Below are 144,179 nucleotides of genomic sequence, written 5' to 3'. Positions count from 1 at the left end.
CAACCATGTGAAATTGACACAGACTTAAAGGAACACTCAAACCGAGTGTATTTAACCCAAGGCCTAGACTCTAAAGAGTTCGTCAGAGCCATTTTCTCCTGTTTCAGGTCCAACCCAGAAAATATTTTAACACATAGACTCTATCTATGAAGTATACAAAACACACGACTCCTCAATTGTTCTCAAAATAATTTTAAATTGTCGCGCCTCGAAGTGATTCAACTTGTCGGGCGCCCACAGTGGATCCCATCATAATACTCATCGCTCATTAACTCAACGTCTTTAAAAGGTCTTGCAGTTGTGTAATTATATCGTTCATAGGTCATAACTCAACGCATACAAAATCTCAATACACATGTATCTTACAATCTAATACATACTCAATTTATCACTTACGCACAATCTCAATCACAATTTCATAATCTCAATATAATAAATTTATCATGCCTCATGAATCATATACATATCACACAGTAATAATATTTGCATGGCACAAAACACACATATATATTAAATCGAACTATATTGAAAAGAATTTCTACAACAATTAAATTAAAATTGTATCAAAAGAAATTACTACTAAGCATTAACTTTAATTACAACTTTCTTTAATTTATTTTTTATTACTTTTATTATTACAATGTATATATAACATGTTGATCATCATCGTGGGAAGATATAGAACAAAGACAATAATTTGTATAAAATAAACAATTAAAGAGAAAATTATTTAGAGTACAATTCATGTTAATTCGAAGAAAAAAAAAACTCAATTTATAGGGTTCACATTCAACACAAGAACACGTCAACAATTTTGCATCGGGACATCAATTGGTTCATCAAACATATATAATTCACAGTTATAACTGTAAAGACATAATCAAAATTGCAGAAACATCCCAAAATCCATTTCAATTGATTTTCTAAGGATCCATACACATGTTCTCATTATCCCCTAATTGTGAATAACTCATCCCTTACCTCTAAGCGGGTTCATGTGTGTAGTCCGGTAGTGGTAGTAGAATCTCTAGCGATTCCCTAATATTTCTCAAGTTTTTCCTTTGGTTACTTTGTTAGGATTTTCAAGCATTAGAAAGAAGGAGAAGATTCAATTTCATTATCTCCATGCAAGAGACATTTCTCTCTACAAACATTATTTTGAAAATCCCAATGATGGGAATGTTCAAAAATGAGTTCCAAAGGCGCTGTCCAAATTTCAAGACGATCCAACGGTTAATAAATCTGAAATTGTAGTTTTAATGGGACATGTTTTGGTATATGCGAAAAAAAAGAGAATTTTGGGAGAGAAAAAAGAAAGAGAACGAATTTGGGAAGAAGAAAAAAATTAGAGACACATCTTAATCGTAAAAATTGACTTAGTATGTCTCTATTTATATTTATGGTACTCTAAGCTTATTATTTATTATATTGTTTTATAAAAATTAATTTTATTTTACTATTTGATTAAATAAATAATAAATTAAACATTCATTTATTTTCTAAAACATCATTTTACTCTATTTATTTTTTAATACTATAAAACTCTTTCCTCTCATTTATTTAATTTCTAAAAATTCTATTAATTTTTTAAATAATTTTTTATTTTAAAAAAAACAGGGTGTTACACTCTTCTTCCCCCAAAAGAAGGTCAAAGAGTAGTTCATACTATGTAACATTTGTTATCTTCCTTTTTGTTACTTTCTCACTTGGGTGCATTCATTAATGATCCTCAAAAAATTTAAAATTGAAATATTAATCTAATTCGTTGAACGCTTCTGTTTATTGAATTTATATTGGATCAGCCTTCTGATCAAGATAGCTATGGAAATGATTTGATGAAAACAATTAATTATGCACATGGAACTAGAGGAAGGTCCTTTATATATTTTATATTGTCAAGGAAAAACTAAATAATTTTTGTTTCTGACCCTGTCACCGTGCTGCATCAAAGGAACCATACTTCCTACAAATTTGAAGCTGTTAAGGAAATGCAGGGATAAACACACAACATATATATTTTTGTTAAACTACTAATGATTTAAACCCCTTCAGCATCCATAATCACAAATCAATTGGTCTGCCTAAGCTTAGATCTATTTCAGATAAATGATTTCTTACCACATACAGAAGTATGTACATAAATACATATTGTAAAATTTATCTAGGGTCAGTTAGTCCTATAGTTGGTTGTATGAATTGTACCTTAAGACAATGAAAACTACGTGTGTACGTAATAAATTATGCAGTATAGTTATAGCGTGTTTCGTTGTTAGTTAGTCATGTGAGTTTCCATGTTTTCTTTGAAGCAAACATATATAGTTTCTGCATTATTTGATGAGTTTAATGTGTATACACACAAAAGAACCATTTTCCCACTTTCCTTACGTACTAGGGATACTACTTTTATTATTTTGGTACCATACCATTCCATCTATAGGCGTTAAATTCCTCAAGTATGATCAACAATCTCACTCAGTCATATTTTCTCATATTTGCAAATCATTTTGTTAATTTAAGCATCAGAATGTCTTTGTAGGTATCCTCATTTGTTTCCACCATTTGAGATATGAGATTGTAATGTAACAGGTTCACAAGTTATGCCGGGAATCCCGGGTAAGAGCAACTATATTTTTAATAATGTAGCTAATTTAGCACATTAGTTGTACAAAGCAGGAAAAATCTCTTCCTCCCTGCAAAAGTGTCTCTAATTTATTTGTTCTTAGACAATGACATGCTTGAATATTTTCTGCTGTTTTTACTTTAGTGCGATGAGAAGCAAATAATTGCTTTAAGCCATATTCGAAAACAGTCTAGTTGTGACAAGAATTAAAATATCAGTGTTCAAAGAGCCTTCATCTGAATTCCACACGGTATGCATTCCTTAGTGCTATATCACTATATCAGTTAAAAATGGTATGCATGCATTCCTTAATGTTATCAGCGATATTGTAGAATATATGGATCCAATAATATCTGTGAAAATTGCCTTAGGTAAAGCATCAGATGCTACAGCATATTATTATAGGCCTCCATTTCAGTTTATTCCATTCCCCCAAGAGGGTTGGTTGCTGGCAATTTGATGGAATAGCATTGAACTTGTGAGGTAATGTTATTCTCAAATTCATCTATAAATAGATGTCTCTTGCACTCTCCTAGATAACTGTAAGAACATTTTTAGCAAACTAAACACACTTCTCTTAGAAGATAATTGTAAAATGGCATCACTCAAAGCTGAGAAACCTGTTGAATCTCAGTCATCAGGGCAGGTTAAGAAAGAACCTGCAAAACCCAGTGGTAGCACTCCAAAAGCTCCTTCTTCCAAGCCAGCTCCAAAGAAAACTCAGAAAAGGTCTCGTCCTAAACAGAAGGTAAATATCAATTTAAATTTGTCTTCATTCCATAGGAATGTGATTATTGGCCTATGCACAAAGTTAGTACTTATGTAAACACTAATATTGTATAAACTTAATTAGAATGCACAGATAGTATAAAGGTTTTAGCATGGTCAACCAATCATAAATTATTATATAAATGAAAATTGATCTTTTGTGATGACTATTTAAAAGTCACATTTTGGGTACTATTTAATTAATTGACATTGTAAAAATCTTTATACTGAGTGCGTATCCAAATTAAGTTCATATTTTGTATTCATGAATACCTGTACATTATTAAACTCTGTTCAATATGTGCTATTCATCAAAATAATCTTTTATGGTTTCAGGCAAGCAGCAATAAATAAGATATATTAGTAGAATGATGAATAAGAAAAATAGTTGTTGGAATCTTGTGAAGAGTTTGTAAGCATGCTGTCGTGTAGGGCTCTTCAACAAAATTTGATACCAGTACTTTACCTCTTGCTTCTGTTGCTTACTAGTCATCTGCATGTAACTTATTACAAGGCTAAGCTAAAATAAATAAAAGATACTTATTTATTAGTTATGAGAACATGAGATCATTAAAATAGGTTCTTGATTACACATTGTGTATGTATTTGCAAATTCACCTGCAGAATGTGCTTGACATATTTCTCGACTCTCTTTTAGTACAAGATTGATAAATTCTGGCAAGGTTTCTTTGTTCCTAATTTAAGCCTCTCTTTCAGACCTACCTCTACACGTTTATTGAAATTGTCAACACACCACCCTTGATAGCATTTTGAAACTTCTTTATACTCCGACATCGTCCTCAAGGTCGCTTTCGACAGGATCCACTACTCCTCGAACCACTCGAACCACCACCTCGACCCAGTTGTCTCCTGCTACTTAAATCTCCCGTCTACATTTACGGTTTTGAAATCGTCGCTTTTAAAAGTAGAAGTGGTGCAAGGCGTAGTAGAACTAAATTAACTCAACTTAGCTTTTGTTGTGTGGTACTTTAGCCTTTGATGAAGTCCTACAAATCTAATTTATAGTGAGCCACAAAGAATGTTTTAATGAAGCCATTGGACAAAAGCTATTCACTTTGCAAATGTATACATAGATAATTTATGTGTTAAGCTTAATTGCATTAATAACATGACATGTTCTTATTTACTGGTATACAAAATGAAGCAAAAGAGAAGGAATACATTTTTCAAACAGAACTTACAAGACATGAGAAAGAATATAATTAGACAGTGACACTGCGTAGCACAACAGTCTCAACAGTGAGTCCAGGGCCAAAACCAAATAACACACCCCATTCAAGTCCTTCACCAGTTGTGCCAAGTCCATTTTCTATTGACTTCTTCCTCATTTGATCCAAGATGAACAGCACACATGCACTTGACATGTTACCATACTCGCTAAGCACGTGTCTAGTAGCTTCCATTTTTTCATGCTTCAATCCTAACTTAGCCTCAACTTGGTCCAAAATTGCTGGTCCACCAGGGTGTGCAATCCAAAAGATAGAGTTGTAATCATCAATTTCTAAGGGTTTGAAGGCTTCAACCAAGGCCTTTTCGATGTTCTTGGAGATGAGTCCAGGAACATCCTTGAGGAGATGGAAAGTGAGTCCTACTTGGCGAAGGTGGCCATCAATAGCGCCTTCGCTGTCTGGAAGGATTGTTTGTGCAGTCCACACAAGCTCAAACAAAGGCTTTTCAGCTGGCAGAGGATCTGATCCAACAATGACAGCAGCTGCACCATCTCCAAACAAGGCTTGCCCCACAAGGCTGTCAAGATGTGTGTCACTCGGGCCACGAAATGTGACTGCTGTGATCTCCGAACACACCACGAGCACACGAGCACCTTTGTTGTTTTCAGCCAAGTCTTTTGCCAGACGAAGCACCGTGCCACCAGCAAAACAGCCTTGTTGGTACATCATGTAACGCTTCACCGATGGACGAAGTCCTAGTAGTTTTGTGAGCTGATAATCAGCACCAGGCATGTCCACACCACTGGTTGTGCAGAAGATGAGATGAGTAATCTTGGACTTGGATTGACCCCATTCCTTGATTGCCTTTGTTGCAGCCTCTTTTCCCAACTTTGGTACCTCCACAACAACCATGTCTTGCCTTGCATCCAATGAAGGAGCCATATAGGCACCAACACTCGGATTCTCCTTCAGGATCTCTTCATTTAAGTACATGTATCGTTTCTTAATCATTGACTTATCACCTGAAATGATAAACTAGTTTTCATTAATATTAAGCCAATCAAAGGTATTGAAAATAAACAATAGCTTTAGACATGCTTTTAATTTAAGTTATTTTTCATTGGTCTTTCAATTGAAAATTTGGGCTTTCTAATCTCAAATTTGAAATGTTATTTTTAGCCCTCAAAGTGAATTTGAGAGATTAAAAAAGAATAGATTTATAATCTTCAAAACAAAGTTGAAAGAGTAAAAAACATTATAAAAATGTGAGGAATCAAAAAAATAATTTTTTGTTTAAGAAACCAACTTAATAGTGCCTCAAATTGGACTAAATACATATTTAAGCATAATCAATATATATTATACAAAAGACAGCATGCAAACGTGTATATATACAATGAAATGACCAACAAATTGTTAGTCATAGTAGAACTAGACTCATCCCTTAAGAAAGGTGTCAGATTCGAGCCTTGTAATTATGAAGAAAAAAAAAAGAAATTCCATTAAAAGAAATCAGTCAAATTTTTCAATGAAACTCAATTATAAGCAAATGCAATACATATTTTCAGTGAAACTTAATTATAAGCAAATGCAATACATATTTTGCACACATATAGCATGATTATTAATAAAAAAAAATATGTATAATGAAATGAAGATAGGTGTAGATTAACTTACACATGCGCTTGAACTTTTCTTTGAGCTCGGTCATGTGATCACTGTTGGTGATTCTGAAATAATAGTCAGGATAGGTACTCTGGTCTACGCAGTTGGGAGGAGTGGCCGTGCCAATAGCCATCACGGTGGCAGGGCCTTCCGCACGTTGTGCCTTACGAATCTCTTCAACACTCACCATTTTCCTAATTTTCAATCTCTGCAACCAATTAATTAAGCTTCTTTGAACCCAATTAAAGAATGAAAGTGATAAAGTAGTGTAGTAGCTATGAAAGAAAAGGCTATGATATGATGATGGAGATCGATGCTATATATTATATATACACTGGTTTGGAAGGTTGGATATATATACAAAGTTGAAATGGGTAGGTAGGTAGATGTAGATGCAGATGCAGTGCATGCTTCTTCTGACTCATGGCTGCGTTTTCTTCCAATTATTTTTGGTGCATCGCATGGCTACGTAGACCGTTGACTCTCCTATTTTACCAACCCAATATAATTGTTTTTAGTTTTAGTTTTTTTATGAATAAGCACATTTTCATTGTGAGAAGCAACCAAGAGGATGGGTTGGGATAGTGAATAGAGAAGGTGATAGAGTCGTCATAGAAAACATGTGTAACATATGTTTTCTGTCTTGAATTCTGAAGTAAATAAGAGAGAGAAACTAAAAGAAAAAGTAAAAATAGAGTGGAAATAATATATATAATATTATTTTTTTTATCAAATATATGATGTTTGATATGGTAGAAAAATAGTGAGAGATAAAATAATAGAATGAAAATGAGTAGTAAAAAATGGATCAAATCATAAACAAGTATTAAAGGGACGTTTGTTTTACAATTTTTTTTTTCATTTCTGGAAATGTTATTTTCATGAATATATGATATTTTTTAGTATTTTGAGAAAAATAAATTTGTTTAATTATTAAAATTGATTGAGAATCTTTTTTATATTCACAGGAATATTTAAAAATGTGTTTGATTTAAGTTATTTTTTCTAGGAATATATGTTGAATTACTAAAATGTCATTTTTATATTAAATAACTTATTATATACACCTAAAAAAAACAACTCCAACATACTTGTATTTTATCTTTAGGTATTGATATTGAGGGTATAATCAAATTTTTACATAATTAATATGATTTTCACCAATAAGAATTCATATTCTCATCCTTTTTCCATGAAAATTATCTCAATATAAAATCAACGTAACCATCCCACTTTCTTGGGAATAAAAAATATCTTAAGAATAATATTTTTCGATTACATGGGCATTTCACCTGAAAATATATATTCTCATCTATCTCCACATTCACATGAATTCTAAAAGATTCAGTGAAACAAATACGCGTAAGATTATCTAATAATTTTTATCTATGGAAGAACTTGGACAGTTGGACCACACCATTAGATTGAAATGTATGTTTTGAAAATGTATATGTTTTGTTCTTCACAAGTTTCGCACTCTCCAAACGTTTTGTTCTTCTGTTGTAATTTATTCAATTTCAATTAATATATCATTCTTAATTTGATTATTATTCAAAGGAGTAAATTATATTGTAATTAATTTAATTTCAATTAAAAAGAAAACTTCTATCTCTATTAATTTGATTAATTTTATAAAGTAACTAAAAGCATCTCCAATGGGTAAAAATTAAGCAACCCATTTTGAGTTCTTTAGCTTATGCTTATTGGTCCATACAATGCTATATCATAGTTAAGTAATTCATATATATTTTGCTCCAAGTATAATTTTAAACAACTCTTAAATTATTTCTTTAAATGACAAGATTTTTTTTAAACTCATAAGTAAATGGGACTTACTTTCAAACAACCTAACATGACACCTAGATCATCTCCAATGATAAAATAATTAAGCAAAGAGTGTTTGGAACAAAACAACTCATTAAGCAACCAGTGGTAGAGAGACTTTAATACAAAACAAAAACACATTTCTATATATGTTGGGAACACACACCTTATGCAAAATCAAACATACATTTTGTTGCGTATCATGATCAACAAAAACACGTTTTTGTGAGGAATATTTTTGTAAGAAAAACTAAAGCAAAGGGTTGCTAATAGCAAACAGGGTGTTCCAATAGCAATGACATTCATATTAACCAAAAGACAAAAACAACTAGAAAAAAAGGGCTCTCAATGGCTCAAAATTAACCGTACGTGTTGTTGTTTTCATTTTTCATCCCCTAATTTCTAGAGAAGAGATCGTGAATATTTTAAAATTCAGACCGATGATTGATCTGATATAAATCAATATAAAAAAGTAAAATAATTATATATATGATATATATATATATATATATATATATATATTATTAAAACTTTTTCAAATTTTTATTTTTAGTTCCTAATTTAAAATTTGATTAGTTAATGTTTGAATTTTTTTATTGGTATTTTTAGTCTTTGAATAATAATATTAACTAATGATATAAGAATAACGTTTGATAATATACTAAAATAACCATACATAGTTGTTAGCATCAAATTATTTTTTGATGATACGATAAATCATTAGATTTTCAACGTCCCTGTTATTTTATTTTATTGTCCAAACAGATATGTGGTTTCGCTCAATGTCTAACACTGGAAGCTGCATTGTAGAATCAATCAATTAATTCATAAGTCGTGTTGTCATCCGCATGTAGTTTGGTCAAGGATGTGTTGCATTCTTACTTGTTGCAGAAGTGATCTTTCGATTTTGGGAACAGAGTTTCGCGCTTCAGAGGAGAGGTTGTCGATCTGATTGATGATAAATATTGCCTACATGCAGGGAACATCTTTTGATGTAATGGCCAATCAGATTCTTTGGTTTTTTGTGCGGTCTGGGTAATATTAAGTGGCTAACTTTGCATGGAGTTGGTGGAGTCAATTATGTAGTATTTAATATGCTTGTTACCTATGAAGCACCAACACTGACACGGACACCAGATACGATGCGGACACGATATGGACACGAACACATGAACACTTGTTAAACACGTCAAACTTAACTCGGACACGGGCGTCGACTCGCTTTCGCTACGGCTCCAGTGATTTCCCTTAATCAAGCCATTGCCTATGAGTCGCCGGCTCATTCTTCAACAGGCACGTGGTCATAGTCCTGAGCCTTCTCTCACTGCTTGGGAGCTGACGATTTCATGTTCTATTTCACTCCTCGATGGAGATTCTTTTCATTAGTGTCATGTCGGACAACAAATATGACAAGAAATTAGAGTGTCCGTGCTTTATAGCTTGCTACTTGATTCGAGAAGGCTATGTGGTTTTTTGTGCCTTGTGGTGATCAGATATATAGTATGTGGTGGTATAGGAATATAATTAATTCTTGTGTTCCTTTTCTTTGGGGCGGGGGAATACGATTATTAGAAAAAGTAATATGATTATAATTTACGCAACATGAATGAACTGACATTTTTTCCCAATTTAGAGGACGATTTCTCAAAAAAAAAAAAAACACCACGTTAAAAGACAAGAAACAAAGTATAAAAATATTCAAGAGGATCTGGAAGAGGTATAAGCAACCTTAAATGTTTCACCAAGCTTCTTGGATATTCTTGATTTTTGTTCATGTCATTATCTTCAACAATGGTCTCAAATAACTGGAATAAAAAAAATGTCATATTAGTAATATGGGAGCTTAATGAAACTAGCGTAATGAAACAGATACAGGCAAAATTAAGACTTGAGCAAGAATATTTAATAACATGAACAACCCATATATTTAGCCAACACATATAACAGAGCCAAGTTTAACAACTTACAGCTACAACAACAGGTATGAAGACAACTTTGCTTTTATCTTTGAACCAGACCAGTTGAGCTGAAGATATCAATAAAGATAAGTAGTAAGATGAAACACCAACTAAAGGGAATTGGGCTACCAAGAAAATTCAAGTCGTGCCGTAGCAAAATAATAAAACACTGAAGTTTGCAAGCTACTTATACTGGTGCAGCCAATGAGATAAACCTTGTTCTCATCCTGTACACCAACCTCTTCAAATGCATTCTGAACACAATTTAGACCAAATCTATTTATAATATATAAATTCTGAGCCAGATATCAATACCCTGTCACGTCTATTTATAATATATAAATCCTGAACTACAAATCTATACGTTGTCACGTCAGACTGTTTGCTAATTTGTCATTACTTCACTCATTCCTTTGCTTGTAGCTTTTATTATGCCTCAGCCCGTCTCATTGCTCGGACTAACAATACACTATAACTATTACGACCACAATAAATGTTTAGTGTAGTTAGGAAAGTTGATGGTTTTTGTTTAGTCTGTTATACATTTTTATTATTAATATAATTTACTATTTTAGTTCTGCAAATGGATTTGGGAGAAAAAAATAGATAAATTAGGCTTTTTCATTCAGGGACAAAATTAAAATATACTAGTAGATGCAGATGTAAATTGGAATCATTATAAATATTGAAAAATCATTAACATTACATCAAAGAGTAGTTCTAGTAGGCTAAGTTTTCAACATTCTCATCTTCTAAACTTACTTCTACAATATTATTAGGTTCTCTAATTTTTTTGTCTTTAATTAATTAATTTAAATTCTTGTTTAATTTCTCCTTTTGTTTGAGTTAATTTTCTTGTCAATTTAAATTACTCTTTTTCTCATAACCTTTTCAAATCAATTTTCTTTAACTTCTTTTACTAATCAAGTATTCATCTACCTAAGTACAAATAAAGTTCATGTGGATACAATACTCGAACTTTCATTTTAACTTTACTACTTTAGACGAATTGATGCACTTGTCAATCCATCAACACTCATGTCTATTTGTTTGTATTTTCTTCTACCATTTCATTTTCATGCATGAAAAGAAGTTGTTGAAGTAGGTGAAGAAACTATCATAAGGGTGGTTGCCTCTTCCACATGATATGGGCATACCAAAATTCTATGCAAAATTGGGTCCTTCTTTGATGCTTTCCACATGTTTGGTGTAATGTCCCACCCTTACATTCTCTTTTGTTTTTGTATTAAGAAAGTATTAAAATTCCTTTAATATCTTTTCTCTAAATTTTCATTTTCCTCCATTTTAAATTCTAAAGGTTATCTTTGATTTCGAACAACAAAAACTAGAGTCACGACACAATTCTTTATCTTCACTCATGTTCTTCATCCATATTCATTCACGTGCGATTTATTTATTGAATTTCAAATTTCATCTTCGATTTAGTATTCATTGTTGTCTTTTATTGTAATTCATGACTCAATTTCAATAGTTATGATGTATTGTTGTAATATATGAGTTACATTAGGAGTGTAAGAGCTAGACGGAAAAACAAAAAAAAATGTGAAGAAGCAAGTTTCACATTCCAACCAGCCAAAATATCAGTTGCGGAATTGGCTTTAGAGAAACCTAAGAGTAAACTACACTCTGTTGTTGCATGAAAAGATAACCATTTCCTTTTATATTTTACATCATTCAATTTTTTATATTAGTAATTTTTAAATTCTAATATATTTTTTTTTCTATGAATATAAGTAAAAATAAATATTTCACATAAACAAAATTCATGATCTAAAATTAGTTTTCAAACTGATCTATAAAAAGATATGTTAGTTAAACAAAGTTGAAATTTATTTATTTTTCACATTAATATGTAAAAAATATATTTCACATCAACTTTAACTATTACAAATATAATTTTATTTACTATCTCCAATATTTCTTATCACAAAATACAAAATAATTGTCTACAATAAATTAATTTAAACAAATTTTATGTTGATTAAATTTATTTAATATTTTTATTTTAATTCGATTTTCACTTTTAAATATATTGCAACAACAAACTCCACTACATGTAACAATATGGGAGAATATGACTTCAAAATTCAATGATATTTTACAAAAGGAAAACTTATATACCATACATTATTTAAAAATTGTCTCAGCACATTATGCATACAAACCTGTCAAATGAACATTCAAAGAATTATTTTTGCTTACTATTGTTGTCAAGAAAATCAATAACATATCAATTAGCATTCCTTTACACTATTTTGAGTTTGGTTCAATGGAAACTCTAGCTCAAAGGGTGGATGATAGAGCTACCAGGTACAACATTAATTTTTTACAAATTCATGACTAATTTATTTCACTCTAACATATCTCATATTTTATTATAGACATTATTGGTACACTTCATGCACTTGAAAATGAGGTAAAGGTACTTGTTAGTGGCAAACCAACAAAAATAAGGAGATTGGAATTGCTACTAAAAGACTAAATAAATTATCCTTACTTTTATCATTAATTATAAATTTTGTTTAAATAATAATTTTGTATAGTTCATTAATATATATTTCTTTTCACAATAGAATGTACTATAGAACATTATATTTTCATATCTCCCTTTTTTATCGGCTATTTTCATAAATGAAGCTGTTAAAGTTACTCTGTAGACAAACATAGCCTCAAAATTCAAAAAAGCAATCAACATCCAAGAAGGCTCAAAGATAGTTACAATCACTTTGTCATTTCACATGAAAATTGAAATTATTTTTTAAAATTTAATTTTTTATATTAAGTCTTAAAAAATTAATATATATATATATATATATATATATATATATATATATATATAATCTTTAGATAATATTTAAATAAAAATTGATCCATAAATTTCTATCTCTTTATTTTTATATTAGCATGTTTATTTAATTTGATATTTATTTATTTGTTTGAGATGTTTCTTTATATTGTTTTCGATTCAACTTATTTAATAAATAAATAATTTTAATTCAATTAAGTCTATATCATACTTTTTGCTTACAATAAAAAAATTTATATTTTATTTTCTATAATAATTTTAATTTACTAACAATTATATTTTAATAACTATTTTTCAAATGAATATTCAATCAACTTAATTTCAAGTACAAGGATCTATATCAATCTAGATAATCCTATTTTGCAAGGTTCAACATAGGGTAAAATGAAATTCCTTCTTTTATTTTATTTTATTATACACATTTTATAACATTCAATAAACAAAATTGTTAGTTTATTCTAATTCATTGATTGATGTAGTTAAAAGATTATAAATTTTATTCTAAATAACTATTTTGTAGAAAAAAATTGGAACAACATCAAATAAAAAAACTATTTTATCCAAGTTCTGCCAACATTGACATTGACAAGATAATGTAAAAAAATAGAAGATCTTTGCAAGCTATAATGTCCATGAAATGGGTATGAGAATCATAGGTATGCTAACCAACCATGATCTATGCTAGTAATGGTGACAATGTTCGATCGAGATGTGCAACAAATTCTAAACACAACAGCATCTAAACTCCTTCACACGCAAAATGCAAATAAGGCTGACATACCCCAATATTTGTAAAATAAGGACTTTTATCCCCAAAAAAGAACATCTTTGCAAGATATAATGTCCATGAAATGGGTATTAGAATCATAGGTATGCTAATCAACCATGACCTTCATATTTATAATATATATTCAATAAAACTTTATTTTTTTTCTTAGTTTAATTTAACGTATATAAAATAATAAGATAATGTGTTCACAATTCATGTAACAATCAATGAGATCAACGATAAGTTTGGTTGAAATTATGTTGCATGTATAATTTATTTACATTTTTACTTGTTGTACAAAATATTAATAGTTTCGTCCACTAATTAATATTTTTATTAAATAAAGGAACCCACTTCACCCATAACAAATATCATCAGAGGAGTCAGGTGAAGAACTAATTATAAGTTAAAGCTCAAAGCTACAAGCATCCAACAAGCCAAAAGGAGCATCTTCATCATTTAACGAAGAAGTTTATCAAATCTCACAAAGTCCGTTAAGAAAAAAGACGAATAAACAAACTGTCATAAGTCAAAGTCCAAAGTTACTACTATCCAAGAAGTCAAAAGATGCATCTTCATCATCAAAAGAAGAAGAAAGTTCATTAAAGAAAAATGTGGAAAAAAAATCTGTCATAAGTAAAAGTTCAAAGCTACAAGCACCAAGAAGTCAAAAGATGCATCTTCATCATCAAATGAAGTTTATTCAAGCCCAGATATATTTATTTGGCTGCTTTATTATGTCGATTTCGCTTTATTCTTATGTTGCTCTTATAGAATTTATACATAACGCTTACTTTTACATATTCACATGAATCAACTTTAGTTGAGTGATCAACCCCCAATTTTGAAATATTCTTATAAATATATTGACAAATAAAAAATATTTTAATTTATATGTAATTTTTTTTATTTCATTTCTCAAAATATGATATAAATATCATTGACAATTATATTTTTAAATTTAATTTACAGACAAATAATTTATTTAAATATTTCTTTAATTATTTATAAACCCACGCATCGTGCGGGTCAGTGTCGAGTGTAACACCCTGAGATATTATAACCAGTAAATCGATGTTTAATTGTATTTATTGTGTTATTTGACTATATGATAGACTTGAACGAGTTGAAGTATGCCTTGAACTAGTCATGTGTGAATTTCTTGATATGGATGTTGAATTATGTGGAGTTTTGTTGAGCTAAGTTGAAAGTATGAGATTTTAGATTTTACCAAAACCTAGTTCAAGGAAATCGCGATATTTGATTCGTTAACCGTTGGATCATCTTCAAATTTTGTCTGAATATTCCTAAGATATGTTTCTATAGTCTGACCGTTGCGATCTAAAAAATAATAACCTTTGGTCTCCCGCTAAGTGAGAATGGCGCGCTAAGCACAATTCCAACCAAGGGGAATTACGCTGAGCGGCCCAAAGCTGCGCTAAGCCCAATTCCAAGTGAGGGGAATTGCGCTGAGTGGCCCAAAGGTGCGTTAAGCGAGACCTAGTGCAGGGGGGCTGCGCTAAGCCTAAATTCTTGCACTAAGCGCAAGAAGTGGACTTCGGCTTAGCGCGACAAGCCCGCTAAGCGAAAATTGCAAGTTATAAATACGTCCTCGGCGTGAAAAACACGAGTTTCACTCTCCTCTTCTCCCAAAAACGTCTCCCAAACCCTAAAACCTCATTTTTCACCACCCAAGACCATCGGTGGCCGCCATTGCTTGCCGTTTGACCCCTACACCAAGAGGAACACTTTAATCGGAGGGAATCCTCAGAATCCTCCTTGAAGATTCGATGGAGAAAATCTCTCAATCCTCCATTTCAAAGTTTCTCTGAGGTAATCTTGACTTCTAAGTCTTCTCCTAGCTAGTTTGAGTTCCTCTTAGTGTCTCTTATGTGTTGGATACTGTAATAGGGTGTTTTTACACTTCATTTGAAAAACCCTAGAGAATGAGACATTGTAAAAGTTATCTTTTTATAACATTGAGATTATTTTTGCGGCATTCACTGAACCCCGGTCACATTGGCGTGATCGGAATTTCAAAATGATGTTTCCATTTGTAGAATCCGAAACATCTCTCAGACCTTATGTTTTGACAGGGGTATTTGACCCCGAATGTTACCTTTGACCTTGTTTCTCAAATCCATACTAAATTCCTTTCGTTTTGGTGTAATAGAGACTTGTGTTGGACCGACAAGCGCGAACGAGAGAGAGACCTCTAAGTGACGCAAAAAGGAACTGACGGGGAGCTCACGATAGGTGAGGGGAGTTATTATAAAATTTACCATGTTGACACCATAGTTAGGGTCATGGAACCTAGCTATGAGAATATTTATCTGTCACTGTTGCATGTTGATTTTCTTTCAAGAAAACTATGTTCTTAATGAATGGGATGCGATATATCTATTGTTGATGAATAACATTATTGTTTATTAAACTTGTGTTGTTTGAAGACCTGGGGAGTGTGAACCTCAGGCATGAAAAATATATTTATATGTGGAATGCGACTTATTGTTGATGTTGCTATTGGTGACTTTAATTGATATGTGGTGATGTTGATATTTACGATGATATTGATTTGAGATGACGTTGTTAATGGTGATCATGCCAACATGAATTGATGTTATTATTGATGGTTATGTCAATATGGAATGAGGTTGTTGTGGTTATTGGTGATGTCATTGAAATGGAATGTTGATGATGTTGGAAATGCATTGACAAGTGCATGTTGTGTGTGTTCGTAAGGGGCGGAGTGCACTGACCTTGTCGGATGGCCCATTCGTGGGAGACAAGTGTGGTTAAAGAATCTAAGCCTTTTTGAGGGGATGCTTAGGCGCTTTAATTGGTCCATGGTCTTTGGCACTTGCTTTTGGCCACGTTCATACGTTGTATGTAGTGTATGTTCATGAGGGGGGTCATTGACCTTGTCGGACGTCCCTTGTGTGAGAAACTAAAGTGGTTAAAGAATCTAAGCATTTATGAGGGGATGCTTAAGAGCTTTAATTCATCCATGGTCATTGTACTTGATGGTGCCCATGTTTCATACCTCATATGACACGGGAAATAGTATAAACTGTGGCAGTATGTACTTTGTACTAGGAGGTGTGTCACCTAGTAGGGAACTCCTTGTGGCCCCAGGTTGATCACCTAGGGGGGAGTTATGGTGCACGACTGGGTGGCCTCGACAAATACTGCATGGTTTCCTAAGTGAGGTGTCGTGTAGACACACTTAGGGCTATTTTCTTGGTATTGGATACGGTACGTACCGCATTGCATCTGAGAGTTGAGGTTAGGTGCATGCATCATTCTAAGCAGTCTTGATTGGATCCATGGATGGATGATGATGAATAATTGTTGAATGTGTATGATGAATAATTGTTGAATGTGGGTGTTGAATAATGAATGTTGTGTAAGCTCATGATGTTTGCTTATGTTTTCTTGCTAATTGTGATTATTTGGATTTAACATTAGTTCTTTTTATAATGAACTCACCCTTGCAATTTTGTATCGTGTGGTTGATACCTGTGATGATCGCAAACCTTGTTCGTGGGAGCAGAATGATAGCAGTAGGATGCAGGGATGAGATTCTATTGAGGAGCCGCCAAGCCGACGTGATGACGTTGGGATTATTTTGGGGAGAGAGTTGTGTTTTGTTAATCAACTCCTCCATAGTTGGTTCATGATTTCTTTTGTTGGATTAAGGATGTAAATCATAGATTTAATTATATGTTCGAACTAATTTAATCTTCATTATGTGTATGATGTGTACTGAACTACTATATACTATATCAATATTCATGTATTCGGTTAAACATTGGTGCGTGTTTGGGGACATATATATATATATATATATATATATATATATATATATATATATATATATATATATATATATATATATATATATATATATATATATATATATATATATATATATATATATATATATGTATGTATGTATGTATATATGTATGTATATTTGTGAAATTCAAATTTACTATGATTTTCATAAGCAAAATAATGGAGTCTTCATAAAAGAAAGAAAAAGAATTTAATTTCTTGAGTTATTAGAGTGGTGATATCGTAGCGACGAGGCGGGTCGTTACATCTAGTTAAAGCTTAATGTAGATTGAGAACCACTTACATCAATATTGATATGAAAGTGGTGCTCTTAATCACAACTGCATTTCCTTTTTATTTTAAAAGTGAAATACAACTATTTTTTACAAACTATATTTGTTAGAGATAGCAAAATTAATATTTACAAACTATTTGTTAATTGGAGATTCTAAAACTATTTGTAAAGACAAATATGATAAGAAAGGGGATTGAATTGTAATAAAAAAAATTCATAAGCGCTCTTTTTACAAAGAAAGCTATTCTTTGAAAGGTTTAAAGCAAGAAAACACTGAGATTACATCTAAACAACCCAAAAGATTTGTTGATGTTTGTTTTCACACAAACTGGTTTTATCTTCTTAAAGACGAATTATAAATAAAGCATTAAGTATTTTTTTCTAAGAATTTACAAGGTATTTTAAAAGCTTTACAACTTAAGAAAATTACACGGAGTAAGCTAAGAGAGAATATAAATTTCAAATTATGACTTGTATTCTTCAAAATTTTAACTCTTTAAAGTTGTTCACATTTATAGTCAACTTTAGAAAGTGTCTATTGTCTCTAAATGATCCTTATTTTTCATTGAGTTTATGTATGAAGGTATTCATTGATGCATTAAATGTCATCACTAAATGCACATCCAATTAATCCATGTTGATTGTTAGTCGTTATTTACGACTAACTTTTGTATTGAATAGTTACATGAAATTAGCCTCTTTCTGCCAATTTATGGTTCTTTTTGTAAGAATTGTACATATTTTCATGTTTAGTTTGATTTTATATAGTAGATACTCCCATTTTGTGAATTAATGTTGAAACCACTTCAGTTTCAGGCCAAAAGAAGATAAGGTTCTTGCAGTCGGGGTCTCGCTAAGCGAGGCATATGCGCTTAGCGAGTGACATCCGCTAAGCGAGGCATACAGCTCGCTTAGCGTGTTGGGAAACCCTAGAAGAGGATCAGTCAGAGATGTACTAGCCCAACGCGCCGCAAGCTCGCCCAGCGAGTTATTTGTCTCTTCTCGCGCTCAGCGCGCCCAACTCGCTAAGCCAAATTTCACTAACCGAGCCTTCAGAATTTGAAACATCAAGGAGCCTTTAAAACATTAAAGTTGGCAAAAAACTAAAGAAAGGAGTTGAAAAAACAGAGCCAAGGGAGAAGCTAGAGCGACAGAAATAAGCCTCCAAGAGAGTTTTAGGTTAGAGGAGTGAGATTAGGGATCTAGAGGTTGGAGGAGACATCCTCAACCATTCTTAACCATTTTCTTCCCTCAAAATCTATCCTTTGTGCTGAAAGTTCATTACTTGTAATGGAAGACTAAACCTCTTGTTGGGGAGTTCTGTTGAACCTTTGATATAAAATTCTTCTACTATCTATTTAATGTTGTTTTTATGTGTTCATTGCTTCTATCTATGTTTATTTTTGCATGCTTGTGGCTTGATCACCCATTTGTATGTATAGTTAGGATTTCTAGTACTGGGAAGTGCTTTAAAACCTTAGAACTTGATAGAGCAAGCTAGAAAACTGTATGTCTAGGAATGGAGTGCAGTGATTTAGTCCTTATTATGTTGTAATCTTAATGCAACTCGTTTAAACTAAGTTTTTTTAGGGATCAAGGACGAGGTTTAAATAGAGTTAGGCCCATTCACTTGAGGGATCTTGGTTTGAGAAATTTTTCAGCATAAGAACACTAAGATAACGTTAAATAGAGAAAAATACATAGCAACATCGAAGTAGATTCAGTAGAACGACCCAACGCTTTTTACTTGACTGTTTTTACTTCTCAATCTTTAGATATTTTAGTTTGTATTTAAATAGATTTTCACACAAAAATCCAACTTGACATTTACTTTGCTTTCAATAGTGTACAAATGTTTGCTTATTGAACATATATTTTTTGAGTGAAACAAGTTCCCTGTGGATTCGATACTCGGTTCTTACCGTTTTATATTACTTGTGCGATTCAGTGCACTTGCCGATTAGCATCGCAGAGGAGCGAACATTAATACACCATTTTGCTTACCTTTCTTGAGCCACACTCCAATAGTGGCAAAATCACTTTAGCACAGAGCAACTCTATTCACAATAGATACACCATGAAGTGTGTGTTTTGAGAGAAAGAGAGGTTGATCTTTTGTTGGTGTTAAAAATGGAGGATAGCACATTGTAACATTACTTTACAATTAGGCAAATACACCAACCAAATATAAAATCTTACAAACCAAAAACCTTAAATAATAATTTTAATATCCTAAGGATCAAGAGAAACACACAGAATTAATGGTTGTCGTTTTTCAAAATCCTAAACCTATTTCTATGCAATCAATGACGCAATCATCACCAATTATTGACAATCTTAACGACGCAATGATTATGGACAATGAAAACGTGCCTGGAATCTTGGTTGGAGAAAAAAAATTACACTTATCAGACCAAGGCATTCAACAAGGTGAGACCAATAACCCTAAACCTACCTCTTCCAAACCTAACCAACTACCTCACTCTACGCTTTCTAAACTTGAACCCATGACCAACCTTATTACCATTACTATTCCAACCAACACTAACCCTACAAATACCGAAACACACCACAACCTACCTACCACGTCCCAAGTTATACCAAACGAAATCAACAACGAACCCAAACATAACCATGCAACCACCATTATTCCACACCCAAACCTTACCCCTCACTCCCTCACCTATGCCTTATCCAACCAAAATAGAGTCACACTACAAACCTGAACCTACCAATTGTACTCATTCTTTTTTATTGGTGGGCCTCGAAAAAGAGGCCTGCCAGGGAAAATAAGTATCCTAAGTTAGAATTGTCGGGGCCTGCGCAACCCGATTGTAATTTGAACACTCCATTACCTAATCCGAACTCTCTGTTTGGACATCATCTTTCTCTCTAAAACTTTAGTAAATTCTCGCCGCATTGAAGAAATAAAGCACCTCATTGTCTTGGACTCATGTGTTGTCATTGATGTCAATGGTAGGAGTGGAGGCCTTGTTCTCCTTTGCAATCTTCATCAATGTGGAAGTCCACCAAAATGGCTTCCCGACATGGCGTCTAACAGGATTTTATGGGTTCTCTGAAAGAGTTAAAAGAAGGGAATCTTGGGATCTCATTAGAAAAAAAAATTTCTCCCCTCCACTTCCTTGGTGTATTGCTAGATATTTTAATGACCTCTTATCTCCAAAAGAAAAACTTGGCAACCGTGATCATCCCAATTGGCTTATCCAAGGCTTTCATGAAGTAGTCTTGGACAGTGGCCTCCATGACCTAACTATGGAGGGCTACAAATACACTTGGACCAAAAGCAAAGGCAAGACAAATGCCATTGAAGAAAAATTCGATAGGGCCATGGCAAATCTAGAATGGCTAGATATGTTTCCTAATTTTAAATTTCGAAACACAATGGCCTTAAAGTCTGACCATTCTCTTACCCATCTCATTCTCGATTCCAAAAATCAAAGGCAATAACAATTTCATTTTGAGAACTCTTGGCTATTGGAGCCATCTCTTGATGCCATTGTTAAAGAAAGCTGGGGAAATGGTGAAAATAGAAATCTGATCTCAAAGCTTGAAAGTTGTTCCTCCTATATGCTATCTTGGGGTCATCGGGTCAAAATAGCCTTCAAATCGCAAATTTATTTTTGCCATAGAGACATGGAATACTTTTGTGAATCAAATGATGATGATTGTGTCCAATGCTACTCCATGGCAAGAGACAAAATGAACACATTGATTGCATAATAAGAAGCTTATTGGAGACAAAGGGAAAAGGTCTATTGGTTACAAGATGGACACGTCAACTCTCACTACTTACATTTTTAAGCCACAACAAGGAAAAAAATTAATAACATTATATCCCTTACAAGAGATGATGGTACAGTTGTTATAGACCACTATGATCTTTGCTCATTTGCAACATCTTATTTTGCTCATTTGCATGGTGGTGTTGATGTTAACATTGATGAAATAATAAATCATGTTCCTTGCTACTTGTCTTTTGATGATAACAATTCTCTCATTGCTCCTTCCATCATTGATGAATTTAAAACTACCTTTTTTCAAATGAACTCAAACAAATCTCGTAGTCTTAATGGCTTAAACCCAACTTTCTACAAAAAAATTTGGAACTTGTGTGGACTTTACATTTTAACAACAGCTAAAACCTAGCTTGAAAATGGTTCCTTTCCCACCCAGATCAATCAAACTTCCATTGTGCTTATTCCTAAAATACCTAACCCCTCAACCATGAAAGACTTTAGACTTATCTCATTGTGTAACATCCTCTACAAAATCATCTCCAAAACACTAGCTAACCGTCTCCAACACTTACTTCATAAATGTATCTCCTTGTAGCAATTTGCTTTTATTGAGGATCGTTCTATCTTAGACAATGTCCTACTTGCCTCTGAGATAATCCATCATATGAGATGTAAAACCAAAGGCAGAGTTGGTGAAGTTTCTCTTAAGATTAACATTAGCAAGACGTTTGATAGAGTCCAATGGAAGTATCTATTAGGTCTTATGGCTAAGAAGGGATTTAATGAAAAATGGTTAGGATTGATTCAAATGTTTTTGGAAAGTGTTCTTTTTCTATCAGGGTTAATGAGCATTATGTTGGTCAAATTTCACCTAGAATAGGGTTTGGACAGGGTGATCCACTATCACCCTACCTTTTTAATATTCTTTGTACTAAGGGACTACCTTCACTTTTGAGACACTCTGAGAGGAGATGAGAGGAGAGGAGAGATTCATGGAATCAAAGTGTGTAGAGCGTCACCTATCCTCTCACACTTTTTATTTGCTGATGACTGTTTTCATTTTTACATGATTACTGATGGAGAAACAACCTCTCTGTCCAACATTCTTGACACTTATGGGAGAGCTTCTGGACAAATAATTAACATTCAGAAATCTGAGGTATTTTTCAGCTACAATACTAGCAATGACATGATACATAAAATTATGTATGCTCTTGAAGTTATAAAAATTATTGGAATTGGTAAGTATCTTGGCTTAACATCTCTGATTGGGTGGAAAAAAAAGATCAGCTTTTGGTTATCTAAAGGATACACTCTGGAAGAGAATCAATCACTAGTCAAATAAGCACTTATCCAAGGCAGGAAAAGAAGTTCTCCTCAAATCATGTGCACAAGCCATCCCAACATATTGCATGAGTGTTTACCTCTTGTCATCAATTCTAAAGGATGAAATACAAAAAATGATGAACTCATTCTGGTAGGGTTCAAAAATAGAAACAAGGAAGGGTATCAACTGACACAACTAGGAGAAATTGAAATGAAGAAAGACTTTGGAGGTATATAGGATTCAGACATTTCCATGGTTTCAAACTTGCAATGCTAGGAAAGCAAGGATGGAAATTATCCACCAATCCAGATGCAATGGTACCAAAAGTTCTCAAAGCTAAATATTATCAAAATGGAGGTTTCTTGGATGCCTCCTCTAGGGCACAATCCAAGATTTACTTGGCGTAGCATCCACGCTTCATAGACTTTAGTCAAGGAGGGAATGAAATGGAGATTAGGTAATGGTTGTTCAATCATCATTTGGACCCAACTTTGGCTTCGAAAAAAGATAAGTCCTATGTCTCATCTTTACCACCACTTGGTCTTGAAACTTTGATTGTTAATTCTCTTATTCATCATGAGACTAACAACTGGAGAATGGACATAGTTGCTTAAATACTTGGTGATGATGATGTCAACGATATTCATATGGTCCCTTTATCTAATACTCATGGTTATGATCGTCCAATATGGAAGCATAGTGCAAATGGAGAATATATCGTTCGATCAGTCTATTATCTTTTAATGGAACACATGATTTGCAACAAATCACTCAAGGTTATAGGCAACTGGAAACTCTTATGGCAGCTGTAAATCCCACCCAAAATCAAGCACTTTCTCTGGCAAGAACTAGACTAAACGCAAGGGGAGTCCACTGCATGAGCTTATGTGACTACTGTGGAAACAATTTGGAAAATGAATGGCATATATTTTTTGTCTAACAACAAGTCAGAAGCGTGTGGGAAGAAGCTGGAGTCTGGCATTATGTTAGCTCTGGTATGGCAATAGCAGAATCAGCCACAAAATTGATTTTCCACCTCCTTGAGACCCTCCCCATGAAGCTTCAACGTATGTTTAACATCATACTTTGATGTATTTGGAGAAGACGAAATGATAAAATCTAGGAAGGTAACAATCCACCTCCACGAATATCTTTATCACATGCTAATCAATTTATGTTCAAGTGGAGCAAGGTGAGAGAATTCTCTTCGAAGAACCAATGCACTGCCAACAACGGAAGCTCTCATGATTCCAAGTGGTGTAAGCCTCCTGCGAGTTCAATCAGAATCAATTCAAATGCAGCAATTTTTGAAAACTTGAACTCTTTTGGTGCATTATCAAATTATCAGTTTTTTTACTGCATTATCATTATCATATGATCACCCCACAATATCCCCTAAGATTCATCATCGGGATGAATAATAATGACATAATTAATGTACTGGTGATCCCCACTGTTAGCATATCAGAAGCAGCAAACAGAACACCAGGGAACATGAACACGAAGCAACAGAAGAAAGTACAAGTGGTGCAGATAGAAAAGAAGCCCAAAAGGAAGGTTACAAGACCAGCTTACTTGAAGGACTATGCGTAAGGGTAAAATGGGAAGCATCATCAGCCCAAAGCTCAGCTTAGCACCATACACTGCTTGATTGTATCTTGTCCCTCACAGCTAGACAAATATAACCGTATAGAATATTTTGTAGGCAGAATAGTACAAATTCTGTTAGTAGAAACTCTTATATATAGGCATGTAATAATCAATCAAGCATATGAATAATACTTTCCTTGCGCAATTTCCTTCTTCTTCTTCCTTAAGCTTCTGGAGGTACTAGCCCTCGAAGCCAGCTCAATTCTGCACCTAACATTCTGGTGCTTTCATTGTTATGGCCAACTCCACCCCGCCTGAACCTCCCCTGAAACTTGAAGAAATCCTCACCCGCCTCTCCATTCAACAACTTTCTTTGGGCGAGAAACTTGATGCCCTTCTCACTCACATTAACCCACACCACAATCCTGTTTCCCCTGTTCCTTCTCCCAATCCCATTATCCCTCAACCGCAACCTTCCTCACCTGCACACAGCCACAAATTCAAGTTAGACGTACCACGATTTGATGGAACAAACCCCAATGGCTGGATCTTCAAGATCAACCAATTCTTTGACTATCACTAGACTCCTCCCCCAGGAACGCTTGACCATTGCCTCCTTCTATATGGAAGGCCGGGCTCTGGCCTGGTTCCAATAGATGCAGAGTAACGGCCAATTGACATCGTGGCCAGTGTTCTTACTAGCTTTGCAGCTCCGTTTTGCGCAATCACCTTACAATGATCCCACGGGTGCTTTATTCAAACTCACACAGCGCGGGTCAGTTAGCACATACCTTTCAGAATTCGAGGAGCTCGCAAATCGTGTGGTGGGCCTTCCCCAAGCCTTCCTTCTCACGTGCTTTGTGGCGGGCTTGTCGCCGGAAATTCGTCGCGAGGTGCAGATCCTTCAACCTCTGACTCTCGCTCAGGCTGCCGGTCTCGCCTGTATTCAAGAGGAGAAGTTCCTCGAGCAGCGTCACGCGTCTCACCCTCACCCTTCCTCCACCACCACACCCCACACATTGCCCTTGTCCTCAACCTTCCCTCGAACCCTCACCACCGCACCACAGCCCTTGTCCACAATTTCGACCACCTTGCCTTCCCCCTTTCCCCTTCCGATACGTCCTCCGCCACCATCGACCAAGCGCCTCTCACCGGAGGAGATCGCTTCCCGCCGTGAGAAGGGCCTCTGCTTCACCTGCGATGAGAAATACCATAGAGGTCACCGTTGTGCCTCTAGGGTTTTTCTCTTCGTCGCTGAAGAGGACGACCCACCCCTTTACCTTATAGAGCCTCTCGACTTAATACCTGACCCACCCGATACCCATGACCCAAGCCCAACCCAAATTAGCCTCAATTCTCTGGAAGGCCACATAGCCCCTGAAACGCTGCATTTGGTGGGAACTATTGACAACCACCAAGTGGTGCTGCTGATTGACGGTGGCAGCACCCATAACTTCATCCAGGAACAACTGGTGAAGCAATTGGGTCTGCCATGTCAACATACTGCCCCGTTGAAAGTAATGGTGGGCAATGGTCAGCATCTCGATTGCTATTGTCTTTGTACTGACGTTCCCATTGAAATTCAATCAATGATCTTCACCGCGGACCTCCATGTCCTTCCTATATCGGGAGCAAATGTTGTGCTAGGAGTTCAATGGCTCAAATCTCTTGGGTCTATGTTAACTGATTATAACACCCTCAGCATGCAATTCTTCTATGATGGTAGGTTGATCGAGCTTAAGGGGGACAATGATGCTCACCTTCGTCTAGTTTCTTCTCCACAATTCCGCCGGTTATGTCACCGTCAGGGGGAGGGATACTGTTTTCATATTTCCATGATCATGGATACCGCCATTTCTCTAGATAATTCCACGTTGGCCCCTGAACTCCAATCATTACTTACCAAGTACGCCGTCCTATTTCAACCTCCTCATTCATTACCACCAGCGCGAACGACTAATCATCATATTCACCTGCTTCCCCAAGCTACTCCGGTGAACGTGCGGCCCTATCGGTATCCCCACTTCCAGAAACACGAAATTGAACTCCAGGTGGATCTCATGCTTCAGAAAGGGCTGATTCAACCTAGTATCAGCCCTTTCTAGTCACCGGTGCTGCTGGTCCGCAAACACGATGGAACATGGCGATTCTGTGTGGATTACAGGGATTTAAACGCAGTCAAGGATAGGTTCCTCATCCCCACCGTGGATGAACTCCTTGACGAACTAGGCAGTGCACGTTGCTTTTCAAAGCTCGATTTGCTTCAGGGGTACCATCAGATTCGTATGAATCCTGAGGATGTGCCCAAAACCGCATTTAGGATCCATCATGGCCATTACGAATTCAAGGTAATGCCATTTGGGCTCTGCAATGCCCTATCCTCCTTCCAGGAAACCATGAACCTGCTATTCGGACCTTATCTTCGACAATTTATCATCGTCTTCTTTGACGATATTCTTGTGTATAGCAGCACCTTCGAAGATCAATTGCGCCATTTAGACACTACATTCCAGGTACTGCTTGCCAATCAATTCGTCCTTAAGTTGTCTAAATGCTTCTTCGCGCAGCCTCAGGTAGAGTACCTTGGTCATATCGTGTCACATAAGGGAGTGGAACCAGTCGCCGCAAAGGTTGCCGCAATCCAACAATGGCCTGTGCCCAAGTCCACCAAAGCTCTACGAAGCTTCTTGGGGCTAGTTGGCTTCTATCGCAGGTTCATAAAACATTATGCTACCATTGCAGCTCCACTCATGAAGGTGACCACCATTGACCCGTTTAAGTGGACCCCTGAAGCTCAGAGTGCCTTCGCCAACCTCAAGCTTGCCTTATCCACAACACCTGTGTTAACACTTCCCAACTTCGATAACTTGTTCACCTTGGAATCTGATGCCTCGGGGGCAGGCATGGGCGCCGTCTTGACTCAGAACGGCCACCCTATCACATTTTTCAGCAAGCCCTTTAGCCCCAAGCTTCTCAGAGCCTCCACGTACGTTCGGGAACTATGTGCCATTACAACAACAGTGAAGAAATGGTGTCAATACCTGTTAGGTCATCGCTTTACGATCCTCACCGACCACCGGAGTTTGAAAGAACTTCTCTCTTAGGTAATTCAAACCCCTGAACAACATATGTACCTTGCGCGCCTCATGGGGTACGATTACGATATCAATACCGGTCCGGCTCGAGTAATCAAGTTGCAGATGCTTTATCAAGGTTACTAGAACCTCCGACGAACTTGCATATGATTTTGTCTGTGCCTAGTTTGATCTTCCTCGCAGAATTACGCCAACAATTGGACACTAATGATGATTATCGCCACAAACGTCAGGCTATCATGGACTTTCCGGCAGAGCACCCTGAGTATTCAGTAACTCAGAATTTAGTTCTCAACAAGGTGCGCATTTGGTTGTGTCAGAACTTGCTGATAATCACAACCTTACTCATCGAATATCATGCAACCCCCACTGGGGGCCACGCTGGCATCACCAAGACCCTGGCCCGCTTATCAGAGAATTTCCACTGGCCTGGTATCCGCGAGGATGTTATCCGTTTTGTGGCCCAATGCTTAGAATGCCAACTCACTAAGTATGAAGCTAAGAAAGCATCCGGTTTTCTCTGCCCCCTTCCGGTCCCTCATCAGCCGTGGGTGGACCTCTCGCTTGACTTTATTGTCGGCCTTCCGGCATACCAGGGTAACACGGTGATCCTCGTAGTAGTTGATAGGTTCTCCAAAGGGATACACCTTGGTATGTTACCCATATCCCACACGGCTCACATGGTGGCGTCACTATTCGTCAACATCGTGGTCAAGCTGCATGGTCTTCCCCAGAGCTTGGTCTCCGACCGGGATCCACTTTTTATCAGCCGCTTTTGGCAAGAGCTTTTTCTCCTAAGTGGCACTCTGTTAAGGATGAGTTCGGCTTATCATCCACAGAGTGACGGCCAGACAGAGGTGTTAAATAGAGTGATCGAACAGTATTTACTCGCCTTCGTTCATCGTCGGCCGGGGCTGTGGGGCAAATTGCTACCTTGGGTTGAGTGGTCGCACAATTCTTCGTGGAGTGTGAGTACAGGTTCCACACCTTACGAAATCACTTATGGCCGGAAACCTTTTCATTCCCAGAATACATTGTCGGCTCTTCTAATATCGCGGCAGTAGATGACATGCTTGGAGAGAAGGACACCACCTTCCAAGCTATTCGCTGGAAGCTTATTAAGGCGCAAGAGAACATGAAGAAATATGCTGATACGAAGAGGAGAGAGGTTACTCATCAAGTGGGGGACTGGGTTCTCCTTCGACTCCGCCCTTACCGGCAAAGCACTGCCAAAGGCACTCCCACTTCCTCAGTCAAACTGGCCAAGCGTTATTATGGCCCGTTTAAGATCCTGGAACGTATAGGCGAAGTGGCATATCGATTAGAGCTCCCTGAAGGTGTTCGGATACACCCGGTGTTCCATTGCTCTGTTCTCAAAGCATTCCAAGGCTCTCCTGATTCAGTCCCGCAAGTTCAATTACATCCCGAAGCAATCAATGGTCAACCCTTAGTAGTTCCCTTGGCTATTCTGGACTATCGTCGTAGCTCTACAGATGATGATGCTCCATGGGAGGTACTGGTTCAGTGGCAAGGCCTTTCCCCAGATGAAACCTCCTGGGAAGATTGGACTCAACTGTGTGAAACTCACCACCTTGAGGACAAGGTGGTGTTCCAAGGGCTGGGGAGTGTTAGCATATCAGAAGCAGCAAACAGAACACCAGGGAACATGGACACGAAGCAACAGAAGAAAGTACAAGTGGTGCAAATAGCAAAGAAGCCCAAAAGGAAGGTTACGAGACCAGCTTACTTGAAGGACTATGCGTAAGGGTAAAATGGGAAGCATCATCAGCCCAAAGCTCAGCTTAGCACCATACACTGCTTGATTGTATCTTGTCCCTCACAGCTAGACAAATATAACCGTATAGAATATTCTATAGGCAGAAGAGTACAAATTATGTTAGTAGAAACTCTTATATATAGCCATGTAATAATCAATCAAGCATATGAATAATACCTTGTGCAATTTCCTTCTTCTTCTTCCTTAAGCTTCTGGAGGTACTGGCCCTCGAAGCTAGCTCAATTCTGCACCTAACACCCACTTTCACAATTATTAATCTCTTTTGTTTTTTTTTATAATTGTTATAAGCTTGTAATTAGAATTTTTTACTCCCTCGATAAGAATTCGAATAATTTCCACAAACTTCGATTCTTTTGCGATTAGTTATAAGAATCAGCCAAGGGGAGAATCAACACTTAAACAAAACTCCAAAACAGCCAAGGGGAGAATCAACACTATGGCCTAGAGCATTGCATAAATATTGTATTAAAACTAGAGGAAGGCTAGGAGAACACTTCCTACCACATTTTTTTATTGATTAAATTTTATTAAAAATTATAAAATAAAAAAAGAGCTAGATTCATTAAATAAGAAATGTGATCTACAATTTTTTTTTTAATTTTTAATAAGTTTCAACTAATCTAAAAATTATGTTAAAGAATGTATTAAATAGTATATATTCCTAACATTTTTCTTAAAACTAATTAAATTTTAAAACATTTATTTGAGGCGCAAAACATATGGTGCCTTGACTATAATTCAATTCGTAACTTTCATTAGACAAGTGTCTAATGAGTCAGTTTCTGTTGCTATCTAAAAGCTAGTCAACACTTTTATGTAAAGCCAAAGTTTAAGCATGCCAAAGTTGTAAATCAATCATCCTACAATTGCCTCTTAACTTTTCGTGCATAAAGTTATTTTTATTTTAATAATTAATCGACGATCGATACGAAGAGATAATTAAACATTAAGTTTCAGTCAAAAAGATTCTTGGACTGGTGTAGTGTCAACAAGTACAAAGCAACTCCGCAATCAAGAGATATGATGCTATAGAAAGGTTGGGTATACATTGTTATATTTGAGAAGATGATGGATATGACCCCAACTTGAAACAAAAGCGTATAACAATTGTTTCCTTTAATTTCTTTCGTTTCTATATATATATTATGATCAACAAAGTTAAGAACAAAATTGTATATACGTGTGAAACATGCAATTTCAAAGTTTAGTTAGACAAATATGTGGCATATATCTAGTCCACGTACGATGTTATAATTTGGAAGACGTACGTGAGCTTAAATTAAATGTGTTTGTATATAGATGAGAAGATTTATGAGAAAAAATGACGTGTTTAATGAACACTACTTATAGGAAAGTCGCATGGAAACGATTTTTTATTATCATAAAGATTTTCTTTCTATAAAAATTGATAATGCAATTAAAAAACTACTTTTTTTTTCCTTGTAGCTATAATGGTCGTCACAGATGATCGAAAGATTCGAAGTCATCCAGGTTATGGCATTCTTCTCTCAAGTACTACATACACTTAATTTGCTTCTTTTTTTTTTTTTTTTTGAGGAAGCAAATATATATAATTCAAATATGATTTGGTTGTAGAGACATAAATGAAATAATTCTACATCTATTTAATTGGTTGCCAGCTTGAAACCCGAGAAATTAAATATGAATATACTACACCATATAATTATGATATTCTCAATATAAAGTTCTTGATAGTGGACAACAACCTTACGATTGTTCCATTGCCAATTAATGCATTATTTGATTTTTAGCCCTTTAAAATTGGCGTTACCTGCACAGCTTTATTACGTTAAGTGGGGAACACAGTAAATCCTCCAAAGAAACAGAACATCGGCTCATGATATTAAAGGGAAAATCTCGTCTTTTTTTTCAATTTGACTTAATTGCACATTTTATTTCTGATTTATCGCTTATTCACAAATTAAATTTTGTTTCCAACTTTTTTCTCGCACCTTTTGTCTTACTTTTCAAAATATTGTGATTTTTCCCTCCGTCATATCTATGTTAAATCTCAAACAGTGCTAACACACTTTTGATAGTTTAATTTTAAAATACCACTAAACACATATAGGGTAAGTACTTCTAACATAGTAACATTTTTAACTGCAACTATTAATAAGTTTTATTTTTTCACTAACTCTCTCGAAGAGGTCTTGACATTGATCAAGCTTGAGTGCATTGGTGACGATGAAGCCGCACACCATTGTTTGCAGAAGATTCTCGATGACGGGTGATGGTTCGCGATGAAGGAAGAGGGAACAAGAGAGGGTCGTCAATGTTGTTGTTAAGGACAAAACCTTCCTCTTAGTTGTCTCAGATTGAAATTGCTATGGTATCTCAACCAAAATATAAGAAACCAAACTGAAAAAATGCCTAGATTTTTCCAACAAACCAAAGGTGATGACACTTACATGTGGAAGAAAGAACCTCTTCTCTCCTATATCAACACATTTTTTTTTTCTAACAAACTCTACACTTTAAGTTAGAATTTAATGAAAATTATAAAATTAAAGAAAATTATTAAATAAGATGTGGAGCTTACAATTTTTTTATTTTCAATAAATTTTAACTAATGAAGATGCACTAAATATGATAGTTTTTTTTTTTTTTAAAGATCTCTTTTATTTTTGCAGCATGCATATGTATAATTAAATCATGTACACCAAGAGAATAAATTTGTATTTCATATACGTAAAGTTTTAAATTTTCTCAGATTAAGGAAAGTATTTTATAAAGACAAAACCATGTATAGCATATCCGATGATGTAAATCAATCAGCAGACAAAATAAAATCTTGATCAGCCTTCTTACGGAAGTAGATAATGCCTAATTGCTAGATAAATCGAGCAAACTTTTTCTTTGGTGAAGTATAAATAGAGAAAACTTGATACAAGATCTCATCGTGCCTAAAAGAGCATTAGCATTAAATTAATTAGCTTAGATATTGAAATGTACTTCTGCTTTTACTTTGAAGCTTGAGCACTTATACCGTGAAAACACAGCCTAGATAATTGAGTTGCAGCTTGTCCATGAATTCGTGCACGGAACAATTACCATGCATGATCATGGATTTTCATAGGATAAGGTGCTTATTGTCACAACTACGTGTTACAATTTTCATGCTTATCATGTCTCTATAACAAGTAAGAATCACAAGTGAAAACGCCCTAATCTTAGATTATCCATGTGTGCAAAATCAATGTTTGCGCCTTATAGTGACATTGGCATGGCATGGCATGGCATGGCATATATAGTGATCACGAGCAGCACATAAATAGATCAATTGATTGCCAAGAGGGGATAAGAGAAATTGAGCTAGTATGGAATGTCGCCAACTTGAAGTTATTTTTAGAGTTTAATTATTGCACGATTAAAGTTGCCGTTTAGTTGGGAAAAGATAATTTAATCTTTGCACATCCTCCCAAAGGTGGGTTTTAAAAAATAAGGTTTTTTCTTGAATACAAGAAAAATATTTTTTCTCTGTAAAAGAGGGTATATCTAGGTGTGATTTGACTATTGCTACTAATTTATTATAAGAATATGTTGTTTTTTTATATTATGTTGTCGTTTCATTAATTGCATTGGGATTTTAAGTCAATAGCAAGTCTATGAGCTTCTTCTTTTTTGAGGGGGCAAGTCTATGACCTTGTCATAAAAGAATTGGAGCATATTTGTACTCCCCTTAATATTATTTGTTGGCCTATAAATTAAAAAAAATGTAGTTTTAAAAAAATGATATGTAAGTAAGATTAACTTTTGAAGAAATTATCGGCAAAAAAAATGAACTTTAATTTTGAAGTATGGGAGATAGCTAAAAGAATAGATTTTATATTTGAATTTCTCGGGATAAAATCATAGTAAAACCCTATACATAATAAGAGAGATAAATGTATTCTTCTTTTTTCCGTAAAAAAATGAGATAAATATATATGAAACATGTACATATATATTATGCACGTGTGAAACCATAAACCAAATAGAAATTGTTTTGGAAAAGTTTCTGATTTCAAAATATTTCTATTCGATGTTAAAATTGATACTAACACGATCAGAGTCTACAGTTGGGTTATAACCATATCTAAATATCTGATTCGAGGTTGATGATGAAAATATAAGTTATTCTGATACTTTATATATTATATGACATACAATATGTCTTGTAAAGCGAAGTCTAGTGGCTTAGTCCTGTTTTGACATTATCCGAGGTGAGTGCTCGATCCCCCATGATGCCATTTTTTTTTATCAAAAAGTGAATAGAAAAAATTAAAACAAATTCGGGTGATGAAGAATCGAACTCAGGCTGATCGATTTGAAAAGGCTTGGAACTACCACCCTTCCAATAAGTGGATCATACTTGAACGATTAGGTAGTTATATATACTTATGATATATATTTCATTGCACTTGAAAATAATTATGAATTATTTGGTAAGTTTTAATTAATTAATTATTTTTTAAAATTGTATGTTACAAATTTATTTCATCATGAAACATTAGATTAAATATTTTACATTCATTAAAATTACTAATTTAAATTTATTATTTATTTCATCATTCCACCTTAGATTCGTTCTTATTTAAAAAACTTATTTGATTAAAAAGTTCAAATTTTAGGACATTTAAAAAATCACAAGAAAAATTAAAAGTCTAACTCTCCAAGTTGTATACTATATAGCCTCCTCATATTTGTTTGGGTGTAGGTCAGCAGTAATGTATAACTATTATAACCTTAAAGGTATTTTATTACTAGAGGTGAAGATATTTTAGCTTATGTCGAATTCAAATTACTTTGGCCAAGAAAAAAGGTTAAATTACTCTTGTTGAGACTAAGTTGAGGATACTCTGATTAAGATAGAGTCTAAGGTAAAGATACTATGATTAAGGCTGAGTCTGAAGCAAATATACTTTGATTAAGGCCAAGTCCGAGGCAAAGATACTCTGCTAAGTATGCGTTGAAGATACTCAAGTTGAAATTGAGGTGAAGATACTCTTAATGAGGCTTAGCTAAAGACAATCTAATCGAGGCAAATGTATAGATACTATTAGGGGTGTATCGATTGAGTCATTAAAAAAATTGTCACTTCTTTAACTCCTGAAAAATATCTCAAACTAAAAATTAAAAAACAATAAGGGATATTTTCAAAATCATCATGTGCTTAAGTAAACCATACACCTATGACTTGTGTTAAATAAATCATTCATAATACTCAAGTCAATAATAAGCATAAAAACATAAATAATGTAAACAATAATCATAAAACATGGTCCCAAATAGCATTAATACATGTTCAATTATTGTGAGTGAGAGTGACCGAGGTATGAGAGTTTACTTTGTGCCTTTGGATTATCTATAATAATAGATACTAGACAAACAAATAGAATTTTTTATATATGTTATTGTATATTCAGGTTGGATTGGGTTTGTGTTGATGGATTAGCAAGTGCACCAATTCGTCTCAAGTAATAAAGTTAAAATGAAAGTCCGAGTGTCGAATCCACATGAACTTTATTTGTACGTTAGCATATGAATATTTTATTAGTAAAAGAAGTTAAAGAAAATATGATTTGAAAGGTTATGAGAAAATAGTAATTTAAATTGGCAGAAAATTAAATCAAACAAAAGAAGAATTAAAAAAGAATTTAAAATAATTAATTAAAAACATAAAGGAAAAAAAACCAATTATTATAGAAGTTAAATTCAAAATATGAGAATGTTGGAAACTTAGCCTACCAAAGTTACTTTTTGATGTAATGTTAATGATTTCTCTATTTATAATTATTTCAATTTACATTTGCATCTACTAGTATACTCTAACGTTGATCCCTCACATGAAAGAGTCTAATTTATCTATTTTCTCTTCCAAATCTCTTTATAGAGATAAAATAGTAAATTGCATCAAGAATAGAGATGCATAATAGGCTAAACAAAAATCAACATATCCCTAATGATGACTTTATTTAGCTATTATTTCCTGGTTCTATTAGAAAATAACATTTTCCAACACTACCCCTAAAACTTATCATGCAAAATAGGTGATCAAGCCATAAGCAATAATATTAACCACATGAAAGAATAATGTAAATGTAATATTATTAAATAGATAGGAAGAGAAATTACATCAAGAATAGTTGGTTGTCAAGTTCTCAACAAAGGGAATTTAGTCTCTCATTGCCATGAAGTCTTTAGAATTGCAAGAGGGGAATATTTAGTGAAGGGGGAAAAGATAAGAAAGGAAATTGAGGAAAGGAATGACTCCCAATATTTGCTTCTCTTTCTTCTAGCATTTGCCTTATACAAGAAATTATATTCTCATGGAATTTTTGTGTATTTTTTCCTTCTTCTCTTTTCTTCTTTTATAGGTGCAGATTAGCTTAGTGCTAAGCGGGTTTCTTGCGCTAAATCCGCTTTTACTTTCCTTAATTATCATGCTTTCCCTAATTAGCTCTATTTTCCTTAATTATTCTGCTTTTTTGGATTTTATTTTACTCACTAAGCATCATAAATTCATCACTTTTAATATTCTTTGCACAAAAACTTAAATGATATTAATTTAACAACTATTTGCTCAAAAAGGAAGAATTAAGAGAGAAAAATTATAAATTCCTATATAATTTAATCCAAAAATATACTCATAATTAGCCGTTATCAGTTTATTCGAGTCCAAAAATCCAAACCCATTATCTAATCTATTTTTAATTGGGTTCACTAAAATATATCCAACCTAATCCAATGACCCATCCCAATCCACGAAAATGTAATTGGTTGGGTTGGGTGTGACCCACTTACAACCTTAGATACTATGACTGAGTAGGAATGACAATGGATAGAGACTTGGTAGAATATTATAGTATTTGTTCCTATAACCTCCCTTTTAAAAAATCCTATTACCTGGATCGAGGGGTCGGAATAGACTAGGTCGAACAAGATAGGCTTAGCCTGTTTAAAAATCTCAAGGCCTAAACCTGATTCATTGTTTGTCATAGGCTTTATTTTTGAAATTTTGTTTGTTAACTTACTTAAAGACTTGTCATATTAAAGTTTTTATATAAGTCTAACTTTTCTGGCATCTTTACATTGGACAATAGACTCACAAACCATTGGGAAAAACCTTATGTGAACCAAACTATAATCTATAAAAATCAAAATTTTCGTTACTCAAAGCAAGAGACAAAGGTGAAAATATGCAAACTATGTTTTATAAGAGTCAAGTCTAACACATTATTATGATTTAAGTGTATCGCCTTCAATATAACTTAGTTAAAAAAATCTGTTGTAATAAGCCCTCTAATTAAACATAATTTTATTACTCAATAAACTTATATTGTTTGACTCTTTATGTAGGTTAACATTCATAATATTTTAAAAAGGTAAACAAATGTATTATTTTGATGCATTATAACAATTTTAATATGATAATAATAATACTAAGCAAGTGACTATAATTTATATTTACTTAAATAGGCATGCATGTTATGCCTAAAAGGTTTTTTAAATGGCCTAAAGTCTAATCTTTTCAATCAAACAAATTTTTCAAATAGAGACAAATCCAAGGTTAAATGATGAAATAAATATTAATGAATGATGAAATAAATTTTAAATATTCAATTTAAAAATTACTTAATTAATCAAAACTTACATATTATTCATCATTATTTTAAAGTGCAATTAAACAAATAATGTGAGTATATATAAATCCTAAATTGGCTCTATCTTTTTTAATATTGCTGGAAGGGTGGTAAATTTAACTTGTTTTAAATGCATTAACATGGGTTCGATTTCTGATCATTGGTATTTTATTTAATTTTTTTATCTTCACTTTTTGATATAAAAAAAAAAGGTTGATTAAGAGGGTGAGTGAGATAGAACACTCACATGAGACAATATTAAAACAAAACCATGCCATTACACCACTTCACCTTATAAAAAAGGTTGTGTGTATTATGATATATAAAATATTAAAATGATTTACATTTTGATTATTTTGATCCTCAAATCAGATCTGGTTATAACCCAAGTAGAGATCTGATTGTTTAGTACCAATTTTAACATTGAACATAAATATTTTGAAACAAAAAACTTTTGAAAAACGATTTCTATTTGGTTTTATGGTTGCAATTTGGATTAAAAATCTTAAATCACAAAAATTTTAGAACGTGAAGAATAAACTAGAATGGTGAAACGAGGAAGGTGATACACCACAAACATGCACAAATCAAGGTATGAGCGGGGTCAAGCAAGGGTTTTAGACTCAACTTGTCATGGAGAAAGACAAACCATGTGCGGACTTATGGGTTTAGTTTCGCATCTTCGGAGAAGAAATACGATTGGACGCATACGTATACAAGACTACAAAATAATGCATGTTGTTATCTCATATTCTATTGATACATTACACCCTCCCAATCTCCATCGTTAAATATTTTAAATTTACATCTAACGGTCTAAAAACCACACGCATAGGGCATCCCTTTTGGAAACTCCCCTCACGCAGCGTGCAACACCCTTAAAGGGTTCCCATGCGAGCCTTGGCCTACCGTTACAAACAAACATCTTGGCCCATTGTGGTGTTATGTGATTTAAAAGTTGGACTATTAGGTTTAGATGCACTCGCTTGGTTAAGAAATAGGGAGCATTTTATTTCAAAATATAATATTGCATTTTTGGACATTCAGGACTTAAATAAAAGAGAAGAGTCAAATCTAAAAAACTAATCTATTAGGTGAAAAAACTTTAAGACTTAAGTATCAAGTAATTTATTTTAAACTTAATTACAACTTTAGTTTTTCGATTTTGTAAAATTTATAATTTTGATTTTTTATTTTAAAATAAAAATACTCAATTTCAGTTTACATCTTATAATTCAGCCTATTGGAACATAGTCTTGTCTGTTGTGCGACTCTCAATGGGAGTACCAAATTAAGAATTAAACATATAAAAAAAGCTCAACCCAAAAGATAAGTTCATTAAGTGAGAGAATATCATTAAGTACTACATCAATCAAATAATTTATTTTACTCAATATGAAACTGCCAACCTAACATAGTATATATACTATTCAGGACCCACAAATCTTAGGCACTCAGAGACACGTGTTCACTCTTCACGTCAGCCCTGCTCCACGAGCGCAGACGATTGGCTTTTAGCAGTCGACTCCCCAACAAATAGGTTATCTCTAACCTAACTACTATTCAAATATATTTGAATATATTATCTATTGGCAGGTATTAAATTATCTATAACGTCACATTATCTACAAGATACGAATATCTTTTACCTTTATCTCTAATTCAAATGTTTATCTCTACGATTATCTTTAAGCTCCCGATTATTATCTATAAGCTAGGAATTATTTAAAGGCTAACAAACAGTTCCTACAAACAATGACTAATACCCTCGCTCATATACTATAAATACAGATTTCATCGAACCCCTCTGCATGCAGTCATACATGACCTGTTCTCACACACTCAGCGCACAACAACAAGTCGGTGTCTCTCTCTTTATCTCGCTCATACGAACTACTTTACAAGCACTACTTGTTTTACTCTTCTTACATGCATTCTTATTTGAGTGTTAGAGTTATTTGTTTTGTAAGTCTTCCCTCGCTCTCCTGCACCTTCAACGTCGACGTGTGAAGTTCGAGACCCACTTAGCCAGGTACACCATGACATGCTAAGGTTCTGGATTTTAGTAATAACATTATATTTTTAGAAATATTATATTTAGAAATACTATTCTGATAAGTATGTCTGATGGATACACATTAACTTAAGATATTGAATAATATCTTAGGTAGAATAAATATAATTATTGGGGCAGTCCCCAGTGGGATCACTTCCATTCAGTTAATCTTTTGGGTTTTCTTATCCGACTTGAATGTTTGTTCATTCTGCATTTGCTACGCACAGAATATATTGTGATTACACACGATTGAGGTGTCTGTGCTGGCTTTTCCTCGTTATAGGTATTTTCTAGTTTCAACTTTCAATTAAAGTATAGGAGATCACAAGAAGAGCAAAATCAATGCTAAAGAAAAAGTTATATATACCTTTATCTTTTTGAATATCATACTTGTTTTATTTCACACCATTCGTTACTTCACATATTAAAAGAGTTAGGCAGAGAGCATTTCATGAACAAGGTCATTTTTTTATTTGGTTTATTTATGTTCTACGACAGCACGTTTATTTTAAATAATCTTGTCCTATCAAAAGATATCTGTTGTGCTGACGAAAATGTGAATATCATCAAGTGTTGTGTCACTTGAATGGTATATAGAATAGCACAATGCACGTGCGGTCTAATCAAATTTATTTTTAATCTTATATTGATATATAATGTAATAAGTTTCATTGTATTAATACATACATAAAATATTGTATTAATTAGTTGAATAATTCGAGAATACATCATTACTCATTAGATATGTAATTTCGTGTAAACATTTTCTTTCACTCAAATGTCTCAAAATCAAATTCTTTTCAGATTTACCAAAGAATAAAAATATAGATAAATGTGACACTAACTCATTAAATTCAAGTTCGTCGTCATTTTTTAAAAGTTAAAATATGATGTATGTACGTTTTGGTTTCCATTGTGACGTTAAAGGCTAAAACAAAATTTGCTATATTTTTTGAAGACATAAAAGCACGGAGTAAAAACAAAATTGCTATACCTGCAGGGATTTAAAACAAAAGTCCCTATATTTTGTAGGCACATAAAACCAAAACTACTACATATGCAAGCATGTAAAACATGTTGCTATTAACAAGTTTACCATAGAGACCAAAATATGACTGTAAAATGGTGTGCCAAATAATTAAGATTCTATTGTAAGATGACAAATATTTGACAAGCTGATTTTATTTCATCCTTGAATCCAATAGAGGGGGTGAGGGAAGAAAAACTAATATTATGGAAAGTGGCAATGATTTTCGAAGTAGTGTAGATATATACGTACGGTAAAATTCTTATCCTTAAACCAATCTTTTAATTTCGGTGGCTCTAAAGTTTCAAGGTATATATAGATACTTGATCATATACCAAAATACGTGGCAACCATTTCTTATTGTCTCATTAATTGTAGTACTGTGTTTACTTTTGTAATATTACTTTGGAGAAGACAAAGGGAATTAGAATAAACTAATTAAATCCAAAATGCTAGATGCCCTAACAGTCATCTAAATGCTCAAAATCTAGAAAAGGTGATTCGGATTCTTTTTCAAACACAAAAATAATAAAAGATTATTCTTCAACCTAGCATGCGACAGGAACAACTCTTATTTTTGGAGCCTCCTTGTTGTTTTACAATGCTTTTCCTAAACACAAGGAACATTTATACCGTAGAAACTATCCATGTTATATTCTAGCTCGTAAATATACGTGTAACGATTCATTATCACTACATGATAACTACATAATTATCAAAGTAGAGTATTTCATTTTAATTTATTTTAAACTCTTCAATTAATTTATTTAATTATAAAAATGTTTATAAATTTTTTCATATTTTAAAAGTCAAAAGTTAAACTCAAAACATCAAGATAAAACACCTATGACAATAATGATTAACCGAATAAAATCACGTGTTTTATGACACTTTAACATATTATCAAAAGATACATTAGAACAACCTTATGCAAGTAAATATAATCATATTATAACATTATAAAAGATCAACTTTATACATAAAACTAATCAAAGATAAGAAAAGGGGGGTCACATCTTCACAACCATGCATGTCCATCCACAGTGCTCCTAAGGGAAGGATCCACATCCTAGTAATCTCGCTCACACAAATACAAAGTTTGAGATCAACATAATAACAATCACATGCATCATAACTTAAGCGTAAGCTTACAAAAAAAACAAACACACTTAAAACAATTTAAACTTCAACAAATTAAAAATAATTTAAACATGATATTTTAATTTAATAATAATAACATGTAACTCATATAAAAAATATATCATGTGCAATTATCATAAATCATAATCAATTATAAAGATCATAAGTCAATCATCTAACATAATCATCATGAGTCTATCAATCATCATCACCAAGTACACCAAACACAACAACCAAAGACAGACACTACTTCATGGAGATTTATACTACATGCATGAGTAATTAACCTAAGTGCATCCCTTAATACAATCGTCTTCCTAGCCATTGGGGAAGACCCAGATTAACCCTGTAGAGGAAGTGTGATTTATTGAAAGTAATGAGATTCTCCCACCCATCTTTTCTTTAGGCGCATTAGGTGTTAGCCACCAGGAAAACTTCCAACACTAGGTTGAGGACCTCTAGAGTATCCTCAACTTATGTGTTTACTCACAAACAACAACAACTAAACTTAGATTCACTTGAGGTTTGAGATATGATACCTTCTACCTATCATCTCACCTACAATCCAATTTTTACCACCACCAACAATCCATCCCATTTGCACTAAAAGAGTAAACTAAGCCTTTTGAGAAAACAATTTTCATCACTATAACCAAGTGAAATACATCTAACCAAGCGATAGGGGTGGGCATGGATTTGATTTTTAAGAATCTAATTCATATCCAATCTTAGCGTAGTCCTAGCGTGGAACTTACCTTTTTCCTAAATAAGCTAGTTTCTATAAAATCTTCCCAAAAGAACACAACTAACTCCTTTTAATATATATGGGCGATTCCAGTGCAACACCAAAATCACATCACACACATCATCATCTCATCAAGAACATGCACAACTCAATGAAAATACAATATGATGTTCTCAACAGTAAAATAGTCATCAAAACTACTAAATTACATCACATAAAGATAAAACTTCATTTTTAATTAATACCATAACTATTCCAATAATGTAGTTATCTTAATAACAATGGAACACTTAACATCATTGATGTAAGCTCCATTGGAGCTTGTAGGCCTAGGATCTTCTTCATCAATGGATTCCTTTGCTTCTTGGAAGATGAATGGCAGCGGAATGGAGAAGGAAGAGAGAGAGGAGACGCCACTTCAAGGAGAAGATGAGTCTAGAAGAAGTTCACCACCATATGAGGCCATGGATAAGAGCTTGGAGGAAGAAGGAGATGAATGAAGGGAGAGGGAGAGAAGAACACGAAATTTTGTGCTCTAAATGAGCTTTGAAATCTGAAGTTTAATATTCAAATGATCAAAGTTGAAAAAAATGCACACACATGACCTCTATTTATAGCCTAAGTGTCACACAAAATTGGAGGGAAATTCAAATTTCACTTGAATTTGAAATTGAATTTGTGGAGCCAAACTTTGGAGCCAAAATTTCACTAATTATGATTAGTGAATTTTAGTTATGGTTCAGCCCACTAATCCAAGATCAATTCCAAGATTCTCCACTAAGTGTGCTTAGGTGTCATGAGGCATGAAAAGCATGAAGGACATGCACAAAGTGTGACTATATGATGTGGCAATGGGGTGTAGTAAGCAAATGCTCACCTCCCCCTCTAAAATTTAATTGGATTGGGCTTCTACCAATTCAATTAAATTTATTTCCAACCACACACATCAAATATCCACTTAGTGCATGTGAAATTACAAAACTACCCCTAATACAAAAACTAGTCTAGGTGCCCTAAAATACAAGGGCTGAAAAATCCTATATTTCTAGGGTACCCTACCTACATTATGGAGCCCAAAATACAAGACCCAAAATTAATGAAACCTTATTCTAATATGTACAAAGATAAGTGGACTCGTACTTAGCCCATGGGCCCGAAATCTACCCTAAGGCTCATAAGAACCCTAGGGCCTTCTCTTGCATCTTTGGCCCAATCTACTTGGAGTCTTCTATCCAATACCCTTGCGGGGTAGGATTGCATCAATCATGGCCTAGCATCAAGAAATGATCTTTTTCCATTCTCTCACCCAACTACAACAAACTAGCTCCCAATCAGAGCTCACCTAGGTATATAATCCACTCTAACACTTTCTAGCCCAACCACTTAACTCTATCATTGGGTCAGAGCCCCCTTGGAGCCAAATGTTCCATTCCAACACTTTCTTGCCTAGCCGCACAACCTTGTCGTTGAGATGTAATCCCCTATAGATTGAGCTAAATGCTCCATTCTGTCACATTTCTGGTCCAACCACTTAATTCTTTCACTGAGTTGAAACTCCCTAGAGTTGAATGCTTCATTCTATCATGTTTCTAGCCCAGACACACAACTTTATCGTTAGGTTGAATCCCCATGAAGCTTAATGTTCCGTTTTGTCATGTTTTTGACCCAATCACACATCTTTGTCACTCGACTAAAACCCTCAATGAATGCTCCATTCTATTATGTTCTAGCCCAACCCCACCAAAATTGTTGTTGGGTCTAGGGATGTTCAAAACTGAATCAAATCGTTTGTAAACTGCCAACCAAATCCAATAAAAGAAAAAAGCAAATTGCCTAAACAAAAAATCGCAAAAATAAAAATTTTAAAAATCACATACTTTTTTTAGTTTGGTTCAATTTTCAGATTTTGTTATAAAGATCAAACCAAACTGAATTAAATAGTATATTATAATTATATTGATTTTATTTAATAGATGTTTAGCATTATGTAGCTAGTTTTATTTTAACTATATAATTGTTATAATATATGATTTATAGTGTGATTCTTTATATAATAAGTTTGTAATATGAAATTTTTTGTTGTGATAATTAATAATAAGTATTAAATAATTTATTATATTTTTTTATTTTATAATCAAGATGCATATTTTACTTTCATATGTTAAAAAAATATAGCATTATTATTAAAAAATAGTGTTAAATATCAAGTGATGCACAAATTACTATTATGTTACAAAAAGAGTTAGTAATATCATTTTATATTAATGCTAAATAGAAGTGAAAATAATAGTTTTCAACTAAAATATGTTAAACAAAATTTAATAAAAAATAAATTCCATTTTTTAAATTATATAGCATAATAATCATATAAGTTTAGTTGATAAATTTTAAATTATATTAAAAAAACTGTTAAACCAAACCAAACCGTATAAGATTGGCTTGATTTGATTCAAATTTAATGTTATATTTAAACTGAACCACACCTTTATTTTATATTTGGTTCAGATGATTATTTTGTCTAAAAACGAACTAAACTGCATTGCAAACCTCTCTAGGTAGGCTAGAGTGAAAATGGGGAAGCAAAAACCCTTACAGATTCATACCTCAATTGTTCCAGTGTAGTTTTCCTTTTAAAAGCTCTTGTTGTTCGAAAATAAAACAAAAGCATAACCTAAAAATTGTATGGGATTTTCAATCTCTTTTATTTCTAATGCAATATTATATGTTGTTTGCCTATTCTAAGACCATGATTGGTTAAACCTCTTAGAACTCAGATTGTGATGTAGTTGTACTCATGTACTCTAATTCCTCTTTTTAATAAAATTCTTATATGTTATTCAATTGATTGTATCTTTCTACTGCTTTAATTATTAGTTAATTATGTGCTAGTAACCATCTTCTTGTAATTAACTTACTTGTAAGATAATATGATTCATAAAACTTGTATTGATTTAGTGGGAAGAGTATTCTCAGACCTTGACAATAAGTTGATAATTAAAATAAGATGTACCAAATGATTAATTGGTAACTGAGAATTCTTAATTAAAATAGGAATCGGGGGAAATACGGTACATGTGAAATCATAATCTAAGTCATTTATATTCATACATATCTCTTATTTGAAATTGTTGTTTATCTTAAGTTTTATTTTCTTAAACACAAACACAAATAACCCCCAAACTCAAGATAAAAACAAAAGAAAATATTTAGTTTATGCGATTTAGATTATTTGGAAACACTATTAGTCTCTAGAGTATGATATCCAGATTTTCAAGTTCACGATACTACTGCGTAGAGTACACTTGCCCTTTGCAAGTACACATTTTACGCATCATGGAGGCGATAATGATGTGGTGGCTGTGGTGTGATGGTGAGGTGACAATGGCAGATTGTGGTTGTAGTGATAGTAACAATGACAATGGTGATAGAATGATGGTAGTGGTAGTGGAAGCAGTGACAATGGCAAGGACGGTGGTAGTAATGGAAGTGTGGTTAGAATGTGTTTTTAAAACTAAACCAAATTCATAAAATATTTTTTCTTGATTTTGATAGTTAATGTAAAATTATTTTAAAATTGAGTTAAAAATCAATTCAGTTCCATTTTTGTCAAATGTATTTTATTTTAAAAATTACATTCGAAAACCAAAAATTAGAAATTCACTACGATCATGAACGGAGCCTAAATTATCAAAATTTTATTATTTTATGAACTAAATTGTCATTATTTTACACTTTTAAAAGACAAAAGGGATCATTTATCCTTTACATATCATATGATGGAACAAATTAACCTACATTCCAAACCTTAAGATCGCTGCTGTGCTGAGTTCAGTCCAAAACAAATTATAATATTATTTGGTTTATTATTGAGTTAAATATGTAGTCATATCTGGATGCAAAAAATTACATCATCTTCACCATTCGTTTCTAGCTTTCATTTTTTATCTAATCACGATCTCCATCTATCAACATGTCCATCTTTATGTTCAAAAGAAATTTCACGCGGTGGGAATATTCAGATTAAACTAATTTCTCTATTGTTTTCGTCTTTTCGAGTAGATCTTTAAAAAATGAGCTCAAAAGAATCCTTTAGACCGTTTATTTTATCTCTCTCAACTTTGGAATTGAGATAAATTTGTATTTTGATTCTCTAAACGCCAAGGGAATCAAAATCTTTACAAGGTTAAATGAATTATGAACTGATACCATGTGCTCAAATAACGAGTTTTCTAAATTCATAGAAATTTAGGCTTATATTCGCCAATATTATGCAACAATGAGCGTAAGAGATTAGATTAAATTCACCCGATATATAGTAGCTAATTTAGTTATATTTCAGGTTAAACGTCAACATCAACATGGCTATTTATGTATTCTCTTTGGAATTCAATGGCTTCTAACATCTGTAGGGGGAATCCGAACCTCCTGGTAGGCATTATTTGAACCCTAATGGAAATATTATAATACAGCGTCACATGCAAAGAATATGGCATATACTTGCTATTAAACCTCATGGTGGCAAATAATGTAGTGTTGTGCAAATTTAAGTCATATATGGTAGAACCTTTGTAGCATTTAAGAAATGAGTATATGCCCAGGTACTAAAGCATCAACATTCATGTCTGCAAGATGGATAATGAAATGATAGCTACTTTACTTCAAATCTTATCCACGTCAAACGAGACAGCGTGGGAAATTTTGAATTAATTAATATTTAGTTCTCATTTGCATATATTTATAAGTACTTTTTTCTTTTTTTAGGCCCACAAGTCGGGTTAGACTAGTAGGTAATAATCACTGGTTAAGATTATTTAACTCAATTAAATATTCAATAACGAGGATTGAATTCAAAATTATTAATTAAATTGGAACAATTACATGCATAAATACTTTTAAATCTTCATATAAAATATAGATTAAAAAATTCAAATTTAAAGATTAAAAGATAACTAAGAACAATGTGGTTGATCGATTCAATCAATCTCAATAAATGATTCACTAAAGTTGATTTAGTAGTGGAGGATTAAATAGATGCATAAAGACTTAAGTTGAATTCTTATTGTTAACTTTGTATATAAAAAAATCACTCTCAATTTTTCAAAATTAATAAATAGGGGGTAGAAGTGAATTAATTAATAGGATATTCCTCAGATCAAATTTTAATTTTCTCGAGAATTCTCGGTTTATTGAACCATAATCAGGAGAATCATATTCTAAGAAATTTCCACTATAATGCAATATATGCATGTTTGAATTCAGTCAATACACCTAATACATAAACTTTTGTTTTGAGGAAATAAAACCGGACGGATACATAATGGAGGGAAGGGGTGCATAACTCAGTATGGCATCCTATTCCAAATTACCATGCAAAATTTATTCACAGGGATGACGAAGTATAGGTCATGGAAGCATCGAATAAATGTGACAATTCATTGAATTGGTGGAAGTCATAAATATAATCTTCTCTGACACTTTTTTCTAATGATAGAAATAACTTTGATTTAATAGGTAATTCAGAAAACGATCGAGTCTGAGTCGAAGAGATTTGTCAATATAAAGTTTACATGAAGAAGTTGAAATAAATTTATTTAAATTAATCCAATTTTGCAATATATATGTTGAATTTCATTTCTTATTAATATTCATGTTTACCACCTAATTATTTAAATTCTTTTAATTTAGAGCAGCAGTGCTACTTTCACATGGTTAAGAATGTATTCAAAATTGATAAAAAAAAGGTTTTATCCAAATAATTTTGTTAAATAAGTTTTAATTAGTTAAGCATCAATAAATTACCTAGGGAACTATTAGGGCATAAGAATCAAGAAAAATAGCCAAGAAAAGATTAATATAAGTGTGTTTAAGCATGGTCAAAGGCAGTAAACTCTGGTAAACTATGATCACAGAGAAGGAAAAATCAAACAACTCATTAATGGCATTTTCATAAATATGTCAGAAATGAATAATTAGTCACTAAAATTAGAATTTAAGGCCTCTAAATATAGAATGTTAATTGGCTAAAAAAATTAGAATGTTAATAACTAATAAGAGTAAACTTAAATAATTAATTAGTTGTAAAGAGTTAAACCTAAGTAATTAATGGTCTAAAAATTAAATTTAATTAAACCTAGGATTAAAGGACCCTAAACACATGGCACATGTTGTGCCAATCCTAATAAAACAACACACCCCTCCCCTGGGTATGTGAGTCGAAAACATCAAGGGAGAGAGGGAACTTGTTGTTTTGCTTCTTTTTTTTTTTTTTGAGTGGGTTTGAGACATTTCTCCACTATTTTCTTGCCAAGATCAACACTTTGAAATTCTACTCTAGTTTCTAGCTTGAGCTACAAGAAAGGAGCTGAAAGACACAAACTTTGCTATTTTTTGAATTACACAGGTATTGTTAGCACCCACAGCATCCATGCCGCCTTTGACGACGATGAACGTCGTCTTCCTGCTGTCGCCACGACGAGGCCTACTCGCGCAGTAACTAAACCCAGTTATCTGCGAGATTATATCAACTAACAACCTATCCATTTGTTGTAACCCCACGAGTAACACGTGCAAATGAGTAGCAATAAGACACGTGCTTATTAGTTTGTTATAGTTAGTTACGCGTTCCACTATGGCAGTTAGATGTCTCGCGCTTGTACTCCTTGCAGTATATAAACTGCTGGATCTTACGATACTGATAATGAGAATAAGCATTGCATTTAGACTTCAGGAGGAGCCCTTCCTCAAATTCGGGCAACCACTTCTTCTTCCTTCCCTCACTTGCACCATCACATTTAGCCTCAGGCCTCCGCAGCACCACCTTGACCCCTAACAACTGGTCCGACCTGCCGTTGCGGCCATCGCCATGGCTGACCATGGAACCAGGAAGACAACCACGAACCATCTGGAAGACGCAATCCCACGCCTCACTAACAGCCAAGCAAATCTCACCGAACGTTACACGAACCTCTCCGATAGGGTCGATTCGATCCTGGACCACCTTAGGATATGTGATGCGCACCAAAACCAGCCCTCCTCTAACAACTCGAACAACCACCGCAACTCTGTTAAGCTTGATATCCCGCGCTTTGATGGCCGCGATCCTCTAGGATGGATATTCAAGATTAACCAACTCTTTCAGTATCAGAACACGCCGGAGGAAGAGAGAATCACCGTAGCCTCACTCTACCTCAATGGTGCCGCCCTCAGCTGGTACCAGTGGATGTTTAGCAATGGCTTCATAACGTCATGGCAAGGATTCCTTCAAGCTCTAGAATCACGGTTTGCTCCGACGTTCTACGACAATCCCAAGGGAGCTTTATTCAAGCTTGTGCAACGTGGTTCTGTTAACAACTACTTAACAGAATTCGAGAAATTGGCTAACCGCGTGGTAGGACTTCCCCCACCATTTTTGTTAAGTTTTTTCATCTCTGGATTAAATCCAGAACTTCGATGCGAGGTGTTGGCTCTCCAGCTAATCTTTCTTCTACAGGCCACTGCTCTCGTCAAGCTACAAGAAGATAAGTTGTGCGACAAACGCTCTTCGTTCCAACGACCCTTCCAACCTTCCCCATCCAGTTCCTCAACCAGCCTCAACCCTAAATCTAAGCCACCATACGTTCAACGTACACCGGAGGACATGGCGTTTCGTAGGGAGAAAGGTTTGTGTTATAATTGCGATGATAAGTGGAGTCCTAACCATCGCTGTAAGGGACGCATACTACTGTTCATTGCTTATGACTTACCACCGAACGATGGTGACCCCAACTCCATAACACCAAACTCTTGCTTGGAAGACAATGGAGGTGATTCTGAACCAGCCATGGACACCAGCTTTCCCCACGTCAGTCTTCACGCCATGTCTGGCCTACCATCATCAGAGACATTCCGCATCTATGGTACTATCAAGAACGCACGCCTCACCATCCTCATAGACAGTGGAAGTACCCACAACTTCCTTTAACCGAGGGTTGCGCAATTCCTTCACCTTCCCGTCGAAACCACACATCCTCTAAGGGTCCTCGTCGGGAATGGGTCTGTGTTAGACTGCAACCAACGTTGCACTAATACTCAGCTCTCGATCTAGGGTCACTCCTTTCCAGTCACCTTCCACTTACTTCAAATCAGTGGGGCAGATGCAGTGCTTGGCATAGACTGGTTAAAACAATTTGGGTCGGTCACGACTGACTATACCTCCTTCATTATGAGGTTCACCCATTTGGGCCAGGAAATATCCCTGCAAGCCGATGTAGCTATTGGACTAGAACCTGCTTCAACAGCCCAAGTTAAACGCTTGATCCACACAGGTTCGACCTCAGCCTTATTTCACTTATGCGTTTTTTCTAATGATTCCACAGCTTCCACCGTGAGTCATCTTCCCCCTCTAGCCGAACTTGTTGCAAGGCTTCTCCGCCGATATGATAAGCTCTTTCAGTCCCCGACACACCTTCCCCCCTCACGCGACCATACCGTTATCCTCACTCTTCTTCCTACCACGACACCGGTAAATGTGCGACCATACCGTTATCCTCACTTTTAGAAGACAAAGATTGAGAAGCAAGACTTTGAACTGCTGTCCGCGGGCCTGATAAGGACGAGCATGAGTCCATACTCTTCTCCAGTCCTTTTGGTGAAGAAGAAGCACGACACATGGCGCCTGTGTGTAGATTATAGATCCCTCAACGCAGTTACGATTCGCGACCGCTTTCCAATCCCTACTATTGACGAGTTGTTGGATGAGCTGGGCCATGCATCGTGGTTTTCCAAGCTCGATCTCAGGCAGGGATTTCCCCATGGGCACTACGAATACCTCGTTATGCCCTTTGGCTTGTGTAACGCACCTTCGACTTTCCAAGCAGCCATGAATCACCTCCTCGTGCCGTTCCTGTGTCATTTCACAACTGTGTTCTTTGACAACATACTCGTCTATAGCGACTCACTATCATCCCACGTTCAACATCTCGACATAACCTTCCAAGCTCTTCTACGATGTCAGTATTACTTAAAGCAAACAAAGTGTTTATTTGCTCAAACCCAGCTAGAGTACCTTGGGCATGTCGTTTTTGGCAATGGTGTAGCTCTCGAGCCGTCCAAGATTCAGGCTATCATCCAATGGCCAACTCCGACATCAGCCAAGGAACTTAGAGCATTTCTCAGACTCACAGGGTTTTACCTGAAATTCATTCAGAAATACGCAGCTATCACAACCCCACTCACCAATTTGTTGTGTAAGGACGCATTTGAATGGTCACTAGAGTCGCAGGATGCCTTTGACAAACTCAAAACCGCCATGACCAGTGTGCCGGTGTTAGCTCTCCCTAACTTCAACGAGCCTTTTACGGTGGAAACAGACGCATCTGGCACCACCATGGGGGTTGTGCTCATGCAGCAAGGACACCCACTAGCATTTTTTTAGTAAGAACTTCAGCCCACGTTTATCACACGCTTCCATGTATGTGAGGGAGCTTTATGCAATCATCGCGGCGGTGCGCAAATGGCGGCAGTACCTTCTCGGCCGTCCATTTACTATCCTCACCGATCACAAGAGTCTCCGAGAACTCATGTCGCAGGTGATCCAAACCCCTGAACAACACTACTATCTCTCTAAACTGCTTGGCTTTGATTATACCATACAATATAAGGCTGGTGCAACTAACGTTGTCGCAGACGCGCTCTCACGTAGGCCACCTGATTCAGGCCAACTGCTCTTCCTCTCTGTGCCGCAAATGGATTTCATGCGTGATATTCAACAAACGCTTGAGGATGATCCTAGTTCTCAGGAGTTGGTACGCAACATTAAGGCGAATCCTTCAGCACACCCTCAGTTTCGCCTTAGTAAGGGATATTTGCTGTTCAACGGTCGTATTTGGTTGAATAAAACCAACCCTTATATTCCTTCCTTATTACTGGAATTCCATGCCACACCACTTGGTGGCCATCTGGGGATAGCCAAGACCACACATCATCTCGAATCAAGCTTCTTCTGGCAGGGAATGAAGCACGATGTTAAGCAATTCATTCGAGAATGCAAGGTTTGCCAACAGAATAAGTCCAGCACTAGGCGCATGGCAGGTCTTCTGCAACCGCTACCAGTTCCGACGGGGGTATGGGAAGACATCTCCATGGATTTCTTCACCCATCTACCTCCATCCAACGGCTTCACTGTCATCTTGGTCGTGGTTGACAGGTACTCCAAGGGGGTGCATCTCGGAGCATTGCCCACGGGGTTTTCAGCCTTCAAGGTTGCCACAGTATTCATCGACATCATCTGTAAGCACCATGGATTCCCTAAGAGCATCGTTTCCGATAGGGATCCCGTGTTTCTGAGTGCCTTCTGGAGAGAACTATTTTGGCTCTGCGGCACTCGTCTTCGGCTAAGCACTGCGTATCACCCTCAGTCAGATGGCCAGACTGAGGTAATGAATCGCTTCCTCAAGCAGTACCTCAGGTGCTTCGTACACTCCCAACCGTCGACATGGCTCCGTTATTTGTCTCTCGAAGAGTGGTGCTACAACACTTCTCTACACTCCAGTTCGGGGCTCACTCCGTTTGAGGTCATATATGGCAAACCTCCACCGTCAATACCTCATTACATTCCCGGCTTAACGAACAATGAAGTTGTTGAGTCACTAGTTGAATCCCGTCAAACTATGCACGCTAAGTTGCAGAAAAGACTGAAAAAGGCTCAAGATTCCATGAAGAAATATGCAGATGCTCGACACGAGGATATAACATTTTCTGTGGGCCAATGGGTCTACGTAAAGCTTTGCCCAAATCGCCAGCGATCAGTCGCCGGAGTCAACCATTCGAAACTGTCAAAACGTTACTTTGAGCCCTTCAAGATTCTGGCCCGAGTAGGTGAGGTCGCGTACCGACTAGAACTTCCGGCTGAAGCACGCATTCATCCTGTGTTCCATTGCTCCTTGTTGCGCCATTATCACGGAGCTCTGCCCTCAGCCACTGAACCTTGGCCCCTGGAGATCATCGGCCATAAACCCCTACAACGCCCTCTTTGCATCCTGGACAGCAAGCTGGATACTTCTACATCCCCTCCAACTCAGCTGGTTCTAACCCAATGGACTGGGCAACCTCCAGAGGACACTTCCTGGGAGCCATGGCCCGAACTACAAGAGGCCTACCACCTTGAGGACAAGGTGGTGTCTGGGGGAGAAGGTATTGTTAGCACCCACGCCGCCTGCTACCGCCACGACGAGGCCTACTCGCGCAGTAACTAAACCCAGTTATCTGCAAGATTATATCAGCTAACAACCTATCCATTCGTTGTAACCCCATGAGTAACACGTGCAAATTAGTAGCAATAAGACACGTGCTTATTAGTTTGTTATAGTTAGTTACGCATTCCGTTATGGCAGTTAGATGCCTCGTGCTTGTACTCCTTGCGGTATATAAACTGCTGGATCTTACGATACTGATAATGAGAATAAGCATTGCATTTAGACTTCAAGAGGATCCCTTCCTCGAATTCGGGCAACCACTTCTTCTTCCTTCCCTCACTTGCACCATCACACTTAGCCTCAGGCCTCCACAGCACCACCGTGACCCCTAAGAGGTATGAAGAGTCTTTTCAATTGTTATATCTTTTCTATGCTTTGGGAGATGGAATCTCCAATTGTATGGGTTCTAAGAACCAGCCTTGCATTTTTTATGGCTTAAAAATGTTATTTTTAGGTATAATTTGATTTGATTTTTTCTGTTTTTATTTTTAAAGAAATAAAAAATAAGAATAAAAATATGTTTGTTTATAATTTAAAAAATATTTTTAAAACTGAGAACAAACAAATCAAGGTTTTTAGTATTTTTGGAAGAAGTGAAAATACAATGATATTTTAGAGTACTTTCTTCTCAATACATATTTTCTAAATCTTGAAAATTTGAAAATAAAAATTATTTATAGAAAATAAAAAATAAAAAAACACTAAAATCAAGCCCACGATTGTCCAGCTGTCAAGATTTGAAGATGTGAAATATGAGATATATTTATCTTTTATTTACAGTAGATTGTGACTAATTATTATAATTTGGATAAATTTGTAATGATTATTACACAGTTACAATGTCTATTTTAGAAAAATTACACAATTACAATGTCTATTTTGATAAATTGGTATAATATTTATTTTAGATAATTTCTGTTGTGACAGATAAATTATGACTTTTAATCAATATTATGGTTATTATTATGTTTGTTTTAAATTATATTTGCCAAAATATTTTTTTAAGTGATTATTGTGATGTTTGCTTGTAACAATAAAAAAAGAGCAAAAATTTACCTTAAAATTATATTTTACCCTTAAATGAAATGAAATTTGGTATCTAACAAATTATTCCAATAGAAACATACTAATGTTTAGGTTTATCAAAAAATTACTGACATTTACGTCCAATAAAAAATTACTGACATTTTGATACAATGAAAAATTACTGAAGTTTTGGTCCAACGGAAATGTACTGACATTTTGGTTCAAAAAAAATTATTAACATTTTCCTTCAAAAAAAATCACTGGTATTTTTGTCCAACAAAAAATTATTAACATCCAATAATGGTAACTTACTGACATTTTCATCCAATCTATTCAGTATGACCACATTGGCAATTAATTTTGTGACAAATTCATCCTTCTATGTCACACAGGCTATTTTATTAACAATAACAAATGAAAGTTAACGACTGGATAAATTTGTCACACTTTTTACACTTTCAGAGACTAAATTTTGAATTTTAATCTTTCAGGGACAAATTTGTCAGTGAATTACACATTTAGGGACAAAAATGACTATTTACCCTAGGATTCAATTGTTGTGAAATGCTTTGATTTTTGGAAATATTAATTGGAAATAGAAGTGTTGTAGCACTTTAGCTAAAAAGTGTTTAACCTTAACTTTATTGGTGGTGACTTAACCACCCTAAATTCATATTAATATATTAAGTGCAAAAGAGTTATAATAATAAAATTATGACCCTTCGGGACATAGCAAAATATTGAACTAGCTTTCGAGTTCAAAATAAAGAGGTAGCAAAAACCGTCTTAGATTTCTAAAAAGATAATAATCATCTTAATAGGATTAGTATAACTCTCGGTGTCATATTTACACTATACAAAGGTTGTAGACACATAATAGAAAAAGGTAGATATAATATCCAAAACTTAAGGAATAATATACCAATCATAATATCAAGTATATAGCTGTTGTAAAGATAAAAATTACAAGAGGGAATTGAATTGAGATATAAAATTTTTTGGGAACTTTTTTGAGAGAGAAAGATTATCGTCTGCCTCTAAAGATAAGAAAACAAGGTTTTAACAAATGTGATAAGACAAACCATACTTAACAAATTTAAAACACGTTTTCACAAGAGATAAAAAAACCCACGGTCATGAAAGAAAAAACAAACGAGGGCAAAAGACAAATGTACAAAGAGATTTATACTGGTTGGTCTCTACTATCGTCATTGTCATCGTTATTATTGTCATTGTTATCGTTATTATTGTCATTGTTGTCATAGCCTCCACCAATGATGGTGGTCATGACAATGATGACGGTTATGACAGTGAATATGACAATGATCATGGTGATAATAGTGATGTGTTAACGATAATTTTAAAGAAAAAAAAGAATAATATCATATAAGAGAAGTTGTAACGAAGAGATGAGAAAAAAAATGTCGAAAGAAGATAAGAGAGAAAAAAATTAAAAATTAAATGATAAAATATGATAATATCTTTAAATTTAATTTTGAGAAACAAAAGAACTAATAGATTTTTTCACAAAAAAAAATATATTAAATGCTAAGGCACAACAACTAATTAAAGTGGATAACAGTCCTCATATTTATCTATGCATCCAATAGGGAAAGTTTCTTGGGAGATATAAGTTTAATTTTAATCAGACTATTGTTAAGATTGATAGAGAAAATTTGAATTGAGACAAAAATATCTTCTTTTTTTTGTACATTGAGGCAAACATATCTAAACATGGTTTAATTAACTCTTCTCATGGAGAGATAAAGTCTAACGGTGATTAGACTACAGTTATGGTCGATAAAGACAATTTTAATTGAGACAAAAATATCAATATGCTGTTTTTTTTACATCTACAATATCGTACCAATAATCAACTCTTCTCATGAGATTATATATATATATATATATATATATATATATATATATATATATATATATATATATATATATATATATATATATATATATATATATAATTTGAATTTGAAACTTTATTTAAAGAAAAATAAACGTGTACCACTTAAATCATCCATTAATTAGTGAAATAAAGTTTTTAATTCAATTATATATGTACATGTTAAAAGATAATAAATTCTGGCGGATGGTAAAGAGATAAATTAGTGCAAGAAAAATATGCATGGAAACATTTTTTTTTTCTCATACTTGATTCTTGGTAAGAAAAGAAAGATCCTATTAATGATAATTAAGATTTCAAATAAAGATTAATCATTTATAAAAATGATAAAATCGTTACACCGATAACATGATGAAAAAGTATACTCAATGTTTGATTAAACAAGTTTCAGCAAGTCAAAATCTGACCAATTCTTATTCCCATTCAGAAAAACATAACTTGAATTCTCGATGACTTCCCCATAAAAAAAGGAAGAAATTAATTCATCCAAGTTTACAATGCCACACTCTAGAGATATTTCATTAAAACATACTCATTTTATGCTGCTCAACTGTTGTCTCTAATATTGTGCAATGAACATAAGAAAAGAAACTATTATCACTGTTTGGTAGACATGCTTTTGTGACTGGCCCACGTTGTTCAAACACTGGTCAAGATCAAAAGGCCTATGTAGGGTCAAATGCATGCAATTGTGTGTAAAAAAAAACGTTGCATATGGTAACATGATAATGTAAATAATGATGCACAAGGAAAATTGAATGAACACACTGGTGGGTTGGGTAGAGGCTCTTGCCGGGGCGCACCAAATGTTATATGCTATCCTAATCAGACCATCATTTTCATGCCCTGTCATTGACGCCACACGCCTGAACCCCCTAAGATTTCGTAGATAACTTTATCTTTTCCTACGTGGAAATACATGTCTCTCTTACAAATGTTAATTATTAAATCATTTTCCTATAATAGGTGAAGTATATCTGTTTAACTTTTCCTTCTTAATTAATTTACTTATCCATGCAAATTGATCTTATATCAAGATCAATATTAATTAACTAATTACTATTGGCTTATGTATAAGCAAGAGATAGAGTTTTAATTTGGGTTACTATTTTTGTTCTAGCACGCAAATTGGGTACTTTGTTAGACTAGCTCCTCTATCATTAGAAACTATCACTTTCTCTTCAATTTTTTCCACTAATGTTTATATAAATTGAAGCCCATGATTGAATACCATATGCACATAATTCCCGATATTTTAGTTTATACAAAATTTAAGTGAGATGGTACGAAGTTCTGTTCACATGTCAAAGATGAGAAAGAATATTTATTGTAGCTGGTACTTAATGCTTTTGAGTTGTCTGATTTTGCCTTAACTGTGCATGTTACACAGATTGTTTACCAATCAAATTCATCCTTAATCCAAATAAGCTAATACGGGAGGGGGTGAATTTACCAATCAAATCCATCCTTAGAAACCTACTTGTCCTTTAGATTATTTTTGCCAAGTGTTAAATGATATTGATAATATGCTTTTCATGGGCTAATAATAAGTTTAGAAACGATTTTTATTTCTCTGTGCAAATATCTTTTCATGCATAAGAGGGGCCCCAAATATATATATATATATAAAAAAAAAAAAAGGAAACCTCAAAATAGCGTATCTTTGAGACACCCATCTTAGGGGCGCTGTCAGTTCTCCACAATTATAATGGTGATTTTGCAATCCATGTCCTGGAAGAAAACTGAAAAGATGGCACCTTTGTTTGTTTGTTTGATCCCGAAATTATTACATAGTCCAAGACTATTATATTTTTATGGTCCTAATTAATCTTTACCTAACACGTAATTGATGTTTTTAATTTATATAAAAAAAGTTAATAAAAATTATTCAAAATTATGAGTTATACTTGGATTAAAAGTTTGGAAAGTAATTCTTACGAACTCTAATTTAAAATTACAAAATCAATATACATTGAATAAAGAAGGAAAAAAATGTTACTTATGGAGTAAAAATACGTTTGATATCTCTCAGCTTTAATCTAAACATTGACTGAAATCACTAATGGTTACAATTTTTGTAGCTTTTCATGGAAGGTCACATCATGTTTACAAAAAGTTGGCTAGCTAGTGGGCTTAGAACCAAGGAATAGAACACCGAAGCTCCTTCACTCAGCCAGCCACTATTGCTATTAGCAAGGTACTAGTATGCCAAATATATTACCAGCCTTATTAGATGTCATCACACTATTATATGCTGCTTATCCTAAGTACATTGGAAATGCAGTAGGGAGGAATTATTCCATACCAAAACCGCGTATTAAAGTGAAACTTATCTACTATTTCCCATGTACACAGATTCCAACATGTAACTGATGGAAGTTGCCTAATCTATGCCTCTAATAATTTAAAGAATGAAGATTTGCCACTAGAGTGTACAAATACGTGTTGGATATACAAAATTTCACTATACTACTTTTTTTTTCCATATATTTTTATACATATTCTTCTTCTTGGCACGGAAATAGGGAAGCAAGAGGTGGTTATGTTCTCTTATGGTTTGTTGTGGTACAAAATTGACCTGTCATTGCCACTCATCAATAAAGGTCCCTAGAACTGAATTGCCAAAAATTGACGAAATTGAAATTGTGATGCTCTTAAAGTCATGAGTGTAACTTCTAGGTTTAGACGTGAGCAATGGACTCAACTTTACAATGAAACAAAACAAAAGGGGTTGCTTAATGAAAGTGGAGAGGTTGTGAAAAAGCTTTTAGTTATCCTGAATTAGTGGAAATCAGGCTGGGCTAATTAGAGTGCACCTTTGTGTGCTAGCAAATAATTTAGCCAATATGTTTCGCTTTTTAACTATTGAACAATTTCTTGACTTAACTTATAGGACACCATCACATTAAATACAAATCTATATATAAAAAAATCAGAAATGCCCTTGATTGCTTGTTTGTTTGTTAATAACAAATTAACAATTAACAATAACAACCGTTGTGCTAAAAATGATTTTCGCTAGCGAATTATTGTGGCAAACTTTATGAAATGAAAAAGCATGGTCATCATCCTCTTATGTGTATTCTGAATAGTCCAATATGTCCCTACTCAGACAGAACCAACCACTTTAAATTCCCACCCTTTTCAAAATCCTCATGAAGACATGTTGGCTGAGAAGTGATCCTAACCGGTGGTGGTTTGGTTTACTTTCCGGCGAGCATAGCCATTTCTTACATGCCAAATCCTCAGTAGTGGAGAAGCATAGGATCTAAGTATATTATAGAATGTGCTCAAGAGCATCAGTACCACAACATCAATAAAAAAAAAATACCTTTTCCAGCCCCATATATAATGTCATTTTGGACTTCCATTACGCATTCACAAGGCATCACCTACTAGAGCCTCTACTACTGCTTCTTTCTTCTAAGGTTTCTTCAAAGAACAACAAACAAAGAAGATGGTGAAGTTCTCAAAGCAATTTGAGGGGCAACTCATTCCAGAATGGAAAGAGGCCTTTGTGGATTACTGGCAACTCAAGAAGGACCTCAAAAATGTCCATTATTTTATTAATAACACCAACAATACACCCAACAATACTTCTTTACCTAAGTACATCTTTTCATCAATAAGAAACTACTCTCTATTTGGCCACCAACATAGAGAGCCTGGACCAATTCAAGTAATTATTCAATCTTTTTCTCTTAAGACATATGGAACAAACTTTGTTCAATAATATTGATGTGTAAATATTTTGGTTGATTCATGAAATTTGTTTTGGTCTTTTTCAGGTCCATAGGAAACTTGCTTCATCATCTTTTAATGGGGACATGTACGAGACTGAACTGTTAGAGCAATTTTCTGACACTGATGCTACTAAAGAATTCTTTGCATGTCTGGACCAGCAACTAAACAAGGTCAACAAGTTCTATAGAACAAAGGAGAAAGAGTTCATGGATAGAGGAGATTCCTTGAAAAAACAAATGGACATTCTCCTAATGCTCAAAACCACATTCAAGGAGCAGCAGAGCAAAGCAGGCTCTTCCCATGGCTCCAAGGAAGATCAATCTATCTCATGCACATTCTCTAATGGTACATAACCAACCTTGTCTTTTAAATTTAGATATTTCATGATTCAATGTCCTTCATTTGAATATTTATTCACAATTTTATTGCATTCCAATTATTTTCTTACAATTGGCATTCTGTATCATGTGAGCACATATGTCAACCTATATGCATTTCAATATGGAATCTTTATCATAACTAAATCACCTAACTTCTATCAAATGTTTAAGAAAAATGTTAAATGTTACAAAACGGTTTTCGTTTAAATCAAACAAACCAGAGTTTTCTATTATTGTATATTTATCTAATTTTTTTTTAATCAATATTGTTTAGAGAAAGGGTTATCATTCTATGTTACTTTTGTGTATACGTTATTCATACTAAATAGTAGCACTGCATGGTTAAACAACATATATCTTTTCCGGTGATGCTATTTAGTAGAACATGTGTACGAATTGCACAAAAATAATGTGGAATGATAGTCTCTTTTTTAAATAAATATTAATTAAAAATTAGAAGAAGAAAAATGAGATTAGACAAAAAAAAAAGTTCATGTGAGTTTGACAAAAATCCTTTCAAAGCAAATAGCATTTTTCTTGTTTTGCTTATTATAGTCAAATATGGAAGAGAGAAAAAAAACTTGTACTATATAATATTCAACCAAACTAAATGAGCACAAAACACAAACAATTTTTTATCATGAAAGAAACTAGTTAAACACTTTTTTTTTATCATTTTTATATGAAACATAATATGAGGAAATGATGAGTAATTATGTGTATCTCAAACTCTGTTCACTGCAAACAGAGGAAGACTCTGTTAGGAGCAGAGCACAACAAGAAGAAATGCTAGACACTACTAGCACAGATGATTTTGAGAAAAATGAAGCTCCATTTTCAGATTTCCCTCGTGTAGAAGAACTTGCCAAGTCTATGCAGATTAAAAGAGAAGATGGAAAACTGAGAACACTTTCTGGCCGTGTAATCAATTGCCAAGGGAAGAATCTGAGGATAAACATTCCTTTGACGACGCCGTCGCGAACCTTCTCAGCCATAAGCTACCTTCTCAGGGAAGATTTTCTCAATCAGTCTTCAAGGAAATGTGGTCCAGAAGGTGCCAACAACATTCACCTAAACAAAACTAATTTGCACCATGCTGAAAAGATGATCAAAGGAGGTTTCATTGAACTCTACAAAGGACTAGGGTATCTCAAAGTTTACAGGTAAAAATATAGTCACAAATTTCTATGGTCACTTGTAAACTTGTTTGTTTAATAAACTTAACAAATATATAGGATTTAATGTGCCAAAATCTTATGTTTTCTTTCAGGAACTTGAACTTGCTTGCATTTATAAAGATTCTGAAGAAATTTGATAAGGTAAGTGAATTAGAGGCTTCAAAGTTGATGTTGAAGTTAGTTTTCAATTATATGTGTATTAACAAAACAAAAAAAAAACATTTCTATGTGGTTTTCAGGTCACTGAAAAACAAATTCTTCCCATCTATATCAAAGTGGTTGAGAGTTCCTATTTCAATAGCTCAGACAAGGTAAATCTCAGGCACAAATGAAAACTGTGTGATACAAAAATATCTAAGTTCCATCATGTCAAACTTTGATGTAATATGTGTGTGATCACCGACAATCTCAAGTGGCCAACAATCCTATGATTCATGTGTGCACCACTAGATGACCTTGAGTCATGCAAAATAAAAATTAGATATGCTTGTCTGTCACTTGCACAAGAGTTTCTTTAACTTAATTTGTGAACTAGCTTTGCTTTGTTTGCTCATTAGTCTGAGAAATGACAGGTGATGAAGTTAGCCGACGAAGTTGAGGAACTGTTCATCAAAAATTTTGCTGAAGACAACCGAAGAAAGGCCATGAAATACCTTAGACCGAGCCAACGCAAAGAATCTCATGCTGTAACTTTCTTCATTGGTGAGTTAGTTTTAGCCAAGAATTTGGTCTTTTTTATTTTTCACCTTTTACAATGTCTTTTGCATTTGCTTGTCAATCATTTTGGTTGAGATCTTTAGGCTTGTTTGCTTTGTGACCATTAGTATCTAAAGAAACCACAATATGGAACCTTTTAAGGCACTAGGCTAAAAGGAATGGCAGGAACTGGTCCACTCTTTGGTGGAAGGGAAGTACAGGTCCCATGCTACTCTATCATATTTAAACCATACATTACCTTATGAAGAATGAACCTTACAAAGGCCATCTCAACATATTAGGGAACCATCACATTATGGTGCCTATGTGGGTTTCACTAACAATATGATACCTCTTTTAGTGCAATTATTGTACATAATCATGATAACATCAGTTTCATTTCCTTGTTTGTGCAAAACTAAAAGGCTAAACCTATTGATCCTGCTGGCAAAGCTAAAACCATGGAAAAAATGGTCAAATTTGAAATTCCTTGTTCATAATAATTCATTCTTGGTGAATTTAACCGGTGAATCCATACAAAATTGCCAAACATTCTTGCATAAATAGTGTTGATTATATAGAAAGTTACTTCTAAGTTCTAACATAACTGATTATCTTTCAAATAAAATCAGGACTATTTACTGGAACCTTCTTGGCACTTCTTGCGGGATATGCTATAATGGCTCATGTGACTGGTTTGTATAGACCACATCAAAATTCAGTGTACATGGAAACTGTCTACCCTGTGCTTAGGTAAATAAACCTGATTTTCATAGCTAAAAATTTCATTCAAATGTGCATGGTATTTTCACATCAATAACTTATGTTATGTTTTGCAGCATGTTCAGCCTTGTGTTCCTACATTTCTTTCTTTATGGTTGCAACACTCTTGCATGGAGAAAAACTCGCATAAACTACAGCTTCATTTTTGAGCAAACCCCTACCAAGGAACTCAAGTATAGAGACATATTCTTAATTTGCACAATGGCAATGAGTGCTGTGGTTGGTGTAATGTTTCTTCATTTGACTCTACTGACAAAAGGGTATTCATATGCCAGGGTTCAAGACATTCCCGGGCTTCTTCTTCTGGTAAATAGTTTTATTACATATTACATTCACTTTTGCAATTTTTTTGAAACTAGACTAATGTCTAATACTTAGATCATAGCTCAACTGAAAATTTAACATTGTTACTACACGTGCAGGGCTTCTTACTAATACTAGTATGCCCCTTCAACATTATATACCGGTCAAGCCGTTACCGTTTCCTTTGTGTGATAAGGAACATAATTTTGTCACCCCTTTACAAGGTAGTGTTTCCCACTATCATCATTGTAGCATCATGTCATCAGGCACAAAACACACTACCACTAACTGTTCAAAAAGTTGAAAAGAAATTTAATGAAAAAAAATATTGAGCAAAAATAATTATTGTAGTGGACATATCCTCAATGGTTTCTCTCGTCTTTTTAGGTTGTCATGCTGGATTTTTTCATGGCTGATCAACTTTGTAGTCAGGTACTAAATCTCTTTTTTACTAACAAATAATAACTTATTCTAAGGGAACAGATTAGTATTTTATTTAATAATTGTATTAGTATTTTATTTAATAATTGTATCATTATTTTGTAGGTGCCAATGCTCAGGAACCTTGAGTACGTGGCATGTTACTATATAACTGGTAGCTACAAAACTCAGGACTATGGATATTGCATGAGGACAAAGCACTATAGAGATCTAGCTTATGCAGTGTCATTTCTACCCTATTATTGGAGGGCTATGCAGGTAAAATATTGAGTAAATTAAACTTATACTTCTTGAGATTTAGTCAAATTTCTCCTAATATTCCTTACTCTTTTATCCCTATACTACTCAATTATTTAAAATACATTACACCGACACTCCCTATTACCCAAGAAACACATTATACAGTGTAATCCTTAAGGGGGTTGCTTATTGGTTAAAAAAGCAGGGTGATTATGTGTAATCTCAAGAAACCTCATGGGATGTCAGCGTAATCAATAGTATTATTGAAACTGTTCAGCTGTCATCGTGTTGGCTGGACAATTTAAGTTTTTTTATTTATTTTACATTTATTATTCTTTCTTGTTTTTTGTTTTTCTTAAAAACCATGCAATGCACAGGTTCCGATGCTAGTTTGCTACAAAATATTTCTCTTTTCCTTCCCTTGAAGCATATTATCCAATCCAATAATTAAGAAATGGATAGGACTAATGTCTCCTAATTCATTTTGCAGTGTGCTAGGAGATGGTTTGATGAAGGGCAAACAAGCCACCTTGTGAATCTAGGCAAATATGTATCAGCAATGTTAGCAGCAGGAGCAAAAGTGGCTTATGAGAAAGATGGGAGTGTAGGATGGCTTTGTGTTCTTGTGGTCATGTCAAGTGCAGCAACTATGTACCAATTGTACTGGGACTTTGTAAAAGACTGGGGTTTGCTCCAAATGAATTCAAAGAATCCATGGCTAAGGAATGAATTAATGCTTCAGAGAAAAGCCATTTACTACTTGTCAATGGTACATATCAGGCCCCTCTCTCTTTCTTCACTAAGGAGCCTATGGTGTGGGCCATTGGCATGCAATTGGCACCCCAAAAGCTAGTAGCTTCACTTATCAAAATTAGACAAACTAGCTAATATTTATCATAGTCAAAGCAAAGAGGACAGTAACCTTACTATTAGGTGTTTCAGGATAATAAAATGCCACAAAGTGGAGAATAAACATATTCTCAAAAGAAATGCTGATAAGGCCATTACACAAAATTAAAGTGAGATTCCAAATCTAGATCAAAAAAGGACAAAATATAACAACAGAAGATTATATTTCGCCTAATAATTATACTAATTAAAAGCACACTTTGTAGAAGCAATTTTTTTTTATTTCTTTTCATGAGATTTACAAATATGGGGTCGTCCTCCACTTTTAGACCTTGACCATGAAAAGATTTGGCAATTTATGCAGGGATTAAACCTTGTTCTGAGGCTTGCTTGGTTGCAAACTGTCCTTCATTCAAGTTTTGAAAACGTTGATTATCGAGTAACATCCTTATTTTTAGCATCTCTTGAAGTTATTAGACGAGGGCTATGGAATTTCTTCAGGTAAATGAGTTAGCATAATCTTACTTTTAGTTTAATTTCTATGCACGGTCAGAATTAAAAAATTTATGCTATCAACTAATTAAAAATTATATTGTTGTTATGACTTTTACTAGATTTAATAAACTTTTCAGATATCATGATTTGTGATTTGATAATAATGTATACAACATTAACTATTTATTTTCCCTCACCACACATCATTCAAGCGTAATTTTTGTTTTAATCGATGATGTAAACTTTACATACAAATATATAACAAATAGTATTTTATTATGGTGCAGATTGGAGAATGAGCATCTAAATAATGCTGGCAAGTTTAGAGCAGTGAAGATAGTACCACTTCCTTTTCATGAAGTGGATGAAGAAGACTAATAATAAGGTCATTTGGGTGATTTATTCGAGGGTAGGGGATGCTTCCAGACAAGTATTTCAAGGAGAAGATTTTGTTGTCTTTTAGTCAAGTTGATGTATTATTGATCAACTTGATTATTTCATTGGGTTGATGATTTGCCAGATATCATCCTCAATTCTATACACAATTTTTCATTAACATGAAATAGAAAATTAATGAAAAAGGTGCGGTTCAACTGTTGTTTTCATGCACTTTCAGATCCCTTATTTTATCCCACATTATGTAAAATTGCAACAATTAAAGAGAGGGAAAAGCGAAAACGCATGTTTTTCTCCAATAAAATTGTTGAGGTCTAACATGCTTTGGGAATATGAGCGAATTATTCCTTAAAATGACTTTGCCGATTAACTGATTATGTTAGCAGTATTCCCTTGCTAAGTTCATGTTAAGGTCTAATTAAAATACTATATTCAACATAAAAAGCAATGCTAAGACAATATACTTTTCTAAGAAAAAAAAAAGAAGAAAGCTTTGTAAATATTCATTCAATACAAAATGAGGTTAATTAATTTTGGTGCATTATTAGTATAAATATTCTTAATTAACTAATTAAAGATCAGTTTAGATAAAGTTTTGAAATAATTGTGATGAAAATCAATCATTTTCAAGTATAAATGTGTTCCACTTAAGCTCTAAAGAATACATATGATTGAAGTGTTGAATTGTTTATAAATGAATACAGAACGTACAATTAGCTATTTCAACCAATCAAGCATCAATTTCTTAAAGTGGTTCATACAAGAGGCATTGCACCGAGACAACCAATCTTGAAGACACTACCACAAATAAGTCCACAACTGTTTACGACCCAAGATGCATTGCTCTTTACCTCGTACAATTGGTCTGAATATAATTCTCAGGTAGACTAGAAAATTATAATAATTATCCGATGTTTGCTTTTTAGGCAAAAAATAATTATCCAATGTAGCATATATATCATTTTGTTACATAATATAATATTTCAGTGTTGTCATTTTGACTTCAGTCAAGTCATCCACAGTTATCATGAACCCACCAAAGTTATCACGCGGTGAAGGGTTGCTCCATTCTGTACTTTTTAGTTTTTTAGTTTTTAATAAGTGGATTTTGAATTTAAATGAATCCAATCGAAATTGAAAGAGAATCAATCTATATATATTCGGATATTCCACATTTAATGTATCTATCTAGTATCTATTGTCCTGTCAAAAATCTATCTATCTATTGTTATAGATACACAAATTTAATGCTAAAAAATTGGAAATTCATAATTGTTTTTTTTTCTTTTTATTGTTTTTAACAAAAAGGATAAAATAAAATATTTGATAATCACTTAGACAGCATAACTCAAAGAGTTGATACAGTTGCCTAAAGATTCACTATATTCACATGTGAAAAATAATTTATTTTAAAAAAATTTATATTCGATTTTTTCTTTAAGTGTATAATTTTTTTGACTCAGCCTCTTCCACACACCCCGAGCGATTGCTGAATTAACTTAGTACATGTATTCATTATTTTCCATCTTTTCCTGTGAATAAATAGACCCTTAAATGTAGTTCTGATTCATCCCAATTAAATAAAATTGGTAGTGCCTTTATTGACATCAAGCTTGTTCGCTTATTTGAACAAATTAAGTAATCTACTATTTATTTTACCCTTTTCTTAAACATTTTGTTGTAAACATATGTAAATACTTTGTAAATTAGATTTTGGATGACTTGAATCTCATGTATAATTTGTTGAAGCGTATGCATGCTCGTAACACACACTTCGCAATCACCTTCCTCTCACACTTTTGGATCCAATCAATACCTCGGGCTTTGAAAGTCATAGTGTAAATTTAGTGCATTATATATAAGTGGGAGAGTTAGTCTAAAAAGATTTAGATATTTGTATTGTTAGTTTTATTAACAAGGAGGATTCAATTCGTGATATTTTATAATTTTTTTTAATCATCTAACTAATATTATATCTCCATCAACAATTTAACTTATATATTATCAATCACCTCCAAATTAATTAATTGAATAATGTGTGTGAATTATTTTAAACTGATTGATACATAAATTTAATTTCAATGAGAAAGTATTTGTTTTTTATACAGAGATTGCTAAATCAATTAATTAATTTGTATATTTTAATTTATAACATAAGGGTAAAAAATAAAAGTAATCTTAATTGCTAAATCTTATTTTTTGTTATGCAGGAATTGTTAGACTTAAATCTTAGTTAGACCATAAAATTACCAAAAACATTATACACATTGATTCTTAGGAGTGTTTTTGGATCGATTTTTGTTGAGTTTAGTTAAATTTGTGATCAAATTCAATTAAATTTGAACCGGTTGATTTTAGTTAATTTTCCAAGAAAAAAAAATATAACTCATCCCAAACCAACCTATTAGTAAACGATTAGGGTTGGATTGAGTCAGCAGGTCAAAGCATTAAATTTTTCAATTGTTTTTTAAAATCTCATATTTTTAATTATCCAAATGCATTATTTATAATTGTTGCGTGTAACCAAATGGTGGAAGAAAAGTTTAAGTAAGGAAAATTATCATGGTCATCACATAAACAACATACTATATTGAACATGATTTAAAAATTAAAATATAATAAACAAGAACTACACCATGAAACCCTAAACCCTAAATCACACAACGAAACCTACAAATTCAAAAACTATAACTATTGTATTATAGTTTAAAAATTCCAATGTTCTCAAATAGTTAAATGAGTGAGAAAATAAGAGAGGACTCTCTCTTAGTTAAATTAGTAATTGTTTTTTTTATAAATTTTTTTAAATAAATATATTAGGAAACTCGCCTACGTGACACGCAATGATGAAAATATCACAAAATTGATGCTCACATGGACATATGAGATAAGTCACTGACAAATATATCAACTAAATATATAAACCTAATTGGTTGACATCAGTAACAAAATACATGCACCAACATTACATTAGACTTAAAAGTTTCTAATTTTGTTATTGCAAATATTTATTATAATGTATTATGATTATAATTATATTTACAATGTCAATTTATCATAGATGAATTAAGATTTAAGTGGAGGTAAGACAAGGGCAGACTTTCAAATAAAAAATCAGATTGTCAAATCTTAAATGGATTATCCTCAGGTATAATAAAACAAATATGAGAGGTCTAGCAACTATAACTATGATGTTTTATAGTTTTCCTGCTCAGTTTGTGACCACGTATATAATTATAATAGACCTAAAAAAAAGTGACAAATTATACTTTCAATGATAGATTAGTCTCACTTTTTTCTTTGACGTTTATTATAAATACATAAGTGATCACTAACCAAGAGGAGGAACTATAAAGACATTGTAATTACGGTTGTTAGATCTTTCATGTTTGTTTTCTTCTACTTATAAATGATCCATTTAAGATTTGATAAACCAATTTTTTATTTGAAAACATATTTCTACCTTGTCTTCTCTTGAGTCTTGATTTTCTATGTGATAAGTTTACATCATAAATGTAATCCTAATTATAATATGTTATAATAAATATTTACAATAACAAGCATCAGAAAGTTCTCTTGTTACTGATTTCAACTGATTGGACTTATATATTTTGTGAATATATTTGTCAATAAGATATATAATTGAAGGATGAAAATATTAATTAATTGTTAAATTGAGGATGTATTTATTAATAACTTTCATTTTTATGTCCATATAAACATTAATATCGTGACATTTTTCTCTCTACTTGGTATTGAGTTCCCTAAGATTAATAAACAAAAATTACCGATCAAATGAATTTGTCCTACTATTTACATTTTCGATAATTAAATTTTATTTTATTTTATTTTTTAGAGACAAAAATAATTATTTATCCTAATAATAATAATTAATAGATAAATGAGGTTGGATTAGTGAATCAACAGATCTAAATATTAAGATTCTTAATCCAATTCAAAATTCAACAAATTTTATTATTTCCGTTTCAATTAGATTCAAACATAAAAATTATTCAATCCAAGTATTTGAATTGATTTGAGTTAATTCATATAAGTATAATCCATACCGTGAAGAGCCGGATAGATGCTAGCACCAATGGCGGCAAGCGCACTGTATAGTTCCCCTATATTCCTTCCTCCTCTCTGGCACCCTAAACCTATGCACCCCCTCTGCTGCTTCAACCCTCCTCCTTCCATTAGCCTCTCCAGGTTAGGTTTCTATCCACACACCCCTTTCTCTCTTTTCATTACACAGTTTTAAATTTCATTCATTTTGGATTTTTTCTTTCAGGTCAAAGTTTTCTGGTGCAGCAGTGGCACCCCAAAAGCTTCCCCGTCGGGTGTTTAGAGTACGCGGCTTGCTGGGTCACGATTCTGGGACTGCCCCACAACCAGAAACACCCAATTCTGAAGCGGTTAGTGATTTATTATTATTATTATTATTATTATTATTATTATTATTATTATTATTATTATTATTATTATATGTTTTTAGTCCTTTAAGTTTAGGGCTGTCTTTTTTAGTCTCCTAACTAAAATTTGCAGTTTTTAGTCGCCAAATTTCGTGAAATGGTTTTTTTAGTCCTTGTGACTGATTTTGTACGGTTTAGATGAACAATTTGTGGCTATCATGAAGGACTTTAAAAGCATTTTGGGAATTGGAGGGACTAAAAAAATGTAAGTTTTAATTTGGGAGACTAAAACAAACAAACTTTTAAATTTGAGGGACTAAAAATATATTTAAGTCTTATTTTACTGTTATTATAAATGAAAAATGAATTTAATTTATATGCACTGTAAGTATAAAACTGTGTTACATACATATCTAATAACATTTAATCATTTTACTACATTAATATAAAGTGAGTTCTTATTGAATGTCTGTGTAATATTGTTTTACACTGAGAGTGCATATAAATGAAACTCAAAAAGAAAAGAAAAAATGGGTTATTTGTATGGTTTTTAGTTTCTGGATTTTTCTGACTGAGGTTTTATTTTGCTTGTAATTTATGTTATTATTAATAAATTACAAAAATGTTATCTTGTTTTAACTTTTTTTTTTCTTGCCTCAATTTGTGACCCATTCTGTTATTGACTTTTTATCACTTTATTATGTAGTTGTACATCTAAAATTAGAAGAATAGCTTTTAATTTCCTCCATTATGATATTCTGAAGGCAACTTGTTTTTGATAAGTTGTAATGGAATTACGGTCTTAATCGTATATTTCTCTTGTTGGTACTTGGTAGAGATCATGATGCATGATCTTCTTCTCAAATATTTGTTTTGTCTATAGTTCTTTGATATTGATATATATTTATACTTTGCATTTCCAGGGTACTAGTATTGACTTAAATCTTCCAAGAAGAAGTTTGCTTGTACAGTTTACATGTAACTTGTGTGGTGAAAGAACAGAGAGGCTTGTAAATCGGTTAGCTTATGAAAGGGGTGCTGTTTTTGTACAGGTATCTATTATTTCTTGAGTCCTACTGATAGTGAACATGTATGATGAATTTGTATATTTAACAGTAATGTCTAAATGGTGTTGGCATTCTCTTTTATTTCTTTTAATGCTCTTTTCCTGGTTGGCATTTGTCCAATATTTTATTAAAACTTATTTTTATGTAGTTATGAGAGTTCTGTAAATTAGTAAGTGTGGGATAGGGGACAGGTATCTCCTCATGAAGGAAGGGGGAAAACACATATTATGCAGGACCTGCTGGAACCTTATTCTGATGTCATATGTATGGCCCCAGGCATTGTCCCAACAAAATCTAAGATGGTGGTTTCTGCTTTTTAGAACAAATATGACAAAAAAATTGAAAGATTGAGGATATATGCATTCCTGCAGAGTGCAGTGCAGAGTTTCAATTATAGAAAAAATAATTACAATCTGAAAGTAAATAGAGGCAGAAATGAAACTGATTTTGTGGAAAAGACAAAGGGTTAAATATATGGTGTGGTTTTGGACATAGTTCATACACTCGCATATAAAGGACACAACTGGGATGTGTGAGAGGTGAGAAGACTGGATAAATGGTCCTTGAAAATCTTGCATGTATGGTTAGGATTAGAAATATAACAATATATTATATTTTTTGTTCTAAGCTATAGAACACATGTATGATCTAACAGTCCAAATGTAATCTTATCACTGTCATAATAAACCTCTTCTCTCAATATATATGCCCAAAGAGAGAGGGTGAGCAAATGTATGATTACTTTATTTTTTCTTACAGGTAGAAACTTTTTTCCAAATATCAACAATATTTCTATTCTTCTTAATTAGAAATACTGCTGCTTTTTTTTTTCTGGAAAAAAAAATAAATGAAAGGCCACTTATCAGATTTGAACGATGACTTACCCTTACCATGGCGTTATGTTATACATAGTTCATATAATCTAGCTCTTGCTCATTTTTACCTTTGTTGCCTGGGTTCATAGCTTTGCTTATATAAACTCATTATATGAAGAGAGAGAGAGAGAGAGTAAATATAATTTTGTTATGCATAGTTAATGCAGTATATCCATTGCTCATCTTTACTTTTGCTGCAAGTTAATGGTTTTCTTATACAGTTATACTGTTATACTATATGTAGCAACTTTTTCCATTAAATAATTGTCATTTTCTCTTCTTACCGTTGCTTTCACATACTATAAAGAGAATGAGAGTATGACATACATTGCTTCATATATGTAGTTTTCTATAAAAAGTTATTAACAATTGCTTGTTGCTTATAACTTAGTAAGCTGTTTTTGTTTGCTCAAGCTAAAGCTTCATTTTCTTGACATTTGCATATAATTAAGTATTTTGACTTTTTTTAGGGATGATATGAGGGGTTGTCTCCAAATATATTCATGAATGATGCTTTAAATTATGACCATCTTTGTTGCTACATCAACATTTCACTAGCTGCCAACATGCCATATCTGCTCCATGAATGATTGCATTGTGGCATGTCAGCTTATTCTGAAAGTTCAATAACTTTTGGAATGGCTGATGCGTTGGATCGTGAATGCAAATGTGTTAAAAGTTAATCTGTGTTCATGATGTTGGGGCCAATTTTGTGGTCACCTTTTAATATTGTGATGCTATATAAGCTTTTGTTTCTGGAAACCTTATTGATGATGGCCATCTTACTAGTGTGCAGGATGTCTACAGCATCACAAACTAGTTGACAATCTGGGACTTATCACAGAATATGACTTTCGGGAGAAAATAAACATAGACTCAGAAACTGATCAAGTTTGATGTAATAACATATAAAACTAGAATTTGTGTGACATTTCTGATTATTTCCATCATTCAAAATTTCAGATCCATTAATATTTCTGAGCAAAGATCACAACAACAAAAATGGAAAGAATCATAGGTATAGATTCTCATCATTCAGATCTATGCACTTGAAAAGATTTTATATTTTGCAAACCGAATAACTTATTATAGTGAATCCATGGTCACCCATGACACTTGCTAGCAGCTGTAGCCAGTGACAGCCAGCAAAACAATTATAGCAAGTCCGGCTGTTGCCCATATATTTCTCCCTTGCTGGTGGTTTGATGGCGCAGCATTCTGACAGTAGAAAAAAGATGGGATCAAACAATGTGACATTTGTATATAATTGTAATTGTAATTTGATATTTCATCAAACAAAGATATTACCAAATTCAGACTTGGTGATGGTGCTGGTGCTGTGTCTGATTCTGCTGTGGAATCAGGTGGTGCTGGGGGACTTTTGCGAATAATTGTTGGAGCTGGAGCTGGTGCTTGATGCCTTCTGTGTCTGTGTCTGTGCCTGTGCCTTCTATGCCTATGGTGTGCAGGCGCTGGAGCCGGTACCTCTATCACTGGCGCTGGCGCTGGCGCTGGTACCTCTATCACTGGTGCTGGTGCTGGAGTTGCGGCTGGCGGTGGAGGAACAGGTGATGGTGTTGGTGCCGGCTTTGTGGGTGCGGGTGCAGGTGCTGGTGTTGCCTTTGCTGGTGCAGGGGATGGAGGTGTTTTAGCTGGTGTTGGTGCTATCTTTGGTGGTGGTAATGGTGGTGGTGACGCAACAGGTGGTGGTGGTAGCGGGGGTGGTGAGACCGGTGAAGGTTTTGGTGGTTGTGGTATTGGAATTTGAGGTGGTGGGGCTTTTGGGCTTGAAGCAGGTGCAACTTTGGGAGCTGATGGTTTCACAGGAGCAGGTTTGGGAGCTACATTTGCAGGTGGCTGGGATGTGGTTGGTGGTGTACTCGTGGTGGGAGGGGATGCCACCACTGTGGGTGGTTGTGTTACCGCCAGTGGCGTGCTGGAAGATGGAGATGTTGCAGTTGGGGTTGTAGGTGGCAAAGTTGTAGGTGGCAACTTTACCGGCACAGTTGCTGGTGCTTGAGCATTGCAATCTAGCTTGCAGCAGAGGCTTATTATAGCCAAAGCCCAGAAAATTGCAGCCATTGTATGTTGAATGTTGTGATATGGTTGAGAATGGAGAGTTTGCTTCTTATATTATGGGCTTTGATGAAGCTCAAGGTTGAAACGTATGGTGTGGACTATGTGTGGAAGGAAAGATGTAGCCTTCATGTGATTGTGACAATTTAAATATTAATCATCTAACAAGGAACGTTAACAATGGAAAAAGTAGAGGTACAATGTAGTTTCCCTTGCATCAATGAGGGAAATCAGAAGTCCTAGTCATTTAGATGTTTATCAAAGCTTCACACATTCAACGTTCATATTATGGTTATGGCCTAACTTGTATTTTAAGTAGACTTAATTTTCATGTTTAATGAGATAAAAGGTTGGGTGGATGTAGGATGGGGCAAGGAGGGTAAAAAGGAATAAAGGGTTTCATGTTAATGAGAACATAATTTCATTTACTAATTTGAATGATGGTATAGAATTATCTTTACTCTGAAGATTTTATCTAAATTCATAAAAGAATACCTGTGATTGAAGTGTTGAATTGTTTCTTAATGACTACAAGTGGATGAAGACAAAGTAATTAGCTATTTCAACCAATTAAACATCAATTTCTCAGTGGTTTATACTTCATACTAGAGGTGTTGCATTGAGACAACCACTCTAAGAGGCACTGCCACAATCGTTTTCAATCCGAAAGGTTAACTCTTGCCCTTTCTTAGAAGGATATCTCTGGGGCCAGCCCTTATTGGTTCAAAGTTGGCTCCTGATCTTGAAAAGAATAAGGTAGACTAAACCAAAACTTGTAAAGATGGGAACATATATTTACCTCGTACAACGGTTTGAAATATTTAAAAAAAATGGAAAAGCTATAATAATTTTCATTGCAGCATATCATTGTTATTATGTAACAATTTTAATGCTGTCATGATCTTTAGTAAGTCATCCGAAGTTATTATGAACCCACCAAAGTTATCATGCGGTTAAGGGTTACACCATTTTGTACTTATATTAAGTGGATTTTGAATTAAATGAATCTGAATTGAAATGGGAATCAATGTATCTATATTTTACATTTTATCTATGTATTTTCGAAATGTAAGTATAACGATAAAAAAAAAAAGGGAATATGTCTCCTTGGTAAGACAACACCTCAATAGCACCACAAAACCTTGGATATTAATCATATTACGTGGCTGGGAAGGTTTGAGGGAAAACACATAAAATGTTTACACTGATAAACCTAGCTAGAATTAATGTAAATTTATAGCGTATTTTATACATATGTCTCTATGTTTTAAAGCTTTATTGCATGTTTTTAGTATTTTATACGTTAAGAAAGTAACCTCAACTTTTTAGTAGTATTTTTTTTTATATTTATTTACTAGGAAAATTCTAGAAAATGAAGCCAATGTACACTACATGCTAGTCTTTCATGCAGCGTTAGGTGCCTTTGAGAGCGTCAGGTACTGACAAAGCATTGAATTTACTATGTTTAAGTGTCGAGCGCTTGTATTTCAGCGTTGAGTGTATGATTAAATAGTTTATGATAAGTAAAGTTAGGTGCAAAATGTGCGAATTAAAACCCACTTAAGGCCTTAATGAGAAGAGGAAAGAGCTTATAGCTTTTAGAAGTTTGAGGTCGGGATTTTTGGAAGTCAAAATCATTGGAGACTTGCACTCTATGTTTGGTAGCAGGGAACAACCGAGAAACAGAAGGAAGGAGTGGAAATAGAGCTGATTTTAAAAAAAGATTTAAATATATTTTTAGTATTTTAAAGTTGAGTCATATTTTGTTCTTGGTTCTCCAAAATTTAAAAGCTTAAATATGATTTTAATTCCTAAAAAATACAATTATTTTGAAAAACACAACAAAATCATATTTTCCTTATGTATCATTTGTAAATCCATAATGAAAATACGATTTTCAATGAGTGTTTCAATTGAGAAACACAAAAAAAAATTTTCATTATGCATATACAATTGTACAACAAAATATGACTATGTTCTACTCAAAACAAAATCATGATTCCATGGTGGAGTAACAACCAAATCATGTTTTTGTTGGCACCAAAACATCGAAAAAAGGTGATGAGTTGGAGGGGGGGGGGGGGGTGCAGTAGCAAGAATGGGAAGGGAAAGAGAAAGGTGAAGGGAAACTGAAGAGAGATAATGTGACACCCTCTACCCCGACATTTATATAAATAAATAAAAGAAATAAGAGATCAGATTTAATTAAAAGTTTTTAAAATACATTTAAATACAAGTCTCTCAAAAGGATAAAAGGCTCACATTCACTTCTCTAATTCATAATAAAACTTGTTCAAATAATTAATAAATCATTTCGGCTCAAAACAAGGTTGTCAAAGACCTCATACAATTAATATAGTAACTTATATCCTAATGTCACATCTTATTAGAGCATTGTGTCCCAACGTCCTTCAACACAAGGTTCCTTAAAGAAATTCACTTAATCATCTGCTCCCCCGAACATAAAGTTCAAGATCATCACAGGATCCAAACACAAACAACACACAGGAAGTAAGTTATCACATTCCTAACTAATAGAGAAAAATAAGACAACATATAGGTATAAATATTATATAACAAAATACAATTTACTTGAGCATAACTCACGTTATTTCACCACACGTCTCATTCGTTTTCACGACATTCGCATACTTAATAGTCAAAACACATTATCATCAAATCAATCAATATAGAACAATACACAAGTGTTATGCAGCAGATACACTAAGACTTAATCTTATATGCAATGTGGTACCATGTCAGTGAAAAATCTCGTCGGGCGCCTAGGAGTATATGACAAGACAAACCACACACTAGCAAGTCAAGTCACTCTCACAAGGTAATATCATAGGGAGACCAGTCAGGGTCACAGTGTTTTGCGAGAATGCTCCAACCATGTGGGATCGGCACAGGCTTAAAGGAGCACTCAAACCGGGTGACCCACAAAGCCTACACTGTGAAGAGTCCGTCAGGGCCTCTCCTTCCTGATTCAGGTCCAACCCAGAAAATATTTTAGCACACAGACTCTATCTATGAACTATACAAAACACACGACTCCTCAATTGTTCTTAAATATTTTTAACTCGTCCCCCTTTAAGGGTCTTAACATTAACTCGTCGCCCTTAAAGGGTCTAATAATCGTGCGATTGTACAATCCACAGTTTACAACTCAATGCACACAACATCTCAATCATGCGCATACTCAGTTTATCACATACACTCGATCTCAATTAGAATGGTATAATCTCAAAATAGCATGTTATCAGACTCACGAATCATATTCACTTTACCTGTGAATTATGCAATACACACAACTACTCAATTATTTTCAAAACCATTTTAACTCGTCGCGCTTGTGATTAAACTTGTCGGGTTTCCACAATGGATCACATCACAATACTCGTCGCATAAAACTCATCGCCCTTAAAGGGTCTTACAATTGTGTGATTTCACAATTCATAGCTCACAACACAATACACATCTCAATATACATGTATTCCATCATTCATCACATGTTCAATCCACCACATAATCACAATTTGAATCATCATTTCATATCCTCAATATAACAATTTATACAAAAGACTATCACAACTTGGGGACTAAAACCCTTCAAATAATATTACACAATTATATCAAAATCATAGGTCAAAATATACAAATATCAAGAACATAATTTATCAAGCAATTCTCATCAGAACATCAATATTTTATTTATAATTATAAAGGAAAAATTGCAATTTAATAAACATCCAAAAATAAAATCCCAATTTAATCCTTTAAGGATCTCTACACATGTTTTCACTAACCTTCAATTGTGAATAACTCATCCCTTACCTCTAAGCAGAATCACGTGTCTTCCGACAGCGATAGCTGCATCTCTAGCGGTTCCCTAAGATTCCTCCAGTTTTTCCTCCGACTGCTCTGATAGAGTTTCCAAATGTCAGAGAGACAGAGAAGGGATTGAAGCCTTCATATGTACTGTCTTCGTGCGATTCCTTTTTCTCTCTCAGTGAATATTATCTCGCAAATCCCAATGGTGAAAGTGTGTGGAATTGAATTGCAAACTACAAATTAAAATTTCATGAAAATCCAACGGTTAATGAAACTGAGATCATAGTTTTACTGAGACCGTTTTGGGTTTCTACGAGAAAAGAGAAAGCTACGATGCAAAGGGTATTTCTCTTAGCTTCGACATGTTTTTGCAATTCCCAACGGTGAGAATGCTCAGAATTGGGTTGCGAACGTGGTGCTCAAATTTCACTATGATACAACGGTGAATGAGTCCGAGATCGTCGTTTTCCTGACCTAACATATCGTTATTTATACCTAGGGTACTCACAACCTATTATTTTATTTATTTTTATTATTTTATAAAAACAAACTCTATTTTATTCTCTATCAGATGAATAAATAAAATATCCTCTTTATTTTTTTTATCAAACTATTATTTTAATACACTTATTTCTCTTTATTTATTTAATTACAAAAACCTTATCATAAAACTTATTTATTTACAAATAACAACTTTTTTTGAATTAATCTATGAAAAAAATGGGATGTTACAGATAACATTATCTTCTTACAATTTTCCAAAATGAAAAGGGTGAGAATAGCATTTTAGAGGATGAGAACAACAACTCCCTTATCCAAAAACTAAGTCAAATTTTAAAAACATAAGACACATGGGAAGCTTTTACTTCCTACACCCCCCAAAAAGTCTCAAATGAACGATAATACCCTTGCCTCTCCCATGCATAACCCATCTCCAGCTAACTACACACCCAAACACTACCACCACCACAGTTGCAACCACCCAATACCACCCAACACCTTGCAAACAACACACAGACATCAGCACCACACAAACATGATTTTTGTATTCCAAAAACACCTTTTCAAAATTATGTTAGCATAATTCTGGAAAGACTTTTCTGGAAAACAAAATTCATGTTTTCCATAAACAAGTTTCCAAAATCAATTTCCAGAAAAGTTTTTTCATAGTAGCTTTTCTACAAAAATAACATGCATTCTGGAAACACCTTTCTGAAATTATGCTAACATAATTCTGAAAACACCTTTTTAGAAGTACAAAAAAAATGTATATAACGGAATCACGTTTCCGCCAAGTTTGGTATTTTAAATTAAGACTATCTTTGTTGGTTCATCAACCTCTCACTAGTTGCCAACTTGCCATATCCGATCCCTGTTTATGTGTATGTAACATATTAATGTTCACCATATCTTTATTCTATAAAATATCAAAATGGAACACCAATTTTTTTCCTTCAGGAATTGAAAAATAAATTTCCAGCCATCTACCCTCTCCTGGTTGAGTCTGGTGTTTATCATACAAAGGGAGTAACTGGATTGCATTGCTGTGTGTCAACTTGTTCTGAAAGTTCATTAACTTATGGAATGGGTAATGTGTGCAAGTGTGTTAAAGTTTTATATGTGCTCATTGTCTAGCGACCAGTTTTGTGGTTACATTTTAATCTTGTGCTGCTGAGTATGCGTTTGTCTTTGGAAACCTTATTGATGATGGTCATATTATTTTCTCATGCTTTCCTTCATTCTTTATAGACATATTTTGTAAAGTTAGTGTTATGCAAATACATATTCTTTGTAAGTAATTGATGGGAATTTCATCTTACTAGTGTGCAGGATATCTAAGGCATAACAAATTAGTTGACAATCTTGGACTTATCAGGGAGTTTTATGACTTTCGGGAGAAAATAAACATAGACTCAGAAACTGATCAAGTTTGATGAAATAACTTATAAAACTAGAGACATTTTGTTTAACATCTCCAGATTATTGTCATAATTCAAAAATTCATATCCATTAATATTTCTGAGCAAAGATAACAACAATAAAAAAAAAAAAAAAGAATCATAGGTATAGATTCTCATGATTCAGATCTATACACATTAAATGATTATATATTTTGCAAGCCAAATAACTCATTAAAGTGAATCCATGGTCTCCATGAGGCTGCTAGCAGCTGTAGCTGGTGACGGCTAGCAAAACAGTGATGGCAAGTGCAGCCGTTGCCTGTATACTCCTTTGCTGGTGGTTTGATGGTGCAGCATTCTGTGAAATGAGGAAGTAAAAAATGTGATCAAAACAATGTGAAACAGATGAGACATATTTGTGTGTAATTTTAATGTAATTTGATATTTCACTAGACAAAGATATTACCAAATTCAGACTTGGTGATGGTGCTGGTGTTGTGTCTGATTCTGCTGTGGAATCAGGTGGTGCCGGAGGACTTTTGTGAATAACTGTTGGTGCTGGAGCTGGTGCTTGATGTCTCTTGTGCCTGTGCCTGTGCCTTCTATGCTTATGTGACGATGGCGCAGGTGCTGGTACCTCTACTATTGGAGTTGGTGCCAGTGTTGGCGGTGGAGGAATGGGAGCTGGTGTTGGAGCCGGCTTTGTAGGTGCAGGAGCAGGTGCTGGTGTTGCCTTTGCTGGTGCAGGTGCAGGGGATGTTTTGGCCGGTGTTGGAGCTATCTTTGGTGGTGGCAACGGCGGTGGCGTAGCAACAGGTGGTGGAGGTAGTGGGGGTGGCAATGTGGGAGCTGCGACAGGTGATACTTTTGGTGGTTGTGGTGGTGGAGTTTGGGGTGTTGGTGCTTTTGGGCTTGAAGCTGGTGCAACTTTTGGAGCAGGTGGTGTCACTGGAGCAGGTTTGGGAGCTACAATTGCAGGTGGCTGGGAAATAGTTGGTGGATTACTTGTGGTGGGAGGGGATGCTGCCTGTGTTACTGCCGGTGGCGTGCCAGAAGACGGGGATGTTGCAGCTAGGGTTGTAGGTGGCGAGTTTGCCGGCACAGATGCAGGTGCTTGGGCATTGGAAGGTAGCTGGCAGCAGAGGCTTACTAAAGCCAAAGCCCAGAACACTGCAGCCATTGTATGTTGTGATCTGGTTTTGAATGAAGAGTTTGCTTCTTATATTTGAACTAATGTGCAGCACAAGGTTGAAACGTATGGTTTGGACTATCTGTGGAAGGAAAAATGTAGCCTTCATGTGATTGTGACATCATTTTATTATTAATCATCTAACAAGTAACGTTAACAAAGGAAACAGACAAATAGTAGTAGCTTCCTTCGCATCAAGGGGGACCCTTGAAATCATAAGTCCTAGTCGTTTAGAATTTTATCACAGGCTCACTCATTCAAAGTTAATATTATGGTTATGGCCTAACTTGTGTTTTAAGTAGACTTAATTATTTTTCAGATTTGCCAGGACAAAAGGTTGGGTGGATTAGGCAAGGAGGGATGTAATGAATTAAAAAAAGTTTCATGTTAATGAGAACATAATTTCACCTACTATTTTCTACACATACCTATATGTAAGTACCAGGTCTCTATCACTTTCTGTAAATACTTGATGGTTCAACTTACCATGGTGATTGTAATGTTTCATCAGCAATTCAATCTTTCTACATACTCTACTAGGTTTCTGTTTCTTGCAAGTGATCTCAAATTCTCACCCAATCACCCTTTCCAAAAAAAAATGAAAGGGAACAATGACAGACAGGCTTTACTATATCATTACAATCTAGTCATCATCCTAAGCGTTTGAAGTCATTACTTGAAATTAAAGTAGGCAACGTCTGAAATTATTGTCTTTGACAGCTTAACTGATTGAATACTCTTAAAGAAATTGAGCATTGTACTTTTCACAATGATCATTCATTCATGTTTGATTATTTTATTTAGAAGCTCATTTAAAACATGGGAAAATATGTGAATATTCTCTTTTACAAACAGAACATGATGTGGAAGACGTCATGTATCTTGTTGAGTAACTTGGATGGGTGGTGAGTAACAGGAAGGCTAGAAGGGCCATTCGGTGGTTCCTCTTTCTTCTTTTTCCTTCTAAGCTGAAAGAATTGCTGCATTGCATCTGCACACTCAGTGGCTAAGACCCCTCTTCTTATTTTCATGTTTGGATGGAATGGATGAACTGGGGCAGGTGGCATATCTCTTTGTTCTGATACATTTTCTCCTCCATCAGGGAAAATTCTGCAGAAATAAGGTTCAAGAAAGAGCTGTAATATTCGATGTACTGAGCTTTCAAGAACATTTCATGTGCTGAGCTTTCAAGAAAATATCCAAAAAGGGACTCAATTTCAGTTGGGAAAACAATTGGAAACCCCAGCCCTGATTATGTTGTAATCCCAGTACATTTGAAGAAATGCAACTCATTAAGGTTCTGAAAAGGTAAATTAGGAGGAAAGTAAAAAGATGTTGACAATGGAGTTGTAAACAGAAATGACATCTATATAACATAAGAAAAAGAGTTTAATAAACAAGCACGGTCAGTGTAAAAGTTTTTAAACTGTTATTAACCAATTACAAAGTATCCTTGATATAACTTTTAAAATAGTTATTATAAAAATCAACAAATTGATCATACATAATAATTTGTGATTAGATGACATTGTAAAAAAAAATCTTTACATGTTAATGTATATACTATTTTCTCTAAGTAAAAACCATGTTTCATAGGCTTATTAATGATTTCTTAATCTAAAAAATATGGGATTAGACATAAAATTTTAACTGCGACCATATAGTCAAATACCAAATGTTTAACATGCATTATGGTTGAGGGCATTGTGGTCCTTTTCTAATTATAATAATATATATTTTAATGCACATGTGTGCAATCCCTCTTTTTCCATAGTGTTTTTATGGCACGGCCAATTCAACTGAAGATAACAAGCAGGAAAATAAAGGTAGGTAGAGACCAATTCGGCCAAATATAGGTGAAGTTTCATGAAACATTGACAAACAACCATAAAGACTCCCTTATCAAAATAATGATAAACAAATAAAAGAAGCACATTGGCTGCATACCTAATCCAGCTACCATCAGCTCCAAGAAGCTTATTGGGAGCACCCCACACAACAGTGTCTACTCTTGCCTGAAGGATAGCACCAGCACACATTGGACATGGCTCAAGCGTTACATAAAGTGTAGTGTCCTGAAAGTGGGAAAATTTTGTCCTTAAACAAATGAACCATCAACCTAATTATCAAGTTGTATCAAATACCACAACTAATAGATATCAACCATTTGTCAAGAAAGACCATATTACTAAGTGATCCTTCAAGCAATGTTTGGTAAGAAATAATTGAAAGGAAGGAAATGATTCATCTACCAGGACCACAGGTAAGTCCAAATACAAAAATCTTTCACTATCACTCCAATTCTCATTCCCCTGTACTAAATAAATATTGCTTTAGGTTATTAAACATGCCATTATAGTCAAATTCTCTTTATTTTTACAGGAGCATTATTTTTAGTAACATTACTTATTAATACTGGTTAAATTAAATAGCAATAGATAATAAAGTAATCAAAATTTGGGCTTCTCTTTAGAGTGTGGCTCACTAGCTCTTTTAAGGGGGTTGCCATTTCAGATTCCAATAAAGATTGGTCTGCCATTGTGCACTGATTTTCTTGAGCTCCATTTTGCTTGTTCTTTGTATTTTTTTTTCCTTTTCCAGTTCTCTTATGGGGGATATCTTATCCTTCTACCTTTGTATATCTCACTTTTCTTAATGAATTTTCTTCTTTTTAAATAAAAAAATTGCCACAGCAAGGGTTTTTAACATTATCAGTCATTAGATAGAAGTACTAGGGAGTGACAGATTATAAAGTAATCTGATCCTAATGTTTTTTTCTCTTTCAATAATTTCACCCTCTTTAAACATGAATCTATCTTGCTAATATATATTTTTACATTAGACATTTCGATAATGATATCCACCATTGCATGCATGCAAATAAACCTTGTTCTTGAATTAATGAGTCCACATAAGAATTAAGAAAGCTGCATAGCAACCAACTATTCGTAAGTAAAATTATGAATGGTCAATAGTTTACTCAGTGATGATGAAGGATGAAGGGCACTACATGTCTAATGATATTTAATCATGGGCTATTAGAGTATACTTATTCCACTAAAAGTGTTTTTACTTTGTGTATTCTGTTTTCCATTATCTGTGAGCTGTCAGTTATAGGGATAGTTTACGGTTAGACTTTAAGACTCTCTATATATAGAGATTACTCTTTTCTTTGTAATTTGCCTTTTCATTTTTCTGATCAATGATAAATCAGAGTTTATCAAACTCTATTATAGGCACTTATGACGACAATAACAAAAGCCTCAACTTCCCCAGTTGAATGATGATATTTAATTTTTTTGATAGATCTCTCATGTCCTCAATTTTAAAAGTCCCCATCTCTTTAATTTATTCTTATTTTATATAATAAAATACTTATTATTAATAATGAAAACATGTACTATTTAATTTATTTTTATTTATAAATTTTATTTAAATTTAAAAATATCTTTGCAATGGCAACTTGCTTTGTTCTGTAAAAATAAATATTAGACCTGCAGCTATAGATGTCTTTACTCTTTAACTTAAAAGTGGTGGAATATTGTCACATGTTAAATTAGCCATATGAGCTTAAAAATTATACAAGAGAATCACAACAATGAATATTAAACTTTGGGCGGTGTGATATCAAAATAGATTTAAATTTCCAACTAGAAAACTTACTGATAGTCTCCATGATCGAAGAAGCTTTGAAGCTTCTCGTATACAAATCATCTCTGCATGGGCAGTGGAGTCCCGTAACTCTTCAACTCTGGAACAGATATTTAGATATAAATAAAAAAATTAAAAACTAGGGCAATTACAAAGAACGAAATAATTCCATTACACTTACAAAGAATGAAATAATATCCTCACTTACAAGTTGCAGCCTCGAGCAATAATTTTCCCATGCTGCACAAGAACAGCACCAACAGGTACCTCCCATGTATCAGCAGCCTTCTTGGCTTCCAAAAGTGCTTCCTTCATGAACATTTCATCTATGCGTCGCTGCTCAAGTTCACATTGATAGGCTTCTTCCCAGTCATCAAACCTATCTCTCAAGACTTGCCTGTTCCGTTGAAACTTTCTTTGCTTCAACTCTCCATCCTTTCTCTCTGAGCCGGACAATTCAGACCGCACAGGAGCAATAGATTCCTTGATTGGAACCACTGACTCAGCTCCAGACATGTCAGATCCACCGATGCTTACAATTTCTCCATCAATAGAAGGCCCTCTGGCAGGTACTGAAATTGGTAATTCCATGTTTTGTGTGCCAGAAGTAGTGGCTTTCAAATCTTTTTTATCCTCAGTCCCACTAACATTTTCCTCTCCAGAAGTATGAGAAGCGCCTACTGACATTGATCCACTTTCCAATGTATTTGGGGATGACAATCCAACTTCGAGATGTTTTCCTCTGTCTTTCAGTTTTGTATTGTCAGACACCTCTCCCTCACTTTGGGTATAATGTTTACCTGGTTTTAACTTATCAGAAGTCATGACTTGTGGTGGTACACTTGTTTTTTTTAAGACATTAGTTTTAGTGGTTTCCTCATGCTCCTGCCCAGAAAACCATGTGTCACTGTCAGACTTGTTTGGTGAGTTTCTCTCAGCTGATCTTCCAGCTGAAGTGGAGGAACCAGCACGTGAACCCCAACGTAATTGAACAATATCACCAATCATACCCCATAAGGACCTCCCAGTTCTAGTAACAACTGCTTTCCCTGTTTCCTTGCTGATATCCGTTTCTTTGGCTACTTGACCTTGCTCAACAGATGGTTCCATGACATCCCACATCTCATCAGAAGGTCCTTTTGTCCCAGGAAACCCAGAAGAACGACTAGAATCATGCTTCTTTGACTGAGCGTCATTTTGAGTGCCTTGTTGCCTTGAGCTGTAGATCTGATCACCACCAACTTCAAGTGTCAACTTTGTTCCTGTAACTTCCATCTCTTGTGCTTCTGAAGTCGTTACTTCATGCATGACCCTCTCAGCAAACTCATCAACAAACTGTCTAGATGACTTCTCTAAACGATTAGCTAAATCGATAGCATCTGGATGCAAAGCAGAACTTCTTCCTGAATTGTCATACAAAGCAGAAGAACCACTTTCTGAAGTTCCAAGGAAGATCTCAGGGCTTGCAATTCCTGCAGTGAGTTCAAATTGTACTGAGTCTCCACCCATTTCAGAAGAGGAAGGGATCAACATTGTTGCAGACCTTCTTTTTTCACCTGATGCTAATATACTATGTTTTCCAGCCCCAGAAATCAAACTCAATGATCCCTGGGAGCTGGATTCCTCTCTTGAGTTAGTTTCATCAGAAATTGAAAGGTTGCAAGATCTTTGGTCGTCTCTGGCCAATTCAAATTTTGCAATCCTTTCATCAGTTTGGCTAGAACTTTCTCTAGTTCTAACAAGTGATGTTGATTTACTTTTTGGAATTAATCTCACCTTCTCATAAGCTTTTTGAGAACTTGAAACTTGCTTTTCATCACTGACATAGCCTTCTGATAAAGTGCTGACAAGTTCAGATCCTTTCCTGTGTTGGAAACTCTGAGTTGTCCTTTTATCTGTTTGGAGCAACGTAACCCTTGCATCTGAGCTTATGTTTGATTTTTCTTCCATGTTCTTTAATCTAGTTCTAGACTTTATGCTAGATGTATCTTCAACATTAGACTTGTGAGCTTCTGATACTTCAGAAAATTGCTCAGATTTTTTTCTCCCCTCTTTATCCTTCATCTGTGTAATGATCTTCTCTCCTTTTTGGTGTTTCTGCTTATCCACTCCCTGAACAGAACTCAAAACTGAAACTTTTTTCACTCCCATGTCCTTCATCCTAGTATTTGAGGTCCTTTCAGTGTCTTCAATTTTTAAATTTCCAGAATATTTCTGGGAACTTCTATCTATCACATCCCTTCCAGAGGTAGAAGTAGAACCAACAATTTTTTTATGTTTATCATTTGTTTCTTGTGAAAGTGTTTCTGATATTGCCAGGTTCCCTTCCCTGCCACTGAATGCCTTCTTCGATGTCAAAGTTTCCTTTCCTGTGGTAGAAGTTGAACCAACAAACTTTTTATATTCATCAGTTGTTTCCTTCAACATTGTTTCTGATATCTCAAGCTTCCCTTCCCTGCCACTGAATTTCTTTTGTGATAACAAAGTTGTCTCAACTTCATCACAACCAGACTCTTGTACATCTATAGATTGATGCTTTCTTCTGTTTACTGTTTGAATATATGCCTTGTTTGCTTTCTTATCCAAATTGTCAATAAAAGAAGATTTATCTTCCTCACTATTGACTCGCTTTTGTGAAATAGATGATTTTTTATGACCAGAATCATGTGTTCTAAATTCTCTTGAATGCATATCCTGTTGTTCTCTTATGGATTCAGTGTTTTGCAGAGTTCCCTCAATCAGCTTCTTTTCAGATTTGTTCCTTAGGTTCCAATCAATATCCACACCAAATGCAATTCTTCCCTTATTTGAAACAGCCTGCAGCTTCTTTGAGTCATCCCCTTGCCTGTTGAATTCTTCCTTCACTTCCTCCAGACAATTTGCTTCATCCTTCTCATATTCCAGTGACAACTCTTCCAAACCAATCTCATCTTGAACTTCCAGCTCACTCCCAAAATCTCCTGATGAGAGAGAGTAATAAGATGAACAACTAGATGCATCTCTTCGTTTCCTATGGCTTTCACTTTTTACAAAGGCTTCCCTTTCTTGGTTGGCTTTTCCATATTCTCTTCTCAAGTCTACGGAGGATGATTCACGCCGTTTCAAAATTCCTTTTTTCTCTGTTTCTACTTTCTCACTCGAACTCAAATGTTTCTCTCTGCTCACATTTTTTCTTTTATCAACTTCCACTCTTTTTGATGAAGACGCATTCTTACATTTGCTACAAATAGCATCCTTATCTGCCTCCTCACTCAACAAGCTGAGAACTGCTTCAGCACCATCAGAACCAAATGAATGGGAAAATTCTCTCCCTTTCTGGGAGGCAGCACGAATATATCTTCCCTTTATTCTCCATCTACTACTACTACTATAATCAGTTCTCTCATTGACAGAAGAATTAAGCTCCTGACAACCTCTGAGGACACCATAAGCTGGTAGCCGAGAAAGGTAATGGTCTCCTCCACCCAATATCAACCTTCTAGAAGCTGACAATTGAAGAAGAGCAGATTGCCTCAAGCCATTTATAAGGCAAGGCTTTATGGGTACTCTGTAAGTGGAGACTGAACAGTAATCACAACAACCACAGCATGACAAACAGTATGATGGGGTTCTGTCAAATCTTTCGTAACAGAAGTTTGAGTAGCCATTGAAAGATAATGAAAATGGTTCTTTACACCTAACAGCATATATTGTTGAGCTAACATATGCGTTGCTCATAGTTGCATGTGTCTTCCCACAAGAGTGGGAGAGAGTACCTTGACAAGAGCGGATTTCTTTTAATTACAATTGAGATTAGACAAGTAGAGAAATCATGTCAGATCAGATGGCATAGATTAAAATGCCAAAAATCAGTATGCCATAATCTGTTAAGTGCTGATATAGAAGCTTGGTATTAGCCTATGCACAAGAATAATCGACATAGTGAATCACCTTCGAAAAAAGAACAAGACCTGATATTCACACTCTGCTTTAACCTTTCACACCTGTACCAATAGATGGTCCAGTGAAATCAGAATGACTGACATAGATCAACATTCAACGACTAAATCAACTTATCTCAGTATCTAAAATAATTTAACCTCAGAACTGATGGAAACAGAAAATGACACTACACAATGTTTCAGAAAGGGATGCATTCATCCCACTTCCTGGTTGTCTAATCTCACAATAGTCCCAAAATACATAAAGCAGATCCATCTGGTACTTTAAAGAGAAAACATATGACCATTCTGTATTATCAATATTTTCATTTAGAGAATAACTAAAAAGCATACACAAACTTTGCTAAAAAAAAAAAACTGATGCACAACATATTTGCCATATCTTATTATGACAATTTAAAAAAGATCTTAACAGAATCACTGTCACAGCGCCTCAAATTGTCTCATCAATCAATCATTCCTTTCATTCCACCACATTAAACAAATTCAGTTATAATATTATCCCAACCACCAAAAAGACTCATACAATATTACACAGAACTTATCTAAACAGAGAGAACTCACCCACCTCAGGTCATATCCATTAACTAACCCATCAAAAAAACTAAGCACACTCCACAGATTCATGTTCATTCATCACACAAGTTCATTGGCCAAATGAAATCACTAAAAAACTCATCAATTGGCACTCAGATTCCGCAATAAACTTCAACCCAACACACAGAAACCCCATTGCACCACACAATTCCACGGAAGTAAACAGCCTAAGTTTCAATCTAAAAACTACAACTTTTCATGTAATCAAACTATCACCAGCACAGAACAATCATTTTGCACTTCAAAATTTAGAATCTTCTTACATTATTATTATTATTATTATTATTATTATTATTATTATTATTATTATTATTATTAAACGAAACCAACCATTATAATTTAAGGGTTTAGTACTAAACCTAATGAAAGAGAAAAGAGGTGTACCTGAGTAATAGAAGGAAAGGTAAGACCGTGAACAGTGATGGGGGTGTGTGATTTTTCTTAGGCTTAAGCCACGAAGAGAAGATTAATGAAAGTTAAGATTTGAATGATGGGTCAGAGAGAGAGAGAGAGAGATGAGATGAGATTGGGAAAGCAAAGAGAGAGTGAGGGAAATGAAAATGGTTTGTTTGAGTTGTCTTGTTGGATTTGGTTTGTTCGTTGGTGAGAGAGAGAACAGAGATGACAGAACACCGTGGTTTGGGACAGAACAGAATCATTGAACCTAAGCCATTATGGGCCCATTTATGAACACTTTTTTTGTCCATAATGACTATCTTCTCGGGAGCTATACCAGTTTTACTTCCCAAAGTTTGGTCCCTTTTATTATTATTTTTTTAAAATAATCTTAATTAATTCGAAATTCAAGGAAAGATAAATAAAATCTGATTAATAATTTTTACTGTTAAACATCAAACTCAATAATATCTTAAAGATTTAATCTTAATTTTAACATATCAATCACTTATGTTCAATAATTTAATTAGTCCATTATGAAATCCCCATACTCCAAATAAAATGTCTGTCTGATGAGGAGTTTACACCCTTGTTTGATGTCTTTTTGTAGGTTTAATTACACTTTTTATTCTTAAATTTTTAATTTTTGATGAATTTTATTATAACAAATTAATTTGACACATTTTTCAAGGAAAGGATCAAGAGGTAGAGGAGATCTTGATTTGGTGAAGATTATGTCTTGGCAATGGATAAATAATAGAGGCGGTAGTACGTATTCTTTGGCATGTTGGTTTGATGATCCTATGATGTGTAGTATAGCAGGATATTGAGTCTGGAGTAGGTCTTATTCCATCTAATTTTTGCAGTTCGGAAGGGTTTCTGGTGTTTGGGGTGTGGTGTTCATGTTTCTGGAGGGTGGTTTTGCATTGTCTGATTGTTATCCAAAGGACTCGAGGTCGTGTGACGGGATCTTTGAAGCTAAAGCTTAGTTTAACTTTGAATACAATGAGTATCTTTGGACCTAGATTGTAACAATCCATTTTTTTAAAGTAAATTAAAAAGATTTTTTAGTATAAATAAATAAATAAAGTTTAAGAGAGAATAGTGAGATTTTTATAATTAAATAAATAAAAATAATAATTGTAATGAAATAATACTTTGAAAATAATTGTTTGTTGTTTGTATATATATATATATATATATATATATATATATATATATATATATATATATATATATATATATATATATATATATATATATATATATATATATTTGATTTATTCATTTGATAGAAAATAAAATAGAATTTCTTTATATAAAATAATAAAAATAAATAAATAGAGTAAATAATAAGTTATGAGTATTTAGGTATAAATAGTCATATATTATGTCTCCTCTTTCCCTCATTTTCATTTTTCTCTCTTCTCTTTCCAAAATTCTTTCTTTTTGTCACCGACCACCAAACCTATCTTAAAAAAAGACAATCTCAAACTCATTCACCGTTGGATTGTTGTGAAATTTAAGCACCAGGTTTGAGCCTTTTCACCATTGAGAATTTGAAATCATGTTGGAACTGAGAGAAATACATTTCGCATCATAGCCTTTTTCTTTTCCCGCAAAAACCCAAAACTGTCTCGGTAAAACTACGAACCCGGATTTTTTAACCGCTGGATTGTCTTAAACTTTTAATATTTGGTTCATGATTCAATTTGGTACAACTTTACCGTTGGGATTTGGGAAATAATATCCATGGAGAGAGAAAACAGAATCGCATGAAGACAGTAAAAAATGGAGGCTTCGATCTCTTTTTCTCTTTGACGTTTAGGAATCCTATCAAAGCAATCAGAGAAAAAAATTAAAGAATCTCAGGAACTTGCTAGAGATGCCTCTATTGCTGTTGGAAGACACGTGAGCCCGCTTAGAGGTAAAGGATGAGTTTATCGCAATTGGGGTTAGAATGAACAAGTGTAGGGATCCTTAGAAAACTAAATTGAGTTTATTTTGGGATGTTTATTAAATTATAATTTTCCCTTTATTATTATAAATACATTATTGATGTCCTGATAAAAATTGGTTGATAAAATAGAGTGATCTTGGTGTTTTTATTTTTTTATATCTATGATTTTGATTAATTAATTTTGGTATAATTGTGTGAAATTATTTGAGGGGTTTTACTCCCTATGTTGTGATAAACTTTTTGTATAAATTGTTATATTGAGATTATGAAATGGTGATTCAAATTTGAGTATGTGATAATTTGAACCTGTGATTAATGGTGAAATAGATGTGTATTGAGATGTGTGTATCGAACTGTGAGCTATGAACTGTGCAATCACACAATTGTAAGACCCTTTAAGGCGACGAGTATTGTGATGGGATTCACTGTGGGAACCCGACAATTTAAAATGATTTTGAAAACAATTGAGTAGTTATGTGTATTGCATAGTTCATAGGTAAAGTATATATGATTCATGAGGTGTGATAACATGTTAATTGAGATTATACCATTGTGATTGAGATCGAGTGTATGTGATAAATTATGTATGTATGTGATTGAGATGTTGTGTGCATTGAGTTGTGAACTATGAATTGTACAATCACACGACTATAAGTCCATTTAAGGGCGACGAGTTAATGCTAACTCCCTTTAAGGGCGACGAGTTAATGCTAACTCCCTTTAAGGGCGACGAGTTAATGCTAAATCCCTTTAAGGGCGACGAGTTAATGCTAAGTCCCTTTAAGGGCGACAAGTTAATACTAAGTCCCTTTAAGGACGACGAGTTAATGCTAAGACCCTTAAGGGCAACGAGATAAACTATTTGAGAACAATTGAGAAGTCGTGTGTTTTGTATAGTTCATAGATAGAGTCTGTGTGCTAAAATGTTTTCTAGGTTGAACCTGAATCAGGAGGGAGAGGCCCTGACGGACTCTTTGGAGTATAGGCCTTGGGGGTCACCCGGTTTGAGTGCTCTTTTAAGCCTATGTTGATCCCATATGGTTGAAGCATTCTCGCAAAACACCGTGACCCTGATTGGTCTCCCTATGATCTTACCTAGTGAGAGTGACCTAACTTGCTAGTGTGTGGTTTGTCTTGTCATGTACTCCTAGGCGCTCGACGTGATTTTTCACTGACATAGTACCACATTCCATATAGGATTGAGTCTTAGTGTATATGTTGCATAACACTTGTATATTGATCGATATTGATTGACTTGATGACATTGTGTTTTGATCTTTGAGTACGTGAATGTTGTGAAAATGAATGAAATGTGTTGTGTGATGATATGATGTTGGATGACAAAGTGGTGAAATGATGTAAGCTATGTTTAAGTAAGTTTTATTTTGTTTTTATGATATTTATACCTACATGTTGTATCGTTACTCTTCATTAGTTAGGAATATGATAACTCACTCCCAGTGTGCTATTTGTGTTTGAATCCTATGATGATCTCGAACCTTATATTCGTGGGAGCAGATGAATAGGTGGATGACTATGAAGAATCTCATACTAGAGGACACGGGAACACAATGCTCTGATAGGATATGACATTAGGGTATATGTTTTATATTAATTGTATAAAGTTTTGGACGGTCTTGTTTTGAGACAAAGTGAATTTATTATTTATTTAGACAAATTTTATTATGATATTAGAAAGGTGAATGTGAGCCTTTTACCCTTTTGAAAGACTTATATTTAAAAAAATGTTTTAAATACTTTTAATTAATATTTGAATTTTTATTTCTTTTATTATTAATACATATATGTATGGAGTAGAGGGTGTCACACTAGATACTTTATTTGAGTCATCAGTATTATGTTATCGATAGCATTCATTTTGGGAAGGCTCAAGTTCATTGGCTATGCTAAATAGGAATCCGTGGGAGTGGTTTTTGGGTGTCGTGTCTTCTTGTTTTGCTTCATTGTCTTGTTTTTGTAAATAGGGGGTTTTATTGGGGTGTTGTCACCCAACTTTGTTATTATTTTCTGTAACTCTTGCTTGGGATTGCCACTACTTGTGGTTGTCTATTGTTCTTTTATATATGAATTGTTTGTGTCTTTAAAAAAAAAACACTCTACACTCATCACCATCATAAAATATGAGAATTTGAGCTCTTATTAACCCCCAAAGAAGTTTCGGGGTCTCTCAATTTTCTTCCCCACGCCCAAGGGCATCTTAAAGAAAGAAATATAAAGGAGAGGGAGGGAAGAGATTGTCAAATTAATTAAGCAAATTCTACTCGCCATGGATAAGGATCAATGTTTCCTTTAGCTCAATCTTCTAGTCACTTTATCAACAACCGACTTCCAAGTATTTTTCCTTCTAAGATTGACATCAATGGGAATGTCAAGATACACAAATGGTAGTTTAGTAATATTAAGATTGCAATTCATGATAGTGGCGAACCTTTCCAAGACATTAGTTTAACCCCAATAGCTCCAATAAAGCTTTTGTGGTAATTGACCTTAAGACCCATATGAGTTCAAAGGCCTTCAACACGCTTAATTGTGATAACATTAGAGATGAAGGCTTTCCCAAAGAAAAAGAAAAGAGGGTCAATGACTTGGACCTTAAGGACAAAAACTGAAGTATTTATAAATTAGAAAGACAAAAATAAGACAAGAAGATTGAGACTAAAGCAGTCGAATTTGAAAGAAAAAAAAGTTGAGAATTGATGATTTATTTTCTTGAAATCTAATGATTAAAATTAGTTATTAGTTATAATTAGATCTTATGAAAATAAATATTAGTGAGGGATTGAGGGTAATGAGTGAATCTCCTAAGTAATTGATACTTCCTCAAATGTTTGTTTTTAACCCAAAGGATTGACACAGTGATGTAAAATTTTATTGCGTTCATATGAGTGAGAATGATTTATTTAAAGAGGAAATTGTGTTCTAGGAAAAAAAAATTATGTTTGTGTCTCTACATCAAAAAACAGCTAGCCTGGTCCATTACCAATAAATTGATCATTTGTTCTTGTAAAAAACATATAAAATCGGTCAAGGCTGTCAGGTCCATCAATAAAGCTCTTAATAGACATGGTAATGCGCCATGAAAAATAAAATATACAAATACATGTAGCTTTTGTGTGTGAGATCAAATCCCAAAGCCTCAGTTCCTACTTCAGGATTCATAGATTATAAATCAATAAAGGATTTTTATATAAATTATAAATTGATAGATTCGCCAAAGTTATCTTATATAAATTATAAATCGAGGGATTCTGCTACTCTTTCTCATAGTGGGTAATCAATCCTGAAGCTTGTATATATCAATTGTCTCTAATTAAGAGGGAAACTGAATTGTTTGTTAATATATGCACGTACGTAGAGATTAGCGTGATTTTGGGAGGGGATATACTTGTGCAGTTATTAGTGTTATGATACTGCATGTGCACGTGAGTCACAGCATATTAAAAGATTGACTGCTTTTTAGTATTTTTTTTTTGTCTTAACCCTTTTATTCATAAGGAGAAGATGTCTTCACTAATCCAAAAATAACAAGTAATATTTTATTAATTAAGAATTATTTCTGTCAAAGCTTAATTATTTGATTGATTATCTTTTAATATTGAGTAACCAACATATGGACAGTTGAGTAATTCCCTTTGTAATTTCTTGAAATTATCGGTGTGATTTGTGTCCTTCATTAATGAATTTAATTTGACTGATTAAAAAAAATCATCATTGAAATATAGAATGGACCAACCAAGTCAATATAGACAAGAGAATTATACCATGAGATTGATTTTTCCAAAGAACCAAGGAGCGTGTATCATATATACCCTAATAAGAATATACCGAAAAACAATGTGTGAAATTGACCCTTTTGTCAATATCAACTGATAAACACATACATTACATATGGATAAGAAGACAAAGTATTTTATATTTCCCTGGAATGCGTGCATATATATATGTGAAACAAAAACAATCGAAGATTAATTGTTAAGGTTAGACAATGTATGTGACAAGACCCCTTTCTATGTACAAAAGGAACCCTAGTGCTGTTTCAGACCCTCCACTAGGGCCAAATTCAGGTTACCTTGTAATCCTTGATAAAGAAGCCCAGGCTTACTCTTTCTTTGGTTTGTTCAAGGACAGAGCTATAAGGGATCTTCCTTTTCCTCAGAACAAAAACTTATCAATCAACTATGGAAGCGATGGTGAAGAAGACTTGTTTGTTCCAGTATTGAATCAACCCTTGTCTTCGAACCGCTACTATGTGATAAAAAGGAAGGGGAAGCATAAAGGGTATAGTATGAATTATAATCACTTTTCTTTATGATCAATTAAACTTAATACTTTTATTTTAAGCTCTCTCGAGAAGCTTATATAAATAAGCAATCATATTTTTAACATAAGCTAACCAAACACACATTAGTACACAAGAAGGCATCACATGTTTTTTTCACATTTTGTTCAGTTTATACATAATTTGTGGAAGAGATAATGTTACACATGTTTATATATAAACTTATCGATAAGTATTTATAGGAGAAGAATATAAGACATATAAATTGATATAAAATACATTAAATATTTTGACAAGTAAAATCGATTGATTCTTAACTTTTATAGATTTTCATTTAACTTCTCCAAAATTTAAGGTACATACATGAATTGATTTTTGCTTAAGAAGCCCAATACCTTTGTACTTTTCTTCCCTGTAAATGTTTATTGAGGTTTATCAAAACATGCAATATAATTACTACTTTAGTCCAAACATTAATATTTTTGAAACTTGAATTGATTTCAGTCAAGCTAGCACAAGTTCAAAAGAAGAGGACATGGAGACGTTTTTATGTTGTAGCTTTGTCCAAGATGTTAAACCAAGACCTTTGGATCCCTCTGACGATTATCAGCAGGTTGAAATCATCAAGAGGGTGAATAATGATTTCAAAGCAAAATCCGTTGCCCCAGATGGAATTCTTCCTGGTCTGTTGAGAAGAAAAGGGTGGCGTGTTTATGCTCATACTCCCACAGATTATCATTTAGGTGAAGCTTTAGGCTCTGATGATTCCTTGCGTGCCAAGCTTCCTGATTTCAACGTATTCCCACTGTCCAATGATAGGTCTGAATCAGTGGATGTTGGAAAGTGGTACTGCCCTTTTATGTTTGTTAAGGAAAGATTAATGAAATTGAAGGAGCAGATGAAAAAGACAGTGTTCTATGAGTTGACACTTAAGCAAAGATGGGAGAAGATATTTTCAAAGGAAAATAATGATGGAGAAAATCTGGCTGTGTTTGTGGATGTTGTTGTTCAAACAGAAGTTGCAAAGATTGCAGGAAGGGAAGCTGTTTGGAATGAGAATGGTGAGAGGGTGGTGTGGTTTAAGAGTTTTGACGATGAGGGGTTGGAAATTACAAGTGTTGGGCTGAGTTTGAAAATTGTTGATAGAATGAGATGGGAGCAAGAAAGAGTTGGATGGATTGCTGGGAATCAAAGGCAAGTGAGAGTGGAAAGAGTTGAGGAGTTTGGAGGAACAAACAGGTGGAGGAAATTTAGTTGTTATGCATTGGTGGAAAGTTTTGTATTGAAGAGAATGGATAGAAAATTGGTGCTAACTTGTGATTACAGGCACACACATCAAATTCGGTGCATATGGGAGTGATTGTTTTCTATAATTTAATTTTCAACCTATTTCTGTTCTTTAATGTTTGGTTTTGTTATTCTAACTAATTGTTATATTATGTATCTTTTTTTTTTTTTTTTATGAATATATACTGGAGCACGTGTCAAAATAAGTACACTGTGACATGATATGTAGTGTATGACTATCTTTTTCTATATTAACCAGTCATATATCCGTCTATATGCATAGATCACTGCTTTTTACTTAATTTTTTTTTGTTTTAATAGTGAAATTGTCCTTAGATTAAAAAGTAAAACATGCTAAAAAGTATAAAAAGTCACTTATAATTTTTTTTCCAAATTATTTTTTGGTGAATAAAAGGAGTTTGATCCTATCCATTACTAAAAAAAATAGACATCTCCATTTATATTACTACGAGTATGCAGTGCGTCCTGTCCCATGTATTTACCATGCTGTTCTCTTTCTCTTTTCGATTTCCAAAATTCTCATTTCTCCCATGTTTAAGCAACAATATAGGATAACTAGAGTCATATAATTGGACCAACAATTTATTTATTAAAAAATAAATGAAAATGGCTTATAAACTTTAATAATTTTATCCTCTCCAACTATAATTTAATAAATGAATAATATGTGCATAAATTATATTGTTATTTAATCATAAAATTATCATATATGATAAATTTATTAATTTTATAATATTTATTTTATAAGTTATACTGAAAAAAAAAATTATGATTGATTAATGATACGAAAACTTTTACAGAAATCAAACTTTTGAATTAACTTTCATATAAAATTTCTTATACTACTAAAATGAGAATTATATGACTCTAGTTATCCTATTATTATATAAAAGAGTAGGTTAGCAAAAACATCAGTCTAAAAGAGTATATAAATATATAAAATAATATGATTTGCTGAAACCTTCTAATATCACGAGGATGACCTCCTTAAATATAATAATAAATACAAAAGTTTTAGTAGTATAAGAAATTTTATACTAAAGCTAATCAATCATAAAATTTATAAGTCGTTTTTATCCAGTTGAAAAGAGTATATAAATATATAAAAGAGTATAGTTTGCTGAGACATTCTAATACTACGGAATAACCTCCTTATCTAAACCCAAAGACGAAATATAATAATAGATACAACCGTTTAAGCAACAATATAGAATGGTTGTATCTATTATTATATTTCGTCTTTGGGTTTAGATAAGGAGGTTATTCCGTAGTATTAGAATGTCTCAGCAAACTATACTCTTTTATATATTTATATACTCTTTTCAACTGGATAAAAATGACTTATAAATTTTATGATTGATTAGCTTTAGTATAAAATTTCTTATACTACTAAAACTTTTGTATCTATTATTATATTTAAGGAGGTCATCCTCGTGATATTAGAAGGTTTCAGCAAATCATATTATTTTATATATTTATATACTTTTTTAGACTGATGTTTTTGCTAACCTACTCTTTTATATATTTACTATATAGATTAAATTATAAAAAATATTTATTTTTATAATAATTATTTTATAAGTTAAATTAAAAAAAATTATGATTGATTAACTTTCATATAAATTTTTTATACTACTAAAACTGTTGGATCTATATTTAAGGAGGTCATCTTGTGACTTAGTATTAGAAAGTCTCAACAAATTATATTTTTTTATATATCTATATATTCTTTTAAACTGGTATTTTTGCTCACCTACTTTTTTATATATTTACTATATAGACTAAATTATAAAAAGTATTTTTAATGATGAGAAATCATTTCAAATAAATTATGATACCATTAATACAAACAATAAGAGAAACTAAAAATAACTTTTAAAAACTTTGTAGGACTAATAAAAACAAATTATTTTTTGAAGGTTATAAGTTAAATTGAAAAAAAAAATATGATTGATTAACTTTCATATAAAATCTCTTATACTACTAAGACTGATGTATTTATATTCAAGGAGATCATCCCATGATATTAGAAGTATTAGAAGGTCTCAGCAAACTATTTTCTTTTATATATTTATACACTCTTTTAAACTGGTGTTTTGCTAGCCTACTATTTTATATATTTAACATATATATTAAATTATAAAAAATATTTTTAATTGTGAGAAATCACTTCAAATAAATTGTGATACTATTAACACACAGAATTTATATATCCGTGGTATTAGAAAGTCTCAACATACTATCCTCTTTTATATATTTATATACTCTTTTAAACTGATGTTTTTGCTAGTCTACTCTTTGTTCACTTACTGGCAAGTATATCAATTTGCACAAGTAGTATTTAAAACGGTAAGTCCAAGTATCGTGTCCACATGAAATTTGTTTTACTTAGATGTTGTATATTCATTATGTAAACATTTTCAACTTCGTTAATAAAAATAGAGAAACTCATTCATGGTTTGATTGTCTTTAATAAATTCTGCTAAACTTAAACAAATAACAAAATGAACACAAAGACGTAGAACGAAATGAATATCAAAATAAAAGCGTTGGGGAGTATTCTACTGAACTTCCTCTTGTCGTACTAATAGGTTTTTATCTATTTAACATTACTCTAACGTTCTTGCACCGTTGATTTACTCAAGCCATGATTCTTCACATAAAAGAGTCTAACTCTCTTAGTTTTTGTTCTTGATTCCTCAACAAACTCATTCTAAGGGAGCTGAACTACGCACAAGATGAAAAATATACTAGATTACTGCACTCTATTCCTAGATATACAGACCTCTAGCTGCTCTACCAAGTTCTAAGGATTCTAAGCATTTTCCAACATTCAAAACCTAACCAAGCATACAAATGAATGATCAAGTTATAAGTACGTAAAATAAACATAGATAGAAACAAAGAACACTAGAAATAATATTCAATAGATAGTTAGAAGTTTTACATTAAGAGTGCTCAGTAGAAAAACTCCCCCAACAATGAAGTTTCTAGCCCTACATTAGCAAGGAGGGCTCAATACAAGGGGGAAACAACGTTTGAATGAAAGAAAATGATGAAAGTATGAAGCAAAAGTCTTCTCTTTAGCTTTGGTGTCGTCTTCCTTTTGTCTCATGTAGTTTGTCCCCCTAACTTCCTCTCTTCTGAGTGTTTTTAAAGGTTTTTAGGCTTCTCAGCATACAAAGGTGCGCTCAGCGAGCATGTCTCGCTGAGCGAGAGTAAGTGATTGTACGCTAAGCGAGCTTAGACACACTAAGCGCGAAAAGAGATAACATCCTCGTTGGACGGACTGGCTGCGCACTAAGCGTGCTACTCTCTAGCTTAACATCCTCTAGGGTTTTGTGTTCACTTAGCGAGCTGACTTCCTTACTAAGCGGATAAGCCTCGCTTAGCCAATTTGACTCGCTGAGCGAGCCCTTCAACAACATTTCAACTTCTTCTCTTCTTTAGCCTAAAAACCCAATTAAATTCAACATTAGTCAAAAAATGGAGTTTCCCTGTATAAATTCACACAAGAATAAATTATTTACAAATTTCACAAAAGAAACCATAAATTAGAGGTACATTGCTACTTTTTCTCCTATTTTTAATGCAAATAAAGCTCATGAATAACAATTAACACTCTTTTATATTATATATATATATATATATATATATATATATATATATATATATATATATATTAAATTATAAAAAACATTTTTAACAATGAGAAATCACTTCAAATAAATTGTGATATCATTAACACAAAGAATAAGAGAAACTAAAAATAACTTGTAAAAAAACTGTAGGACTAATAAAAACAAATTATTTTTTGAAGTAATAAAAAAATAATTATCAAATTTTAAAAAATTCCCTACTACTAAAATATATAGGAAAAGAAAATATTTATACTAAAACAAACAAACATACTACTGCATTAAGGGTGTGTTTCTTTACTGAAAAAAGAGTGTAAATGAAAGAAAAATTAACAATAAAATAACATGGGACTTATGCAGCCTAAAAATTAAATATTATATATTAAATACTATATATTTTCAAAAATATATAATATTATTTATATTTTAAAAAATAAATTATATGTTAAAATGAAGTTAAATTATATAAAATTGATCAAATTTTTTGTTCCTGCAATATGAATTTTTTTTATTGAAAAACTGGGAAGCAGAAAGAACGTGTTATGTCAGTATTCCTCATTCTTCGCTTTGGCTTTCATTTTAATCTTCTCACTGTTTTTGCGTTTTTGTTTGGGTGTCGACATAGTGTAACTGAAAAGACAAAAAAACCAAAAAAATAACACATGTCAACAAAAAATAATGACTATTTTGGTCATTTTGACCGCCTATTCTTTTAGTAGTATCTATAGATAGATTTTTACAAAACCTTAAGTGGCGCTATTAGTAAGTTTTTATACCTGATTTCATTCCCTTTCATTTCAATGCTTTTGGTGTGCGGTGACATCCTTTACCTCATACATATATGTACTAATAATAAAATAAATAAAAATACAAAATTAATTAAAAGTTTTAAAATATATTTAAATAAAAGAATTTCAAAAAGGTAAAAGATTCACATTTACTTTTCTAACATCATAATAGAACTTGTCCAAATAAATAATAAAATTATCTCGATTCAAAACAAGGTTGTCCATTCTGAATGAGAAGAAGTCAAACTAATAGCGGAAAATATAAAACAACTATACTATTCATAGAATTGTAACATATGAAATAAAAATCACATGCCATAATGTCACATTTATCAAAATATTTCCCTGGCAAAGGTTAAGTCTCTTCATCTTCAGCATAAAACTCATCATATGTTGGCTCACGTGAAACAAAATGACATTCAGCCCAAACATAAACACACATCGAGAATGAGTTATCACATTCGTATATAATAAAACACTAGAGCATGTGAAACATATAATACTTAGAGCTAAATTTACATAAACAACATTACTTCACAAAATCACACACATTATTCACACTTATTCAAGTTCACACACTCCAGAAAATAACACCAAAACCTGAATCGTTAGCTTAATGAAAATCAAACACAAGTGTTATGCAACAGATACACTAGACTCAAGCCTACATGCAATGTGATACCATTTTCAGTGAAAAACCTTGTTTGGCGCCTAGGAGTACATGACAAGACATGTCTCACAATGAGTCAGTTAGGTCACTCTCACTAGGTGAAATCACAGGGAGACCAGTCAGGGTCACTTTATTTTGCGAGAATACTCCAATCATGTGGGATTGACACAGACTTAAAGGAGTAGTCAAACTAAGTGTATTTACCCCCAAGGCCTAGACTTCGAGAAGTCTGTCAGGGCCTCTCCCTCCTGATTCAGATTCAATCCAAAAAACATTTTAACACATATACTTTATCTATGAACTATGTAATACACACAACTACTGAATTATTTTCAAAATCTCAATTATTTTCAAAATCTTTTTAACTCATCGCGCCTCTAGTGATTGAACTCGTCAGGTTCCCACAGTGGAGCCCATCACAAAACTCACCGTGCATGAACTCGTCTTCTTTAAAGAGTCTTATAGTTGTGTGATTACACAGATTATTAGATAAATATGTGTGTGGGTGTGTGTACATATCATACATAGATAATAACAATCAGAAACTTATATACATATATTTGTGTATATGGAAAACATTATACGCATATCCTAAATGCATTCCAACTAAGCCATGGAAATCCAACAATTAGAAACAACTTGATTTCATGCACTGTACCATCATCACAAAAATTAATCACAACTTTTCATAATTATTCCACCAATAAAATACAATTTGGCAAATTTATCATTGGCAAAAGGAGAAAATGTTACGAGCATCTAAAAAAAATTATACAATAGAGGAAAAAATAATTGAATTAGAAAAGGACTCAATTTCTAGGATTCACACATCAATTTCGCATCAGGACATCAGTTGGTCCATCAAACATAATAAATTCATGATTAAAAGCATAAGAATAAAATTGAATTTCATAAAACAACTCAAAATAATCCAAAAAATTGATCCTTTAGGGATCTCTACACGTGATCATTTTAATTCTTAAGAGTGAGTAACTCATCCATTACCTTGATGTAATCGTTCAAGCATTCTTTGTTAACAATGGTGACGTTTTTGGTACTCTCTAGAGCTCCTCCTTCGATAGCTCTGCTAGAGTTCTTGAATGTCAAAGTAAAAAGAACAGAAAATGTAAAAAATGTTTTGTAAAACTACTTTGGTTAAAAATTCCTTTATATAATGAAAAATCTGATGACCTCATTTTCATTCCTATTTTTTTAGTTTCTTTTATTAATTATAAAAACCCTCTTTTGATTAATTAATTAATTATTTTATTTTATTTTATTTTATCAAACAAACCAGGTGTTACATTGGCCGATTCTTATTCTTTTAACTTCCCCCTCGTGGTTTTAATTGGTAGGGTGTCTTCCCCTCCTTACTACCCACAGACAATTTATAATAACACTCCTTTCTAATAAGTGAGGTATGCTAAGTCTTATAGACTCATACGTTATGAGTCTGGTCCACGAAAATTAGAGCCCAATCTATTTTTTTTTTAACCTAGATATCTCTGGGTCTTTGAGCTAAAGACTAATTTCTTGAGAAACAAAAATCTAATTAAGGGATTAACATTTCTTAATTGATATTTTTTCATAATCATAGATTCTTAACCACATAATTAAAAGATAAAGTTATTTATCAACCATATTATATCATGTTGATGAATCTAATTTCTCTTTTGTTCCAATTAATCTTCTGTTTAATCTTATAAGTTCTCGTAACATTGTAAGACGACCACATATTTTACTGTCTTGCTCTATCAAAAGGTCTCAAAGATATCACTCTAGTTATATGTAAGGGATGAATTCCATCTAAGTCACTCACGCACATTCATTTACATATGGTTCGTTTAATGTCCAACAACCACTTTAATTATAGTCATCTTTTTATATATGGCGTTTAATGGAAATTAAATCTCATAACTTCTGACATGGAAATTGTATTGATTTCTAGTTGGAGGACTACATAGACAAATGACAATGATTATTTTGAAAAGCGTTTATGACACTCACAAATTTCATGTAACATTCTCATGACAAACCTATCCAATACATTATTGCTCCAATACAACGTGACATATGAGTTGTGGTCATCAATCAAACACATTAGTTAGTCTCTATTCATTATTTTTCTCTATATTATCAACGATGTTTTACCAAGAATATTATAGAAAATTCTATTATGTAATAAAATTTCATGACCAAGTCATGTGCTTGATTGTGTTTTGGGGGGCTTTAAGTCAAACACGCGGTATCATGGAGCACTGACAATTTGGATTGTGTTTTGGGGGCTTTTTAGTCTGTGGTCCTAAATTGTCAAGGTTAGCATTTGTAAGCCTCGTACTTGACAGTGTTTTGATCTTAAATTGTTCATCTAGGTATTTTTTTCACCAAATTGAGATGTAGTGGTTAAAGGGGTATATAGTTCATATCGGTATAGTTTTGCTGATAAAAATAAAGTTATGTACCTACCTTTTTCAAGTTCGATTGTTAGAGTCTGCAGGAGTTGACCAGGTGAATGAACCGTTCTGCTGTAAGATCACGTTCTTATCATTAAAAAAATAATTTTTGTGAGAACGAAATAATATGTGAAACCCAAATTAAGTTTTTTGTTAGTTTATTGTTGGAATAGACAGTTGATAAATTTTTTAGTGAGTTTATTGTTGGAGTAAACAATCGATAAAGTTTTTAAAATTTACTCATTCCGTATTTAATTATAGGACTTTTTAACTAATTTGTATCGTTTAAGTAGTTATCATATTGAATTTTTTAATTATTTATAATATCATTTAAATATTTTTTTATTTTATTTTTATTCACTTGTTTTTTATTAATGTTTGGAGAAATAATAATTAAGTAAGAATATATATATATATAAGAAAAAAAAAACAATTTACGTGTCTAGAAATTAAAAAAAATTCTTATGAAAAGAAACAAATAATTTTTTTTAAATATCTTATAATTATCAACAGTTGAAGTATATGATAGTGTGAGATCAAAACAAGTAACCTAAGAACCTATGTCAAAGTTCAAGTAATGGATGCTCTTAATACATAGGTGTAGGTGTGCGTTATTATTAAATACTCGTAGTATATAATATTAATATTATAGTTTTAAAATTTTGAATATGTTTTGACTAGAAAAAATTACAAATTTTAGAATTAATGTTTTTTTTTATATTTTTCACAATTCTTTTATTTAACTAAATAAATGACATTTAGTCCCTATTAAGATACTTTTAAGGAATAAAACTAAATATTTTATTATTTATGGACTAAATAAGAAAAAAAAAGTAGTTCTAAATTTTAAAATTTTAGATAAAAATAATATTTTTTAATATATAATTGTTAAATAATGATAAAAAGTAAATTGAAGAAAGTGTTTTGTATATTTTTATTCTCAACACCCAATCGAAAAAGATTTTTTCTGATTTTTCATATAATTTTAAAATATAATTTTCTGTTTTGTCATTTTTATGAAAAAAATTAACATTAAAATTTATAATGTAAGAACTTCAAATAATGTCAAAAAGAAAATTTTATTTCCATATTTTTATAATTTTATTATTTAAGAATAATCTAAAAAGTAAAAATAAAAGGTCACCAATTTTTAAATTAATTGCCGATTCCATATTTTTGATACTACAAAACAAGTCTCTTATTGTATCATCAACCTTAATAAAAAGAAAAGTAATCTAACATAATTCTAGAATAATTTATTAAAATAACCCTAAAAGTGTTACATTAATCATACCTCATCAAACTCTCTTCCTAACTACTACAATTACATGTTTCCACATCATTCAAATCAACTATTATTCCACAACTCCCTTTTTGTCTAACTACTTTTGATGAGGATTCGAAGGAGTCATCTCTTTTTAATAAGTGTTTTAAATGTGTTGATAAACAAATATTTAATCAATTCTACCGAATATTTTTAATTAATTTAAAAAGGTATTAAATAATATATTTTATATTTTTAATTAATATAATAAATACTTTTTAGTTTTTCTTTAACATGTATCCTTTAGTATTTTCTTTCTTGCTTGCTTTTATTATAAAATATGTCTTCTTTTTCCCTCTGCATGCATGAATGAACGAAACCTGACAAAGGTGTTCCTGATTTCCAGAGACATAGTACGTGGAGTAGGAGAAGGGTCGTCATGAAATGACTTAATTTCACCATCTCATGTGAAGAATAAGAGCAAAAGACTGAGACCAAAAGGATAAAGCCAAATCTTTAACAGTAAAATGACAAGAGACACATCTAATTTGGCTATATTATTCGTATGATCATTATCATAATGCAATTAAAATAAATGATTAATATTTCACATGTCCCACTATAACGCACCAGCAAATTCTCTCAGACTAATTATATAGTATCAATCCTTTCAAAACCAACTTTCTCATGAAAATTAATGCATAAAAATGAACGGCATCATATGGGTTCCAAGAGAGTGTAGGAGACAGGACAAATATCACTTATTTAGGTGATATTTGATCATTTAAATTTTAAAATTACGTTTTTATTCTAAAAAAAATAAAAGAACTGAAAACGTGCATGATGAATTTTTTTCTTTTTCTTAGTTTTACAAATTGGTCTTAATTAGAATCAGCAAACACGTAGATTAATCGATATTAATTAAATTTTTGTCTTTTATTATTTTTCACATTTCCTTTCATTTCACAAAAAATGTGTGAAATAATTAAAAACTGGTTAAAAAATATAATTGAAAAAATTATAGTTAATATCTTATCTTTTAAAATGATAAATATTTTTTTTTCAAAAATAAGTCGACACTTAAAAAGACAATAAAAGCAGCATAAATAATGTTTTGTTTGAAATAGTATAAAACTTAAATATATTTTTTGTTCTTATAATTTAGTATTTTTTTTATTTTAGTCTATAATTGTTTTAGTTTTATTCCTTAAAAATATAATTATTTTATTTTTCGTCATTTAAAGTATTTTAAATAACACTTTCAATTATCTAAAAGAAAAATTTTATATCCATGATAATTCAATTCAATTCAATTATTTTGCGATACATGTAGTCTCTTATAAAAAAAAATAAAATTAGTGTCTTGCTTTTTTTGTCTGTGTTCTTGTGAACAACTAACAAGTACCGTAATAGATGAGTGTACAATAATAGCTGAATGGATGATTGATCTTCTAGATGCCAATCATTATGAGCACTACAATCGCACCAAGTTGTCTGCAAAGTTAATAAACAGTGAAAATAAATAAAATAAAATAAAACAGCATGTTTAGGAAACATTTTTTTTTTTAATGATAGCTAAATTATACACAAAGTGAAAAATAAGCAAGCTGGTACTTATATAGTTTATTTTAAGTTATAATTGAGTGCAACAAATATCTCATACGTAAGGCAGATATGCATGTATAAGCTCTCGATCATATTGAAAAATTAGCATAAAATTAAAAAGAAAACTATGAGCAAACCCTGCACTCTATAAAGAATATTACAAGTTCACATTACTTTTGTGTTAAATACATTATTTTATTAGAGTTCCTTCACTTAACTATGGCCTACTCTATTTTGTGAACAAGTGGTTCAAAAAGTGAGCTACAAATGTCAAATAACACTAATCCACTTAGTTAGGATCCCCGTGTCCTCATGTATGCAAGAAATAAAATAATGTTACATTATTAAAAGGAAATAAATAAAAAATTGAATTAATAATTTTGCATAAATAATAATAACTTAATTAATTATATATTTTATATTTTTCTTATAATACAATAGATTAAAATATAATTTTGATCTCTTTATATTTGTACAAATTTATAATTTTAATCTTCTTATTTTAAAATTAAAACCTTTAATTCATCTATTTTAAAAAAATCATGAATTTTGTCCTCCCATCCAATTGTGGACATTGACGGTTAAATCTAGTTACGTTGATCAACATGTGATAGTGTATTAATAAGCTATAAACCTTTTGTACTTGGTGGTCAGCCAAGTAGTATATATACTTGATATTAAGAGAATTTGACTAATATAATTAAGGTAAGAGAAAAACTTTATCTTCTACCAAAAAGATAAAGATAAAGATAAAATCATATTTTTCTTATTTACATTATCTTATGAAGAAAATTGAGATCTTATCATTCAATTTCACATTTATAAAAGGAATCTTCAAGATTTAGGTAAACCAACTTTATTCCAACCTACTTTAAGATACATGTTCTTACTTCTGCACTGCTAACTTGAGTAACAGAGTGTCTTTACCGTACAATGGAGGAGAACATAGAGAAACATCACGGTGAATAGATTTTGTCAAAACTAGTAAGAACATAAATTATCATTGGTTTTGACACCTAAGTGATGTAGGACTTTTGGCAAACCCATCAAGACTAAGTAACAAGAGTGGCATAGGCCATCTTTCTCATGTTAAGATCACTACTTCCAAGATATTGTTCATTTTGGTGCTCAGTGTAACATTTTGACTTGTCATTGTTATATCTTTATTAAAAGATAACTCTATGAGTTAAAGGTGTATTTACTAGTATAAACTACCATTTGATTTGACTTTTAAGTGATGTGAGATTTTTGATATATTAGAATAGGTCCTTTGAGTCAACTATAAAACTAAAATTCAATCTAGCACTTAATTACAATTAAAATTTATCGTCTTAAAGTTAAAGTTTGTGAAAATCAAATCCAAGATTGACTCACACATATTTAGCTTAAAACCAACTTTAAGTTCACACCTTTTCAAAACTAATAAAATAATATAAAAATCAGGGACTTTAAAAACAAGTGATTTTTCTTCAGCAAAATTTGAAATCCAATTACCAAAGAAAATATATGCATTAATTACCACTATACTTGACTAACTAACCATAATAGTTGTATAAATATTTGTTAAATAACTTTTGGGGGCTAATAAAGCAAGAGTTTAAGTTGTCTTATATTTAAATACACCTTGATCAAACAAGTTTTTTTTTCACAAATTCAGTATGCATCGGCATCTAAGTTATATCCATTAGATTTATTAAAAAAAAAATCATACACAAACACTGTTTATTTTCATGCAATTTTATTATTTAAATATTAAAAAAATAATTTCATATGTGATATTAGATACAATTATTTCTATGTTAACTTATTTTAATTTTGTAATAATCATGTGTCTTTAAATTGTATTTTAAAATCAAAGAAGAGAATTATTTTATTACTTCGTTTTATTGTACAGAAAATATTTTCCTTGTAACACTATGTTTGGTTTGGAAAAGAAAGTGCTAGGAAAGAAAGTGGAAGGAAAGAAAGTTAAAGGAAAGAAAGATAGTAGAAAGTGGAAGGATTGTCTTAGTTGTTTGGTACAAGGGAAAGTGGAAGGAAAGAAAGTTAAAACTTTCTTTTCTCCTGTTTGTTTGGATGGAAAGTGATAAGGAAAGGAAGAGGTACATTTGTGAAATGACAAAACTAACCTTATATAAATATTAAAGAGGGTGAAGAGAATAAAATATATTTTAAATAATAAAGAAAAAAAATAAAAGTCAGACACAAGCTTAATATTGAAATTATATTTTTTTTATTCCTTTAAGATAAAATATGTCAACTTATCTTCAATAAAATAAAATTAGCAGTTTTTATAGCATTAATTTTTATTAAGTTAAATTAATAATGCTCAAAAATTTCATTTGTTCAGCTAGATATCAACATAGATATGCTGCAATTTGCAAATTTCTTATAGCAGGTGTGCACTAGAGTGTGAATAATAAGAATTATTTTGTTTGAGAATAACATTCAAAGATGCTCTCTTATTTTTTTTAGCTCTGATAAGGTGTGGTTCAAGCTGTGTTTTCAATTTTCTTTCATTCCTGTCAGCTCTGGTTTTTTTAGGAAAGGTGTCTCATTTCATTCTTTAATAAATTTGTACTTGGCTTCCTTGTATTTGTATCAAGGTGGTGCTAGTAGTTGGGTGGGATAAACCATGTTGTAATGTCTCTTGTAACTCAATTGTTGGTACCTCTCTGGTACCATAATTTTAATACATTATTTCTTTTGCCTTCTCAAAAAAAAAGATAATGCTCAAGCAATGTACCCCTCAATTGAACCAGTTGTTCAATTCCTCATAGATAAAATTGAAATCTTGGATGAGTTAGTGCTAAAGCAACATCATTCTATTTATATATAAATATTGAGTTTGAGTATTATGATGCATATATTGGCCAATTACACTACATGTTATAGTGCAAATTAAACATAAATGACAGTCTAGTTACACAATATTAGTATACACATCTTTGCACTATAGCTCCAGTTGCTTGCTGCACTTCTACTTGTATTGCACTAGAGGTGAAAGCACCTACATTCAAACCATATATTAGTTACTACTATTATAACACATTGAGATGATTAAACATCATGAGCATAAAAGTTCAGTGTTTTTAAATCAACAAGACTCTCAATTTATTCTTTCAAAGCCTCAACCAAATTTCTTTCAAATATCTAACTGCATCAAATTGAGTTTATGCAGAAAATTATGCAGTAAAAAAAGACTACGCCACTTTCACTTAGACCCCTTGCCAATATAAAATCTCCACAGTAGCTTCAAGGCATAAAAAGTCTAATATGAAATTACTATAAGACATAAATATGAGGTATAGATTATTAATGAACTCTAAAATATATTCAAGGTCTGTACCACTAGCTCATTGTTATTATCCTTTGAAAAATGCATATATAAAAACTGTGACTGCAGAACATATTGTGTCAAAGTGTGAAAAAATCTATAAATTTATTTAGTGTAATAATAAAATATAACATTGTGTATGTAAATATAGTATAATACAAAAACTTGTAAACAAAGGGAGATGACTCAAACCTTTCAGTTTCTATTGAATGCACACCTCTGAAGGATGGTATAAGGCTCCATCATCAAAATCATCAATATAGTACCAAAAGGAATAGCAGACTCCAAAGCATATTCAAAAGTAGCATAACAACAAAAGTCACAGGTTACCATGCATCTCCAGTCATAAAAACTAATAATTTCCATCTTAAGTCATATATATCCCAAAATGATAATTAATATAGACTAAGTCATAAATTAATAAGGTCTCATATGATGCCTTAAATATATACAATCCCAACAAAAGAGCATATCCACAACCACTCCAAAAAAGCAATCCGTTATAGGCTGTCATTAGTAAAGGCATCACATGATGTCCTAAATATATAGGACCAAAAAAGGAGCACTACCAATGCTCTTAACAAAATATACCTGCATCAGTCATCATTTGAATGAGAGCTTCTCCTCTCATATGAGGTGGTACGCCAAAAAGCTTACGTTTTTTGTGCTCATTATCACATAAATGGTTATAAACCTTCATGCGAAATGGATCTGTGACTCTTAATTCCTCTAAAAGATCCCATACATCAGATTCTGAATAATGACGAGGACGAGTTTGTTGTATCACAGTAACTTGTTTTTCAGCAATTTCAACTTGTTTTTCAATGACTGCAACTTGTCTTTCAGCAACTTCAACTTGACGCTCTGCAACTTGGTGCAGCTCCTTAGAAACAGAATTTCCCTCTTTCAAAGCTTCAGCAATTGTCATGATACTTTCATTCATTCGCTCATATTGATCTTCAACTAACTCAACCACATTTCTCTTCCGTTTTGTACCCCTTGAAGTATTTAAGCCACTAGGATTTGTTTGACCATTTTGTGGACTAGCATCCTCAAAGTTGGGGGGTGAAAATTGGTTTTCATCAAACATACCAACATTTGGCACATACATTTCTGTATCTTCAAAATAGTTATTCAAGTCAATATTCTCCTTCTCCCATTGTTTCCTCCTTTCCTTAGCTGTTTTCGCAACATTTCCTTTTGCCCTATCAGTTGCAAATAACTCAGTCAAGATGTCATAATGCTTAATTTGCATTTTTCTCCATCTTGCAGCATGTGGCTTTCCCTACATAAAAGGTAAAAATGACAAGTGATCAATTTGGTACTTATAATTAACATAAAAGTCAAGTGATCAAATAAAGGATAAGAATGCTAATTACTTTAATCAGCTCTTCCCAGACGTCGTCCTCAGCATCAAATTTTCGAGTTATTGAATTCCAAGAGAATCCACTTAAGCTATGGAACAAGTCGTAAGCTTCAGCAAAATGATTTTTTAGTGTCTTCATTCTATTCTTTATATGATTCTTTGTGATATTTGGTCCAATTGTAGATCTTAAGGCTTCGACCATGTTGTTGTATGCTTGTGTTGTCCAAGCACCATCGTGCCTATTTCCCTTATTTGCCTCTTCACCCAAAGCATTCAACAACATTTGATCCATTTCATCATTCCATTGTAGGCTATCTCTACCAGGGTGATTAGAATCTGATGGAGTGGTTTTTCCCTTTGGCATTGTAGTAGCTGCATATAAATTTCAAAAGGACACAAGTTGATGTATCCATTTTCATATGAATATTAGCTTATGAGAAATTCATCCACAAAAATAACATGAGTAAACTAAGAAATATTAGTAATGCATACCACTGGATAATTCTACTACAACATAATCATGTTCATGTAATTTCCCAAAACCATACACAAATAGAACACAAGTTTTGTACTACATTCTACACATGTAGTCACATTACACAAAAAAAAAACAACACATTAGAAATACATATTACTTATATAGTGTTATCATATTGGATAAACATTCCACATTCTGATAGCAACATCGTCCCTTAAAATTGTTCCCAATCTATAGTCATCATCACGTTGTTGTTGTGGTTGGGATCTATCAATCTCTTGTTGAAGTAACTCACGATCTACTTCAGCAATTAAGGTCTCATCAACATCAACACCCATTAAGAAGTTATGCAATATACAACAAGCAAGTACAATGTCTGTCATGACTTCAAATGAGTAAAAGGGTTCGGTGCCAGTAGATAAAATTGGAAATCTTTTCTTTAGTACTCCAAAACATCTCTCAATAACATTTCGAAGTGAAGCATGGCGATGATTGAACAACTCCTTAGAATTTTGCGGGCTGCGAATAGAATATTCCTTCAAGTGATAACGAACACCTCTATAAGGTGTAAGCACCCCACGTTTTAGCATAAAACCGGCATCCCCAAGATAATATTTTCCTACAAAAGTTGTGATATAATTTATTATTTGACGTGTTAACTATTATAATTCTAAATTGTGATACTTAATAGTCAAATCAAATTAATAGACTACTAACCTTCAGGAATTTTTAGAGAGTCTTCCCTACTTAAAGCATCTTTCAAAATCCTAGAGTCAGATGCTGTGCCTTCCCACCCCGGTAAAACATAAGTGAATTTCATATCAAAGTTACACGCAGCCAAAACATTTTGTGTAGGGTAGTCTTTTCTTCCACGAAATCGTGCGGCTTCCGCTCTTGGGACCTTTACCCGAATATGTGTTCCATCTATAGCTCCAATGCAATCCTTTTTATTAAATTAAATACGCAATTTGATTAGTGATGAAATTGTAGGATGAATTTGTGAGGCTAAACATATTAAAGTGAATTTAAGGCATAAGTACCTTAAAAAAAGGATAGAATCTGCTATTGTTTAATATTTGTGGAGGTACATCCCTACCAGAAGGTTGGACTAGGAACTCATCTTCTAATGAAATGATGGCACGTAAAACATTGTGAAAGTGACGGCTAACAGTCTCACCAGAACGGCGGAAGAAGAATGACACGGTGCGATTTTTCACATTATGACCAATGATGTGTAGGAACTTAGCAACTTGTTCTTCAACTGTGGATCGTATAGTATCCTTCACATAACCAGTTCCCCTCAATTTATGACACAATAACATAAATGCCTCAGGTCCCATTCGTATTATGTCTCGGCATTTTTCAGTATGTACTAATTGTCTCATTAAATCGAGACGTTTACGCTCCCTTTCATGACTTCCATGACTAATTGGACTACGAATGAAATGTGACATTGTTTGAAGCATATGTAACGCATGAACAATATAGCACAATAAGACTACAGAACAAAGACGCTGTTGTTTTTCGAATCCTCGACGAAAATGACTTAAATTTTGCATGCCAAGATTAGTTAAATGTTTTATTTTGGACTGCTCTTCCTTTATACCATCCAATGCATCACCAAACTTGTCTTCATTATTAATTAAAAACTCCATATCAGAGTATAAATGTTAACCTTCAATGAATATACATTTAATAAATCAATGAGTTTTGATATATTTTTCAATACACATTCAAATAAGTAAAGTATATATAATAGAAGAATCAAAATAAAAAAATGACCATTTTAAGACTAACTATCAATTGGACCAATTTTTTTTTTTTTTGGAAAAGGCCAAGAAAAGTATATTAAAGAGGGCATAAGGCATGCTTGAAACAAATACACAGTACACCACTTGTCTAGTGCCATCCCACTCACAAGGCTTTTCTTCTCCAAATGAAACAAGACTACTCCTATACCATACCCTGCTAGAAAACTACCCAAGCCAAGACAGCAAGTAATCACCCAGCATAAACACCAATTTAAGATCCGTAGCAAACAAAGCAAACCTATTAAAACATTCCCCTCAATGGCATCACTTAACACAGTAGCATAGATGTAGAAAAGTTAGCTCCTACTAGTACTACCCTTAACACAACCAGTCTTCAAAGATAAATCTCCAGACAGTTGAACCAATTTTGATAGAGAATAAGTGTAAAATATTCAATCATCCTTTATCACAACAAAGTTAAAAATCAGTAGCAACAACCCACAAACAACACAAACTTCATTATATTTCATAAATTTTTCAAAAAATAAAATAAAATAGAAAGCTTTTCAAATGATTTACAAGGAAGCAAAAGCAACATAATGTGTGCCAAGTAGACAAAGAACACGTACAAAGCACAAGATCAACAACAACACATTTTTATTCAATGGCATCAAAGAAACCCATATGAGAAGGAAGAATAGGGATGGTACCTTACAAAGCAACTGAAAGGTTGTGGAAGTAGAACAAATGAAATGGACCAGTTTGATTTTGGAAGGTAAACAAGAACCAGAGCAAGCAATTTTTTTGAAGGATTTTGATTTGAAGGGTATTCAAAAAGACAAATAGAATTTGATGAAAGAGAAGGGCATTATTGTCCTTTTGCCCAAAATTTTGGTCGCTCTTCCCGCTTTCCGTCCAAAGTAGCGCGGAAAGGATTTTTGGGTGGGGTCCACATAAAATTTTCTTTCCTTCACTTTTTAAGATTGTTCCAAACAGTGGAAAGATTCACTTTCCACCATCTTTCCTTCCTCTGACTTTCTTTCCTTCCCCTTTCCTTTAAACCAAACATAGGCTTAGAGTTGGTAGTGTAGTGGGTACAAAATGTGACAATAATGAGGAGCAGGTGCATGTCGGGAGAAACTAGTGGTTGTGGTTGTGTGGAGTTTGTGCAACTTGAGTTTGAGTAATTGACTATGATTATGTTTGGTTAATTTATTTTAGTTAGTTTTTAATTTTTTATTAGTTAATAAATTTATTTGATGGTTTGATAAATAAGTTTTTTTTAATAATTTTTAATATTTTTAAAATGTTAATTTTTAGAATGTTATATTTTTTTATCTTTAATACATTTATTAATTTTTTTAGCTTTATAAAGTAAATTGTGATTTTATTATTTTTATGTAATTTTACTGTTTTTAATTATTTAAATAATTAATTTTATCAAATATTTATATTTTAATAAGTTAATTTTTAAACTTTTAATTATAAAATGACTTTTCAACTAATTTTATCCCGCATAACTTATATTGGTCTTTGTCTCTTTCTATACCCCACTATGTTTGGTATAATAAAGAGAAAATGAATTTCACCCTCTTATGAAAGAAAAATAAGAAAATTCTTAAACTTTGTTTTTCAATATCAGTTTTTCCTTTTTTTTAGAGTTTAATTTCTATGCATGAATAATGGAAAGAGTTTTTACATTATTAATTAGTCAATAAGAAAATAATGTTAGTATGATTTTTATGATATTTACTATAAAAGTTAAAAAATTTATAATAATACAATTATAATTTATAATTAAATAATAATATAAAAATTATTTACACTATTATTTTATACACCATTTTTTTCTTTATAAACCATATTATTTCTTGTATATTGAATTTTGTTGGGTACTAGTTTATAGGTTTTATATGTTTTTTTGTCGTTGATAAATGATTTTTTGTTTGCTTTAGTTTCAATTTTTTTAAAAAAAAAATTAGTCCCTAATAAGTTTTATTTTATTTTCTCAAATTTTTTTAAATAACATTTTGAAAAGTGACTCTGATAGCGCGTGAAAGACAAAAACAAATAAAAAATTATTAGGAACTAAAAAAATTTAAATAAAATCATTGGAGACCAAAACACAAATTCTATCCTTTATCAAATACAAAAATATATTAAAACCTAATATTTAACATTGAGAAACCTGATAAAGGAAGTTTGTAGAAGGATTCATTTTTTTTTATCACTGTTTTGCAGTGGATAGAGAAGGTGGTGGTGGGTTGGCTATTATATGGAGGAAGGATTTTAATTGTCAAATTATTTGCTTCTCCCAGAATTTCATTGATCTACGTGTAGAAGACAGTAATGGTAAATGGAGAATTACTGGTTTCTATGTACTAAGCGAGAATCATGGGACTTAATTCGTCACCTTCATTTTGTCTTTCGAATTTACCATGGTGCATAATAAAGGATTTTAATGATTTACTGTTAGAAGACAACAAGATTGGGCCAATGGAGCATCCTCAAAGGCTGTTAAATAGGTCCAGGGAAGTTGTCGTTGATTGTCACCTCATCGACATCCCTCTAGATGGCTACCCTTTTACATGGTATATTTAGATCGAAGACATGGAACTGTTGATGGAGTGTTGGACCTTTTTCCCTGATGCAACACTCACAAATCATATGGCTCTAAAATCTGACCATAGCCCAATTCATGTTAATGTTTATGGGTTTGTCAATAAGAGATTTAGGTTTGAAAACATGCGGTTGGCCGAAGCTGATCTTGAAAAAGTTGTTCATGGTGGATGTACGCGTGAATTAAATGGTCCTCTGCCTGATAAGCTCAAAGCTTGCGCTGATGATTTGGAGTGTTAGGGCAAATGTGTTGAAAGGAAGTTTAGTGCAGAAATTAATAATCTGAAGAGATTGAGAGATCTTGAGGAAGTAGGATGATGTTGACTCTATAGTGAAATTCAAGATGCTTAAGGATTAGCTAGTGGAGCTTCTGGTAAAAGATGACATTTATTGAAGGCAAAGAGCGAAAATTGAGTGGCTACAAGAAGGAGATTCTAACTCCAAATTCTTTCATTACATGGCCTTCTCTTGTAGAAAGAGCAACAATATTTCTTAGCTTCACAATGATTCTGGAATGTTATTAACGACTCAACACGATCTTAATCAAGTAGCAAAGAATTATTTTGGGAACCTTTTCAATTCATATTCAGATTCTTTTGATGAGGTGCTAGAAGTTATTCATCCAAGTGTTTCAGATATGGATAATAACATGTTAACTGTCCCGTTCCACAAAGATGACTCTAAAGAGGCCTTATATCACATTCATCCTGATAAATCACCGGGCCCAAATGGTCTGCATTATGCCTTCCACAAAAAAATATTTTGGAGTATTTGCGTTGATGAGATTAATTCAGCTTGTTGTGTCTGGCTTAATGGTGGTTTTGTCTGAAGGTATTAACAATAACACCATTGCCTTTGTCTTAATTCCTAAAGGGGAGAATCCTGGGTCAATGCAGGATTATAGACCAATTGATTTATGCAATGTTATCTACAAAATATTGTCAAAAGCTCTGGCAAATAGGTTGAAAAGGGTGTTGCCTCATATCATTTTGGAGGAGCAATCGACCTTCGTTGTAGGGAGATCAATTTTGGATAATGTGCTCATGGCATCGGAAATTATTCACTTTCTGAAAGGCAAGAGGAATGGTAAGAGAGGTGATTTGGCTTTGAAGGTTGATATTAATAAAGCCTATGATCGAGTTGATTGGGGTTACCTAAGGGCAGTTATGACTAAAATGGGATTTAATCTCAACTGGGTTAGTTGAATTATGCAATGTGTCGAATCTGTCCAATATGCAGTTAAAGTTAATCATGATCTTGTTGGTTCCATTGTGCCTAGTAGAGGTCTTCTTCAAGGAGATCCTCTATCACCTTATTTGTACCTGATTTGTGTTGAAGGTTTAAGTGCTCTGATTTGGCAAGCTAGACTCATTGGAAATTTGCATGGCATTTCTATTTTCCCTGGTGCGCCTGAAATTTCACATTTACTCTTTGCAGACAATTGCTTTCTTTCTTGAAGAGCAACAATCAATGAAGTGGAGGACCTTCAAAGAATCTTGACGACTTATGAACTTGCTTTAGGTCAATCCTTAAACTTTAATAAGTCTGAAATTTTTTTATAGCTCTAACACGGATGATGCAAGGAGGACCACAATCTTATCTATTCTTGGAGTGCATGCAACGTTAGGTGTTGGAAAATACCTTGGCTTGCCTTCTTTTGTTGGGCACAGTAAGAGAGATACCTTCAATTTTGTTAAGGAAAGAATTTCAAAGAAAATCAATCTCTTTCAAGTAAATTTCTTTCTAAGTTTGGCTGTGAAGAGATGGTTCGGTTGATCTTCAATCAATCCCTACATACTTTATGAGTGCTTATTTGCTGCCTGAATCTTTATTGGATGAAATTCAACGAATGTTGAATTCTTATTGGTGGGGATCTAATGGAAAAGGAATGATATGGCTGAAATGGGAGAAGCTTACAACTTCAAAAGAAAATGGTGGTTTGAATTTTAGTAACCTTCATGATTTTAATCTAGCTATGCTTGGGAAATAAGGGTGGAAATTTATTTCCAACCTCAATGCTATGGTGTCTAAATTCTTCAAATGTATTAAGTATCTAATTTCAAGAATGTAAGCATATGTTATAATTGTATAGTGTAGTTGCTTGATGAGATCGACATAATTGAGATTGTACATATGAAATTTTAATGTTTTGTATTAGTTTAATGAAAATCAAGTATTTTATAAATTAAAATATTCTTATTGAAAGCTGTGATGTTGATCTTATTTTATGTATAACGATTATTATCTTGATATGGCTTATCGTTTTAAAAGATCCCAAATAATAAATTTTTTAAAGCAATGGCAAAAAGTTATTCATTATTTTGAAAAAGGATGATGCTGAACAATTCATTTTAAATTAATTCCTTTACTTCATAATTTCAAAAATAAATTGACAAAAATCATAATAGTAACTAGGGGTGTTATAATCTTCCTTCAAGACAAATGATTCTTTTCTCTTCTCTTTCTTGGAGCTTGTGAGCAATTGTTGGAATAGTGAACTCTTTTTTTCTCATCTTTCTCTTTTCATGAGAACCATAATGGGCATTTGTGCAAAGCTCTCACTGGTGTTGTTTTAGGTTGTGTTTCCAAGGGTTTTGTGAGGTGTTGATGGAAGCCCTCTTTGTTGAGCTCAAGCCTCCTATCTCCTTCCTTTCTTGAGAACCTAAGCTTGAAGACCATAAGGTAAGGGAAGCTTAAATTCTTGTTTTATGATGTGCTTGATGTTTAAATTTTGATATTTGGCTTTGGATGTTATAAACTGTGTTTTTGAAATTGTTGAACCATTGGTTGCCATTTTGGAGATCCATGAAATGATTTTTAAAAAATTCAAAGTTTCAGGACCTCATGCTTAAGCATGTAAAATTTTGTTCTTAAACACAATGTATTTTTTATGCCTAAGCATGAGTTTTTTTACGCTTAAGCACAAAATGTTTAGTGCTTAAGTGCAGTGTATCTTTGATGCCTAAGCATGAAATTTTTGGGGCTTAAGCACGAAACTTAAGGGAACTTAGTTTATTTTACATGTCCCAATATAATTCTCTAAATGGAGCTCAAATGTAATTAATTTTGTTTTATGAACTAATTTGAGATGAATGAAGTTGGTTGTATGCTAATATCATGTAATTTGCATTCATATGGGGTTTTGATGTTTGATGGTAAGCGTTCAAGGTGTGAATGTCTTACTTGACTTATGGATTATTGGTGAGTTCATGACTGGTGATGCACATTTAAGAATGATGAATTTATGATATGGTGAACTCTTATGGTATTGAAATTGATGATCATGATTATGTTGATACTGAAATATTTATAATAATGTTAAGATGAATTAGTTATTGCTGATAAGATGATGAGGTGTGTTATGTAAGTGTGAACCTTGAAGTTGGAATTGTCCCTGTGTGTGGAAATTAGTTAGTTATGTCCTTTAGAAAGATTTTTTTTATTATTATTCAAAAATGTATACTTGGGAGGGTGAATTTCACGCTAGAACTCTGTCCTACTAAAATGACCTGGAGTCTCGCTTAATAGGGTGTCTTCTTGAGTACTACCTCTATGCTTTGACTTTGAATGCCTTATCAGAGTGTTGAGAACTGCCTCCTAAGAAGATTAATGAACCTTTTAGTGTGTATGGGATGACTTGTTGTTGTTGGAGAAACTTGGATCCTTGAGACGAACCATGAGTGAGATGGTGGGTTCAAAGGTGTGTATGAGCTGACTTGTTGTTGTTGTTGTGATTATGCACGAAAGTTATGGGTGCTTAGTGGGCCCTCAATTGAGTGCTGGAGGTTTTTGTGGTGGCTAACACCAAATAGACCTATAGAATAGATGGGTGGACGAACTTTGATAGAGGTTAAGGTTAATGCATACCTTACCAAGGTAAGTTGTGAATGTATGAATACATGAATTTTGATGATGCCAAAGAAGAATCAAACAAGACCGCTTCAAAGGATAAGCATTTGCTTCAAGATTAATTCAAGATCGCTTCAACAAACAAAGCTTTGTTTCAAGATTCACTAAAGATCGAGCCTTGCCTCAAATCAAAGGGTTTCAAAGTCATGCAAGGCTCTGGTAATCGATTACTAGAAGGGAAGGTTGAAAAAGAGCTGTTGAAAAGGGTAATCGATTACCATATGTTTGTAATCGATTACCAGCAACGGAACTCTGGAAATTCAAATTCAAAAATCATTACCCTTCAAATTATAACTGTGTAATCGATTACACAAACATTGTAATCGATTACCAGTGGAGAGTTTTCAGAAAATCTGCCAACAGCCACATCTTTTGATCAGATTTGTGAATGACCATCAAAGGCCTATAAATAGGTGACTTGGGCACGAATTTTGAAGAGAGAGTTTTGCTTGTTCAAAACGTCTTATCCTCTTAAAAGGAAATGAGAGAGATATTTCAAGAGAACTTCATTGCCAAATGCTCTCTCAAAAGAAACTCTTAGGCAAATACTTGCAAATCCATTAAGAGTTCATCCATGGACTTCAATTGTAATATCTTTCTCTTCAAGAGAGAATTCCTCTTCTTTCTTCTTATACAAAGAGATTGATTAAGGGACCGATGGTCTCTTAAGTTGTAAGAATTCTTGAACACAAGAGATGAGTTGTCTCTGTGTGGTTCAAAAGTTGTAAAGGAATTTACAAAGAGAAAGGAAAATCTCAAGTGAGTTGCTTGAGTACTAGACGTAAGCACGGACTTTGCCGAACCAGTATCAAACTGTGTTTGCATTCTCTCTTCCCTTATCTCATTTATTTTGTTGCAATCAATTTTGTCTTGCATGTTTAAAGAACATTATTAAATTGATTGCTGCTTCTTCTGCATTTTGAGCCTATCTCTTTTAGAAGGGGATTAAAAGTTTGTTAGTGGAAAATTATTTCACCCCTTCTTAAGATTTCTGAGGCCACATGTCCAACAGAAGTCACTGCCCACACTCATATATCTTCGATAAAACTACATTTCTTCCATAGGCATATAGTTTTCTTATCCATTTGACCTCATTTTATAATATACATTCTATCTTGAACTTGTGAGCGTTAGCTTTAGCTTTTGAAACGTGAAAAGTTCGCAAGTATTTTCATAAATAAATTAATTGAAGAATTTGAACAAATTAAAATCAAGTCTTCTTCTTTATTAGTTGTATACATACACAAACAAGTATCATTCACGATAGCATAATTCACCTGAAGAGTTATTTTAGTAAGTGTCTCACTATCTATAATCATCTTTTTTTGTCAGGCATGACACAAGACACAAGGTTCTCTAGACTTCTTGTTAAGGTTTTCTAGACCCATTAAGGATAGAGGGGACATGAAGCTCATAAGACCCGTCATGAGAACTTCCTTTGAGCCAATGGTGGTTTGTCATCGTGAAAGAACTCTATCATGCACAATATTCTGCATAGGACCGCTATGTAGGATTGGATCCTATGGGACGTTGATGTTGTCAAGATTATGTGAATTATGTAGCAAATAATAAACCCTTTGCTCTTTCATTTTCGACTTTAAATTTTGTTCCTAACCTAACTAGTGCATCATCAACCCAACCAAGTATGCTAGCTTTTTCAAGGAACCATGCATGTGGTTGTTGAAAAAGTTCTTCTATTTTTATTTGTAGCTTAAGAGAGAAATAGAGAGAGAGAGAGGGAGGAAGGCTTTCTTCCTCTCGAGGCCAATTGAGAGCGACACGCTTTCTAGATGTCTCGATGACATTGTTTTAAGCTCCACAAGAGTGTCTTTTTTTGCTCTACTTAACAGTGGAATGTATGTGAAGAAGAAGCAAAAGAAGAGAATTACAAAAAAAGTCTCCTAGTGGAGTCTTTTGGAGAAGATCTATGACCTGTGGTAGCGTTAGTAGGCTGCCAAAAGGGGAAGATGTATTAATGATTTTTTAAATTTTTAAAATAATAATAAATGCAATGGTGGTTCAAAATGACATACTTTAAAATTGTAGTTTTAAACTTACATTTATTTTAGTATTTTAATTTTAAAAATAAATAAATTTAAATGAGCGTTGGGGAGGAGAAATCAAATTAGAGAAAACAATTGTTTGGACATAAAATATCACACAAATAAAATTAACTAACTATATGTTTGGACATTAAAATTTAGAAGAAAAGAGACAGGAGAATAAATTTTTGTTATTCTTAATAAATATTAATTTTTAATTAGATAATTTTAAAAAAAATAAAAAGATAGGTTATATAAATTTAACATCTTAATAATTTCTTCATATCGACAAATATTATATAATTCTATTTATTTAAAAGATATATTTTCGTTGTCTTAACAAAAAATTACATTCTAAATATACCCTAAATAACATGATCAATACAAGGGAAAGGAGAAAACAAATGATATAAAAGGGATATGTCAATTGGGATATTGATGATTTTGTCCACCAAAGCAACCAGCTAGCATGAGAAGAAAACAAATAGAAGTATATTTGGTGAATGGTGAGTCTATTGTAGGTTACGTCAAGGGCAAGAAATTGATTATAAATATAAATTATACGAAATAGGTTAAAAAAACATTCTATTATGGAGTAACAGAAGTCAAGCAGTTCATAATCGAACAAGATAGATAATGCAAGAATACGTATACGTGCCTGTCATTTCTCTTCAAAATGAATAAATAAAGAAATAATGAAGGTTTGGTTACAATTTTGTTATATAATTAATTAAAGAACAAGATAGTGGCAGTTTTGAGGTTAATCAATAAGATTGGTATATCAAAATATATAAAAAAATATCGCTTTCATTTAATGAAATTGAAATATATGTCTAAATTAATCTTAGTTATGAATTTTATATTATGACTTATGTCTTATCTGCCTAATTGTGAAACAGACATGCTTGAGAATTTGTCCTTTCCTTTTGATTTTTTTTATATCTACTCTGAAATACAATTACCATAATTGGAAGATATCTAAACCCTACAAACAATAATAGCATGACCCATAGTTAAATTATTGAATTACTCATGGTCTTTGTAATAATTGCTTCCGAATCCGATTTTTTATTTTAACGGATGAGTCGGTTTAAATTTTAAAAAAATAATATTAAAATACCTATTTTTATATAAGTATTTTTTTAAGAAGTAAAATTTGCTTCTTAAAATAAATAAAAAACTACTTTTATATATTAACGTTGGAGAAGGAGAAATGCTATATATCTTTTAATAAATTTTTATTATTGATTAATTTTTTTTATCAAAAATTATAAAATTCAGACAGAGATAAAAAAAATTATAATTTATAAATTTCAATTAAAAAGAGTATATTTTAAAAAAAATATGTTAAAAAAATATATTGTTAATTACAGAGAGCGTTATTAAATAATAACATCTCAAGCACACTTATGGTAAAATTAGATGGAGAGCATACAAGGAGCAATTTCAAAGATCTTCTTGAAGAGATTCTTAAGCTGAAGGCTCAATTTCAAAATTGTTTCATAGGAAATTCTTAAGCCGAAGGCTTAATTTCAAAATTGTGTCATAGGCCATATTCGCAGGCCATTGGCTGATTCTTTTGCCAAATATGATCTATCCTTTATCTTTGGAAGTTTGTTATTTTAACTAGATCCAGATTTTGTTGTAAACTCCATGATGAAGGATGATGTTTTTATTGATACCCAAGTTGGGAATTAATTGATTGGTGTCTGTGGCTCTTTAGCTGGACAATTCAGCCAAAAAAAAATATGGTAAAATTGGTGAATAAATTAACTAAAAGTTAAAAAGTTGAGGTTAAATTATTCATTTGGTTCTTATAGTTTTATGGTTCTTATCTTTTTAGTTTCTATAATTTGAAAATGATCTTCTTAATCCTTATCATTTATATTTTAATTCTCTTTTAGTCCAGTAGTTTTGACAGTGATTTTTTTAGTTTTCATGATTTTTACTTCTTTAGTCCCTATCATTTTCAAATTACAGATAGATTAAAAGATAATTAAAATATAGAAAGTAAAAAAATCACCAAATGATTAATTTAACCAAAAGTTAATAATTAATAAACATTAACCTAATTAATAAGAATTGAATAACATAAAAGAATAAAAAAGTTTAGCCTAAAATAAAATTTTTATTCTTCTATTTTTTTAATCTTCCCTTTTAGATATTTTATTCTTTATTTTTAAATTTTTTATAATTTTAGTTTTTATTTTTTTAATTGGAAAATTTTATCTCCAAGTTTTAAAAAATCTACAATTTTAATCCTTAGTTAATTTTAAACTTGATCTAAGTATTCTATAAATGTCCACTTACATGTATTTGTTTATTATTTACGTGACATTTTTTTAAAACTATTTAATTGTTAAAACATTTAATTTATTAAAAGAAATTAAAGAACTACACAATCAACGAATCTTAAATTGATCAAGAAAACTAAACTTAGATCTTTTTTTAAATGAGAGATAAAATGTCTCAAATAGAAAAAAATAGGAAAATTAAGATTACAAATTTTTTAAAAGAGAAACAAAATGTCTCTATTAAAAATAAAAAGACTACAATCACGAATTTAAGAAAATATGAAGACGAAAATTAGATTTTAATCAAAAGTTTAATAGTTTATATACTTAAAAAATAACATAAAATAATATAAAAAAGTTTGATAGTTCATAATAGAATAACGTAAAATAATATATATATATATATATATATATATATATATATATATATTAAAATAAATCAATTTGATCATCAACTTATTTTATATGATTTAATTTAATCGTCAAATTTTTAAAAATTTAAAATCAAATTAATTAGTTTTAAAATTTCAAGAACCAATTAAGCCTCATTATTCCGTCCTTGTCTTCACCAACAAACAAAAGACATGGTTTCGTTTCGCACTCTTTCGTTAAAAACTTCATTTTTGTCATTTTCGAAGTTCCGTGTCTCCGCGCATCTCGTGCACACAACAAACCATAAACTCAAAAATAAATAAAATAAAAAGAACTTGTCAAGGGTCAACGTACGGAATAAACCAAGATAGAAAAAAAAGGGTGCAAAACATAACAAGTTAACAACGTACAAAGTAATGGTTTGAATAAGAATCAATTCCTACAAAAATAAAATAAAAATTAAGGTTTGACCCATTAAGCGTGCGTGTTGATAACTCATACCTTGATACATTTTTATCTCATGAAAGCCATTTTTTTATTCCATCAAGTTCGAATTATTATATTGCTAGTAACCAAGTGTTTGAGCATGTTCCAAGTTGTATTTCTTCATTTATCACCAATGACATGAAATAAGCTCCTTTTTTCTATAAAAAAAGAAGAAATTCGAATTATATTCTGTAAATTTAATTTTACTTGAATTTATTTATTTAAGTTAATTTTTGCTAGAAAGTGAATTTGAAAAATATTTAAAACGTTTTTGATAAAATAATATTATTTATTTTTCTAGTGTAAATAATTTTTATATATATAACTATTGATCAAAATATACAATGTTAAAACATTAATATTCTATTCAATCATAAAATTAATTATTTTTTTTTAATTTTTTTGTTATTATACACTTATTAAAATAACATAGTATTCTTTTACAGTTTAATAATAAAAATATGATTTTAATTTAAAATCACCAAATATAGTAATTTGAATTCCAAACAACTGTCAATTTCAAGTTATTAATTAGAAATATCCTTAATTCTTTAACTTGTCCTTTTCGTATTGTAAATTTAAACTTTTATTTTGAATGTGAAACATATGTATTATTGTTAATAAATTTCATTTAAATTCATTTCTAGATTCAAAACCCTGAATAATTTTCATTTAACTATTTATAATTTTACACCTTAATATTACGTATCCTAACTGCCAAGACACCTGAATCTAATTTTGCTCATGCTCCCAATTTTACAGGGGAAGAGAGCTCTAGTCTCCAAGTTAGTTATTTTAATTTCTAACGTAAAAGTAAAATTTGATAATTTTATTAAAGCTTATTGTGATTTTGATCTCCCTTTAATCTATGATCTGCCATTTTGTTCTTCATATTTTTCTCTCTTGATTTTAGTTTCTAAATTTTTAAAAAATATATAATTTTAATTTAATCCTCAATTTTTTGAACGTTTTATTTCTCTTAGTTGTTCTATTTAACATATTCATTTAAATTATATCAAAGAATAATTTAATTAGTTAAAATATGCAAATAAAAAAATAAATGTATGTAAAATTTGAGAATTAAATCAAAATACGAAAACTAAAATTATAAAAAAACTAAAATCAATGAACAAGAATAAAAGATAAATCAAAATTATAATTCAGCCTTTTATTAAAACACCAATTTAAAAATAACTTTCATCTTTTAGAAAAAAGTTTTCTTTGAGATTTACAAGGTAAAAATAATAACTAATAATTCACTATCAACAACAATCAAATACGAAAAAATCTTATAATTTTGTAACTTCCATTACATTCATTTTAAAATAGTAAATAATCCTTTTTTTTTTTCTTTTTACCATTTTGTATGCAATAATGGATTCCCTTATTTCCTTTCCGCACCAAGACTTAAAAACAGCCTTGAAAATAATAAAACTCTACTAAACTTAAAAATAGATGTTGCTATTATCAAAAAAATGTAAATAAAAGTAGATCTTGTTAACTGTCATTCAATTATTCTCAATTTCATACCTTAATATTCCCACTTGACCAAATTCAATTCTGCTCATGCACGCACCTAATTTTTTCTCTTTGTCCAATTTTGCTTAGAGTCAAAACCGGCGTGTTTTCTTTTCCATTTTCCCCCTGTCATGGTGTACTCAATAATTACTCAATTAATTTAAATAAATATTAATTAGTATCTTTATATATAATTACGTATTTTATAATTTTTTTGATCTTATAATTTTTACAATAATTTTTTAATCAATATTTTAAGCACACTTGATTACTCAAATCCATTAATTTATTATATTTTTTCTTATATTTATTATTATTATTACACCACATTAATGTTATTTTTTTTAAACAACATCACATTATTGTTAATATTATATAAAATTAGTTATTTACTTAGTTGTTTCTTCTTCTTTTTCAATGTATTGCATCAATTAGCTGTGAAGTTTTCTAGAGAGAGAGAGAGTTGTCTGTTACCATTGATGAGCTCCATAGCTTTCCCGCGAAACAGAGAAGAAAACATAACAAATAGAACTTTCTCTTTCTTTCTTCGTTTTCATTTCACTTATTTTTTCCCCTATAATTTTGAATTTAGATTTTTTTTTTTAATTTTCTTTCTTTCCCCTTCGTTGAACTTTTTGGATGCCCCATTTTCCCATGGCACCGTGGAAAAGTGGCGCAAATTTGAATTCTTCTGAAGGGTAATGCTCGTCCAATGAAAAATGCGAGATCCAATCCTAGTCTTTGTTCAACGCTCTTGTCACCATTTTCACCATTACCGTGTTCTTCTGAATGTGTCACACTTTGATAAATCATTACCAAAAATGGTGAATTTTCATTCGCTGTCTTTGTTGGTGTTGTTGGCTTCCTCGAACATTCTCTTCCCAAGTCGATTCCTTCACCCATTTTCTAGGCACCCTTTGACGTGTCTTATTCTGGGTGTTTTTTGTTTTCTGCAAATATGTTATATAGTTGATAGTTGATGCTTTTCCTCAACAGTAAATACATACACACACATTCTAGCATCTCTGAACCTTTCTGTTATTTTGGTGTCAGCTTTTGCAATATTCTTTTTTCTTCTTCTTATTCTTCTGTGATCAGCCTTTTATATATATATTTATTTAGTTTTGGGGTTGTTAGTTTGGTTTGTTTTCTTCAGTTTCTTTGACCCTTAATTGGGTAGAGGGATTTTGAGTATTTGGGGTTGTGAATTGTGGTTGAGCTTGAAGAGGGGGTTGTGGTAGGGTGCATTGAGGGTTTTTATTTTATTATATTTTGAAATTTGAGGAGTGAGCTTGGGTTTGAAAAGGACTTGGTGAGGTTGTTAGTTTTGGTAGTTGTTGTCTTTGGTGGCTCTGGTGTTTAGGGGGTGGAGCAAGTAGTGTTCTTCTTTCTAAGGGTTTTTTTCTTTCTCTTTTTCTTTGTGGTTTTGGATATTGGCGGATTGAATGGTGGACTTGGGGAGGAGAAGAATGAGGGGTGAGAGGAGAAGGAAGTTGCATCTTAGCAAGATCTATTCATTTGCATGTGGGAAACAATCACTCAAGGAGGATCATTCACATATTGGAGGGAGAGGGTATTCTAGGGTGGTGTTTTGCAATGAGCCAGAGAGCTTTGAGGCCGGGATAAGGAGTTATGCTGATAATTATGTGAGCTCCACAAAGTATACTCTTGCTTCTTTCTTGCCTAAGTCACTTTTTGAGCAGTTTAGGAGGGTGGCTAATTTCTATTTTTTGGTAACTGGCATCTTGGCCTTCACAAAACTTGCTCCTTATACAGCTGTCAGTGCTATCCTTCCTCTGATTATTATTGTTGGGGCAACTATGATCAAAGAGGGGATTGAAGATTTCCAAAGGAAAAAGCAGGTACTAGATTCTTCTGTCTTCTACTTTACCCTCATAGTTGCTTGTGAGTTTAGTTTCATTTTATTAAAAGTGAGGCTCTTGAACCTTTTTGTCTTCCACCCTGCAGCACAACTGTGTGGATTATAAATTTAATTTGATTTATATTTTTTAACAACTTATTATATCTGTAAACTCTATTGGGGGATGGATAGAACCCCATGGCTTGAAGAGTATCAGTAATTTTTAAAAGAAAATTGTTGTTTTCTTGGAAGGTGGAGGGAGACTATACAATGATTCTTTATTTCCTTTTATGGAATGGTAGTCAGTTTATGGAAGATTCCAGCTTTTTTGTTCAGATCCTTACTATGTCTTGTTTGAAAAGGATGTAGTGCTATTATTAAACTCTTTGTTCATAAATCCAGTAGTTAACATTATCTCCCGGATTCCAAGTTAAATTTATAACTGGAGTTGAAAATTCTTAATAATTTGATAAAATGACAGTGTGGTAAGAAACCAGAATGTCCAAAATAGTGTCTATAATATTTTTTTTTTGCCACAATATTCCCTGCATTTTAAGTCCTCTTGTCTATGCTAATATGATTATGATTTTCCGTTTTTTTTATGTTTAAATAAATATCTATTTGAAATTAAAGTAATATATCACTAGTTATTTATATTAAGAAAACAATAAAGCAATAATCATTTAGCTTTGTTGGGGTTCATAACCTAGCCAGTGGAATCCTGCTGCAGGATATTGAGGTGAATAGTAGAAGAGTTAAAGTGCATAAAGGGCATGGAACTTTTGAATATATTGAGTGGAAGAATCTGAAGGTGGGGCATATAGTGAAGATAATGAAGGATGAATTCTTCCCTGCAGACCTCCTACTGCTTTCATCCAGTTATGAGGATGCATTCTGCTATGTTGAGACCATGAACTTGGATGGGGAGACAAATTTGAAGTTAAAACAAGGGTTGGAAGTAATTTCTTCCTTACATGAGGACTTTCATTTCGGTGATTTTAAGGCTACAGTCAAATGTGAAGACCCAAATGCAAATTTATATTCATTTGTTGGGAGCATGGAGTATGAAGAACAACAATATCCCCTTTCTCCTCTGCAACTTCTTCTCAGAGACTCTAAACTTCGTAACACAGACTACGTATTCGGTGCTGTCATCTTCACTGGTCATGACACGAAGGTCATTCAAAATTCCACTGATGCCCCTTCAAAGAGAAGCAAGGTTGAGAAGAAGATGGATAGGGTTATCTACTTCTTGTTTTGTATTTTGTTTCTAATGGCATTTGTTGGATCTATTTTCTTTGGCATTGCAACTGAAGATGACTTGGACAATGGATTGATGAAAAGGTGGTACCTTAGACCAGATGATTCTACAATTTTCTTTGATCCTAAAAGAGCACCTGCTGCTGCTATATTTCATTTTTTGACAGCCTTAATGTTATATGGTTTCTTCATTCCCATCTCATTGTATGTTTCAATAGAAATTGTCAAAGTCCTTCAGAGCATCTTCATCAATCAAGATATCCACATGTACTATGAAGATGCTGACAAACCAGCCCATGCCCGTACTTCAAACTTGAATGAGGAACTTGGCCAAGTTGACACAATACTTTCTGATAAGACTGGAACTCTGACCTGCAACTCGATGGAGTTCATCAAATGTTCCATTGCTGGGGTAGCTTATGGCCGTGGTGTTACAGAGGTTGAGAGGGCAATGAATAGAAAAAATGGTTATCCTTTGATTGATGACACAAGGAGCTCTCCTGTCAGAAATGCTCCCATAAAAGGATTTAACTTTTCAGATGAAAGGATAATGAATGGAAATTGGGTTAATGAGCCTTATGCTAATGTTATCCAGAATTTTTTTCGCTTATTAGCAATCTGCCATACAGCCATTCCAGAAGTTGATGAAGACACAGGGAATATCTCATATGAAACTGAATCTCCAGATGAAGCAGCATTTGTGATAGCAGCTAGAGAAATTGGTTTTGAATTCTTTAAAAGGACTCAGACTAGTTTATCAATGTATGAATTGGATCCAGTTTCTGGTGACAAAACTGAAAGGTCAGTTTTTATTAATTGGTTTCTTTCTTTAGTAGCTACAGATTTTAAATGTTGCATTTTTGAGTGTTAATCAACATAAGAAGTTTAAAGTTGAATTCTAACTGAAGAAGGCGCATGCAATGACATATTACAAGTCTTGTAATAACAGCAGTTAATTTCAACAAAAAGTGCTTCGAAGTAGCAACTCTTACCTTCTGCTGCTGATCTTAGTCAATAAATTATAGTATTTTTCAACTCCCAGAATGACTGACCAAGTAGACCAAAGCTGCTTATAGAATAAGTGAACTTATGTGTTTTAGATCTGTGGACCCCAAAGATGTTATGATATTGTTTTACAAGGTATAAATGGAGGCAACATTTTCTTTTAGTTAAAATTAAAAATGGGCTAGGCCTAAGATGACCCCCAATAGCTTAGCTTGAGGGTGGAAGATTTTCCAAGCTATATAAGGAGTATTTTGGCTATATTTCTAACCAATGTGGGACATCTTAACAGTTAATATGGATGAAAAAACTGGTTAAACTTTTGCCCTGGCCATCTTTTCCACTTGGCGAATTTATTTATTATTTTGTGATGGTGTTTGAAATAGGGGATTTCACATTATACATGATTACAATTGTTGTGTGATAGCTTCTAAAATATCTTTAATAATGCAGTGTTCCTAATTCAAATATTGTTTATGGTAACTTCTTTTTGAAATGCAAGTAATGCAGAATGCATCTGGTATATACTATTTTTTTTTCAGGATGTACAAACTTCTTAATATTTTAGAATTCAATAGCTCAAGGAAGCGAATGTCAGTGATAGTGAAAGATGAAGAAGGGAGAATTTTCCTACTCTGTAAAGGTGCTGACAGGTTTGTGATAAACTAATCTGTAACCAATAGTATTTTGGAGTTCTTACAGTTGCATTTAACCCGCCATATTTTCATGCAGTGTCATGTTTGAGAGGCTTGCCAAGGATGGGAGAGAGTTTGAAGAGAAAACCATGGAACATGTGCATGAATATGCTGATGCAGGTCTAAGGACCTTGATCCTAGCATTTCGTGAACTTGATGAAAACCAATACAAGGAGTTTGACAACAAAATTTCACAGGCGAAGAATTCGATTAGCGAAGATCGGGAAACACTGATTGAGGAAGTATCAGATAAGATTGAGAGGAATCTAATCCTTCTTGGTGCCACTGCTGTAGAGGACAAGCTCCAAGATGGGGTGAGTAGGAGAAATAAATGTTTACATATGAAGATTTATCAGCTGTAACTGGACTTGAAATGATGCATCTCCTTGTTTTTCTAGGTTCCTGATTGCATTGACAAGCTTGCCCAAGCTGGAATTAAGATATGGGTATTGACTGGGGATAAAATGGAGACTGCTATCAATATTGGGTATAATACAGTGATTGTGCCTTTTTAACTTTGGCTTCAGTGTGATAATTGGTTCTCAAGATGTCTGACATCAATAAACAATTGCAGGTTTTCTTGTAGTTTACTTAGACAAGGAATGAAGCAGATTATCATTCATTTGGAAACTCCAGATATTAAAACATTGGAGAAGGCTGGAGACAAGGGTGCTATTGTCAAGGTAAAGTAAATTTCAATATGTAGCTTTTATCTATGATGATGCAGTTTGCACTTTGCATACTATGTGTAGTTTGCATGTTAACAAAATGTTTACTTATTATGATAAACCAATACGGTCTTCTAACATGGTGACTTGATGCGTGCATTGTATTTGCTTTACATTGCTGATGATTTGAACTTATATTTCATGGATTTTTCCATTCCAGTTTTGTAAACAAAGAATCTTGACAGAGTGATATTAATAATTTCAAATTTCCAATAACTGAATTTGCACAGCATTGTTTACTTTTGTCTTAAAAGATGCAAGAAGGATGATGAATGGATTCTGTTATTTTGTTTCTTTCCTTTTTGTTTTTACACATTAAATCTTTTCTTTGCCTGTGTAATGTGTTGGAAGGGATTGCTTGTTGTGTAAGCATCTTAGCGAAACCAGAGTTAAAAATTGAGTTTCTGACGTTTTTATGCTGATTCATGCATTAGGCTTCAAGAGAAAGTATCCGCCATCAAATATCTGAAGCTGCTCAACAGCTTACTGCCTCCAGAGGAACCTCTCAGCAAGCATTTGCTCTAATTATTGATGGAAAATCACTTACTTATGCGCTAGAGGATACTATGAAGAACATGTTTCTAGACCTTGCAATTCGTTGTGCATCTGTTATTTGCTGCCGTTCCTCACCGAAGCAGAAGGCACTGGTATGATTCAATCTATTGTGTTTCTTCCTCTCTATTTGGCATCATGTCCTCATTTTTGTTTTAATTCTGATAATGATTCTAGTTAGCATTCAAAATTAATGTTTTATTTATTGGTTCCTCTCTTAAAGGTCACTAGACTAGTCAAATCTGGTACTGGTAAAACTACATTAGCTATTGGTGATGGAGCTAATGATGTGGGAATGCTTCAAGAAGCAGATATAGGGATTGGAATCAGTGGCGTTGAAGGAATGCAGGTACTCAGCAAATTGAGAAACTATTTGTGTTTTGTTCTTTAATTTTTTTTTTCCTTACACAATTATTTTAATTCTTTCTGTTATCTTTCCTCTCAGGCGGTTATGTCTAGTGATATTGCTATTGCACAGTTTCGTTATTTAGAAAGATTACTTCTTGTACATGGACATTGGTGTTACCGAAGGATCTCATCAATGGTATTGCTACTCTTATATCCACTTCTCAACATTCTATAGATTTAGGGGATGTTTGGGAACTTTGAATATATATATATATATATATATATATATATATATATATATATATATATATATATATATAGATATAGAAGACGTATCTTATGAGAGGGAACATCTTATATGAGAGTGAGAAGATTAGATCTGGACCATAAAACCATACATGGAGGGTTGAAATTTAATGTTAAAAAGTCACATGACATTAAATTTTGACCGTCCATGTTTGGTTATACAGTTTAGATTTAATTCTCTCACTCTCATATGATATGTCCTCTCTTTATATATATGTGTGTGAGGAGGGATATAATTACACCGGTGTAACTTTGACAACTATTATACCATTCTATAACCTTTAACTGGCTAATGTTTTCTTAAAACTCACCATTGGATTGAAAGTTTTTTTCACATAGATTACATATGCAAAATTTTATATTAATCCAAAATCATTTGCTACCTCTTTCATATAAATTAAAATCAATGTAATATAAACATTTCAAAATATACTAAAATATAAATCATTTGATTACCTTCTTCTTGTTCTTCTTGTTGTTCAATTTTGACACAAACAATCACACTCTATATCAAGTTATAAGAATGGTGTAATAGTTGTCAAAGTTACACCGGTATAATTTGATATCTCTCCTCTCTCTCTATATATAAAAGAGCAATTGGTCCATTTTTTAAAAATATAAGGTGTTTGGTAACTACCGATATTTAAGAAAAAAAATGGTTCTTATGGAAGCCAATTTTGAAATAAAACTACTTAAATCTTCCATTTTCCCATTTCTCTCATTCAGCTAAATCTTAGGGTGGTTTTGATTAAATAATTTTAGGAACCACTTATTCGTCCAAAGGAGAAAGGTCAATAAGCATGCTAGTTTTTTTTAAAATTAAATTAGATTTGAGAAGATCTAGTTTAATGCTAATTTATCTAAATTTTAGTTAAACTTAAAACTAGTTTAAAAATAACCTAAATTTATGACGAGATTATCCTAAACAATTCTAAACCAGTTTTATGAGTTGCCAAACTGAACCATAGGCCATAAAAGATAATTTGAAACCTTTGGTATTTATATTAACTTGTTCATTCTTCTTCCTACAGATATGCTATTTCTTCTACAAAAACATCACATTTGGCTTTACTCTATTCTTATATGAGGTGTACGCATCATTCTCTGGGCAACCTGCATACAATGACTGGTTTTTGTCACTCTATAATGTCTTCTTTTCGTCACTTCCCGTGATTGCTCTTGGGGTCTTTGACCAGGATGTGTCTTCTAGGTACTGTCAAAGGGTAAGCTTACTGTTCACCCTACAACATGCTATTGTGTTTCTCATAATGGTTATGAAATGAAACTTTTCCTTACTCTGGTGTAAAATACTGTGCTGATTGATGGAAGAGTAGAGAGAACCCACCATACAAAAAAGATAACAAAACCTTGCAATAATTCATATGATTTTATCTACATTAGACCTAATTCAGCCTGTTGACCTAATTAGTTTTTACCCTTTCCAAGTGGCTTTTAGTTGCATCATGATAAAACACAATGTCAAGGGTAGCAATAACGTTAAAACACAGAAGTCACCTATAAATAAGCCCTCTTTTAGCTGTATCCAAAGTAAAATACAGTATGCATTGATTTACTTTATTTGGGGTTCCTGGTTTACTTCTTGATGTTCATTCCTTGTTATTTGCATTTCACATGGCAGTTTCCTATGTTATATCAAGAAGGTGTGCAAAATGTCCTCTTTAGCTGGCGTCGAATTTTCAGCTGGATGCTTAATGGCTTTATTAGTGCCATAATAATTTTCTTCTTCTGCACAAAGGCAATGGAGATTCAAGCCTTTGATGAGAAGGGAAGAACCGCTGGGAGGGACATACTCGGAGCAACGATGTATACTTGTGTGGTTTGGGTTGTGAACTTGCAAATGGCTGTTTCTATAAGTTACTTCACCTTGATTCAACATATTTTCATCTGGGGCTCCATTGCTCTATGGTACCTTTTCCTCCTGGCATATGGAGCATTATCTCCCAGCTTTTCTGGAAATGCTTACAAAGTCTTCATTGAAACTCTTGCACCATCTCCTTCCTTTTGGATTGTGACATTGTTTGTTTCCATCTCAACACTTATCCCATACTTCTCTTACTCAGCAATACAGATGAGGTTCTTTCCCATGTATCATGATATGGTACAATGGATAAGGTACGAGGGAAAGACAAATGACCCTGAATTCGTCGCTATGGTGCGGCAAGGATCATTGCGGCCAACAACCGTCGGTTCAACAGCTCGCTTAGCGGCTAAGGATAATGATTTTAGAGTCAGTGACACTAACCATAGATAGTATATCTTGACATATTCTTGTTTCAACAGTCAATGTTGTGGTTTGTGTGTGTCAACTTTATTGTGCCTATAGTTATGGAATTGCTTACTAGCTCCTCTCCACCAGAAATATGATGTTGCTTACATCCACTTACATGGTCATGGCATAGTGCACACAACCAAATCATCATTTGGCAGTGAAGTTGGACAGATGAATAAAAATGTATACCTATTTTTTTTGGCCATTTGAGGCTGTACAGTGTTAATTTATAGTCTGCTTTTTGTATCATAGATTGTAGCAGTTACCGTGTATAGCTTGAGTTCTTTGTAGGATTATATTGCATAGCTTGTTATAGAAATCAGTTCCTTCATCCCTTTTCAGTAATTCTTTTATCGAACTTATCATCTTAGAAATTCCTGCATTACTCCTTTATGATTTTCTTCATTTTGTGGAAATAATTGAGAAATGAATTGTGTGAAATGCTACTCGCCTTTATATCACTGTTTTGGGGAAGCCTTAAACTAGATTTTTTGTTTTGTTTTGTTGATGACTAAAATTTGAACAGTATCAATTGTGGTTTGGACTATTTGAATTTCTTACTATAATTTACTTATTATTAGAATTGATGGTTGATTAATCAAAATTGTAACATCCCATTTTTTTTAGACTAATTTAAAAAAGAATCTATTTATAAATAAATAGATTTTTAGAAAAAAATGAAGTTTTTATGATTAAATAAATAAGGAGAAATAACTCTATTAATTAAAATAATAATTTGAGAGAAAATAAAAAGAATATTTTATTTATTAATTTGATAGGAAATAAAATAGAGTTTGTTTTTATAAAATAATATAAATAAATAAATAGAATAAATAATAGGTTGTGAGTATCCTAGTTATATATAACGAAATGTTAGGCTAGGTTAGTCTAGCTATATATAACGATCTAAGGCTCATTCACCGTTGGATCATCGTGAAATTTTAGCACCACATTCACAACTCAATTTCGAGCCTTCCCACCGTTGGGAATTTAGAAATCATGCTTAACTAAGAGAAATACACTTCGCACTGTACAATTTTCTTTTCCCGCAGAAACCCAAAATTCTCTTAGTAAAACTATGATCCCGGAGTCATTAACCGTTGGATTGTCGTGAAATTTTGATATTTTGTTAGAGATTCAATTCCACACACCTTCACCGTTGGGATTTGCGAGATAAAATTCATGGAGGGAGATAATGGAATCGCACGAAGACAGTACAAATGGAGGCTTCAATCACTTCTCGTTCTTTCTAAGAACCCTACCAGAGCAATCTGAGGAGAAACTTGAGGAATCTCCAGAAATTGCTAGAGATGTCATTATTGCTGCCAGAACATATGTGAGTCCGCTTAAAGGTAAGAGATGAGTTATTCACAATTGAGGATTAGTGAGAACATATGTAGGAATACTTAGAGAATTAAATTGAGATTTATTTTGAGGTGTTTATTAAATTATAACTTTTCCTTTACAATTATAAATACAATATTATTGTATTTACGTACCAATTGATGTTTTGATAAGAATCAATTGATAAACTTGAGTGTTCTTGATGTTTTTGCATTTTGACCCATAATTTTGACATAATTGTGTAAAATTATTTAAGGGGTTTTACTGCCCATATTGTGATAAACCTTTTGTATAAATTATTATATTGAGATTATGAAATGGTGATTCAAATTATGAGTATGTGATAAATTGAACCTATGATAAATGGTGAAATAAATGTGTATTGATATGTGTGTATTGAGTTGTGAGCTATGAACTGTGCAATCACACAATTGTAAGACCCTTTAAAGGCGACAAGTATTGTGATGGAATCCACTATGGGAAACCGACAATTTAAAATGATTTTGAAAACAATTGAGTAGTTATGTGTATTGCATAGTTCATAGGTAAAGTGTATATGATTCATGAGGTGTGATAACGTGTTAATTGAGATTATACCATTGTGATTGAGATCGAGTGTATGTGATAAATTGTGTATGTATGTGATTGAGATGTTGTGTGCATTGAGTTGTGAACTATGAATTGTACAATCACACGACTATAAGTCCCTTTAAGGACGACGAGTTAATGCTAAGTCCCTTTAAGGGCGACGAGTTAATCCTAAGACCCTTTAAAGGCGACGAGTTAATGCTAAGTTCCTTTAAGGACGATGAGTTAATGGTAAGACCCTTTAAGGGCGACGAGATAAACTATTTGAGAACAATTGAGGAGTCGTGTGTTTTGTACAGTTCATAGATAGAGTCTGTGTGCAAAAATATTTTTTGGGTTAGACCTGAATTAGGAGGGAGAGGCCCTGACGGACTCTTCGGAGTGTAGGCCTTGGGGATTACCTGGTTTGAGTGCTTCTTTAAGCCTATGTTTATCCCATATGGTTGTGTAACATCCCATTTTTTTTTTAGTATATAAAATTTTAGAGAATAATGATGTTTTATAATTAAATAAAAAAAGAAAAATAGTTATAATAAAATAATGGTTTGATAGAAAATAAGAAGGGTATTTTATTATTCATTTGATGGAGAATAAAATAGAGTTTCTTTTTTTATAAAATAATAAAAATAAATAAATAAAGTAAATAATAGGTCGTGAATACCCTTAGTTATAAATAGCGACATGCTAGGTCAGTTTTCAGACTGACTTCTCAGCCTCCTCTGCCTGCTAATCGTTTTTTCTCTCTTCCTCTCCCAAAACTCTCTCTTTTTTCCACAGGCCACCAAACCTGTCTCAGAAAAATGCCGATCTCGGACTCATTCACCGTTGGATCGTCGTGAAATTTAAAAACCATGTTCGCAACCCATTTTTGAGCATTCTCACCGTTGGGAATTTCGATATCACGTCTGAGATAAGAGAAATACCCCTCGTATTGTAGCATTTTTCTTTCCCGCAGAAACCCAGAGCTGTCTTGGTAAAACTACTATCTCGGTTTCGTTAACCGTTGGATTGTCGTAAAATTTGGATATGTTGTTCGAAATTCAGTTGTGCACTCTTTGACTGTTGGGATTTGTGAGATAATGTTCGTGGAGGGAGAAAAATGAATCGCATGAAGATAGTCCAAATGGATGCTTTAATCCTTTCTCTGTTTCTCTGACGTTTGGGAATTATATCGGAGCAGTCAGAGGAAAAACTGGAGGAATCTTAGGGAACCGTTAGAGATGACGCTATCGCTGTGGGAAGACACGTGAGTCCGCTTAGAGGTAAGGGATGAGTTATTCACAATTAGGGGTTAGTGAGAATATGTGTAGGGATCCTTAGAGAACTAAATTTGAGTTTATTTTGGAATGTTGATTGAATTATAATTTTTATTTATGATTATGAATACAATATTATTGTGTTATATGTACCAATTGATGTCCTGATTAGAATTGATTGATAAACTTGAGAGCTCTTGATGTCTTTGTCTTTAACCCATGATTTTGATTAATTGATTTTGATACAATTGTGAGAAACTATTTTAGAGGTTTTACATCCCATGTTGTGATAAAATCTTTTGTATAAATTGTTATGTTGAGGTTATGAAATGATGATTCAAATCGTGAGTATGTGATAAATTGAACATGTGACGGATGATGAAATACATGTGTATTGAGATGAGATGTGTGCATAGAGTTGTGAACTATGAATTGTACAATCACACGATCATAAGTCCCTTCAAGGGCTGCGAGTTAATGCTAAGTCCCTTTTAGGGCGACGAGTTGATGTTAAGTCCCTTTTAGGGTGACGAGTTGATGCTAAGTCTCTTTTTGGGCGACGAGTTGATGTTAAGTCCCTTTAAGGGCGACGAGTTAATGATAAAACCCTTAAAGGGCGACGAGTTAAAATTATTTTGAGAACAATTGAGGAGTGGTGTGTTTTGTACAATTCATAGAGTCTGTGTGCTAAAATATTTTCTAGGTTGGACTTGAATTAAGAGGGAGAGTCCCTAACAGACTCTTCGGAGTGTAAGTCTTGGGGGTCACACGGTTTGAGTGCTCCTTTAAGCCTATGTTGATCCCATATGGTTGGAGCATTCTCGCAAAACACTGTGACCCTGACTGGTCTCCCTATGATATTACCTAGTGAGAGTGACTTGACTTGCTAGTGTGTGGTTTGTCTTGTCATGTACTCCTAGGCGCCCGACGAGGTTTTTCACTGACATGGTACCACATTGCATATAGGCTTGAGTCTTAGCATAACTGTTTCATGCGCTTGCTAATTGTTTATTATGAAATTGATGTGTTATTATGTCTTGATCAGAGCGTGTGATTCTTGTGTAATGTGATTGATGATTGAAAAGTGTGATTGATGGATGGAAAGTGAACTTTGAATGACAAAGTGGTAGAATTACGTGAATTATGTGTAAGTAAGTTTTATTTGGTTTATATGATATGTATATCTAGCTGTCTTGTTTCTCTATTAGTTAGGAATGTGATAACTCACTCCCTGTGTGTTGTTTGTGTTTGGATCCTGTGATGATCTTGAACTTTGTGTTCGGGGGGAGCAGATGACTTGGTGAATTGCTTTAAGGAACATTATGCTGAAGGACGTCGAGACACAGCGCTCTGATAGAATGTGACAGTGAGACATAAGTTTTTATATTAGTTGCATGATGTTAGTCTATTTTATTTTATTTCACTGATTTAATAAAATATCTATGTAAATTTTGACGGCCTTATTTTGAGCCGAATATGTTTTAATAAGTTTTAATCGATAATAGTGAAGTGAATGTGAACCTTTTACCCGTGTGAATTTGGTTACCAATATTTTTATATATTTTGTTTATTTATATATATGTTGGGGTAGAGGGTGTCACAGGTTGGAGCATTCTCGCAAAATACTATGACCCTGACTGGTCTCCCTATGATCTTACCTAGTGAGAGTAACCTGACTTGCTAGTGTGTGGTTTGTCTTGTCATGTACTCCTAGGCACCCGACGTGATTTTTCACTGACATGGTACCACATTGCATATAAGATTGAGTCTTAGTATATATGTTGCATAACACTTGTGTATTGATCGATATTGATTGACTTGGTGATATTGTGTGTTGATCCTTGAATACGTGAATGCTGTGAAAACTAATGAGATGTGTGGTGTTGCGATGTAATGTTGTGTGACAAAGTGGTGAAATAACGTGAATGATGCTTAAGTAAGTTGTATTTTGTTTATTTGATATTTATACCTACATTTTATCTTGTTTCTATCCATTATTTAGGAATGTGATAACTCACTCCCTGTGTGTTGTTTGTGTTTGGATCCTGTGATGATCTTGAACTTTGTGTTCGGGGGAGCAGTTGACTAGGTGAATTGTTTTAAGGAACCTTGTGTTGAAGGACGTCGGGGCATAACGCTCTGATAGGATATGACATTGGGGGTATAGGGTTTTATATTAATTGTATGAAGTCTTAGACGACCTTGTTTAAGCCTAGATGACTTTATTATTTATTTGGACAAGTTTGAATATGATGTAGAAGAAAGTGAATGTGAGTCTTTTACCCCTTTGAAAGACTTGCATTTAAAAATGTTTTAAAAATACTTTTAATTCATATTTGAATTTGTATTCCTTTATTAGTATATATATGTGAGGGGTAGAGGGTGTCACATTTAGTGGTATCAGAGCAGGTTGAACCTTTTGGCTAGTGTGTTATGTGCTTACTGTATTCTGATGTGCACTCTGTGTGGTTACTTATGAGTACTTTTGTTTAGCATGCTTAAATTATTATTTGTATTTTCTTATGTACGATCAAATGAGACTTACTAATAATGCTTGCATGTGTCTTGCATCCTTAATGTTTGCTATACCATAAATCCATTGTTGAGTCATGAGTTATGAGACTGACCATCTCTATAATTTTTGAATTGCGGTTGGACATTATGGCAAGCCGTTAGATGATGCAAGAAGCCTTGATATTGATGGATAATGCCTTAATGAGCCCTTATCTTCCTGCGTGTATGTTGTTAATAAACTTATTTGCATCTTGATGTGTGGATTAGTGTTGTGAAAACCTTTTGAACCATATATATGTCTTGGATGAGTGTGCCTTTCTTGATGTGTAAACACATGACTACTTAACTCCCTTTATTTTGTGTGTAGTTATTGAAGTTTGTGATTCCTTAATACATCCTTAGTGACTATTTAATTCTTTATTCTTATATGTTTGTTATATACTTGTTATATGAACCTTATAATTCTATGTATACTTGTAGTATGATGTTCTACCTTAATTGCATAGAGAGTATGGTTGTTTGTGATTTTTTGTTCTTAGTGATGCTAATACTCTATAGTTTGATTACTCATATCGAGATATAATTCATAAAGAATACTCTTTGATTGTACCTTCTGATTCTAGGGCAACCTATTTTTGTGTTGCGTGTTGAAGTCAAGTAACTCGATTACACTTGCATGCTTGAGTATAATTCATTCTTTGTGTTATGAGCCTACATCAAACAAGTGGATTATTGATGTTTCTATCACAATCAAGCGATAGTTGATGTCTCCATATGTGCGTACATTGTGATCATATTTTCATTTCTAAAATTCATTTGGAATATCTGTTGTTGATTCTGGATAAGTGATCATTCTTGATTTAAAAGTATTGTCTCCTAATCAATCGAGTGTTCATCTTGTTATGAGTTGCTCATCTTCCAATCATGTCTTGTTAAACTATTTGATATATTGTCATGTTATTACTTCTGTTACGAATAGAGAGAGACTTCGCCGTTGTCAATCACGTTAAGATGTTTCGAGAGGAAATACGTGAGTATGTATGATCCTTGTTATTTGTAAACGAAAGTTAAACTTAGTAAGTCATGTGCTTGTGTTCCTTAAGGATATGCTTAGTTACCACCTAAGTGTGAGATTGAGAATCTTCTAGGTGTAGGACCTATAGAAACTTGTAACCATAGTTCTTGGAAAATGTTTGGTATAGAGTAGTTGGAAAACTTGTGAAAAATAGTTAAGAGGTTTAGTGTGAAACCTTAAGAAGCGAGTAAGGTAGTTAGTAGGGCGTTAATCACTAAGCATGGAAGAGTTCGAGAGTGAGCATTCTTGCGCAAGGTAGGTGACCTAAATGATTATTGATGATAGTTGTATGATTAGCGAGATAAATCTTAGTTCTCCTTACCTTAATATGGGAAGAGTTTAAGGATGCTATGATGACTACCTTAGTACCTGTTGTGGCCTCTATGTGTACCTGATCATGCCTAGACAAGATCAATGCCCCTGTGTGTTCATGGGATGCATGGACAGGATCTCACATCTTGAGTTAGCCCTCATGCCAGTTGGACACTCCTGCTTCTTCCTCGTATACGTCCTTCTTGCTTCTTCCTCACGTACGTCCTTCTTCCTATCAATCCCACACCCTTTTATGCTGTCTTTATTGACTTCAAGTTCAAATTTAAATGTTATGTTGCCAAATTGATCATTTACTTCACTTATTCTGCCGAATCG

At 33.1% G+C, this 144,179-nt stretch overlaps 9 protein-coding genes, 1 long non-coding RNA gene and 1 pseudogene across 15 annotated transcripts; 6 read left to right on the top strand and 5 right to left on the bottom strand.

The window, feature by feature from the left end:
* Positions 1–3,148: 3,148 nt before the first annotated feature.
* Positions 3,149–3,978, top strand: LOC114388445. Its single transcript, XR_003661489.1, has 2 exons — positions 3,149–3,368; positions 3,725–3,978. It is a non-coding gene; the product is annotated as an uncharacterized LOC114388445 (long non-coding RNA).
* A 452-nt stretch (positions 3,979–4,430) lies between these two features.
* On the bottom strand, positions 4,431–6,562 carry LOC114388436 (chalcone synthase 6-like). The gene is made up of 2 exons (XM_028348933.1): positions 6,256–6,562; positions 4,431–5,600 (listed from the first exon to the last, which is right to left on the bottom strand). Exons 1-2 carry the CDS (start codon positions 6,431–6,433, stop codon positions 4,612–4,614), a joined length of 1,167 nt encoding a protein of 388 aa, XP_028204734.1. The 5' UTR covers positions 6,434–6,562; the 3' UTR covers positions 4,431–4,611.
* Positions 6,563–59,223: 52,661 nt separating this feature from the next.
* LOC114388427 (phosphate transporter PHO1 homolog 1-like) lies at positions 59,224–65,933 on the top strand. The gene is made up of 14 exons (XM_028348921.1): positions 59,224–59,789; positions 59,899–60,199; positions 60,983–61,397; positions 61,505–61,553; positions 61,652–61,723; positions 61,985–62,114; positions 62,741–62,861; positions 62,948–63,197; positions 63,314–63,418; positions 63,582–63,626; positions 63,741–63,893; positions 64,366–64,644; positions 65,089–65,225; positions 65,507–65,933. Exons 1-14 carry the CDS (start codon positions 59,568–59,570, stop codon positions 65,595–65,597), a joined length of 2,370 nt encoding a protein of 789 aa, XP_028204722.1. The 5' UTR covers positions 59,224–59,567; the 3' UTR covers positions 65,598–65,933.
* A 3,645-nt stretch (positions 65,934–69,578) lies between these two features.
* Positions 69,579–73,003, top strand: LOC114388414 (DNL-type zinc finger protein-like). 2 transcript variants are annotated; one of them, XM_028348900.1, is made up of 4 exons: positions 69,579–69,824; positions 69,907–70,030; positions 70,951–71,079; positions 72,759–72,941. In XM_028348900.1, the coding sequence occupies exons 1-4, from the start codon at positions 69,700–69,702 to the stop codon at positions 72,864–72,866; spliced, it is 486 nt and encodes a 161-aa protein (XP_028204701.1). In that variant the 5' UTR covers positions 69,579–69,699; the 3' UTR covers positions 72,867–72,941. The 2 variants fall into 2 exon arrangements, with proteins under 2 accessions (XP_028204701.1, XP_028204710.1); XM_028348909.1 differs by having other exon boundaries at positions 69,618–69,824; positions 72,766–73,003.
* LOC114388407 (lysine-rich arabinogalactan protein 19-like) lies at positions 72,854–74,274 on the bottom strand. The gene is made up of 2 exons (XM_028348888.1): positions 73,278–74,274; positions 72,854–73,187 (listed from the first exon to the last, which is right to left on the bottom strand). Exons 1-2 carry the CDS (start codon positions 74,049–74,051, stop codon positions 73,089–73,091), a joined length of 873 nt encoding a protein of 290 aa, XP_028204689.1. The 5' UTR covers positions 74,052–74,274; the 3' UTR covers positions 72,854–73,088.
* A 5,526-nt stretch (positions 74,275–79,800) lies between these two features.
* LOC114388399 (lysine-rich arabinogalactan protein 19-like) lies at positions 79,801–81,119 on the bottom strand. The gene is made up of 2 exons (XM_028348875.1): positions 80,247–81,119; positions 79,801–80,138 (listed from the first exon to the last, which is right to left on the bottom strand). Exons 1-2 carry the CDS (start codon positions 80,958–80,960, stop codon positions 80,043–80,045), a joined length of 810 nt encoding a protein of 269 aa, XP_028204676.1. The 5' UTR covers positions 80,961–81,119; the 3' UTR covers positions 79,801–80,042.
* Positions 81,120–81,645: 526 nt separating this feature from the next.
* On the bottom strand, positions 81,646–89,841 carry LOC114388385 (tRNA(adenine(34)) deaminase, chloroplastic-like). Of its 3 annotated transcripts, XM_028348845.1 has the most exons (6): positions 89,543–89,840; positions 88,551–88,603; positions 84,829–88,375; positions 84,633–84,720; positions 82,917–83,044; positions 81,646–82,079 (listed from the first exon to the last, which is right to left on the bottom strand). In XM_028348845.1, the coding sequence occupies exons 3-6, from the start codon at positions 88,335–88,337 to the stop codon at positions 81,815–81,817; spliced, it is 3,990 nt and encodes a 1,329-aa protein (XP_028204646.1). In that variant the 5' UTR covers positions 88,338–88,375; positions 88,551–88,603; positions 89,543–89,840; the 3' UTR covers positions 81,646–81,814. The 3 variants fall into 3 exon arrangements, with proteins under 3 accessions (XP_028204646.1, XP_028204654.1, XP_028204662.1); XM_028348853.1 differs by lacking the exon at positions 88,551–88,603; XM_028348861.1 differs by lacking the exons at positions 81,646–82,079; positions 82,917–83,044 and having other exon boundaries at positions 84,802–88,603; positions 89,543–89,841.
* Positions 89,842–95,520: 5,679 nt separating this feature from the next.
* Positions 95,521–96,704, top strand: LOC114371062 (annotated as a pseudogene).
* Positions 96,695–97,174, top strand: LOC114372895. Its single transcript, XM_028330460.1, has one exon. It carries the CDS (start codon positions 96,695–96,697, stop codon positions 97,172–97,174), a length of 480 nt encoding a protein of 159 aa, XP_028186261.1.
* A 13,116-nt stretch (positions 97,175–110,290) lies between these two features.
* LOC114388373 (putative nuclease HARBI1) lies at positions 110,291–115,509 on the bottom strand. Of its 3 annotated transcripts, none has more exons than XR_003661484.1 (4): positions 115,183–115,509; positions 112,257–112,615; positions 111,070–112,162; positions 110,291–110,550 (listed from the first exon to the last, which is right to left on the bottom strand). XR_003661484.1 is itself a non-coding variant. In XM_028348818.1 (4 exons), the coding sequence occupies exons 2-4, from the start codon at positions 112,605–112,607 to the stop codon at positions 110,474–110,476; spliced, it is 1,122 nt and encodes a 373-aa protein (XP_028204619.1). In that variant the 5' UTR covers positions 112,608–112,615; positions 115,183–115,509; the 3' UTR covers positions 110,299–110,473. The 3 variants fall into 3 exon arrangements, 2 of the variants coding, with proteins under 2 accessions (XP_028204619.1, XP_028204632.1); XM_028348818.1 differs by having other exon boundaries at positions 110,299–110,550; positions 111,469–112,162; XM_028348831.1 differs by lacking the exons at positions 110,291–110,550; positions 111,070–112,162; positions 112,257–112,615 and adding exons at positions 112,668–113,340; positions 113,439–113,664; positions 113,762–114,155.
* Positions 115,510–128,146: 12,637 nt separating this feature from the next.
* Positions 128,147–137,099, top strand: LOC114388365 (putative phospholipid-transporting ATPase 9). Its single transcript, XM_028348805.1, has 11 exons — positions 128,147–129,574; positions 130,304–131,634; positions 132,378–132,488; positions 132,568–132,844; positions 132,929–133,017; positions 133,105–133,213; positions 133,693–133,905; positions 134,034–134,159; positions 134,256–134,354; positions 135,496–135,687; positions 136,104–137,099. Exons 1-11 carry the CDS (start codon positions 129,158–129,160, stop codon positions 136,734–136,736), a joined length of 3,597 nt encoding a protein of 1,198 aa, XP_028204606.1. The 5' UTR covers positions 128,147–129,157; the 3' UTR covers positions 136,737–137,099.
* Positions 137,100–144,179: the final 7,080 nt, after the last annotated feature.

The sequence above is a fragment of the Glycine soja genome, chromosome 2 (assembly GCF_004193775.1).
Source record: "Glycine soja cultivar W05 chromosome 2, ASM419377v2, whole genome shotgun sequence".
Lineage (NCBI taxonomy): Eukaryota > Viridiplantae > Streptophyta > Magnoliopsida > Fabales > Fabaceae > Glycine > Glycine soja.
Note: the sequence above shows the minus strand (reverse complement) of the source record. Positions and strands in the feature narration are given on the sequence as shown.

Bases quoted from the DNA above. Each gene is read 5' to 3' on its own strand.
- LOC114388436 (XM_028348933.1), bottom strand. From the start codon at position 6,433: ATGGTGAGTGTTGAAGAGATTCGTAAGGCACAACGTGCGGAAGGCCCT. The intron at 5,601-6,255 runs GTAAGTTAATCT...TTATCATTTCAG, and splicing joins AGAAAAGTTCAAGCGCATGT to GTGATAAGTCAATGATTAAG.
- LOC114388365 (XM_028348805.1), top strand. From the start codon at position 129,158: ATGGTGGACTTGGGGAGGAGAAGAATGAGGGGTGAGAGGAGAAGGAAG. The intron at 129,575-130,303 runs GTACTAGATTCT...ATCCTGCTGCAG, and splicing joins ATTTCCAAAGGAAAAAGCAG to GATATTGAGGTGAATAGTAG. The intron at 131,635-132,377 runs GTCAGTTTTTAT...TTTTTTTTTCAG, and splicing joins TCTGGTGACAAAACTGAAAG to GATGTACAAACTTCTTAATA.
- LOC114372895 (XM_028330460.1), top strand. From the start codon at position 96,695: ATGAAATTGAAGGAGCAGATGAAAAAGACAGTGTTCTATGAGTTGACA.
- LOC114388399 (XM_028348875.1), bottom strand. From the start codon at position 80,960: ATGGCTGCAGTGTTCTGGGCTTTGGCTTTAGTAAGCCTCTGCTGCCAG. The intron at 80,139-80,246 runs GTAATATCTTTG...CTCATTTCACAG, and splicing joins CATCACCAAGTCTGAATTTG to AATGCTGCACCATCAAACCA.
- LOC114388385 (XM_028348845.1), bottom strand. From the start codon at position 88,337: ATGAGCAACGCATATGTTAGCTCAACAATATATGCTGTTAGGTGTAAA. The intron at 84,721-84,828 runs GTAAGTGAGGAT...TATCTGTTCCAG, and splicing joins ATTGCTCGAGGCTGCAACTT to AGTTGAAGAGTTACGGGACT. The intron at 83,045-84,632 runs GTAAGTTTTCTA...TCCCACTTTCAG, and splicing joins TTCGATCATGGAGACTATCA to GACACTACACTTTATGTAAC.
- LOC114388407 (XM_028348888.1), bottom strand. From the start codon at position 74,051: ATGGCTGCAATTTTCTGGGCTTTGGCTATAATAAGCCTCTGCTGCAAG. The intron at 73,188-73,277 runs GTAATATCTTTG...TTCTACTGTCAG, and splicing joins CATCACCAAGTCTGAATTTG to AATGCTGCGCCATCAAACCA.
- LOC114388427 (XM_028348921.1), top strand. From the start codon at position 59,568: ATGGTGAAGTTCTCAAAGCAATTTGAGGGGCAACTCATTCCAGAATGG. The intron at 61,398-61,504 runs GTAAAAATATAG...GTTTTCTTTCAG, and splicing joins GGGTATCTCAAAGTTTACAG to GAACTTGAACTTGCTTGCAT. The intron at 63,419-63,581 runs GTAGTGTTTCCC...TCGTCTTTTTAG, and splicing joins TTTTGTCACCCCTTTACAAG to GTTGTCATGCTGGATTTTTT.
- LOC114388414 (XM_028348900.1), top strand. From the start codon at position 69,700: ATGCTAGCACCAATGGCGGCAAGCGCACTGTATAGTTCCCCTATATTC. The intron at 69,825-69,906 runs GTTAGGTTTCTA...TTTTTCTTTCAG, and splicing joins CCTTCCATTAGCCTCTCCAG to GTCAAAGTTTTCTGGTGCAG. The intron at 71,080-72,758 runs GTATCTATTATT...CCATCTTACTAG, and splicing joins GGGGTGCTGTTTTTGTACAG to TGTGCAGGATGTCTACAGCA.
- LOC114388373 (XM_028348818.1), bottom strand. From the start codon at position 112,607: ATGCCAAAGGGAAAAACCACTCCATCAGATTCTAATCACCCTGGTAGA. The intron at 112,163-112,256 runs GTAATTAGCATT...CCTTTTATGTAG, and splicing joins TCTGGGAAGAGCTGATTAAA to GGAAAGCCACATGCTGCAAG. The intron at 110,551-111,468 runs GTATATTTTGTT...GTTTGAATGTAG, and splicing joins TCAAATGATGACTGATGCAG to GTGCTTTCACCTCTAGTGCA.